General features: G+C 34.7%; 3 protein-coding genes across 3 annotated transcripts; 1 reads left to right on the forward strand and 2 right to left on the reverse strand.

The window, feature by feature from the left end:
- Window positions 1-351: 351 nt before the first annotated feature.
- VTA1 (vesicle trafficking 1) lies at window positions 352-61,800 on the reverse strand. Its single transcript, XM_010965649.3, has 8 exons — window positions 61,632-61,800; window positions 46,216-46,310; window positions 43,558-43,685; window positions 42,804-42,879; window positions 25,824-25,932; window positions 15,273-15,446; window positions 9,000-9,080; window positions 352-1,456 (listed from the first exon to the last, which is right to left on the reverse strand). Exons 1-8 carry the CDS (start codon window positions 61,741-61,743, stop codon window positions 1,311-1,313), a joined length of 921 nt encoding a protein of 306 aa, XP_010963951.2. The 5' UTR covers window positions 61,744-61,800; the 3' UTR covers window positions 352-1,310.
- A 5,855-nt stretch (window positions 61,801-67,655) lies between these two features.
- GJE1 (gap junction protein epsilon 1) lies at window positions 67,656-70,304 on the reverse strand. The gene is made up of 3 exons (XM_045524761.2): window positions 70,121-70,304; window positions 69,273-69,455; window positions 67,656-68,702 (listed from the first exon to the last, which is right to left on the reverse strand). The coding sequence occupies exons 1-3, from the start codon at window positions 70,157-70,159 to the stop codon at window positions 68,307-68,309; spliced, it is 618 nt and encodes a 205-aa protein (XP_045380717.1). The 5' UTR covers window positions 70,160-70,304; the 3' UTR covers window positions 67,656-68,306.
- A 20,303-nt stretch (window positions 70,305-90,607) lies between these two features.
- NMBR (neuromedin B receptor) lies at window positions 90,608-103,108 on the forward strand. Its single transcript, XM_010965648.2, has 3 exons — window positions 90,608-91,072; window positions 99,580-99,928; window positions 102,420-103,108. Exons 1-3 carry the CDS (start codon window positions 90,615-90,617, stop codon window positions 102,819-102,821), a joined length of 1,209 nt encoding a protein of 402 aa, XP_010963950.2. The 5' UTR covers window positions 90,608-90,614; the 3' UTR covers window positions 102,822-103,108.
- The last annotated feature ends 41,071 nt before the right edge of the window (window positions 103,109-144,179 follow it).

Genomic DNA, 144,179 nt, shown 5'->3' on the forward strand with positions numbered 1-144,179 from the left:
GACTTTTTCTAAAAGGGCCAAATAATACATATTTTAGACTTGCAGTCCATATAATTCTGCAGTATGGAAAGCATACATAAATGGATATGATTTTGTTTCAATAAAGCTTTATTTACACAAGTTGCCAGCCCATGGACCAAAGTTTGCTGACCCCTTTGTTAAAGGATTCCAATTAGTGGAATGAATACTATGGATCAGATAAATTTCAGGTAAATCTGCCAAACTTCTCTCTTTTTAAAAATTGTTTCTTACTATAGAAATGTCCACATTCTTGAAACTAAAAATAATGACTTAAAAAAAGTGACAATTTTAGCATGCAAAACAGACATCTGGCTCTGTAACAAACTGAACTAGTTAAAAGAAACCTTGTATTTATTGTTTACACAGCACAAATGCAGGTGACACAGTAAGTCCCTAAATCCCCACAAAACTTATCAACTTAACAACTGAGATTCTACATTCTCATAATCTTCTGCATCATCTGTAGCTATATACTCTATGGAATCCATCCCATAGCAGCAGAGGAGAACCTTAACTCAAAGCACCAAGTTTCCAGGCATTACTATAAATGTCTTGTCTTCATTCTCTAATACATGCAGTCAAACTGCCTATGAAGCAAATATCAATTTACCCTAAGCTTCAATGGATAAGGGAAAACAGCTGGGAAACCAATATTATTCTTAAGTCTAAAACTGATTCTACCTCTTTTACCTTATTTCCTTCCATGAACATTTTAACTTTTAATGTAGCTATATTTAGTATGAATATAAACTGAAATTTGAACATAATCTCTCTGAGATTCATCTAAGAGTTTAGGATGTTCATATCTGTTTTATAAGTCCCGAGGAAAACAAAAACATGATTTCTAATCTAGAATATTCTGGCAATCTTAACTAAAAGTTAAATTTAGAATTTTATAGCAAAGTAATATGGTCTGTTTATCCAAATTACAGATTTAAAGAAATTTCTTAATTTATGTAAATTAATATACAAAGCTCATTCCCAATACATTTTATAGAAGTGTGTTTTCATTTTTTGAACAAGCAGGGTTTAATGGCCATTTTTCAGGATCCTGCCCACGCCAGCCCTATGTACCCAGAGATTACTGGATCCACTAAAAGGACAATGAAAACTGGCTGAGGCTGCTGCTGAATGCTTCAACAGGAATCTGATACACAGACACAGATTTCATTGTTATAGTCAATGGAACTGAAATCTTCCTTAAAACTGTGCTCCTGATAGGCTGAAGATAGAGTAATGGACTGTTAGTTCTTTAAGCCAAAAATGCATGGATCTGTCGCACAAAGGTTTCATTCTCTGCCTGTAGTCAGTAACTTGAGGGCCTTCTGCAGATTCTGCACTGCAGTGCTGACATCTTCATACTGCAAAGCACTGCCAGCATATTTGCAGTATTTCTGAGCTCTAGCAAAGTCCTCTGGTGTTAGTCGGATATCTCCTAGAAGGAAAACAGAGTGATTAAGATATTTATAAAGAAAATAAAGGGTGTTCTTTTTTTTTTTTAACATTTTTTATTGATTTATAGTAATTTTATAACGTTGTGTCAAATTCCAGTGTAGAGTTAATTTTTCAGTTATACATGAACATATATATCTATTCACTGTCACATTTTTTTCTCTGTGAGCTACCATAAGATCTTGTGTATATTTCCCTGTGCTATACAGTATAATCTTGTTTATCTATTCTACATTTTGAAGTTCCAGTCTAACCCTTCCCACCCCCAGCCTCATTGGCAACCACAAGTTTGTATTCTATGTCTATGAGTCTGTTTCTGTTTTGTATTTTGTTTTGTTTGTTTTTTTAAGGTGTTGTTTTAAGTTAGGTAAATACTCACATTCATGATTACAGAAAATATTTAAGGTTATATAAAAACACGAAGATTTTTTCCCTAATCCCCAGTTGTATTTAATTTTCTTCATGCTTTTAAAATTTTAAATTACTAATATAAACCATATATATGCCAATACATAGTAACTTTTCCTCCAGAAGTAATAAACTAGAAGCCTTTACATTTTGGCAAATTGCAAAAAATTGCAAATATGTTCTGTATAAAACAAGGAGAGTAGCTTTGGTATTTATGTCAGAATCAGAGCCTCTCTTTCCATGGGACAATACATGCAGACTAAACCATTCAACCCTCACTTGAACTGGAATATAAATATAATCTTCAAAAAAAATTAAGTAACAAACTTTACGCAAAAAAAAATTACATGTCATCTTTTTTCCCTAAGCAACTGAAAATAGTTTACATTTCTATGCCATCCATATATAAAACTCTAAGGTTTAACTAAGATATATCATTAAACTAAATAATTAAACATGTAAACATCCCTTACCAATTATTTGTCCAAAATTTATTCTAAGCAAGTTTTCTAGTGACACATATGATTAATATGGGGTAGAGCCCAACTAAATAATTCGGGTAAAAAACCACACTGAAAACATTTCATTTAATCTAAGATTTGAATATACTTGAACATCTATTTCTAAAGATGAAATTAGAAACTTACATTATGTTTTATCTTTTGAAATAAATCCTTTAGAAACTTTTATGAGGAATCTAAGGAGAACTGATCAGAAGGCTGGGCGCACAGACTACAACAAACAGATAATATTTTTGATTCTGTTTACAAGCCTATAGGTATAAACAGAATGACTCTAGTTGCTTTTAAATTTGCCATATATTACAGCATAAAATGAAAACTCTGCCATTCCCTCGGTAAGGACTTCAAAGCACATAGCAATTCCAGGTACTCTGATGATAACTTCTTATCCAAATTATTATTTTTAAAATTTTCAAAACCTAGCACTGAAACAATGTATCTTAAAGTTTCTAGCCCAGTGTCAGGCACCTATAAATGCTGAATAACAAATGAACATAAAAAAGCTATCAGTACTTTAAATTATTTCCCACATTTAAAAATGAATTAAGTTCATACAGACTTAAACATTAATTAAATTTCAGATTTTAAGATAATGTACTTATATATTTACATAAGTAATTAGCCCAGTATATTACAAAGTCTCAAATATTTGTTGAATTAGTATTATTAAAGATTACATTAACAGCTAATCCTTACTGTTGTGAATCAGAGATTAAAGTAAGTTCTTCTAAAATTGGAATGTGTAATTTCCTTGAATTCTGGTCTTGCTTAAAAAGCAAGAAATACAAATGAATAAACTAGTAAAATTTAATTATATATTTAAAAATCAAAAACAGTTTCTCTGCAATTCTGTTTTCAGTATTTTAGTGATTTGGCATTTGTTACCTGTTAAACCTAAAAAACAACTGTCCTGAAATTCTATTGACAATTTAGGCAGGCACGCTTCCACTTGTACTTTTTTTTCTTGAAAGATTCTTCAGTGGTTTGTCAAAGTATAGTAAGAGGCTCTAGTCACCCAGATCTACACACACTATCTAGGTGAATGTGGCATCTTTGAAAATTGAGTTTACTTTAACACTACTCATTTTGTGCTTTAACACTTGACCCTCCTATCTCCAGGCAGTCTTTAAATACATAAGGCATCCATCCAGAATCTACTGGACTTACTAGAAAAAAGTCTTAATGCTAAGGACTAATCTTATTTTTACAGCATCAGCTTTAGCACTGTTTTGCTGACATATCACTTATTTACTAATAAGATAAAATGTGTATAGTGGCAAGAACTCTTACTATTTTAGTTTTTTTAAACTAAACTTTTCAGGGGGGTGGGTATAGCTCAGTGGTAGAGCACATGCTTAGCATGCATGAGGTCCTGGGGTTCAATACCCAGCATCTCCATTAAAAATAAAAATAAATAAAAATTAAAAAAACTAAATTTATCTACTAATGATAAAACAACTTTAAAACACAAATATTGCAATACAAAAACATAAATATTGCATCTTTATGAAATAATTTCAGTATTTATAAATATGAATGAAAATATTTTAACAAAAAACTATAATTACAGATATGTAATATATAGTTTACAGACACATGACAAATTATATAACTGTCATGTAAAATATAATAAAAAGATGATAATAAACAACTTAAAGATTTAGATGCAAATTACAATTTACAGATTTATATATGTTAGTTTTTTTAACAATTCAAAATATAAAGAACTTAAAAAACCATGTCAAATAATTTACTTTTGCTGTTTTGTAACACTTCAAGTTTTCTTTCATTTAAAAATTATCTGTCATTAATAATAAAACATATAAATTAATATTTAATAAAAATAAAATCTGCTTCCTAATTAGGATTCTTTTAAATTAGCATTTAAAAACTAGAGAAAGTGACAAACAAAGATATAAGAATGGAAAACAGATTTCAGAAAGAAAATAACTGTTCAGTTCATCTGATTTTATATTCAAGACCAGTAAATATTCCTTGATGCACCCAAATGAAGGCTGTTTTTTCTATCACTAAAATTTACTGGAAGCCATAATCAGAACCAGAGAGAGCACACTGTGGATTTAAAAAATGATAGAGGCTGTCTAATCTAATCTAATACTATCTTTTTTCTGAAATCTGCGCTTTATGTAAGTTCCAGATGGCTTCAGAGAAGACTGTCTTTATCACAGAGCAGGACAGGAACAGGGCAGCTAGAGCTGTCAGCCAAGTCCTCTATTCCAGCGTGAAGGGCCTCGGTCAGCACTGGATCAAAGACAACATGACTTGGTGTAAAGAGAAATCCCTGCATGCTCGGCTGACAGAAGCATCCATTTTCAAGGTTGATTTATCCACCTCATGACAAAGGACCGAACAAGTAATTGTAAATATTTCCAAAAGGGGTCTTTAGAGACTCTTTCCTACTTAACAAGGAAGTTCTATAAATTCACGTGAAAGACCTTAGATAATCTGATCCTAGTGTCCTCTGTTATCCTCTGATTTGAATGGAAGGCATAGGCAGAATCCTACGGGAAGCATCTGACCTGCAGCAAATCTTGGAGGTATATATAAAGCCCAGGACTGAACCCTTATATCCAGACATTGGCAGGACACATGGCAACAACAGTCAGCTCAAACTCATTACAAAAATATTTAATATATACTAATACTAATACAGAGACATATGCAACCTGTGTATTAAAAGGTGGTAAGTGCTAAGCACTAAGGAGAAAAATGTAGCAAGAATGGGTACAGGAAGTACTAGAGATGGTGGTAATGGTGGTGGCAGTGGTTATGAAACCACTATTTTTAGTTTTGTGTGGACTTTAGACTTCCCTATGCACTCATACATATGTACACATTGGAAGATAAAGTTTTGCTTTAATTTTTTCTCCCCAAAAAGGGTCATATGACATATATATATACACAACACAGGTGCACGCGCGTACACACACACAGACACATATATATACACACAAAGTGTTCCGCAACTTGATTTCTGACTTACTATGTATGTCTTGGGGATCTTTTCACGTGAGAGTTACCATATTCTTTTTTAATATGTGTACAGTATTCCGTAAGACAGATGGACCATAATTTCTCATTAACAGGCACTTAAAATTATTTTCTACTAATAGAGGTGATGCTGAAATAAAATATCCTTGTAAATACATTGTGTGCCCATGTTTAGTATTTCTTTAAAATAGAGTCCCAAAAGTGGAATAGCTGAGTCAAAAAAATATTTGCAATTCTGATAATGACATAATGCTACTGAAAGTTGCTTTACCAATTTACATTCCCACCAGCAGCATGAGTCATTCTAACAGTATTTACATTCCCTGCCTGTTCTTTTTCTATTGAATTAAGTTTTACATATTCATTTGTAGGAACTCTTTATATATGCTCTGAACATTAATTTTTTATTTTTTAAGTATCAATTTCTTCCAGATCTATTACTTGTATTTTAACAGTATAATGAGGGAGAGAGAATCTTTCACTGTATGCAGCTTATTACTTTTCATTGTCAAACCTGTTAAGACACAACCAAATGAGATGCAAGAACTGGGGGATAGTACCTAATATTTTTTTTTCTAACATCACTTTTGAATATATATTCTTGCCACATTGATCCAAATGCCACCTTTGTCATTATTTTAATTCCCATGCTGTGTGGCCTGATTTCTGGATTCCTTTTTCTGTTTCACTGTTCTCTCTGTCTATTCTCTTTCAGATATTTTCATATCAGATTTTAGGCAGAGCTTTTTCAGATGCATGGGACTACAGAGAGGAATCTGGAAAACAAGTTTAACAGAGGAACAGAGTATTTGCTGGACAGGTTATCTGTCTACTAATAGATATTTTCCACTATGTTCCTGGGTAATTTGCCAGTTTATTACAGGTTCCTTACCTGCTCTTCCTACCTTAGCACCATGTTCCCCCATGAAACATACAAATACTCTTAAACTAGGCCTTTCAGGATTCAAAGGCCATTGTAGCTCTCAATTTTAGGTTTTATAACTCATCTGCTTTTAATAAAAACAGGAAAAGAGCACAAACTTGATATAATTCATATACTTAAATAAATAAAGTCATCTATCTTGCCCCTCCCCACCCCACTTTAAAATTATTTCAATTTTTTTATTTCTCTAGTGCCAATTGATAAGCTTCTACTACTGTTGCTTGCTTTATCTGTTTTTAGACTTTAACCACCAACACTCTGCTATGAAAGGATTTAGCTCACTTAAACTACCCTTTCCTCCCCCCTTGCCCTATCTCCTCCTCAACTTATTAGTTCTTTTAAATTCCTTTGTTGTTTATTTTTATCTTCTATTTCTCATTCTGTCAACTTTAGAGAAAAAATCGCAGCAACTCACTTTTGGACACTCCTCCTAACAGCTTTCTTTCTTTTATTCCACCTTTCAACTTTCAGAAAACTCTCTCTACCTTCACTTGTCAGTGTTGATTTATATTCTGTCCTGAATAAATTACTCTGTTTGTGATAAGCCTATGCCAAGGAGAATGTGCTTTGTGTCCAAGTCAAACAAAATCCCTTTTCTTGTATTTCATAATTCTATTATTGTTCAAAAATCATGGCATATTTTAGTTTGTTTCTTACTTGAAATTTCTTGTATAATTTAAAACGTTTTCTTGGATCTTTTCGATCTTCCTGGGAGAGGAATTCTATGGCTTCTTAACCATGTCTTTCATAGTCTACAGTTTCTTATTCTATATACTGCATGAAATTCATTTGATTTTTCTTAAAGGAGGGGAGCTCTTTGATTTTTTTTCTTTTTTTTTAAATTCAAGTATAGTCAGTTTACAATGCTGTGTTTATTTCTGGTGTACAGTATAGTGATTCAGTTATATATATATACACGTTTATATATATATATTCCTTCTCATTTTCTTTTTCATTATAGGCTATTACAAAGTACTGAATATAATCCCCTGTGCTATACAGTAGGATCTTGCTGTTTATCTATTTTATATATAGTAGTTAGTATCTGCAAATCCCTGAACTCCCAATTTATGCCTCTACCCACCCACCCACCCCCATCCTGATTTTCCAATCAGAGCAACTGCTTTTCAAGCCTATGGAAAAGCTGTCAATGGAATTTTTCTTCTTTAAGTGACCTAAGGTTAATTTCACCATTTCTTGTATCTCATATTTCTTTTCTTGGTTATCATTCTTTTCTTGATGGAGTATATCTCCTGCTAACTTCCTTAGAAACGGTATACAGTACACAAAACTTCAGAATCCTTTCCTATTTAACAATATTTAACTTGCCCTCACAACTGACAGTTTAGTTGGGTAAAGAATTCCAGGGTTCTGGTTCTAGATGGTAGACTAAGCACACATAATTGATTATTCTTCCTTCTGAAACCATATTAAAATAATAAAGTAAAACAAAAGGAAATAAATTCTAAAACTGAAAAGGAAAAGCAGAGAAGATGAAATAGAGTGTAAAAGCTGAAAAAGGAGAATTGACAAGAGATTTAAATAAATTTCTACGAAAGAAGAAACTGAAGGCAGGTATGCTGTTAGATAAAACAGGGTGGAAGAAAATTCCCACCCAGAGAAATTTCTGAGAGGGTTGAGCCATATGAGATGTGGGAGTAGGGGGTCTTTACTGAGCTGGTCTAAAAAAATATGTGTATTAATTTCATATCCTTCCCAACTCCATCAACCTCTGCATACCTGTTCACCCTCAGCCCTAATGGCTTCCCATCTTTCACATGAGAACCCACGCAAGAAAGACAGAGAATGTCTCTCTAAAACTGTGGAATTCACTTTCTGGACGGGGTCAGACTGACAAGCTATGTGTGGTACATCCCTTGCCATCCCCCTCTGGGAAGAGCTCTCCTCATCCATGGCTGAGATGCAGGAGGAAGATGAATGGCCTGTTCCCACTCTTAGGAGAGAACAGAAAAATTAAGTGGGAAAAACAGACTTGCAGACATAGTATCAGGAGAAATCCAATAAAAGCTACTGAAAATAATCAATCAAGGTCTCCATTCTAAACATTAAAGCACTAATCTCATCAGACACAGGAAGAAAACTCTGAATAAAAGAGACCAAATTTAACAAACACAACAATCTACTGGGGGGAGGGGGAAGTCAGAAAAGTTGGAAAGATTAAAATCAACAAACCAATCACCTAGTCTATGAACCAATCAAAAATAATTATCCTCAGAGATTTTTGTCTTCAATTATAGTCAGTTCCTCTGTTCTTAGATAATCTAAGAACTCAGTGCAGATTAGGAAGATCATAATCACAACATAAGGTAATCCTGGACTAAACATATCTAGTAGAAGCTTCCATGATAGCATTTGATAACATATTTGCGCCAATATATCCAGCAATATATTAAAAAAAAAAAGAAGTTACATAAAAAAAGGAATGCCTTTGGAATTAGGTATTTTTGATAAAAAAAAAAAATCTCGTTTGCTGGTGTACGTAGTGAATGTACGCATTCAAAGAAGTGGGTTTCAGATTACCTAGATGTTCAAATACAAGGCACTCCTATGATAAAAAATTACAGAAGAATGCCCCAAAATAGGAGATACAGTATATCTCATAAAACAGTCAGCTGACTTACCCTGGGAAACTATATTGAAAAGAGCGGGATCAATGGCCGAAATAGTCTGTGGAGTGGGCTGGATAGTGTTACTTGTTACACCTGCAAATCAGAAAACCACAAATGAGTATGAAAGTGTTACACCTCTTCATTATATACTAGGAAAGCACTTAAGAGATCATGGAGGAATTTCATTAGTTCACTTAATTACTTTCCTGAAACTTTAATAAACTATAATTTGATATACTTATTTTATGTTGGAGGCTGGTATAGAAAATATGCAGAAAAATACATTTTGAGTGTTTACATACATGTATTTCTAATTATGTATTTTGTATTCCCTATCATATCTAATGCTTCAGGTTGCTTCTCAATTAAAGCTTACCAAATAACTGTAGAAGTAAGAGACTCCCTTCCTACTTTTTAATTTCTTAAATAAATAATTAATTTAGGGGACAAAGTAGGATATAATTATGATTTAGTTTAACTTTTGGGATAAGTCTCACTCCATTACTCTGAATGAAATTACAAATTATACAATCCAAATATTCTGCTTATACATTTTTAAGATATTTTTATATATACAGTAAGCAATCAGTTTTGACTTCCTATTAGAAATTGTCATGACTGTCATATTCAGTGGATAACTAGCATTCTTGATTAATGCTAAGTAATATACTAGAGTTAAAGATTATTAATCATCTAAAACAAAACAAAAGACTTTGATGATTCAATCAGCAAGAAAGCAAATGAAGAGGAAAAGTTGATGAGTCTAAACCGTTGAACTCAAATAAAAAGCAGGATTCATTTTACCCCAAGCTAAATCTGAATAGGCAAACTGTAGTAAGGGTAAAGTGGGAAAGACATGGAGATAAGGAAACAGAAGAAAGGGAGAAAACAAATTGCAACATTTTTAGGGGCACAGATACATAGCCAATGAGGGTTCTACAGCCATGGCTTCACAGACGTTGACTAAAGTGCTAAAATATGTTCCACAGCTATAACATCTTGACTTTGAAGGAACTTCTCATTCCCTATCCAAAGGAGAAAAATGGTTTAAACATACACCATTTTATCTCAGTTAGCTTTGCTTTAGGGCAGACTAGTTTCATTTTACAGCTTTGGCTACTAAGTCATGAAAATCTTACTTTTTAACCAAAAACTGAACAAAATTTTTAAAAGTATAAAGGGATACGGATGAAAAGTCAAGTACAAATTTTAAATAGTACCAAGGAAAAAAAAAGGGTAAAAAGCCTGCCTCTCATTCTTATACCAGGTCATTTTAGGGCTACCACTAGTTTCTAGGGCACGTTCTATGTACATACAAACGTGTGTGCTTAAGTTCTCTGTGTGTGTGTTTGTATATAAATAAATAAATACTCTTTGCTAAGAAATCTATGTTCTTGCCTAAATCGAGATCCTCCAGACGAACTCCTTTCTGTATGGAGAAGGCATACTTTGGTATATGTGTATGTTTTGTCAATGATAATATGTCTGCAAACTACAGTAGTCTGTGCATTTTCCACTTAATATGCTCTAGTAATAATCCCAGATTAATATATAGAAATCTGCCTTGTTCTTTTTAGTGGCTACATAGTGTTCCATTTCACACATGAATCACAATTTCTAATGTTATCTATTACTGATAGACATTTAGGTTGTTTTCAAACTTTTGCTGCTACAGAGACTACTACAACTACAGTGAATATTCTTACACATTGTGTACATATATGTATGTATGAATATATTTATAGGAAAAGTTCACAGATGTATAACTGCAAACTCAGGAGACATACAAATTTTAAATTGACTAATTCAGTAACTATCTTTTGCTTGACTCTGATAAATGCTAACAAAATATATTAAACTAAAAAAAAGGACATAATTCTCCCCGTAAAACCTGCTGAACTTTCAAAGGCATCTAATCACATAATTTTTTTTTTTAAAGTTAGAATGCAAGATTTGAGAGGGGTCTTCATAGACTACCTAGTCAAGCCCAGTGATTTGAAGTGGCTAAGCATAAAAACATAGGTTTATAATTATATATATTCTTTACATAGATCTTTAAAAAAAAAGGATAAGTTTATAACCCTCTGACAGGTAATGTAGATATCAAAGCCATTCCTCACTAAGTGATTTCTGTTTCTCCCTAAATTAAAATTCTCCAAACAAAAATGCATTTCTCTACAGAGAAGGAATACTTTTTTGGGTCAGCATCCTGCATTAATTTTTAAATGCTTATTTGTATTTCCCCAGATGATTAATTAAGTTGGCAATATTACTTAACAAGAACAAAACAGAATTTACAGAGAGATACAGAGAGATAATCATCTAGTTATGTAGCAAAATTTTGAGTGATAGTAAAAACAACCAGGTAGCCTGAATTTTACTAAGAACCTCTAATCAAAGTCATTCAACTAAGACTGGAACTGACAACATGGGCTGCTCAATGTGTCTCACGCAGCAGTCAGACGCCGCTTCTCCTGTCTCCACGCACAGGAGCTGAGGCCTGTGCTCCCGGCAGCCGTCATGCCATGTTCCCATGGGGGCCTAGCATACAGGGTCAACCCCAGCTCATAAATACCTGTTAAGTCAGTAACAATGGTTTGTAGTTTATGTTAGTTATTTTTGGGGATGCCCAAATCTAGGTATTTCTCCTTCTTTCTCAATTTGGAAAGATTTCATTGGTCAATTTGAGGGTTGCAGCCCCCTAGCCTACAGTATTTTGGAGTGATGTAACCATCAAAACGCACCTGGGGAAAAGCAGAACTGCGTGGGAAATTTCTTTCTTTCCATGATTTAACAAAAAAGAGATGTTAAGGAAGTAACTTCTAGTTAATTTTTCAGTAGATGGTTACATAACCTTCTAATTAAGAACTAAACTGTTCTACTGACTACATGTGGTGTGAGGATTCTGAAAAGGATGAAATGGGTGTTGACACAATGATGCAAAATGCGTAAGTAAACAGAACGCTGAAGGGTAGTAGCATTTGAAGAGGCAGAGAAAGAAGGGAGAAAGACATGCTAACGAGCAGGAACACTATCAGCAAATGTAGGACTGCGTTGAGTAAACCGCAGTGTAATCATGGAAAGAGACACATGGTTAGTCCATCATGTAAACAACTGAAAGCTGTAAAGAACTCAACTGCAGTTACTTCTGCCACTTAAAAGAACAATAAAACAGCTAAGTTTTTGATCTACGTATGACGTAAGCTGCATTTATACTTAAAAGGCCAGCATTAATTCAAAAATAATTCTATTACTTCATCTATTTAGATGTATTGCTGAGATCTTCTTCTTCAATATTTACAGGCTATAAAAAGCATGTTTTAAGAGAAGGCACAAAACTGGACGCTGTATCACCTACATCCGATGCTATACAGCGGTTCAAGCCCAAGAGGCGAACACTTGGCTGTTCAATTGCCACCCCCGCCCTCCTTGCACTCCCTTTGCTTTTCTGTGGAAGAACTAAAAACTGTATATTAGTACATACTATTCTTTCCAGCTATCTTAAGGATTTCCCTTTGATAAAAGTGCATCCTGGACCTTTATATGAGAGAAAGTAAATCATTCTTAAAGTGAGTAAGAGGGGAAACATCTGCTATATTTATAAACTAAAACTGTTATTTCATTTTCTATTAGGCAACTATGAACTGATTTTTTTTTTTTTTTTTTTACTGTTTTAAAGATAATAGAAAAAAAATCTGCCAGCAAAGGGGAGATTCCCATATCTCAAGCCAATCTTATGGGGAAAAATATTATGAGAAATGTAGGTTTTTGATTTGATAGGACTTTAGTTACTTGGAAGAAGGGAAATAGAAGGGAGGGGCCAAAAACAAGAAATCTGGAAGACTTGGGTTCAAATTCTAGCACTGTCACTTACTAGGTATGTTTGTATGTTTATTTTATTGGGATAATCACTTAATTTCTTTAGTTTGGGGACAGCAATATCTAATACAGTTCTGTAAGAGTAAGCTTATAAAATAGCTCTGATAATTATTTAAATGTTAAGTCTATAAGAACGTATCCCTGATATTCTGAAATAGTTCCAAGGTTTTTAGTTTTCTGCCCCACTCAAGAGAGTGAAACAAACAAAAAAAAGGTCATCCAGACTTGATCAAAATGAACTGTTTGTTCATGCCAGAAAACTTCCTAATAGAAAATACAAGACTAACTCTTGATATCTATCTTCTTATCTGGATATTCTAAGCAGGAGTCTGTTTGAACATATGAAACTACTACTATTTTATCACTTTTGTCATACAAAAACAGATGCTTCATATGGTTTAACCTATTTCAACCCTTTTACTAGAAGTATGCTTTCCTTCTCATATGTAAAGTGTTATGTATATCTGTCTATAGTATGCCTATATATTAAACACATGTATATATGCCTATACCACAACTCTGCCCTAAGATACCTTGTCTGAGCAATATCCCACAGGCAATCTTTTTGTAAGGTCAATCAACGCCCTACCCCCAACCATGACACTTCTCCTGATTCACAAAATGATTTTAAGTGTTAACTTGCTATTAATTACACTGCCTTTCTTTGGCACAGAAATAGGAAGGAAGATTTAAAAAAAAAAAAAGGAAAAGGAAGCTAATTTGCTGAACACGGATTTTGTGTTAGGCGTAGTAGTCAATTTTCATACTATTTCTCCTTTAATAATTATAAAAACCATGAGAAGTATGATTAATTTCATTTTGAAAGAAGAAAAACCTAGGTCAAGAAAAGTTGAGTAACAGTGGAGTTTTGGGTTTAGCAAGGGCAGAAACCAGTAACTACCTGACTCCCAAGTGCATTTTATTCTCACTTTGCCCTTCAGTAAGGATGCCTGTGTTGGAGGTTCTTGATTAGTGTTCAAACTTACTAGTATAATGTGAGCAGTAGTTACCTAAGGCAAACACATCTCAGTATGTAGCTGGTTTTGCTTATATCATTCTATACTGGAAGTACTGAATATTCCCAAGAGATAATAAAAATTTTAAAACAGTGTTCTGTCGAAATTTTACTTATAAAACTAATGCAAATTGGCCTATTAACGTCATCACATAGATCATAAGCCAATGTAAAGTCAGGCAGGGTAAAACATACAGAATCATGTTTAAAAGAGATCAATGTTAAAACTATCATGTTCATCAATATGCTTAAAATATCTGCAGTATTTGTAGATACAATGAAGTTAAAAGTTTTAAAATAGGAGGAAAGAAACTAATCATAATTGCTACAAGGATCAAAACAGAAAACTTAAATATTGTTCAAGTCATGCAAAATAACCTAAATGGTATGGGTAAACTGAGGCTGAAAATCTGAAAGTCAATGAACTAATGGCAAATAATAGAAAGTAGAAATCAAGGCTCAAAAGCAACTTTCATTCTGTCAATTAAATATTTTGAAATACACACTTGAGTACCATGATTACCCTTATGCTAAGATAAAAGTAAAATTTTAAAAACAATTTTTGGAAAAAACTTAAAATAAACTTAAGATTTAAATTATGGTTTTAAATACCCTTCCACTTGGAAGTAAGGGTAATGCTTTGTCAACAATACAAGTAAATGGAAAAGTACCTGTTTGCAATTTTAACAAATTTATCTACTGACACTGACTTAACTAGAGACTAGTTTTGTCAGATCTTTTTTCTATGAAAACATAGATGTATGGTACCGATTTATTCAAAGATAGTAGATACCACTTCTCTGGTTTATATTTAGACACGTTTGTAATATTGAGGGGAAAAAACAAACAAACAAAAAACAGAACCCTCTCTTTTCACTTGTCTGTGAATCCGCTGCTACTGAGATTCTGTGTCTCAAAGCCTGCTCCTTCATCAGTAACACCCATGTTGAGGGCAGAGGCAAGGTCCTCAGGGAATGAATCAAGAAAAAATGCATCTTGCCATTACAGTGGGAGCCTGACTGGCACACCCTATAATAAACCCCACTTCCTCAGGGCTCTTCCCAAACAACAGTGAAGGGAAAAAAAAAAAAGGGAGAGAAAGAACAAAACAACAACAAACACAGAAAGTACAGAAACTACTCTTATTAGTAAAATATAAGGTTAATAGTAATAGATTACACATAAATGTTTTGTCATTTCTCAAAAAATTAAACTACAACTATTATTAAAACCTCAATGAAAAGGATTTAATGTTGTTTTGAGGGGTTCAAGTGGAATTTAAAGATCTTATCATGCTTTAGGACCGTCATTGTGAGGCACAAATACGGTAAGAAGTGGAGTTGTTATTTGTGAAAGGAGAGTTTACAACTTGTTAAGCTTCAATTTCCTACCTGTGCTATGAGGCACTTCTGCCGGGGTATTAGCCGGAGCGTGGGCACCGGGAGGAATCTGTATTCCGGTAAAGCCACTTGAGGGCATGTTGCTTGGGTCATAACCTGAAGATGATGGCTGAGGAGGCTGAGTGGGCAGAGAGGTTGCTCCAGCGTCTTCATTTCCTTCAACATCTGTTATATAACATATATGCAATGTTAAAGGAGGTACAGACAGACCCTGATTTATGATGTTTATTTTGCAATGGTACAAAAGTGATACAAACTCAGTAGAAGCCATACTTTGAATTTTGAATTGTGATCTTTTCCCAGGCTAGTGACACAATATGATAATCCATTCCTCACAAAAGAAATCACAAAGAAAATAAGAAATGTTTTTAATTGAAATGATATCAAAATCTGTGGGATGCTGTTAAATCAGTCCCGAGGGAAACTGATAGCTTTAAATGCTTATATTAGAAAAGAAGAAAGGCTTAGAATAAAATACATTCTCTCCTTAAGAAGCTAAAAAAAAAAAAAAAAAAAGCCCAAACAAAACAAAAAGCCCAAACAAATCAAATTTCAAGAACAGAGAAGGAAAAATAGTAAGGATAAGAGCATATGCAAAGGAAATAGAAAGCAAAAAGGAAAAAAATTTAGGAAAGCATTTGTTGAAATAATTAAAAATGTTGAATATAAACAAGACAGATTAGAAAAAAAGAGAAAACATATACTACAAATATTAGGAATTAAAGAGGTTATAGTAATACACACCCTACAGATATTAAAGGGATAATGAGGACAGTAAGGAAGTATTAAGCCAATAAATTGGAAAACCTAAGGGAAATGTCATTATCTTCTTAATGTCAGCAGAATCATTATCAACATGAAACAGACAGAAACTACTGAAACTCGCCCAAGAAAAAGACCATCTGAATAGTCCTATACCTACTGAAAAAATTGAATTCAGAGCTAAAAACCTTCCTACAAAGAAAACGCCTAGCCTCAATAAAGTGGTGAATACTATCAAACATTTATGTAAGAAATAATTCCAATCTTATGCAAACACTTTCAGAAAACAAAGTAAAAAGATCACTGTCAACTTGTTTTCTGAGGCCAGTGTAACCCTGAGTAGCAAAAGCTCACAAAGATTTGAACATAAACACAAAAATCCTTAATATCAAAATCAAATCTAGCCATATATTATAAGGATACTATACATCATGACCAAGTAGAGTTTACCAAGGAGTAGGGTCGATTTAGCATTTGAAAATCAATCAATATAACTCATATTAATACAACACAGGAGGAAAAACAGGATAATTTCAATAAATGCATAAAAAGTATTTGACAAAATTTAACATCCATTTATGACAAAAGTTCTCAGCACCCTAGGAAAACAAAGAAAATTCTTCAGTATCAGACAGGGCAAAAAACCAAAACAAAATAATGTACATATTTATCACTGCTGGTGAAACAGACAAGAAGAAAGAAAGGTATAAAGATTGGAAAAGAAGATGCAAAACTGTCTCCTTTTTGAAGTAGGGTTCCTTCTGGATATATGCCCAGGAGTGGGATTACTGGGACACCTGCACCCCAGTGTTCATAGCAGCACTATTTACAATAGCCAAGACATGGAAACAGCCTAAATGTCCATCAATAGATGACTGGATAAAGAAGATGTGGTAAATTTATACGATGGAATACTAGTCAACAATAAAAATGACAACACAATGCAACATGGATGTCCCTGGAGAATGTCGTTTTAAGTGAAGTAAGCCAGAAACAAAGAAAAATACCATATGAGATTGCTCATATGTGGAATCTAAAAAAAATAATGAACATAAATACAAAACAGAAACAGACTCACAGATATAGAATACAAACTTGTGGTTGCCAAAGGGAAGGGAGGTGGGAAGGGACAGACTAGGAGTTCAAAATTTGTAGATACTGACAAGCATATGCAGAAAAGATAAGCAAGACTATACTGTACAGCACAGGGAAATATAGACAAGATCTTGTGGTAGCTCACAGTGAAAAAAAAGTGTGACAATGAATATATGTATGTTCATGCATAAATAAAAAGTTGTGCTCTACACTGGAACTTGAGACAACATTGTAAAATGATTATAACTCAGTAAAAAAATGTTAAAGAAAGAAACTGTCTCTCCTTGCAGATGAGATGATTATCTATAGAGAAACTCCCAAGGAATCTATAAAACAGTCATCAGGACTAGTATGTAAATTTAGCCAGGTTGCAAGATACATGATGATACAAAAATTTTTCATATACTAAAATCAAACAATTTGAAAACTAAACTAAAATAATTCATTTACAAGAGAATGAAAAGACATAAAATGCCTCAAAATAAATTTAACAAGAAGTACAAAATCTCTACTCTGAAAAATACAAAATACCACTCATAGAAATGAACAAAGGCTTAATAAATGGAAAGATATACTATGTCCATGTATTGAAAGTCTCAATTTTGTTGAGCTAAGAATTCTCCCTAAATTGATCTATAAATTCAATGCAATATCAATTCTAATTACAGTAGATTTTTTTTAAAATAGAAATTGGAAAACCTATTCTAAAATTTATGTGGAAACTCAAAGGACATAGAGTAACTAAGAAAATCCTGAAATAGAAGAGCTGGAGGACTTAAGCCATCTGATCCCAAGATTTACTATAACAAGGTGGAAGGCAGTGCGGTATTGTATAGGCCAGAAAAGTACATTAATGTCACTGAAAAGAGTTTAGACATAAAATCACACTTACATGGTTAATAAATTTTTGACAAGGAACCAAAGAAATTCAAGAAGGAAAGGAAAGTGCATAACAAATGGTGCTGGAATAACAGGATATCCTTATGGGGTAAAGAATTCTGATTTCCTACCTCACATCACACGCACAAAAAACTCAAGATCTAATCAAGGCCTAAAAATAAAAGCTCAAACTAAAATCTTCTAGATTAAAAATATAAGCAAATTTTTGATGTAGAGGTAGGTAAAGATTTCTTAGGAACAAGAAATAGCCGTAAAATTTTAAAAATTACAAATTACACTTCATCTGGATTAAAAACTTTTAGTAATCAAAAGACAGTTAGGAAAATAAGTAGGCAAGCAATAGACTGGGAGTAAATATCTATAAAACATGTATTTGACAAAGGACTTATGTTCATAATTTATAAACAACTCAATAATAAAAAGACAACCCATTAAAAATGGGCAAGTACATCAATGTTCAAAGCAACATGATTGTGTTATTCACAACAGCAAAATGATCCATCAATGGATGAATAATAAACAAAATGTGGTATATACATACAATGAAATATTATTCCGTCTTTGAAATAAAATTCGAACATGTCTTAACATGGATGAACCTGGAAGACATTATGCTAAATGAAATAAGCCAGTCACAAAAGAACAGATACTATATGATTCCACTTAGATGAGATACTTGGAGCAGTCAAATTCAGAGAGACAGAAAAGAGAATGGTGATTACTAGGGGCAAGGGGTGGGTGGGGTGGGGTGGTAGTGAGTAAAGGGAAGTTACTGTTTAATAGGCACAGAGTTTCAGTTTGAGAACATGAAGATCACTCTTGAGATGGATGGTGGTGATAGGCTAAACAATCTAAATGTACTTAATGTCACTCAATTGTACATTTAAATGGTTAAAATGGTAAATTTTATGTTACATATATTTTATCATAATAAAAAGTGGATAAAAGATTTAAACAGATATTTCACAAATAAAGATAATGAAAAGCCAATAAACATACATAGCAGAGCTCAGTATCATTTAGTCATTGGGAAAATGCAACTTAAATTACAACGAGGAACCACTACACATGGGTCAGATGACTATACTTAAACATACTATTGACAATACCAAGTGTTAGCAAGGATACAGAGCAACAGAAACGAATACACTGCTGATGAAAGTATAAATGGTACACTGCCTTTAGAAAATGGTTTGGGAGTTTCTTAAAAATTAGACAGCAATTCTGCTGCAGTTACTTATCCAGGGCAATGGAACATATGCCATGTGTTCACATACAGCATGTGAAGTATGTCTAAAAAAATATGTATTTCAATGTCAAGAAGCTTAAGTCACCATAACCTCAAACAGCCATGAAGTCAACCAGCAGATAAACTGATAAATTATGATGTCCATACAATGAAATACTACTCAGCAGTAAGAAGAAAGAACATAAATACTACCCATATATAAGACCTGGGTGAATCTCACAGATGTAACACTGAGAGAAAATTGCTGGGAACAAACGAATATTGTATGACTCCACTTATACAAAGCTCTAGAACAGGCAAAACTAATTTCTGGTTAAACAAAAAAAATATCATTTGCTTCTCAAGGTGGGAATGGACTGGGAAGGAGTGTGAGGTGTATCCTGGGGTAACGGAAATGTTCTATATTTAGAGGGCTGTGTGTCAAGTCATTGCATTACACATTTAAGATGTATGAGGTTTTATATTAAAAAATAACTAGGCAAACAGGAAACTAATTTATACATTTGCTTTTCACAGTGGCATGGATTAACAATTCTTACTCTATCATTTGTTTTCTAGACATGAATAAATGAGTAAATAAATTAAAGATAATGGAAGCCAGGATTTGCAGTGCTGAAGAATGAATATATATACTTTAATGAATGAATACTTTCTTGTTCTGTCTTTTGAGAGGGACCAGAAGCAAAGATATACCAGTAGCAGTAAGTACACCTAGTGCCTAGGTCTTGGCTTCTAAATACCATTCTTCACTAAAAAAGACTTAAGAGTTCATTAAAAAAAAAAAAAAAAGAAAGAAAAGAAAAGAAAAGAAAAATAAAGGCTGATTCCAGGGCTGGATCAAAGAAAGAACTAGATGTACTTGGAACATTTTGACGTGTTAGAAAGCACAGAAGTGCCAATCTCTAAGAATGACACGAATATATAAAAAGGACACAGGAGCTAGTTTGAAAAACTCCCACTGTATGAATCTGGGACAATTTGACCATTATAATAAAGACTGATAGTCATGGGGTATAATCACTGCATATAAATTCACGACTGCACCCTAACATAATTAAAGGAATAAATATGTAAATGGAGGAGACAGGAAAAGCTCTTCCTTATAGTATAATGCCAATTAATTAATATAGAAGGAATGATGCTATTTGAAAAATCATCAGTAGATGCTAAACATAGTGGATAAAGTATCATAAAAATAGAATATTTACATGGTCTCAAAGTATCTTCCACAAACTACTTAATAACAAAAGAAAAATAATTTTAAAGTGGAGTGATCTAGAAGATACCACATTATCTAAGTGATCAGTTAATATCACCAATATTCCAACAGCATCATACTTCCAATGCGGGGTAGAGAGAAAACCATCTCATTCTGGTGCATTTCTGCTAAAAATGCCTAACCTTAATCTAGTTATGAAAAAACATCAGTCAAACCCAAACTGAGAAATGGACAGTCTACAACGAACTAGCCTGTACTCTTTAAAAATGTCAAGGCCAAGAAACACCTTCTAGAAGGGCTAAGGAAACACTCCAGATTAATAAGGAACTAAAGAGACATGAGAGCTAAATGCAATGTGTGATCCTGGACTGGATATTGGAGGAGGAAAAAACAAAGCTACAGAGGACATTATTGAATCAACTGATCAAATCTGAATGTGGGAAGTATTTAGGAGTAAAAGAGCATATCTCCAATCTATTTTCAAATACTTCAAAAATGTATATATGTAAAATGACAAGTTTTGTAGAACAATAAGCCACTTTTGAGGAGATATTGTTAAAAGCCATGACATTAACACTAGATTATGACACTTTAAGATTAAGTTTTAGATTATGTATTGACTTATTTTATGTATCTCCCACATTATCTGACAATCTTAATAACAAATATTGAGCCTAAAAAATGTTGAAGTTAACTGTACCTGAGGATTCTCCCAAAGAAGGAAACTTTAAATTACAGAAATTTGAAATAAATAATTACCTTCATTAGTTTTTATCGCTGGAGTATAGGTTAATATTGAAGATGTGACAACAATACCATTTTGCAGATACTGAAACCAAGTGGATGTAGAAACCTAAAGTCTGAATGCTAACAGATTTCCCTTCAGTTGAGCCTAAATTTTTTTCTAGAACAGTTTTTTGTACTAATCATATGGCTTCCTTATGTGCTTTTTGACAATATGCTGATATAGTACTATTTTCAAAAGTTAAATATATTTGTTTTTTCTTACTCTAAATTAACTAAGGTATAGTATCTATTGTTTTTTACTGGCTTCACTAGAGTTCAATTTCAGAATAATAGTAAAAATAGAATTCTATTAAACATAATACCCACTTACACCTAGAAGGTCTTACAAGAGTTAATTTAAAAACATAAGAAAATATGTTACACTGAGAAAATGAAAAACCAGCTTTAAAGAAGCATTTTCTCATACGTATACAGATTTAATGACATCTCTTTTAGAACCATAACCCATTTCTGAGCAGATACTGTTAGATGTTAAAACATTAACACTTAATTATGACACCAGGCTGTGTTTTAAGTTAACAATTTAAAAAGTATACAGTGAAAAGATTATCCTTTATATTTTAAAAGATTATTAGTATTCCACAGCTGATTATTTTCTACTATCCAGAAGCTCTATAAAAACTGAATAAAAATAATAAACAGAAATTGTAAGCTTAATTTAAGCCAATTTTTTGAAAACAAAACAAAAATTACATAGATTTAATAATCAATTAACTTAGTATTATAGAGGGTCTATAACAACCATTTCAGAACAAAAGAGATCATGATAATAATAAAAATGTAACACTTCCTACTTTTGAGGGAAAAAAGGTTAAAAATTTTAAGATTAGAAGTCACTGATACTGAAAGAGTACCTGAAAAACAAAACTGACCATTTGTTAGGGATTTCAGTGCACTTATAATGACGTCTCTCAAACACTACTGAAAAGTAAAATAATATATTTAAAACAACAAAGATATTTTTGTGGTATATTTAAGAATACAGACATAACCATATACAAGTGGTTAAGTATCTTCCAAATCAAAATTTTGAAAGTAATTATAAACACATATATTTTTACATTTACTATAAATATGCGTATGTCTCTTATACATAGTCAGATAACAGAAGTGTCTCTGCTTCACTTTCTAATTTAATGTAATTACTAAATGTGAAGAAAGGTTCCACCTTTCTTTGGCTTTATTTCTTAAGGTACCCATTCTCTTTGGGTGATTCAACATTCTACTTTGGCTTCACCTCTTGCTTTCAAACTGACAGCTCAAAAATTCTACTTTTAGCTTAGACCTTTCTTCTGAAATCTTGGGTAGAATATCTAATTGCCATTCGACTTCATCAAGTAGTTGTCACATGAGCATCTCAATGTCTTCCCTTGACTTCTTCCTCCAAACCTGTTCATCTTGTATTGGCCATTTCTTTGAACAGAATCAGCATGTCTCTGATCACAAAAGCTGGGAACAGGGATCATTTTCTGTTCCTCCCCTCTTCTCTCATATTAAACTGTCTGTAAGTCCTACTTATCACACTTCCTTAACTGTATTTCTTTTTCTTTATCCAACTGGCCAGCATCCTATCTAGGTTTTCATTAGCTATAATTCAGGTTACTAAAAGCTCCTGGATTCACCTTACAACCTGCAGAATTTATCTTTCTCCAAGTCACTCTCAAAAAAGTTTCTTTTCTTCTTTTTTTCTTTCTTTCAGTTCTTACAGTGTGGCCATTTCTCAATCTGCCTTTCTGCTTTTGAAGATGCTTTTCTTTTTGTAGCATTCTCCCCCTTTTCTTTATCTGTCTTAGTTCAATTTACCATAAAGACTCAGCTCAGGAAAACTCTCTTGCCAACATGTACTGTAACTGTTTATTAATCTATAGCTTCCCATGAGAATGTAAGCTCTTATAGTATAGGACTATGTTTTATCCATCCTCGGTAATCAGCTAATGTCAACAAAATGACATTAAAAGAAAAAAAAAAGTTTCTTAAAAAAATGAATGAAAAAATGTGTAAGATTTTAAAAAATGCAAGCACAAGCTATGTCCTGGCAGAGGGGGTCATTATAAATTTAAGGCTCTCCATCATGTCTGAAGCACAGAAGTGTCTCTCATAATGCTGGTACCACCTTCTCAAGGGAAGATTGAATTAGCAGTTATGTTGATTGGTTGAGACATTTTCTTGTAAGGCTCAACAGGGAAGACATATATGTATTAAGTCTTGTTATTTGGTCAAGGAAAGAATGCATCTACTTAAATGTAGAACAAGAACACAGACTTTAGAAAGATTTGGGTTCATCCTAGGTTCCATTAACTAGTTATTAGAGCTTAGACAGGGATGCCCAGCTACCGTCAAAAGGACTAAATTAGATTATACATGTAAAATGTTTAGCACAGTGCCTAACACCTAGCAAGTGCTCTGTAAATTATAAATATTACCATAAGTTATAAAGATACTCAGTTTATTAAATAATATATGTTTTATAAGACTTTATACATACATACATATGTAAAATAGCTCTGCAGAAACTCAGATGAAGGAAGATTATTACAAACAGGCAGGATTCAGATAGGTAAAGAAAGATGAACATTTTAAGAGGAAGAAATGGTTTTAACTAAAGAAGGAGACATAGGTACTTTGCAGCTGTCAATTACTATGGCTGTAATAAAGTGTTTATAAAGGTTCTATGAACTGAATTGTCCCCTCAAAGTTCATATGATGAAGCCCTAACCACCAGTGTAACTGTATCTGGGGATAGGGTCTTGAGAGGTACCTAAAGGTTCAATGAGGTCATCAGGTGGAGCTCTAATCCAATAGGACTGTGGCCTTACAAGAAGAGGAGGAAATCTCTCCCTCCAACAAGAGGAAAGAGAGAAGGTGGTTTTCTGAGAGCCAGAAACTTGGTCCTAACCAGAAACTGAACCCTGCTGGACCTTGGTCTTGGACTTTTCATCCAGAACTGTGAGAAAATAAATGCCTTTTGTTTGAGCCGTCCAGTCTACGGTATTCTGTTACAGCACCCCAGCACACTGACACAGCAGGAGACACGAGTAGGAAATAAAACTGGTAAAGTAGGTCCTGCCAGCTCATGGTGAGTTGGGCTTGGTAGGCTAAAGATCTTGGATCTTTTCCTGTAGACAACTGGAAGTGACTAATGGTTTTATAAACAGTAGGACTGACATAAAACATTCCTGACTGTGGTCAGGATTAAGGCAGGATTGTGGTCAGTATATAATTATGTAAAATATTCCAAAATATTAAATGGAAAAGTGAGAAATAAAGTTGTGGCAATATACTTAAAAAAAAAAACAAAAACCCAATTTCACTGTCATGATGTAAATGACCCAAAAATTTAACCATGTTTTAGAATAGCCAACTTTAAACACTTAATAATATTACATCATTCATACTGCAGCATTAGTAAAAAGAACATAAGACTTAGAGTAAGAACTCAAGTTCTGGTTCTCCTTCTCTGTGGTTCTATGTCATTAGGCAAGCCAAAACTCAGAATCTCTTCTGTAAAACAGAAATAATAACCACTGTCTCTCAGAGACTTTTGAGGGTATGAGATACATAGAAATTATTTGCAAGCTTTAAGGCACTATATGAATGCAAGGTATTTAGCATATAAAATGACCGTAAAAAGCATTCTATGTGAAAAAGACTAAAGATCAAACAAGTAGGGTGGAGGGTATAGCTCAAGTGGAAGAGTGCACGCTTAGCATGCATAGAGTTCTGGGTTCAGTCCTCAGAACATCCGCTGAGAATAAATAAATCTAATTATCTCTCCCTACCAAGAAAAAAAAAAAGATTAAAGAAGGACATAGCATGAAGTGTCCTTCAGGAATGGATAGCAAAAAATTAACTTGAAATGCTACATGAAAGCTTGCATCTCTAGGGGATGAGATACATAATTCACACATCATATTTTTATGTTAAACTGCAGTGTTGCTTTTTTTCACTGAGTAGTATTATAAAATTCTAAACAGTCTTCCAAGTGAATGAATACATAAATCAACCAACCAGATGCAGAACAGTGTGTATATTACCAATTATGTGAAAAAGTGAGGGTATAGATTCCTATTTACTTGTAACTCATAATCCCTGGGAAAAAAATAATCCCTGGAAAATACACACAAAATCTTTACATCTACTCTATAAATTCTGAATCATGTGATGGTACCACGTCTGCACCCATCCCACCAAAAAACCCACCTCAGGTATATAAAAAATAAATTCAGTGTTCCTTGTGGTTCCGAAACATTTTACAGATTACAAAAGGATTGCCTGTGCCGTGGAGGGATGAAATCTGATTAGAGGTAGGAAACAGCCAAGCCGTTTTGTTAACATGTATACTAGGACAGTTTGGCCTTAATCTCTCATTTGTCCCAAGTTTATAATTTTACACCTGATTTTGGACTTAATGAGGGAAGCAGAATTGCATCATTCCTTCCCAAAGTTCTGAATCATAATATACTGAACAATTATGATTCTGCTAAATCATTTTACGGAGATAAATACATACCATTATCTTCTTCAATCCCAACAGGCCCTGCTTGAGGAGTCTCTCCATTCTTTAAACAATTATGAATATATGTTGCCTTCCACCTTGCATACTTTCTGTGTTTCACATTCTAAAAGAAATATTTTTATATCAATATTAGACTGCAGCAAAGAAGTCAAATAAAAATATACATTATGATAATCTATATCATATTTCTGAGGTAAAATCTACTTCTGCATGGTACAGGTCTGGAATATTCTAACAATCTTCTCTTATCACTGGATTCTACCAACTGCCTAGGGCTTGAAAGACTTCACAAAAAGCCAACCTTCCTCAAGACACACAATTAGTTCTTTCATGGTTCTGTGTTTCAGCAAAGGTCTGCAATAGAATTATGGGGGTGTCCTTCAAACAAAACTTGCTACTTTAATGCATAGGAGAGAAACAGGCTACATGGAATTCTAAAATTAAACATAAAAGAAAATAACAATATATAGAACCATCTTCACTGAAGAAAAAAAATGATCTGTACAAATCTATAAAAGCAAACAAAAAACTAAGATGTTATAATGGTTAAAGTAAACACATGAACACTAGACTGACAGCTAGGCAAACTTGACTTCTAACTTATAGGATGTTATTTACCAGCTCTAAATCTCAGTTTCCTGAGGTCTAAAAAGGAAAAAGTAGTATGTCATTGAGTTGCTGTAAAGAGAACTGGAAAATCAGTGAAGAACCTGCTAGTTGCCTCTTCTTTTCTGACTTAAAATGTATGCCATATGCTATAAAATTAAAGACAAAAATTTGCCTTAAAAAATTCAAGAGTAAAATCTGTTAGAATCTTTGGATGGGTTAGTGATTTTTAGTTCATATTTTCATTTGACCTTTACACTACTCGTGGACCCATGGCACTGGTATCACCTGGGAGCTTGTTAGAAATGCAGAATCTTCAAGCCCGTATCAGACCTACCGAACCAGAATCTGCACTGTAGCACGATTCCCAGGTGATCTGTATGCATATTAGAGTTGCAGAGAACATATGATTTTATTATGCTGAAAACAACTGTAATTTACCTTTTGTAAAGATCCACTAAGTCATCAATAACTACAAATACAGCATACTGTCCAGATACTTGAGTATTTTGTGATGTGAGATTCTCCACAAACTACTATAGATAAGCAGTATACAGAAACATTTAAAAAATACATAAAAAATACATACAAATAACTGAAGTTTGTATATTTAATTTTCCTTTCTTATCAATTCTTGCATATATTCCATTTTTTAAAAGATTTCCATACATTGATTCTCATTTTCTTTCAGGTACAATTATATTTTATTCCACTTCATAGAGAAGCTTTTCAAATGAAATACCTACATTTAGTGCCTTAGTTCTTTATCATTCAATTCACCCTAGGGGAGAAAACGTTTCTCTTTACTTCTTTCCTGTTTAGTTCTCATTCTTGTCACTCTTTTGGTCAAAGTACTTGAATGTGCCAAAGTCTTTTAATGTCAGGAAGCCTACATATGGCAGCCTCTACCTTGCCTAAGCAGTGAGATCAATTGAGGAACTGCTCTTGCTAAAGTCACCAACAGCCTATTCCACACACTGGCGAATCCAATGGACATTTTCAGGTATCATCTTACCAAACCTCTCAGTAGCATAATTAAACACTGGAACCCTCCGAGCTTTGTGAAACATTCTCTACTCTTGGTTTTTATGACACTATATTCTGGTTTCCCTCCCATCTCCTCTGGCTACTAATCCTCTATCTGACCGCCAAATAACCCTAAATACCCTGTCCTAGCAGAGACTGATCAATCAATGCTGATTAATATAGAATTTTAAATATGAATTATGTTTTCCACATAATGAAATAATAGGAAGGTCACAGAAAATTCAAATTCTTAACTTCTTGTTTAAAAACTGGAAGATCTGAAAACACTGGGTCCAAATAAACTGGTTTATTTGGTAATAATTATCTGAGCTAAGTAGAAGCAGCCCCTTCCAGATGGTGTACACATGCTCACACCCATCCATCTTCTCTGCCCCTTCTCCCACCCTCGCTCTCTAGTTCACACACTATATCAGTTGTCATTTATTATCTCACAGTGGGCTGTCTTCATACAGTGCACTTCCTACAGAACTCCACAAGCATTAGGACTCCTGTCTTATGGTTTATTTTCTTTTCTCTCTATATTCATTCTCATGGCTTTAAATATTATCTGTATCTTTATTCTTAAATTTACCTATCCAGCCAGGATTTGCTTCTGACAAATAGACAAATATCCAAATGACTATGTGACACCTCCACTTGGATGTCTCACGTACAACTCAAATTAAATTGTCCCTAACTGTTCTCTTGATGTCCGCCACCACTCCTTCCTCCAGGGAATTTCATTCTTCCAAGGCAGAAATGTATGGGAATCATTTTTTGCACCATTCTCTTATTTCCTGCCTCTCCCCTGACTCCTGCATCTAGTTCACCAGGAATCTAGTTGACTATGCTTTTGATACATTTCTTGAATTCATCTCATCTCCCCAGTTTCCCTGCAATAGCCCCCTAATCTGCCTCCTTTCTTACCTTACGCCCACCACAGCTCTCTCATCCAGTACTCAGAGTAGAATGATCTTTCTAAAACATAAATTCATTCATCACTCTTTTCAAAGGCTTCCAATAGACCTGAAATATAAAACAAATTCTAACTCTGGCCACAGATTCTACTCTAGCTGGTTCTTGACTGGCCAGTCGCCTCTCTTGCCCTTATCTGTTCACTCACCAACTAAGTATGCTGGCATCTTTTCTGTTCCTAATCACTACAAGGCCCACGAAATGTGTCCCATCTGCCTTTTTGCCTTTTTCTCAACATAACTCCTACTTAATTCCTCATAGATCAGACTGAACATCACTTCCTCAGAAATGTTTTCCTGACTTTCCCAATATAAAGTAGGACTTCCCAGAAATCCTCTCACATCTTTTCTTTAATAATATTTACTATAATTTACAATCATATATTTATATGTATGTTTATAAAGTCTCCCACACTTTCATTCAAGGCCCTCCACACCGCAGACACAGCTTCGGTTTCATTTCCCACTATTTCCCTCAGTCCAGCTGGGACTGTCTCAACCTGTAGTCTTTTCTCATGCTGCTCTTCCTATTTCAGATGGCTTCCTCTTCTGCCAGTCTTCTCTTAGGCTCGGTTCAAACATTTATTCTTGTATGAGCTGCTCTGATTTCCAACAGCTATTTATCACATTCTCAAGTTAGGCACTATGCTAAGTGCTAGGGTAGTGGATGGACAAAGTTAGGCATGAGCTTTAGAGTCTGATGAAAGCCAGACAATAACTTCCATCACTTAATGTGACATCTGTATTATCTGAAGTCGATAATAATTTCTTTATCTTTTCCCCTTAGGATTCTATCATCCCATCATTATAGAGGTGAGGAAGTGGAATTGCAAAAGTAAAATGACTTACCCAGCCACTCAATTTCAGGTTGCCTTGGGAAGCTAAAATTAGCATACTGCAGTTTGCAATTTAGATGGGAATATATAAAATAAGGGAAAATGGGCTTTTAAAAGGTCAGCTACTTAATGCATATTAGTACAGAGTATACTCTGGTAAATATAAAGAGAATTATTTTGAAAGTAAATGAATAAACTGCTTAGGAAAGTTTAGGTTACCTTCTTTTGGAATCTTTTAAAAATGAGACAGATTTTCTTTGGACTGAAATATTCTAATACTGTCTAAAGACTTAGTTGGATAAGTCACACTGTAATGACTTTAATAAGTTCCTTCATTCCTAATTTCATAATATGAATAGTGTAGAGGTGTTTAAACCACCATGGGTTCTTTCACTAGTATGTGAAGTTTCAAAAACATTGCTCTAACCTGAAATAGGTTCATTTTAGTAAATACATTTTTAAGAATATCCCAAAGCAGATAAATCAACACAATAGTTTGGTTTTTATTTCACACTATTTCCTAGAAACTGGCACTTATATTTTGAGCACTATTTCCTAGAAACTGGCACTTATATTTTGAGCAGAAGATTTTGGCAGTTGTAACTCAAAACTAATTCACTTTTTGATTATTTTCTTTAAAATAAAGGATTCTAAATATTAAACAACATTTGAAGAGGAAAATTTCAAAACGTCGATATTTTAAAAATCTTTTAGCTTCTTCTGGCTGATTAGACATCCTCTCTGGGAAACAGGAATTGCAAAAAGAACTTTTTACTTTTGTCCCTGGCCTCTAAGTTCCTGTTTTGTAACTGGATTGATGAGAATCACTGACAACTGCAAATTTTGGCCACTAGAGTCACCAAAGGTTAAGTAAGAATTTTCACTTAATTTTTAAACCATTTGCACCTGCTACACTGAAGAATAGCCAGCAAACACCAACCGTAAGTTAAAATGGGGGTTCTCAAACCTGGTGCAAATAAGAATTGTATTAGGGTATAATAAAAAAAATTAATTCCTGGCCCCAAATATAGAAAATCTGATATAAATCATTCTCCATTAGCATACCAAAAAGCTACCTGAAAGAGAATGCTTTATTTTAGCTGTCTCCAATTCTTCCTCTTGGATTTTCTCTTGAACCCATCCTAGTCAAGTTTTTATCTTTAGCATGCACTACAACTATCTTTGTCAAGGTTCAGGATTACTTCTCTCTTACTAACATGGTTGGTGTCTTCACCAAGAGGTGGCACCTTAGCTTAGAACTGGTGGCTAAATCCAAAGCTTAGAGGTCATCTTACTCAACCCCATCAGCGTGAAAAGTTGAGTACTTCCTCTTCCTTGAAATCCCCTTTTCACTTGGTTTCCTGCTTATCAAGGTCTTCTGGTTTTCCTTGTCTCACTGGGTGTTCCTTTTCAGTCCTTCATACTGACTCCTTATCTTCAGGGTGTAGAGAGACAGACTTCTGTTCTTGGACTTCTTGTCTTCTCTTTCAACACTTTATCTTGACAATCTCATCCAATCTAATGGCTTTAAATACCACCTCATGGGGCCAACTCCCAAATTCATAACCTCTGCTCAGACCTCTCCTCTGAACTTCATCACGTATACATTCAACTCAGCATTTCACGTGTATGTCTGAGAGCTCAAAACATTCAAAGCTCAAAACCGATTTCTGATCTTCTCCCACTAAATCTATTCCTCCACATGTCAGTAAATGTCTTACAGCTATTCAAGCCCAAACCTTTGAAGTCATCTTTGAACCCTCCATTTCTCTCAGAGTCTATCAATGAATCATTTAAATTCTTTCAGCTCTACATTCAGAATATATCCTGAGTTCAACCACTTCTTGTCATGTCTTCTACTGCAAATTCTGGTCTGACTGCCATTGCCCTCACTTTGATTATTTAACATATTACTGGGTCTCCCTATTTCCACCCTTGTCCATTATAATGCAAGTATTAATACTTTAAATATAGCAGTCTAATCCTAACAAGTTTGTCTGTGCCTCCCCATCCTCACCTCCTATCACTCTCCTTATTCTAGATTTAGCTACCTTGTATTCCTTGCTATGTCTTGAACTTGAACAAGTATCCTCTGCTATGCACAAATATCTGCACTTTCTCTCGCCTCTCCCTAGAACATTTGTATGACTCATTCCCTTATCTTCCTCAAGGCTTTGCTAAAATGTTCCCTTCTTAGTGAGGCCTTCCCCAAACACCTTATGTAAATTGACCTTGCTACCCCCTTCCTTAACTTGGGATCCCTAGCATGACACATCTGACATACTATACATTTTATTTATTAATTTGTTTATTGTCTGTTTTCACCAGAGGAATGTGAGTCCCATGAGAGCAGGAATTTCGTCCACTGCTATAATACTAGTGCCTACAATTGTGCTTGGTATATTGTAGAGATTAACAAATATTTGGTGAATAAATGTATGGATAGTAGCTTCCGGAATCCATCTTTTTTTTTTTTTTTTTTTTTTCAAATCAAGTACCTCAAAGGATTCTGAAGCTGGCTGTCCCAGAACCACACTATGAAAGACACTGAACTGGAGTGAAACACTTTTTGCTAATGAACAAATGTGAATATTCAGCTTGAGTACACAGTTTACTTAGGCTTGCAGGGAAGGGTCAGCAGATAGGGTGAAGGGTGCCCTTGAAACTCCCTGAACTACATGCAAAAAATCCAATATACATATGCGTGGGAAAGGATCCACAGCTTTCATAACCTTTCAAAGTAGTTAGTAATACAAAAGAGATTAATCATCTCTAACTTGGTGGTAACACCACAGATAACACATTTATACTCTTAGGCCATCAGTTCTCCTAAGTACATCACACAACCAAAGCTCTATATAACTCCTGGGAACACTGGATATAATACAATGACAAATGCTTGAAAAGCACATATTCAACAAATTTACTATCACAATGACTCAAATACTGAAGTATTATAATCACAAGTTACATGTTTTCCTGGAGCTTCAACATTTTTATACTTTTATATTTTTCAAAGCAACTAGACGTTTATAAAACAAGTTTTAAAAATTAGAGTAAACCTGTACCAAAAAAATCTTAACTATTATACACTTAAACACTTAAATTTAACTAATCTATTTTTATAATACTTGGAATGTACACTCCATATATTATTCTAGATAGCCATAAGATATCCAAAGAAGGTATGAGCATCTGTTTAATACTTAATCCACTGGGTAAGAAACGAAAACAATGAATGTTATCTTTTGGTAAAAAATACGTATAGTTTTGTGAAATCACTTTTTATTTTATATAATTTTACCAAGCTTAAGAATACTGTAAGATATTTTCACTCAGATTTCCTAATTGTTTACATTTTTGTTTATCAATCTATTTATATATGCATATATATTATGCATATATTAACGTACAAAACGTTTACTGCATTTTTTTCCTGAACCATTGAAAAGTAAGTTGGAAGTCACTGTGTCTCCTTACTCTTTCATTATGCAAGTCCTAAGATCAAGGACTATCTCACACACCAGTTATTAAAATCAAGAAATTTAATACTTATACAAGAAAACTGTTTGATCCACGGTCCCAATAAAGTCTGTCAACTGTCCCAATCACGTCCTTGGTAGTTCCTCCCCTGGGTCTATTTAACTTAAAAAACATGCATTATTTAGCTGTCATGTCTTTTTAGTCTTTAATCTGGAATAGCCTTTGTTAGCATTTCTTGACCTTGACATTTAAAAAAATACCAGCTTAGTTGTAAAATGTTTATCAATTTGGATTTGTCCAATGTTTGCTCATGATTAGGTTCAGGTTATATGTATTCCACAGGATTTGCACTGAAGTGATGCTGGCCTTTCTCAGCTCATCTTATTCAGAGGCACATGGTATCGTCTGGTCCAATTGGTTGTGTTAGGTTTGATGACTTGGTTAAAATGGTGTCATAGACAGATTCCTCCATTATAAGCTATTTTCCCGTTTAAAATTAATAAGCAACTTGAGGGAGGATATTTAGAGACTAATGTAAATATCCTGCTCTTCATCATACTTTTCACCCACTAGTTCTAAACCTAATGATTTCTAACTTCATCGCTATTTCTGTATTTATTAGTAAGAACTCTACTGTAAAGAGCCTTCTCTGCCCTTCCATTATTTATTCATTCATTTATTTCATTGCATGTTTCAGTAGGGACCTATGGTTTCTTATTTTATTCACTGGGTTATCTATTATTACCATTCTTATTTTGACAGTCAAACTGTCCCTGTTGTAAATAGTGGGAACCCTTTTAAGTTGGCTTCTGGATTGTCCTGACATGTCCCTGTGATTGTGAACCACTTCTTCCTTCCGGCACAATAAGAAAAGCCCAGCTTCATTTAATACTTTCCCGGACCCAGCCCTAGATTCAGTCCTTTTTATGAGTCCTGGCTCATTTTATAGATGAATGGTATTTAGAAACCAAACTCAGGCACTGGAGGTGCTCATTGCTATCGGTGCTTCATTGCTTCTAGGTCCTTTCTGTACACAGATACAGGGAAATATGTTTTATGTACAATATACACATCTATGTATATATCCTGTATGTATACAAATACATGCATGTTTTGTAATATACACACATTTATAGTATAAATACTATCTTATATACATATATCCATGCTGCCCTATTTATATACTTAAAAACATGAGTTAATATAGACATCTCCAGTTCTAATTCAACACTATAATACTGTCTAGTCTTCTCCCATCCCATATTGTAACTTCTTTCCTCAGAAGTGAGAAACTTGGCTTTCTCAATATATTTGTGCAATCCTTGAATACAGAGTAAGCAGTTTTAGAATTGCCAACCCAATACCATCAAGAAAAGCCAAACTCACAAACACTAGTTTAATATTTAACTTTTTTTTGTGGTAAAACTGATACACCTCAAGATGTATAAACTGTAAGTGTGTAATTTGATGAGTTTTGTCAAATAGATTTATCTGTGTAAATCATACTCCTATTAAAATACAACATTTCTAGTTCCCCAGAAAGTCCCTTTATATCCTTTTCCAGATCAATTTTCCCTTGCCACATACAAAAAAAAAAAAAAAAAAAAAAATCTAATTTTTTTTCACTAGAATAAATCTCTCCATGGTAGTACTTTATATGAAGGGAATCACAGCTTGTATTATTTTGGGTCTTCTTTTGCTTAGCATAATGTCTACAAGATTCATCCATGTTATAGGATGTATCAGTAGCCCCGTTTTATACCTTAGTAACAGCACATTTTATTTATCAGTTCCTCTGTTGGTGGACATCTGGGTTGTTTCCAGATTTGGACTATTATGAATAAAGTTGCTATGAACACTCCTAAACAAGTCTCTTTCTGGACATTTGTTTTCATTTCTCTTGGATAAATACTCAGGAATTGCTGAGTAAAGGGTAGGTTTATGTTTAACTTTATAAAAATCTGCCAAATCTTTTCCCAAAGTGGTTATGACAGCTAATGTTTTCACCAAGCAATGTATGAAAGCTCTTGTTTTCACACATTCCAGCCAATATTTAACCCAATCTTTATTACTTTTAGTTAATTTTACTGTTTTTAAACTACTTATCCTACCAATGACTGAGAGGGATGTATCAAAATCTCCAACTATTACTATGATTTTTTTCTATATTTTCTTTTACTTCTATCATTTTTTGTTTCATAAAGTTTAAAGCTGCTACTAGGTACACAGACATTTATAACTGTGATATCTTCTTAATGAACTGCAATATAATCTTGATGAACAAAAATGTCCCATTTTACCTCTAGTAAAACATCTTTGTAAACTTTATCTAATATTAATATGGCCACTTGGGATTTTGTTTACTTAGTATTTACACTGAATTTTTTTCATCCTTTCATTTTCAAAATATTTGTCTTTGTATTTAAAGGATGTCTCTTATAAACAGCATAAAGTTAGGGCTTTTTTTTTTATCTAGTCTGAAAATCTCCACTTTTTCTTTTACTGAAGTATGGCAGTTTACATGTTGTGTCAATCTCTGGTGTACAGCATAATGTTTCAGTCATACATATACTTACAACTATTCCTTTTCATGTTCTTTTTCATTATAAGTTACTACAAGATATTGAATATAGTTGCCTGTGCTATACAGAAGAAACTTGTTTATATAGTAATTAGCATCTGCAAATCTCAAAACTCCCAATTTATCCCTTCCCACTCCCTTTCCCCACTGGTAACCATGAGTTTGTTTTCTGTCTGTGAGTCTGTTACTGTTTTGTAAATAAGTTCATTTGTTTCTTTTTTAGATTCCACATATAAGTGATATCATATGGTATTTTTCTTTCTCTTTCTGGCTTACTTCACTTAGAATGATGATCTCCAGGTCCATCCATGTTGCTGAAAATGGCATTTTATTCTTTTTTTTATCACTGAGTAGTATTCCATTGTGTGTGTGTGTGTGTGCGCGCACGTGCACATGTATGCACACACACACACATACACAGCTTCTTTATCTAGTCATCTGTTGATGGACATTTAGGTTGTTTCCATGTCTTGGCTGTTGTGCTGCTATGAATATTGGGGTGCATGTATCTTTTCAAATTAGAGTTTCCTCTGGATATATGCCCAGGAGTGGGACTGCTGGATTATACGGTAAGTCTATTTTTAATTTTTTGAGGAATCTCCATACTGTTTTCCATAATGGCCGCACCAAACTATATTCCCACCAACAGTGTAAGAAGGGTTTCATTTTCTCCACATTGTCTCCAGCATTTGTTTGTCAACTTCTTAATGATGGCCATTCTGACAGGTGTGAAGTGATACCTCATTGTAGTTTTGATTTGCATTTCTCTGATAATTAGCAATATTGAACATTTTTTCATGTGGTTATTGGCCATTTGTATGTCTTCATTGGAAAACTGCTTTTTTAGGTCTTCTGCCCATTTTTGGATTGTGTTGTTTGTTCTTTTGTTATTAAGTTGTAGAGCAGTTTATATATTCTGGAAGTTAAGCCCTTGTCAGTTGCATCATTTGCAAATATTTTCTCCCACTCTGTATGTTGTGGTTCTGATTTGCTTATGGTTTCCTTTGCTGTGTAAAAGCTTGTAAGTTTAATTAGGTCACATTTGTTTATTTCTGCTTTTATTTCTATTTCCTGGGTAGACTGCCCTAGGTGAACATTGCTAAGATTTACATCAGAAAATGTTTTGCCTGTTTTCTTCTAAGAGGTTTATAGTGTACTATTTTATGTTTAAGTCTTTAAGCTATTTTGAGTTTATTTTTGTGTATGATGTGAAGAAGTATTCTAAATTCATTGATTTACATATGGCTTTCCCAACACCATCTGCTGAAGAGACTGTCTTTTCTCCATTGTATATTCTTACCTCCTTTGTCAAAGATTAACTGACCATATAAGTCTGTGGGTTTATTTCTGGGCTCTCTATTCTGTTCCACTGATTCACATGTCTGTTTTTGTGCCAATATCATGCTGTTTTGATTAGTGTAGCTCTGCAGTATTGTGTGAAATCTTCCACCAGCTTAGTTCTTTTTCTTCAGTATTGCTTTGGCAATTCTGTATTTTGTGATTCCATATAAATTTAAGAATGATTTGTTCTAGCTCTGTGAAAAATGTCCTGGGTAATCTGATAGGGATAGCATTAAATCTGTAGATTGCTTTGGGTACTATGGTCATTTTAACAATATTAATTCTTCCATTCCAAGAGCACGGGATATCTTTCCATTTCTTTAAGTCATCTTTAATTTCCTTAATTAATGTTTTATAGTTCTCCATGTATAATTCTTTCACTTCTTTGGTCAGATTTATCCTAAAGTATTTAATTTTTTTGGATGCAATTTTAAAAGAGATTATTTCTTTACTTTCCTATTCTGTTGTGTTATTTTTAGTGTAAAGAAATGCAACTGATTTCTGTATGTTAATCTTGTATCCTGCTACCTTGCCAAATTCCTTTATCAGCTCTAGTGTAGAGCCTTTACGGTTGAAAATCTCCACTTTTAAATTGGATTGTTACTCCACCTACATTTATAGTATGTATTGATACAGCTCTATTTAGGCCTAAAATTTGCTATTTGTTTTATATGTATAGTTATAATTTTACTTAAATAGACATACATTTTTTAAAGAAGTGAAGAAAAGAGAAAATATATATTTATCTACATACCATATGCAGAGTACTTCATTCTTTCCTGTAAATCCAAGTTGCCCTCTGGTATTCATTTTCATTCAGCCTGAAAAACTTCCTTTCTGCTGTTCTTTAGTTCTTTAGATCTTTAGTGCAGACCTGCTAGTAATGAATTAATTTACCTGAAAATGTCTTTTATCTTATCTTCATTATTTGAAGGGTAACTTTGCTCTATATAGAATTCTGAGTTGTGAGGTTTTGTTTTTGTTTTTGCTTGTTTGCTTCTGCCCCCCACCCAGTACTTTAAATACGTGTGAATTTCACTACCTTTTTCCCACAACTCTTTAAAAAATGGGAAGTTGACTAACCTTCAAAGTATTGTTACCTTGTGCCTAACATGTCATTTCCCAGGACTGCTCCTTTAAGACATTCTCTTCCATCACCGAACTTCACTGGATTGACTATGATGTTCTCAGGTTTGGTTTCTTTGTATTTTTTTAGTTGGGGTACACTGAGCTTCTTGTCTATTTTTTTAGACAGTTTTAGAAAATCTATGGTCATTATCTAACTCTTTTTTGGGACTCCAGTTGCACATATTGCACCTCTAAACACATATTAGTAATAATGCATAATATGCTTGTTTCTGAATAAATTTATCTTAATATATAAGATTGAGTAGATTAGAACAGTTTCCATTTAAATTTTCTGTATTTGTGGATGTCTTCTTTAAATGTAGGATGCTAGAACATTACCCATCAACTAATAAAAGCAAAAACTATTTTTTTTAAGCATTTACTATATGCTAGGTACTTTGTTAAAGGCTTTACGTGCATTTTCTCATTTAAAATCCAGGACATCTTGATGAAGTAGGTATTACAACTTTCGTCATCTTACACATGTGGGAGTAGGCTTACGTAAGTCAAATAACCTACCCAAAGTCACACAGTTATGAAGTGGCATGTAGAATTTTGAAGCCAATGCCTGCAGTATTCGTAACCACATTATACTAACACTGCATACAAAAATATTCCATTCATTTACAATTAACTGCGTATTAGGTACAAGACATTGTTCTCGGCAATTATTACAAGAAGTGAATACAAGATACATGAAATTCTTATTCTAGTAAGAGAGGCATTACTACCCTTATATTTTCCTAATTATTATAAATTACTACAAAGAATGAGACAGTCAATGTATAGTGAGAGCATGAAAGTCTATAAGGTATGGTATATGTACAGTACACATGATTTTGTAATTAGATGAATTTCTCCTGATCTACCATGCATGGTTTTTCAGGCTAACAATAAGATGCTGCTTAACTCTGAATGTTCTAAGGCAAATGGATACCTTAAACAGACTACCTCCTTTGCAGCCAGCTATTCATGTACACAATTGTTCCAGTACTGTTACAGCTCTGTTTTTCAAGCAGAGAGAGTCAGCCCCAGATTGGGATATAAACAGGATTCTCTGGGAGCTCCCACAGAGAGATGCTAATCAAAATGTGGTCCCAGAACTGGTGCTGGACTGCAAACTGTTCATCAGTTTTGTGACAAGATAGTACAGAAATTGAGAGCATTTAGGAAGCTTAAAGCAAATTAGGCTTGTATTCGATATGTCTTTTAAAAATTTCATTTTTCTAGTTAATTATTCTTGTATTTTACAAAACAGTCTGCAACAGAATGGAAATTAAGAAGGGCAAAAACGCGGGACCTTTATCACAGTTTGTGAATATTGTTCTGGGCCATAGCATCTGGGGACAAGGAACTCATTGTATTTTTCTGCCTCTGTTTTCCCATGGTAATTCAGGGCTGTGAAAGTGAAATAAGATGTATTCAAAGTGTGTAAGCACAGTGCCAGGCAAATGGCAGGAGTAGATTCCTTCACTGTATCCCATCATTACTATATCATATATCATTATACTCAGTTATTTTGCCTCTCCTTCCGAGTTAGAACACAAACACTGTGAGGGCAAGAAAACATACTGAACTCATTTGATTCCCTCAAATTAGCAGAAACATAACAGATAAGAACAGTATTATTATCTTTTACCTGCAATTTTCATATTTTTCCTAAGTTAGAAATATTAAACCTAAACTAGATTATCAAGGAAAAATGGCAAAGCTCATCAAACATTGCTACAAGTGAAATAAATCTAAAATACAATAGAAGGAAGCCTGCCAATGATATTGGCCATAAGCAGTTTACACAAAATATGGCAGGAAAATAACTTGTTTGTTTTGAACATTGCTTGTTGTAAAATACAAATTAAAAATTTCAATATATATTGTGGTGACTCTATGCTTAAAACTGGTACACGGAGTCTAAGACAGCTAGAGGAATGCTGGAAGTTTACATGATAACAAATTTAATCAAATTCTGAGATGGAATTCTATAAAGCACAGTTAAAAGAGCTAAATATGTACAACTAAAACAGGTAAGAGCTCAGGAACAGAATAGCAACAGGTGAACTTTTTTTTTATGTTGAAGACTAAAGAAAATATAGACTAAAAATTTTGGTGCAACTATGAAAAATGACATGAAATTAAAAGGGAAAAAAGGTCAGGAAATAGACCAAGAAAAATGAGACATACTACATTTTAGAAGGGTTATGAAAGAACTGCCACGTAAACAACTCTGAATATTATCTCCATGTACAGATAGAAAAATGAAAAGCTAAACTATATCAATTTTTGAAATGCCACCTAAATACGTACTGTTTTTTACTTTGAGATTTTCCTCAGTGTGCAAATTTACACTCAATGCCAAAGAAGATGTAAGAGTAGAATGAGATGAAGTCCCCACTTTGAGAACTTGCAGTATAACTTTTTCCAAAATATAATATGTAATACTTAAGTTGAGAGGGCGGTAAGGAGACTGGTCTGACAAACGTAAGATGGGACTGGTAAGAAGCAGCACAAGAAGGAGCCGGGACTTGCAATGCCAGGAAATGAAAAGTCTTTGGTAAGTTCTTCAATAAAACAATGAAAGAGGAGAATAGGTTGCAGGAAAAAAAAAGAGCCTAAAATAGGAAAATTAATTAATTAGGTAAATTGCAGTAATGTAGCTCAGGAACTAGTGGCTTCGAATGTTAAATAAAAGGAACCTAACTAGAAGACTCAAAATCTTTATGTACAAATGCCATCCAGGAGACCCCAGATGTCCGACTTGCTCCCTCCTACACTGACAACCTCCATGTTGCCATGCTACCTTTCTTCTCCCTTCTTTCTACTACTAATCTGTTGTTTGCTGTCATGATTTCCAGTGGGTCTACTTTTCCCTATCATCTATAAAACTTTTATGGGTAATTTTTCATCCCTCTTTCTGGAGCTTCTAATCTAAAACTATTTTTGCTTCTCTCCTCCTTTTTTTTTCTTTGGTGTGCATTTTCATCTTTGTTTTTTACCATCCTCTTTCCATCACTTTGCAGTCTTGGAGCATATAATCATAGACTGGTAGAGCTGCAAGGGACCTCAGAGATCTGCTCAACCAGGCTTCTCATTTTACAGAAGATAAATCAAGTCCAGAGAGGTAAAACTACCTCTTGGTTTGGAGTTCGGTACGGCTGGGCTCTGGCAAACTCTCTCTTTTCTTTTAAATAAATTTTCAGAGCTGACAGGAAAAAAATTACATTTTTTAAACTTTAAAAAAATATAATTAAAAACATCATCTTGATTACAAAGATAAAATTAAAAAATAATTTAAAATGTAGCTAAAAATCATAAGATAATTATAATGCCTCTTTCCTCCCCATTTTTTGTTACTGGAGATTTTAGTGTTTCTCAAACAGCATTCTTTGAGAAGCAAGGGAAACAACTATTTTTGAAGAAAGTTTTAGCTTTGTTAAAAAGCTATGGGATATTATACAGTTAATAAAGACCACAACATTTCCTTTCTAAATGAACAAGTAAGATATAGCAAGTCCTGAAATATACCTACACAATTATATATTTAAAAAAAATCTACCTACCTTACCAACCTGAAATCATTAAACTCATTCTTTTCCCACCTGTTTCCTGTCTGTCTTTGCTAGTTAGTGTTTTCAAAGTTCAGAATAAAACTAAAACTGCTAAATGCTTTGAGTAACCACTTATACACAGTTTTAAAAACATCTCATATTTTTAAGTTATTTTGAAATAAGAAATGTTTCAATAGTTTGTATCCTGTTTTAGGCAAATAGTGCTTAAATCATAAATAAATAAATACAAGCCTTAGTTTCCTTCAGACAACGTCTGACTTTTCTAATCTGAAGACTCATTATTTCCCTTCACCCACCTCTTACTCTCCAAAATCCTACTGAACTATCCACAGCTCTCCATAAGGTCATGTTTAAATCACCTCTGGGCCCTCTGCCTAGCACAGAGCCCCATACTAGTAAAACAGAGAAGAAAAAGTCCAGATCAGTAATAACATGAAATGGGAGTAAAAAAAGGAGCTAAACAGAATGGATCCACAGGGCCTCCTGAATACAAAAAACGGAGAAGCGTTTCTGGTTTTCATACTCCAGGTCTCAGTTTTCTCATATACCATGCAGTCTCAAGAAAACCTTGACAGGAGAGGTTCTCAACAGACACTGCCCACACCCTAGAGGGTGTTTTGGAAATATGTGTTGGTGGTGCCTGGTCATTTGACTGACTGAAGACTGCTGTTTGGGCAAGGGCCAGGGATGCTCGATATTTTGATGTAAAAGGCACAGTCACACAATAAAAAAGTGTCCCTCATTTGGCACAATTTTTTGAAATGTTCTGCACATCTCTCCCAACTCAAAACCCCAGCTTATGATCATCAAGCCTGGAGCTTAACTTTATTTTACACAAAAACATAAAGATTTTTTTTTGCACAGTTCTGATATATTATTTCATGAAAGCACAAAGTTTATCTCATAGATTGTGCTTTGTTTTGTTTGGCACTTTACAATGAACTGCTCACCATTTTGAGAAAAGTCGTTTCAGAGAAAGCAATGTTCTTCATAGATTTCAAGTCACTAACATGACATAGTTCTGAACAGAAACAAAATAGGAAAAAAGCAGTCCTAAAAAGGTCTCTGCCTCCAGTATGTTTACCAAGTAACAGTGTAGAAATTTAACAGCATCCAGGATTAGTAATATTTAAGCACTTAATAAAATCAAACTCTGATCCTAGGCTGACCAACACAGTAGCCATGCACTTGCTGAGTGTAAAATACACACTGGACTGAAAGAACTCACTATAAAAACATTTATGGTTAAAAATGACTTCATCTTTTGTTTTTACTTTTTAAATGTGGCTAGTAGAAATTTTAAACTCACATGTTTTGCTTATACTGTATTTCTGATGGACTTGCTGCTCTAAATAAACAATGCAGTAACAAAATTAATAAAAAGCAACAATACTGATTGTCAGCTAATAAGACAGTAAAGAATGTACACTCACTTCATCAGTAAGTTCTCCAAACACTGTTATGACATCTATTAAAAGACTTGCAGTATAGAAGGACTTGATCATGTTTCTGGAAGAGAAAAGAGAGTTCGTCTAGTTTAAATAAAAATTAAAGATGGAGAATTAGTCTTGCAGCTACAAGACAAAAACTTCCAATGTTTATAAAAACACTCTGAAATTAATGTTTTATATAAAATCAGATTTCAAGAACACAGTGGTTCCCCTTTTGTAATCTCCCTCCTACACTGTTATTAGGAGGAAGTAACAACACATATTACAAATAAATACACTACATCAATGTTTCATAGTATATTTTTGGTTTTAGAAAATGTAGTGACAGTACTATATGAATCCATATCAAGCCATGTGTTATTTCTTTGTATTTAAATATTATTATAACAGTGAACAATCATTTGAATTGATGGGGGTGGGAATTTTTAAGATCAGTATCATTGAACTAGGCTGTTTTTGGCTAAAATCGACTCAGATTTTGCTAAATGTTAAAGAATGGCTTGTTAGGGCATATTTACTGAGAAAACAAACCTGCCCTTAGTATTCCTCTTTCAGCTATTTTCTCTTAAAAGACAGGATCACTCTTGTAACCCAAAATCATTCTGAGATTACAAAAGTAATTTTTAAAAAATAGAATTCATTAATCAGAAGTCTGAAAATGATCAACAGAAAAGTGTATAATTCTAGTTATATAGTAAACAAACTTACAATTTTTATTTTATCTTTCTTTACTTACTTGTGAAATCTCCCAGCACGATCTTCATTATCTGCATACAAAAACATTTTCAAAGCATAATTCTCCAAATGGGCAGAACCAACTATTTCTTGAGTAATAGCTTCATTATCACCCAACTGTTTCTTAAGCTAAAATAAAATGAAACATAGAACTTGCAATTCTGGACTCACAGAAGTGTATGCTTAAGTACAAATAATCCTAATAATGAAATCCAGTGTATAAAATTTTGAATAAAGACACTCAGGATAATCTTAAAGTATAATTTAGCTCTAAATATCAAAATAATCAAGAATAGAGGGGAAGTTATAGGTCAGTGGTAGAGCGCATGCTAAATTTAGCATCCTGGGTTCAAAACCCAGTACCTCCATACATACATACATACATACATTTAATTACCCTCCTCCCAAAAAATTGAAAAAAAAATCAAGAATAAAAAAGATAACACATCCAACTATCTATGTAAAGCATCAAATATTTCAAATTAGTGTATTATCCAGCTATCCTAAAAATGGAATTAAGAAATTCTTCCCTAACGATATAATTTAAAATTTTAATTTATTTCTATTCCAATTTCTTCTATCAAATACAGAAAAATACAATGAGAAGGATCATTATATCCTAAAAAAAGGACCTCTCTGAGCACACTATGAAAAAAGTGATCTAAGTAAGGTGACAAACTTAGAATGGGATTATGAAAGTTTAAAAAATTTAGACAAATATATACCTCAAATCAACACAACTGACAACCATGTAAATTTCCAGTAAGTAATCCCTTTCCTATACATAGACTGCTTTAAAGTGTTTTACAAACAACAAACTAAATTCCTATATTTTACTCGGACGGTCACACTGGGATAAAATTATCTTCTGGAATATCAGATCTGAGTACCACACTACTGTTTAAAAATTGATTTTTTTTCAAAAAATGTTATACAGTAAAAAATTAAGTTTTGAAAAAGCCATAAGATTTTTCATAAAATCAGCAAAGTAAACATTTTCATAATTAAGGCCCAGAAGAGACTGAATATTGGAATTTAAGGAAATTTGGACATGCCTGTCCTAAACAAAAACAAAAAGGCCCCACATATAATACTAGTGTACTATATCCAAACTGTGAAATGATTTACTTGTACAGGCAATTTAATTCCAGAAAATTTAGTGGGAGTATATCATTTCATCTCAACTTCAACATAAAATATCTGGCAGCAAAAACATACTATTACTCAAAGTTTTCCAACTATAAACAGAAATATTACAGCACAGGCAGAAATGTCACCATGGAATAAACTCAGTCTCCTTGTTATTTAATGTGGATAATAATAAATTCCTGGTAAGTCCCTTTACAAATGTAATTTTACATTTTGTTTACTATAAAGAACTGTTTGAGTTTTGTCTTATAAGCTATTGTTATTTTAACTATTACTGTTAAGCTGTAAAATTAATAAAGATATATTTTATATAAAATGTCTGTTACAGATGGTATTTTACAAATGTACTGCTATGTGTCAGACACGTTCTTCCTCCCACTTCCAAATCCCACCCTCCAAAAGAGGAGTACTCATTTTTCCTGCATCCATATTAGCAGTATTAAACATCAGACAAGCTCAAAGGCAACTGAGTTGTCAACAGTGGTGCCACCAGGGGTGCCCTGGGTGGTTAACAGCAGATGACAGAGTTCTGGGTTAGAAGGCAAGACAACCATACAAAGTTAGAGAGAACACTACTGCCATGGCTGCTTAATACAACTAGGCTTTGATCTGAATAACTTCCAACATGTATTAAAAAAAGAGCTCTGGGCTAAATGGTAATAAATGTTTTGATTTTTTAGTATGTCTAAATTTTGTTTCTCTAAAGAAAATAATGCAACTGATCAAATATTTATGTTTCTAATTCTCTTGAGCAGGTCACATAACTAAATAAGCAAATAAAAAGTAAGCCACAGCCATTAATACAACTGCCTTGGAGGAGATGAATTAACAGGGAGTAGACCTTGACACTGTTAAAATCGAAACTGGGATGGCTGGGCATGGGAAGTACAGGGTGGAGCCCTGATTACTAAGTGAGATTACTATGGTTTAGCACTGCCTTCCTGATGCACTGACACCTAATCAAATCCATTCAATTTTCCCTGGATTGGTGCTTCTACATAACCTGTGAAGTTGTATCACAGTTCAAGATGACTCACTAGTCACCTACCACACTCCTGCTGCAGAGAATGCCTGGGCCATGAGAGGATCTTATCCTGGGACCAAGAGAGGGAGGAAGACAATAGGCAACTTTCTTCATCATCCCTGTCACTAACTAGTGGCCCATTTCATTAGTGTAACAGCTATTCAAGAATTCCCAAATCAATAATTCACGTGACTGCCGGAGGGAAGGTTAGAAAGGGTTTGTCGCTTAAGAAAGGAGGACTCAAAAGCCATCACAGTAACCTGGGACAAGAGACAATGGTATATGCAAAGATACTGAAACTGACTAATTTATAATTACAACTCCCTAAGCAGTATAACGTAAGTTTTTAAAAAATTGTCTAAATTTTCCTCAGCTATAATGACACTGATTGCTACCAAGAGGAAGAACTAAAATGACAACACACAAATCAAATCAAAGGGCATTTTAAACATTAATCAGAAAATAAATTTTCAATGTTTAACTTACAGCTTCTAACTGATCCATTAGCTTTGATAAAAATTTACGACATTCAGGAGTTTTACTATCAATCTTCATTCCAGTTTGCATCGCGTACAAACGACCTATGAAGAAAAATACGATGATTTGAAAATTTTCCAGGGCTGAATGTTCAAAATGTTTTGTCTAATAAATAATTTAAAATTTAAGTGAATTTATAAGTAAAATAAAACTCTGACTTACTATAGATACTATTCACAAATATAAAGAACACAACAATATTATCCAAAGAATGCAAGATTCATGATGATGGTAACACATATTTATGAAGATCTCCTTTTTTGGTATCACATTTAAAAAATAAAAGGACGAGGTCCTAAGCTGGTAAAGGGACCTGCGGTTTAACTGGTAAGCGAGGGCATTCAGTAAAACAACAGCATGTACAGGAGCACTTGCCAAGGGCCAGGTAAGTGATACTGATAAATAATACACAATAGGCGCTGGGATAGTGGGAAATGCGACTTGAGCTGAGGCTAACACGGAGAATTGATAAAATAAAATAAAAGAATTGAAATAAAAATAAAGGCTAATGCTAAAAATCTCTCTGATACCACAATCCTAAACAGTTTACCTAGTGATAAGAGCTGTGAATGGTTTGGTGGACTGGTGTGTACAGTTTACCCCTTACGTTCAACATGCTCTGGAGATCTGAGTGGCAGGCCAGTGCTCCACAGCACGGACACATCGTTCTAACTAAAACACATGTAGGTAGTTCTCAGATTTTTATCACTGTAAGTCATGTGGAGCTACCATACCTTCTTGTGTATATATTCAAGAATTCCCTCAGGTAGATACCAGGAAATAGAACTGCTGGGTTGCTTTGAGAGCTACTCTTAAACTGTCCTCCAAAACAGATGACCAACATGCAGTTAAATACACAACACATGCAAGCACCCATTTCTCCCAAACTCACAAAAAAAAAAAAGGTTTTAAATTAAAAATTGATATCAAACTTTCTATCAATCTCAGGATGTGTTACCTCATTGAGTTTACATGTTCACTATACAAAAAGGTATTAGATATTTACTGGATAGCTCTACATCCTCCTTTATGGATCAGGACTAGCTATCAAAATAAAAGAAAAAAATCTGCCTAATCTTCTGTTGGGCTGTCTGTTTTTTTTTTTTTTTAACAAATTGCCTTGTGGCAGTTCTTTATACAGTATGAAGGAGGGATATCATGTTTATTCCCCCAAAATGGAATCTTGTGAACATTATCCCTGCTTTATTTTCTCCTCAGCAGGTAATCAGCTTCTACTTCTGTTCCTACTACAACTCCAACTGAAACTCCATGGCAATTTTAGACTATCTGGTTTGCCGATGTATCCCTGGCATCTGGGAGAGTGCCTGGCCTTCGATAAACATTTTCTGAATAGATAAATACATGAATGAAAGAATAGCTCATTCTGCCCCACTGATTTAAATGTCACTTTTTTCATTCATTACCATATATTAAGTTTTTATGGGATAAAAGGGCCCAATTCTGTATATTGTCTAGCTTTGTTACTTGTTAGCCCTTTGCTTTATTTACTACAGCTTTAGAACATGGCTTGGTATGTTAGCTACTTTCAGGATTTCCAATTCAATTATGTCTACCCGACATACCTTCTTTAAAAACGTATTAATATACGAATGATACAGTTATGTATTTTATGTGTATTTTTAATTTCAATCGCTTTGTCTGAAGGAACTACTTTTGAAGGCTTAGACTTTCACGGCTATCTCATGTGACAGAGCTTTAAGTTTAATTTATTAACGCATTTAAATTTCCATATACCAAATTTAAGGGTTTTAATCCATCTGGGTATTAATGAGAGAAAAACTGGAGTTAAAAGTACTGTACAGATTTATACTGCCTCAAAGTGTAAAAAGCATGATGCTTTTGATTTTTACTGCATGGTAATGAGCCCTGGTATCAATCTGAGTCAAAGACAGATTCTAATTTAAGAAGCCAAAAACTCACTTGTTTAAATATCCATTTCTTGGATCACAAATGTGACTAAATTTTCTACCTTTTTCCTCTTTCTCTTAACCAGTCACATTTAGCAACCTGTCAGGTCATTTACCCATTTGCGTATCACGTTCTAACCCCCTCTCCTCACTCAATGCCTTTTAAAGCAAGGCTGAACACCCTCTTCTTTTTAAAACAGTCATATCCCTTGAGTTGCTCAAGGTCTGTGCCTGTTTTAGCCAGCTCTTTTGTTGTTGTTGTTGTCGTAATTGTGATTGAACTCCCCAACACCTCTTTGTGAGTTGTTCAAGTTTTTCTTCCAGAATTTTTGTTGCATTTCTTTTATTAAAAGTACATCACATGAGCTTTTTGGAAAATAAACATACAGGCTCCAAATATTATGCCGTCTTTCAATTTCTGAATGTTGTTTTAAAACACAGCTCAAAATATTTATGTACTCAAAGCTATTATATGCAATTACTTTTCCCTATCAATTCTAAGCTTGAAAAGTTCTTTTATCTCCAAGAAACTTAATATTCAGTTACAAGATTTTTCTAGGTTTTCCTATGGTCTAATTTTTCAAATTTAGCTCTTTAATAACTTGCATTCCTCCCCGCCCCCTGCCCCCACCCAGTTACTGGCACCTGTCTCAACTACAATTAATAAATATTCTTTTCTTTTGCTAATGATTTGTGGTTCTTTAATTTTTTTTTTTTTTTTTACTTTTTGTATTTCCTGGCTATTTGATTACACTGAGATCACAGATCAAATGTCATCTCCTCATATAATAACACCTATAACTGATAATATGCTTTTTCTTCCTCCAAATTTAATCTTACTATGTCTTACTGTATTACCAATTTTTTCTGAAGAATTTTAAATATTCCTGTTCTTATTTTTTAAGCAGAAGGCTTCTGGTAGAGTGCAGAATCTAGGCCATGCCAGACTGCTCCTATTTCCCCAACAGTCCCCACCCTAAGCTACACTGAGGCTGCAGCCTTTGAGACCCGTATGATCCCAGATTGGCTGGACTGTGGGGAAGAAAGTATTACTATTTCTATTAATATGTTTATTTCATTCTTTATAAGCTTCTATTTTTATACATCTTTTATAATACACACATAGTATTAGCACATCAATAAGGAAATATTACTTATAAATAATTTACATAATATTGAAGATTTGTGTTTAATTTTTTTTAAACTCACAGACAGGTGAGCAAAAGATTAGGAATCACTGCTCACTGCATCCTCAATCCTCTATAAACTGTATTTTTCTGCTCCAACGTAGCCCACATCTCTCCTCATGGCCCTATTCCTTCTACCATATTCCCTGGAACTACTGTTTCAGAAACAGAAAACTCCCCTCCCTCTCCTCAGATACCTTCTCCCTCTGTCTTATTAAAGCCTGGATGTCACTTGAAGAAATCACTTTATTTGCAGTCTTTTCAAGAGAACTAAAAGAGTACTGTCAAGTATGACAATCTTTGCACCCCACTGCTTTTCTCTTTGCATCCCACTGCTACTTATAGTATTGTCTCAATGTTTTCTAAATACTCTGGTCCAGGGCTCATGCCACTCTCCATTTGATCTTGTTATGCTTGTAGGTGCCCATGGATCTCAGGATCTTTTCATCATCTTGAAAATTTCACTGTTCACATGAATAATTCTAATACTTGTGGCACAGACTGCTCAGTGCCTACCTGCATCCTTTCTTTCCATCTTCTTTACTAACAAGACCCCTACATGACTAGGGAGTTGTAATGTAACTAGCCAGAGGAGTGCACTTCCCAGTATTCCTCAAAGAGAAATATGGCCATGTAACTAAGAATAATATCATTTAACCAAACAGTATTGAGGGAGATTTCTGGAAGTCACCTTAAAAGGGGGAATGACAGCAGGGGAAGATCTTACCCTTCCCCTCTTCTCCTCCCTGCTGCCTAGAAGAGAAGTGGGATGACAAATTCTAGTAGATATTCTGGACTACAAAACTTAGTAATCTTGTGCTGGTTTGTAGATTTGAAATAGGAGAGAGCTTGGGACCCTGATGATTTCACAGAATTGGCACACTGGCACTGGGTACTGCCGACAACAGACTGTCTTTTAAATGAAGGAGTAAATCTTTATTTTACTCAGCCACTGTTATTTTGAATTTTCTGCAATAAGAAAGCAAATCTATTTCTAATGCATACACAGTGCCATGTTCTCAATTCTTACCAACACTGATCTCCAATAATTGTATGTGCTCTCCTTTACATGCCAGTCATTCCATAATTAAATTACCATCTCAAACTGCTGTACCACCAGTATCAGTATATTAAGCACTCACTCTAGACATAATTTCCCTTTCTTCCAACTTTAAACTCTGCTTGTTATAACAGGCTTCCAGTTCCTTGGCGTCTCCCTACTTCTTCATTACAATCTTTTCTTCTTTAACTTCCCTCTGCAATCAGCTTTAATTTTATGATATATTGTTCTAGAATTTTATTGTCCTATCTCTTATTGCTGAATCTTTTCATTATGTTCCTCTGGCAAAAGCACCCTTGTATATAAACCCAGCTATTCTCTTTCCCTATGCCCACATACAAGCAACAGAGACCACTGACAGATTATTATAAATATCATAATTATCAACATCAAAGAGCTTAATATTTTTAATATTGAATAGCCCAGTATTATTTATTCAATCAAAGTGAAACACACTTCAGAGATTATTGATATTTCCTTTGAAGCAAAATCAAATTATTCCTAATTCTCTAACACCATCAGCCTCCTTCACAACACAAATATAAACAAATATCAGCTTTTTCCCTTTAAAAGTTAACCTTAATAACATGGCTGTTACTTGAAATATAGTGTAATGACAATATAGTTTAATGGTTTCACCGACATGTCTTTTTTCTTGGTTAATATGCATATTTAATCTTCGCAATCACAAAGACGTTATTATAAAGTACACTTTTAATTGAAGAAATGGAAAGAATCATCTCAGAATGGGAAAGATTTATGATAAAAACTGGCCTGGCTTTTACATTTCTGAATATCTTATGTGATTTACAATTCTTAAGTTGTACCACAGATACTTTTCCTAGTATTAATAAAATCTACTTATGAAAATTGATAAATACACTAAAAGATCTTTTAGTCACAAAGGGTGGAAAAAAGGATCACTTTCATATAGAACTCTGTTCAGGACAAGTAATTCATTGTAGCAGCATCAGTACATGGAACATTACCTACTAAAACAGAATAAATATGTAGCTAAAATCTCTATAAGAAAATATACTTGATTTATTTCATTAAGAAAACGTGTTTATTTTTATGAATAAATATTATTTGAAGATGAGTAATGAGGCATATTTGCAAAAGGATTAAATACTTTCCAACCTAACTTTAATTTAATGCGAAGCATTTAGGAGACAAATATTTACTAATCCTGAAGGTATGTGTAATTCAAAGTTCCATTAAATCTAAACATTAACATTCTAATACAGCCTTGTTTATACAAGAGAAATCTAAAAATGTGCAATGTGTGATATAAATACACAAAAGGTATATTAAAGCAACTGTGAAGAGTGGTGCTTTAATAGGTTAATAAATGTAGCACTCAAATAGGAATCATTATGATATACACTGATGTACAAAAGCAAATTTTATTCTAACAAACAGAACTGAATACATTACTCTTCTCAAACTGTATTATAAATATCTGCTATATGGTTAGTATTATCTTTTGTGAAGGGACTTCCAGGTCGAAGAGTAAAAAAAAAGTATGAGTAAACATGTATTAATAAAGGGTATTTACTTCATTCATTCCCTCCTCAAACAAATATTTTTAGAGTTTCTGTCATAATTCTGCAGCTTTAAGAAAAAGCTCTTTGTGAATTCTTACTAAAAGATAGTGCTGGGACTTAGCAAACACTAAGTGATGATCTCATTACTAAAATGAGACCACAGATCCTGATTCTGACCACATGAAGTAATGAGATCTGCCATCCACTGTAAACATCAAAAAAACTAGACAAAATACACAAAACAAGTTTTCAGACAATGTAAACAGACAAGGTAAGATAGAGACATCTGAAGAAACAAAACATGAGGTGACATCAACATCAGCCTAGCATTCTGCCTGGATGCACATCCCAAACTAAGGAGCAGGAAGGAGTCATAAGCAGAGCACAGTCCTCTAGCTGAGTTGCAAAAGCAGACTAGAGTTCAGGGAGACTGCAGCAGCTATAAGTTGAGGGGCAGAGTTCTGAAGAGCATGAGAAGCATGTGAAGGAGAAAACTCCACATGGCCAAAGAAGGCGCAGAAGCTGGGAGCTGGACTGTCCCCAAAGCACATACGGGGCTGGGATGCATTCAAGTTCCAATCAACCACAGTGGTGAGTTCTAGAGGCTTACCAGGATATTCAGTAGAGACCCCCCAAAGGGATATGCTCTAAGTAATAGGGTTAACCTGTCCCTAAAGCAAAGGCTACTGTAGACCTGCCCCCAAAAGCTAAAAATAAAATAAGGCACAAAAGAATCGAATTGAACAACAAATAACTTAATTGTTGGCCACATCAAATCTCTTCAAAGTAAGAACAGACATTCAAGAATTTAAACTCCAGACATTCAAGAACTTAAAATTCACTGTCCTGCAACCTATCAAAAATTACTAAAGATGGCAATAGGCAGGAGAATGTAAACATAAGATAAAACAATAAAACAATGACAAATTAATGATAATGGCAGATAATTACATTAAAATCCTGGGAAACCATTCTGAAGTATTTAATGGAAACCATGAGTAAAATGGGGAGAAAGAACAGAATCTACACAAAGGAACCCAAGAGGATTCTTAGAGATGAAAAACAGATCTGAACTGGAAAATATACTGGATAGGATTAATAGTAGTTTAGACATCATAAAAGAAAAAATTAGTGAACTTCACAACACAGCAGTAGAAACTATTCAAAACAAAGCAAGGAGAAAAAGGATTGAAAAGAAAAAAAAGACCAGAATCTCAAGGAGGTGTGGGAAAATATCAAGTGTTCGAACATATGCATGGATACCCTCCTCTTCCCCCCAAAAAGGTGGGCGAGGTGTGGCAAAAAGGACTGACAAATTAAAACTCTTTACCCAGCAAAAATATATTTCAAAAATAAGAATGAAATAAAAATTTGTTTTACACAATAAATGCTGAAAAAACTGATGGCAATCCTACATAAGAAATGACAAACTCTTCAACAGGAAAGAAAATGATACCAGATTTAAAACAATCTACACAGAGGAATGAAGAGTGCTAAAGAAGGCAATTATGTGGGAATATAGTAAAATTTTTTATTTCCTCACTTTATAAATTTCTTTTTAAAAAGGACAGTTTAAAAAAATGTATTCTAGAGTTTATGACATATGTGTAAGTAAAATGTATGACAACTATAGTCAAAGGACAGAAGGGGAAAAAAAGTGAAGTTCTTACCTCATATATGAGGTGCTATATCATATGACTGGAGAATGTGATAAGTTTTTGTAAATGCTAGAGCAACCACTAAAAAAAATTAAAACAAAGAATATCTAATAAGCCCATAGTGGAGGTACAATGGACTTCAAAGTGCTTTCAAAAAGAAGTATTAACCAAGTGTAAAAAAATGTGAAAACAAAAAAACCTTAACAAGCCACAGAAATACAAATGACGAATTGAATGACAGTGAGAACTTATCAAGCACTGAAACCTATTACATATAATCCTGTGCTGCTCACGAATATGGAAGCTTTCACTTTGAATAATCAAATGTAATTGTCATAAAAAATGAATCTTATCAAAGATAATTTAAACTTGCATGGGTGTCAAACATAAGACGATGACAGTTAAGAATGAGCTATTTGACTCCACTGACCCTGTCCCCTCAACCTTAGGGACAGTTTGAAAGAGCCTAAAAATGAAATGATTTACTTTACTCAAAAAGGAGTAAATATTCAAATGACTTCTTTTGTAAAACAAAATTCATGTCTGCATATAGGTTTGCAAAAACAAACATAAAAGAATGGAATGCTAATGAGTAAGTCAATAGCCCAACTTTCTGCGTGTTTTTATTATTAACCTGTCTGCTACAGTAAAGTATCCTGAGTTAGCTCACAATAAAAAATGACAAGTACTTAGACAAGAGGACTTTGGGCTCAAATTAACTGAACAGATTCAGAAATCAGCTAAAAAAGAAAAAAACTTCCTATCTTTACTGGCTTAGTTAAGCTTATCTGTCCTTAAAAAATCCAATTTCTGTGTGACTTAACAACAACAAATAAAAGGCAACTGATTACTTATTTTAATATCCATGTAGCTTGCCACCATAAATTTAAAAACCCAATTATCATTTAGCCTTTAAACTAAATTAAAATTTTACACTTGTAAATTTACACTTGTGCCTGATAACATCTTTGTTTTTTTTTAAATTTAAGTATAGTCGACTTACAATGTTGTGCTAGTTTCTAGTGTACAGCACAGTGATTCAGTTATACATAAATATATTCCTCTTCATATTCTTTTTCATTATAAGTTATTACGATATAACACCTTATAGATGAGATACACCAAATATATTTACAACTTCCCGAACAACTGCCTTTAATTTTCCTATGATCATATAAATGACTCCCAAAGAACATCCATGCACTTTCACTGAATGTCTATTAATTGTACAATACCACCCCCTAGAGGAAACTTTAAAAAAATAAAACTTGAAACAATGTTTACTGTTACTTGAGCAAATTTAAAAGGAAGGAAATCTTTCTAGTTTTAGCTTTATCCATAACACCAAATCGCACAGAATCAAAATATTTATCATATAGTATCCATGTTTAGTAGGGACTCAAATATTTTCTGCCTTCATTGAGGAAAAAGAGAGAGAAAGAGAGCTCAGAGATATGTTAACAGCATCCAGCCTGCCCTTCGTTTCCATCCTCCACTTACTAGGAATCTCTCAGATTACTGCACTGGCTCCCCCTTTCTTTTTTCACCAAGTTAACTTGTCCCTTTTCCCTCACTCACTCTGTAACTATTCTCTAATTACTACTTACTATCAACATTTTTTCCACCTAACTATTTCTCATCTAGCATTTGTCATTCTGGTTCTGGCTCCTAACAGAAGAATCAGGATGATTGTGAGGTTCCAATCAGATATTCTAAAGGCAAGCAGTGTTACAATGCCAAGAGCTACATGAATGTTAGTCACTGGCCTCTTTACTCAGTGATAGCCATAAGGCCATAGTTCCCTCTAGGGACCCCTGTTATCTTAAAATTCAAGTCAATTTAACAAACAGTTTTTTGAGCATCTATTAGTGGCCTAGCACTACCTGGTACAGTAAACGCACCAGCCTTCCTAAGTTTACAGTCTAGAAGAAACAAGCAAATGAAAAGCAACTAAGATAAAAGCCTTACAAGGTCCATTGAGGACACAGAGTAGAAGCACCTTAAAACTAGAGAGTTTAAAGAAAGCCTCCCAGAAAAAGTGACATTCAAGCTAGGACTTTAAGGATTAAAAATAGAGTAGGGGGTGGTAGGGACGGGAAGAGATGCCAAGACAGAGAGAATAGACTGTTGGAAGGTTTGAAGACAACAGAAAGTGAGTAGGGTTCTAGAAACAGTGAAATTCAGTTTGATTAAAACTATAAAAGATGATTCCATGTTCAAACCATGAGTGGTCACTAAAGGCACTTACATTTTTTCTGATAGTCAGATGAGCTACTACAGGTATTTTTTTTTTAATTTGCTTTTAATAATGTTCTTGTTTTTTAATTTTTTACAGTATGAAACATGCCAACTTATAGAAAACATTAAAAAAAAGATAATTTAAAAAAACCCATAAACCTAAAGGACACAACTTTTTCTCCAAGTGTATGCACGTATGTGTATACATGTAAATAAATTCATATTGCAGTATATATATATAACTTTATATCCTGCATTTTCATATAAAATTTTCCCCATGTTACAAAAGATGCTTTCTAATTTTTAAATAATCACACCCCTTTCTATCTAATAACAAGATTTACTTAACTATTTCCATAAGGATATATATTTAGGTTGTTTTGAGCTTGCCATAAATGTATAATCATTCAGAGAATTCTGCATAAAGCTTTTAATACATCTGTGATTATTTCCTAAGTACAAGCTTTTCAAAACTGAGGGAATTACTGAATTATCGATACTTTTACATTCCACACATTCTGACAAAATGCTTTCTAAAACTTTGAACCAATGCACAGAGCCACGTCAATGAAGATTTCACCATATATTCATGTGTACTCAAATGAGTTTAGTCAAAAAATGGTATGTCATTTTAATTTACACTTATTACTAATTAAGCTGATTGTTAATTAGTATTCTTCTCTTTTAGTGGTTGCACATATATATTCTTTGTCCATTTATCTATGGAGATCTCAGTTTTGTTGTTGTTTTTAATGGATTTGTGTAAGTGTTTTATACATCAGGGAATTAACCCTTTGTCTGTCATCTATTGGAAATATTTCTTCCTATGCAATGTTTTTTTTAAAACTAATTGTACTGTTTGTGTCACATAGAATTTCTAAGTATTTAGTTAACTTTATCATTCTTTTATTCTGTGCTCTTTCCACTAAGCATTTAAAGTAAAACTTTCTAGTAGCAACAAAAACTACCTGCTTATAGCAGAAAGTAGGAAGGTATGTCAATAACTTAGGTGTAAGGTGAGGGTGTGATATCAGAGGAACTAAGGAGATAAGCAAAATCTTAAAAATCTGATGACTAGCTGATTGTGACAGATATGAGGAAAAAGGGAAGGTCAAGCTTATAATTTCTAGCTAATAAATGTGAAAATCTGACATATGAAAGATATTCTAGAAAACATACCAATATTAGCTCAAGTCAAATTTTTTAAATGGAAGAAATAGACATATACATAAAAGGACTTCCTCCCTAAAGCGTAAAGTTCTACTTTACCAGTGGTCTCTTTTTTTAATCTAAAGGAAGAGATGAATCTCCTGCCTTTCAACCCAAGTCAGATATGAGAAAAAAAGCAATCTTCTCAACATTTAGGAAACCAGCGCAACATTTGTTACCAAAAATCTGACAATGATAACACTTTAAAAAAAGGCTGAACCAATTTCACTTAGGAACACTCTTGGGGGGAAAATATAGAGAAAATAAAGTAGACTAGGACATGAAGCAAAATACACAATAAAATATATAGACTTTACATCAAAAGCATGATAGAAATAAGGAAAAACTAACAAATTGGGCACCTCCAAATTTTTTCATCTGTGAAACCCTGTTATGAAGACAAAGAGAGAAGCTACAGACTGGAAGAAAATATTCACAAAACACATTATCTGACCAAGGACTAGTAACTAGAGTATCAAGAACTTTCAAAATTCAATTAAAAGGGGCTGGGGTGGCAAAAACAAGAGCAGACACCTCACTGAAGGTGATATACAGCTCGTTAATGAGCACAAGAAATGATGTTAATTTCCATAGCCCTCAAGGAAACAAAGATTAAAACCATGATGAGGTATCACCACACCTATCAGCATGACTAAAATTAAAAAGTGGTGCCACACCAAATGCTGGTGAGGATGCAGAGAAACTGTACTCACACTTGTATGTTGCTGATGGGAATGTAAAATGGAATAGCTAGTCTGGAAAACAGTTTGCCAGTTTCTTATAAAACCAAATGTGTAATTACCATATGTCCCAGCAATTGAACTTTTGGGCATTTATCCCGGAGAAATGCAAACTTATGTTGACACAAAAATACTATACATCATGACTGTTCATATGAGCTTTATTCCTAATAGTCACAAGCTGGAAACAACCTGTCTTAGTCCATGCCATCTGGTAAAACAAAGTACCACAAACTGGGTAGCTCATAAGTAACAGAAATGTATTGCACACTGTTTTAGAGGCTGGAAGTCAGTACCAACAAGGCCACGGACCTCTGTGTGATCTCTTTCCTAAAAGCACTAATCTCACTCATAAAGGTTGTACCTTCATAACTTCATCACACACATCCCCACCGCCATCTACTAATACCATCACTTTTGAGGGGTCAAGATTGCAATATGAATTTTGCTGGGAGAAACAAACATTCAGACCATAGCAGAACCCTTATGTCCATCAATCGCTCAAATTTCAAACTGTGAGACAGATATATAGATGACTAAAATTTAAAGATATCTATACATCTATCTCATGATATATACATATATCATGGAACTGCACTGAGCATTAAGAAAGAAGCAAACTATTGATAACTTGACAACTTATCAATAAATTGATAAGAGGCAATCATGCTGAGTAAAAAAAGTAAATGAAGCGTACAGAAGTTGAGAATTGTGAAAATGATTCCTGTAGAATATCTGCATACTGAAGTTTGGAGAGCACTGGTTTAGTATGTCTAGAGCATAAATTATAAGGGAAAAAGTCATCATGAGTTATCTTCTGTTAGACAGCAGAATCAGACCTACAAATACAGCAGGCACAGGAATTATCAGACAGCAAATAGAAATGTAAATATTTTTAAAGCATTTAAAGAAATGAGTGTTTAAAAATATATAGTTCACAAAAGACTATCAGAAATGGCTGGGCTGATTTAAAAACAAAAAAAGAGAACATCTAGAAGTAAAAAACGAAAACAAAAACTCAATAGATGGATTAGACAATAGAATAGATGGACATGAACACTGACCTAAAGAAATTAAACAAAATGAAGCATAGAAAGAAAACAAACTATGAAAGCATTAACAGACAAGAAGTTAAAGGAGAAAAATGCAACACATGTCTTATTAAAATTGCAGTAGAGAATAGAGATAATAAAGAAGCAATACATGAACAGATGATAGTAGAAAATTTTCTAGATTTGATGAAAGACACCCATCTACAAATTCAGGAAGCCAAAGTCCCAAGTAAGGTACACAAACAGAAATCAAGGCCTAGAAAATCAGAACATAAACCGTAAGGAAGAGACTGATAACTTGGCCCTATTTTAAAATTAAGAAACTTTGAACATCAAAGGCCTTCATAATAGAGTGAAAAATCAAACTATAAACTTGGAGAAGATATTTGCAATGCATATACCAAAGGATCAGTAGCTAGATTACTAAGAAAAAATAATGAAATAGAAAAATGGTCAAAAGCAGTAAATAGATATTTCAAAAGGAGATCACAAATGGTTAATTAACATATGAAAAGATGCTCAACCTTATTAAGATTCAGTGAATTGCAAATTTCGCTCCAATGAGACACCATTTCACACTCACCAGATTGGCAAAAATTAGCTATTCTAACAAGCATCAAATATGGTCAGTACAGTTGCATTCATTTTACTATTCTTTAAACTGTATACTCTTTAACATGCATATGTTTTGTAACAAAAATATTTTTTAAGTGCCACCTGGAGTTAGCAATAAAAATCTTTGCTCATGATCCTGTTGAGAGCAGTTTTGGTAAAATAATGGGCATGAAACCTAGACTACAGCGGGCGAGAAAGGTTCCATGAGATAAGGATGTAAAGACAACTACAGACTACTATTTCAGGCCCACCTTTGAGGTTGGGCGGACAGGACTGCAACCTTAAGGGAATGTCATAATGAGAGCTCCTCTTATTTTTTAAATAAAGGAAACTGGGGCAAGTTTAGAAAGAAATAGCAAAAGACAGATAATGACACAAGAAATAAAAGGTCCCTGGCTAGTCACAAAGGTACATAATACCGAGCCCATAAACAGGGATTAGTTTTAGACAGGAACAAGGGATCCTATTTCATTGTTATAAGACATAACCTTTTTGACTTTATCACATTCTTTTTCTCCTTGTTCTATCCACTCCAGTTACAATGGCCACTTTGACCCTCCTTCAAGCAAGCCCCTACCTCAGGACTTTTGCACTTGTTACCCCCTCTATGGAGAATACTCTTTCCCCGGTGATGCAAAGCCTGCCTTTCACTCCTTTCAAGTCCTGCTCAGAGATGAACCCAGAGAAGCATTCCCTGACCACTTTTAAAATGAAATCCCCTCCTCACTTCCTACCACCCTATTTCTCATACTGCCTATTTTTTCCCTGCTTTGTTTTTCTTCATAACCTTCTAATATTCTAATAATATATTCATATTATCATTTCATCTCCCCACCCCATAGTAAGTAAGTTCCATGAATGCAGGAACTGTAGCCACAGTGCCTGGTAATGCTCATACAGGTAGAATCTCAATAAATACAAGCTGAATGAATGATTAATGGCCCCTGTTTGAGGAACCTGAAAAACAAGTATAATGGAAAAACGCTGTTACTATTTGAACAAAATGGGGTAAAACCTTGAGAGTAATCAACTTACTGCCCACAGAAGAGGTGACATTTGAGCCAGAATCTGAAACATGAGGAGTTTGCCAAGTGGAGAAAAAAAGGCAGACATTGCAAGAAAGTGAAGAACGTGGAGGTCTGAAAGGGCCTTGCACGTTTGAGAAACAAAAATGGGGGACACCTGGAATACAGGATAAGGATGACAGCAGACCGTAACATCCACAACAGAGGACACATTATATTGAGCTTCTCAAGGCTAAAAATCCTTTTCAGAAGATTTATAGTTGCTTGGTCACTTGTTATACCTGCAGTAAAGTTAAAGTATAGAATATAAAATAAAGTTTACTGGACCTACTCTCTTCTGCAAAGGAAAAAGTGTAAACACATTTAATCTGTGTTTTTCATCAACTGTAGGTTACATGTACCACAGTCAACCAAAGTCAGAGTTCACCCCAGAGTTCATCCTATGAAATGTCTCAACACCAGGTATTATCCAAAGAAGGCTAAAAATTCTCACTGGTGGGAGAGAGCTGTGTGGATGCAGAAGGGGGAATGGGTAAATCCAAGTGCTTGTTTTGTAGCAGATATTCTTCATTGATGAGTTTCTGAATGGGCTTGCCTGTTGTCATAATTAACCTGCACTAACTACTATGTTTTCAACTAGTCAGTCTTCCTTTTGTGCACATCACTACTGCCTTTGGGACACTAACGTTCGTTTTAGCCCCAACTCAAATTACTTAACGACCCAGGTTATTTTCAGGATTCCCTAGTAGAGACAGAGGGCTCTTTTGTCTAAACACAGAAAGAAAACCTCAGACCTTAGAACAGTGTGTTCCAGAGTTCATCAGCCCTTGAAGTCTGTTTAAAAATATTTAAGCACAAGACTGGAGAGGTAGTGGACCCTATGGTCCTTTTGAAGTTTTGCCTTTTCGGGGCCTGCAAAGGGGCGAAGAGAATGTGGGGTGGGGGGGAAATCCACGAGGAAGGCGGGACCCCAGGGGATTCCCACGGCAGGTCAGAGGTCAAAGCTCAAGTCTAAAGCCAGGGGGGCGGGGCCTGCCTTAAGAACCAGCGGGCGGTGTGTGGGCCCCGGAGGGTAAGGAGGGCCGCGGCGACCCGGAAAGACTCACAGTAATAGGCCACCACAGGGTCCCGCTTGTCATGCTCCTGAGCTGTCCTCAGATGATGCTGTATGCTCTTAAACTGTGGGGGCAGCGGGGGCAGCGAGGCAAGCGCGGCCATCTCCACTCCAGGAATCACCACTTCCTACTCGCGCGCCACCGACACTTCCGCTTCCGTCTGGGAGGGAGCGCGCACGAACGCGCACGGCAAATCCCGCCCATTTTCCCGTTGCTCAGAGACAGCGACAACTACGGGTTCCCAGCAGGGACAACCTCAGTGAGTCCGGCTCGTAGGCTTTAGAGCCCAGAGGAGGCTGAACGGCTCCGAAATTACGCTGCATGTGGCAATAGCGCTCTCTGCTGGCTACTGGCAGGCAGGAGGAGAGACTTTCTTTCTCTTTGTTTCCAACCTCGACTCCCCTTTTGCGGCTGAAGAACGGGTAGAAAGGGAAAAGCGAGAAGAAAATAATGTTTGCTGATTGGGAGAAAGGGTAAAGGCGTGAATTGCCTTTGACATCCTTCAGGAATTGTCACTTACAGTTCCTCAGATTATACTAATATATATATATATATAATAGAAACCTTTCCTTTACTTTAGAAACTTTTTTTCTTTTAAGAAACTTTAAATCACGCCCTTCTGTGCTGACACATTGGATAAAATAACCAGACTCCTTTTCAACTTAAATGCTAGGAACGTTAAGCTTAAAGAAAATTGAACTTTTGTTCTGAGCTGGGTAATGTATACACTAGTGAATGAATGATTTGGAGATACTTTGTTTCTGGAGAGTGATGAACGATCTGCAAAGTGTTTGACAGTTCTTATCTTGTCAATGCACAAAGGAGGCGTTCAGGTAATGCTTCTTGCTCAGTGCTACCAACTCCTACTGTTGTAGGTAGGCATCATCAACTTTTTCTTCTAACATCGGTGACATCTATTCTTTTTCTCTCCTCTCCATCCCATACCATCATCTTTCAGGACTTTACACTTTACCTCCAATAACCTTCATCTTTATTCCTTTATTTCATCTCAGTCCCCAGGTTTGAGAGTTCTTCTTAAAACTAGTTTTCACTGAAATCACATCATCTCCAAGAAATAAGATCTCAAGCTCTGAAATGTCCCTGTGCCTCCTATTCCCTAATCAACCATCCACCTTACCCTTACCCCCAATCTCAGCAGAACCCCTTCTGTGTTCTTGTATTATCTCCACTCCACATCCTTTGTCTATCCCTGTTTGCAGAGTACACCACCTTACTCAAGGGGCTGCCTTTCTTACCCCACAGGAAACTCAGCTCTATATTCTCCCCAATTTCAGCAAAACATTCATTACCACTTGAGAACATATGTGCTATAGACTGAATATTTGTGTCTCCCCCAAATTCATAGGTTGAAACCTGATGCCCCAGGTGATGATATTAGCCTGTGGGGCCCTTGGCGGATGATTAGGTCATGAAGGCAGAGCCCCATGAATGAGGTTAATACCCTTATAAAAAAAGACCCCAGAGAACCAGCTTGCTCTTCCACCATGAGAGAATACAGTGAGAAATCAGCAGTCTGCAGACTGGAAGAGGGCTCTCACCAGAACCTGACCACACTGGCACCTGAACTTCCAGCTTTCAGAACTGTGAGAAATAGATTTCTGTCATTTATAAGCTGCCCAGTCTGTGGTGTTTTGTTATAGCAACCTCAACAAGCAAAGCCGGCATGGTTTCTCTCTCCTTCTCTATTCCCACCATCCAATCAGATTGGTAGAGAAATAGAGTGGAATAACTGTAAATGTCATCTCTCTGTCCTTATGACATCTCATTTATTCTTTTCCTATTACTTCTCGATTCTCAGTGGTGGTGGTTCTTAAAGTTCACCCCAGAAGCTCAAAAAAAAAAAAAAAATCTAGGTCTCACCCCTGGGCATTCAGATTTAATTGTTCTACATTGGATCTTAAGTATGGGTGTTTTTAAAAGGTCTTCGGGATATGTTGATGACACAGCCACTGTTGTGAAACACCAGGACACAGCTGAGGTTTCAAGCCTTCCCCACAATCTTCAAGTCAGACCCTCTGCCCAGATGACTTGGTCAGAAACTGCACTTTCTGCTACTGAAATCAAGTTCACCAGATATGAACTATTGCACTTCCCCTAGGCTGCAACGAAGTAATACCTAACTACACATGCACTTGAAAAAAGTGTGTATGCGGCTGTAGTCTGGTAGAGTGTTCTCTAAATATCAGTTAGTTCAAGTTGCTTACGGGTAATGTTTAAGTCTTCTGTTTCCTTCCTGATGTTCTGCCTTGTCAATTGATTACTGAGAGAGGAATGTCAAAACCTTTCATTATGACTGGATTTGTTTCTCCTTTCATTTCTAGCAGGCTTTGCTTCATGTATTTCGATGCTCTGTAACTGGTGGCATACGCATTTATAACTGTGAAGCTTCCTGATGAAATGACACTTTAATCATTATGAAATGTGTCTTTTATCCCTGTCATTACTCTTTGCCCTGAAATCTGCTTGAGTTTTCTTATATTAATACACCTAATTCAGCTTTCTGATGCTTACTGTTTGAATGATGTATCTTTTCCCACTTTTTTTTTATTATCTATTTGTAAAAATATTTAAATGTTTTAAATACTAAATCTTTAAATATTTAAAGTGGGGTTCTTGTTAGTAATTTGATCTGGGTTTTTGAAAAAAAAAATGCGTTCCACAATCCCTGTTTCAGTTTGGAATGCTAAAATCTTTATATTTATTGTAACTGTTGATGTTTTGAGGTTTAGGTCTACTACCTCATTATTGTTTTTGATTTTGTCCCATCTGTTTTTGTTCACTTTTTGTCTTTTTGGCCATCTTTTGGATTAACTGAATGTTTTATGATCCCATTTAATTTCCTTTGTTGGCTTATTAGCCAAAATTTTGTTCTTCTATTTTTCTGGATGTCTTACATTTTGTAGTATACATCTTTAAATTATCATAGTGTACTTCAAGTGATAATATATAACTTCATATATATTATAAAATCTTATAAGAGTATACATGATATGATTTGCCAGATTGGTCTCTTTGTTACTTTCAAGAACAATTTTGGATTTATCTATTGTATGTTGTTTATTTTCTAATTTATTGCTTTCTGCCTTTATCCTTATTAAATTATTTTTGTTTTCATTAGTTTTATTTTTAAGTTCTTGTGTTTGCTATTTGAAGTACATCTATTATTTATTTTTAAATAAGAAATGTATTTTCAGCTGTCAATTCAATTTGTCATGTACTACAAATTTGGTAATATAATATGGGTTTTAATAGGTAGTATTCTGACTGTTGTTCATTTATAAATAGTTTGCAAAACTTCAGCTTAAATTGCCTTATTTGACCCAAGAACTTTTTATGAAATGACTTTAAATATATTTTCAACTGGTTAGTTATTTGTTTAGCTTTGACATTCTTATTAATTTTTGCTGTATTTGCACCTTGGTTAGAAAAATCAGTTTTTATATTTTTAAGTATGTCATATATATTTAAATACCTTATATTTATAGTTTATAAATGCTATATTTTTATATAGCTGCATGCTAACAATCCTGATAGAGTTACTAACAAAATGAAATTGTAGAATGGTATAGATCAGTAAGGAATTAAAAAGACTGTCCAAACCAACTCTCACAAGATCTATATCTTTACACATAGCAATATGCAATGTTTACTTAAAAGAAGCATATGTAACCAAGGCTCTTTGGTGGCTTAGAAATGTCATCCTTCCTCCTTGTCGGTTGAGGAATGAGAGTCCAGGTTGACCAAGGAGGCTAGATTTCACAGGTCAGACACCTTGGAAGGGAGAGCTGCAAAGCAAGAGCACTCGGAGATCTATGAAGGGTCTTTGACTGAGTCATGGTTAGCGTAACATCTTTACACATCTTTACAGGAAAGGAACTACTTGAAAGGTTCACACAGAAGATTCATACAGAACTGAGAATAGTTGCTTTTCCCAACAGACGGGGTAGAAAGTCTCTTAAAAAGGGCATACTTTGACAATGTTCTAGAGGATGAATCAGAACAAGAATAGACAAAAGTGTTCATCTGCTACGGTTACGGGGGGGAAAGGGGGTAGGAAAAGATAAATTTGGGAGTTTGGGATTTGCAAATGTTAACCACTGTATATAAAAATAGATAAAAAAATTCTTCTATATGACACAGGAAACTATATTCAATATCTTGTAATAACCTTTAATGAAAAAGAATATGAAAACAAATACGTGTGTGTGTGTATACACACATACACATGACTGGGACATTATGTGGTACACCAGAAATCGACACATTGTATCCAACTATACTTCAATTTTAAAAAATCTTTAAAAGGGGGGGGGGTGTCTGTTGGTTTGTTTTTCTTTTTTTTCTTTTCTTCTTTTTTTTTTTTTAGTGATCTTCTCTTAGAAAAATCCTGAGAGGCAAACCAGAAGAATGTCTCCCTTCTTTCCTTGGGCACAGCAAAGACCTGCTTCCTGTAGCTACAGCAATTTCTGTTGCAACCATGAGTGCAATGGACTGAATGTTTGTGCCCCCAACAATTCATGTTTTGGAAATCCCAACCTCCAACGTGATAGTAGTAGGAGATGGGACCTCTGGGAAGTGATGATTAGGTCATGGGGATGGAGCGTCATGAATGGGATTAGTGCCCTTATTAAAGGAACCCTAGAAAGCTCTTTGGCTTTCCTTCCACTATGTGAGGATACAAAGACAAGTCTGTAACTCAGAAGAGGTCTCTCATCAGAACGTGAACATATCAGTACCCTGATCTCAGACTTCCAGCCTCCAGAACTATGAGAAATACATTTCTTTTGCATGTAAACTACCCAGTCTAGGTATTTTGTTACAGCAGCTGAAACAGACTAAGACAATGAGTCAACCAGCTTGAGGAAAGGGTTCAAGACTTTGAGAATGGTGGAAAGACAATGTTTCCAAAGCACCAAAGGGGCATCTCATAGAGCACTCAGAAAAGTTTTGTCTTAGTAATGGGGCCAAAAATACCCCTTCAGTGAGGGCTAAAATGGTTCCATCTAAGAAAGCTGAATAGAAAGCACAAAGAAGCAACTATTTCCAAATAATTTAACTGCTCCCCAGAATAAAATTTAAGAATATTTATGGGAATATAAAAATATTCAGCATCCAACAAGATAAAACACACATGTCTGGTATCCAACAACAACAAAAAATCACAAACCTTCCAAAGATGCAGGAAAATACGACCCATATTGAAGGTGTATGTGTTTGTGGGAGGACGGGTCAGAGCAGTCCACCCTGGTACAGGCAATAAAGCGTGTTTTATCTCTAAATAATTTAAAAATAAGAATAAAACATACTAAACATTGTTGCTGTTTATTAACACTAAGGACCAGTGATTCTAAACAAAGACAGTGAAAAAATATTCCCCCCTTCAGAGTGAGCTATTTCCCAGGGTCTGCACCCTTTTGTCACATCACTGTATCACTCACTAGAATAGACTCTCTTAAGGGTGCTAAATCTTGGTTATCTTTGTATATGAATTCTTAATGCAGTACATGTAGAGTAATAGATACCAACCATCTATTTGTTGAATGAAGGTAAATTGGGTTTTCTCCTGTGCATTTCATGACTTGAAAATCCTAAGTGTGGAAATTCATGATACCAACCATAAGCTGAATAATGCTTAAGAAAATACTGAAAACCTCAGTTTTCAACTGACTATATTTATTTCCCTAATAAAGCACCAGTATAAGGCAGTCACGCATAAAGTTTTTAAATGATATCAAATGGATGATTATTGGTAAGACAGGCAGATATAAAGAAATGCACTGAATTAATATAAATTAATTGTCTTTCAAATAATTTCATGGCTATTTAGGAAGTCTAACTTAATATAAATATAATTCTCTATTTCAATAATCTTAAGTGTAGAAACTATGATTATAGGATACTATGAGCACAGAGGATTTTTTTTTCTCCAACAAGAAACAAGGAAACCATGTAAAATACTTTCCATAGCATTTTTTATTTATTTGGTGGCCATATTACCATATTATCATATCATTTAATATTAAAATTTTCAATAAAACAGTATTAAAAATGCAAGTGCTCCATTTCTTCAAGTTGGTTATCAAACTATGGAATGACTCTTTTAATAATTCATTTACAACTTTTGTACTTAATTTATATTTGACATGAATGCAAAAAATAATTACATCCTCAAAATTTATGCTGCATAGTTCAGTGAAAAAGGAAATGGCTTTATAGTTAGGAAAGCTGAATTCTAGTCTGATTGTGTGATTTTGGGCACATGTATTAACCTCCCTAAGCCTCATTTTTCCATTTTGTGTAAAAGAGTTAATAAAAGTTTCTCTGGCCATAAAACACTGTGATTGATTAAGATGTTGTATATGAAAGAACTCTGTAAAACTGCTATTTAAAAATGAGTTAACATTAGTTCCATGTATATTTCCTAATGTGTGACAAAATTAAAATGAAATGAAATGTGTATTCAAGAATCCCTGCCTTAGAACTTAGTATTATAATTTCTGTTAGACATAAATTTCACCCATACTGAAGTCAGTTGAAAGAACAGATATTTGTGTTTGAAATTGAGATACTCACTGAATAAGATAAAACTAAATAAAAATGGTTGATAAATAACTGTGGCATGACAGTAGATAATCAACTTTTCAGTCATTGCATCATTAGAAGGCATAATCTTCTAAATATGATCTCAAAAATCTCAGCAACACATAATACTATTGTAATTACAGTAAATGTATACATTGCGATGAGAAAAATGGTCTTTTCAAAGTGTTCTGGCACCATGCATTTTATAATAGTAAATTTTTTCCCGAGAGACACAGCATCACACAGGTAGAGAGGTTTTACTTGGAAACCGAATAGGTGAATCTGAAGCCAAAATGCTACCACCTCTAGACTAATTCTTAATAAAACAGAGAGGATATAAATTACAGTGTAGATGGGCTTTTGAAGAATGCATTCTTGATTGATGCTTTTACATGCAGCATAAAGATGGAAAATAGCTCCAGGAACCAGGACAATCACTAGTTGTAATGCCCAGAACACCTAAAGTATGTCAGAAACATCTCAGTCAAATCAATCACCACGTAATGAAGAAATACACTAAAAAGTTCCTTGACCTTCAAGAGAGGCTAATTTTAAAATTCTAAGTTTTGTAAGTTGTATAAACGATAAAAATAATATAATGAAGGTAGTAATGCTGAACATATCTCATTTAATTACTAAAAAGTTTAAGACTTTAAACTTTTTTTAAACTTTAAACACTTTAGCAATTGTGAAAAAGTAGTCATATTTTAGTGTCATTGCCTACTAATTACTAACAATGATGGAGTATTTTATTTTAGTGGCTATCCAGTTTCTATTTTCTAATTAAAGGCCTGGAGTGTAACTCTAACATCAATAGATAATAGAATGCTAAACTTGGAAGAAACTCTCAACCAGCTCAAATTAATTTACTTGACATATACAGCTAATTTAAAAAAACCCTAATTATTCTAGAAACAGTACCTGTTAAAATAGTCTTCATCTTATTATGACATTATTCTCTATTTAAAAAGAAAACAATTTTATCCTCTGTTGAGTAAGGTTTATATTTGTGCACACAGAAAAACTTACTTGTGGAGTGATTGGCCTGAACTGACTGTAACAGAAGAGGTTTATTTCTCTCCTGTCTGGATCACAACTGAAGTGCAAAGCCTCATTCCCATAGACTGCAAAGCCTAACACGCCAAGGAAGAACATTCGGACTGAACCAAAGAAAAGAGTGTGGAATTGACCGATCACGGTGGGAGGCTTCATCTGTTAGGTTTTAGGAGAAAAAAGAAAACAAACATTAAAGGAGGACATTTTAAAGGATGCTTTCATTACCACATTTAAAAAATTTTAAGATCATGAAATTTTGAAGCAAGATAGAAACTTAGAGATCATCAAACCCAATTCAAATCCCGCATGATGAGATTTCTTACCCTTTTTACTATGAAAATATGAAGTAAAACAGTCAAACAAGAACTTGTTGCTAATCAAATGTGTAATTTTTGGAAATTTGTAAAAAGGCTTGAATTCAATTAATGTCCCCTACCCCTCTCATCCTTTTGCAATAAAATCAAGAGAATCTTAGAATATCTAAGTGCCTTTTTGGCAAAATCAGATAACAAATCTAATATTAAACTCTGCACATTACCTTAACAACCAAATACTGTTTATTTAGTTGTCATTACATCTTATATTCTACTTCTCAATTATCTAATTGAGAGAGCGAGCTACTTTACAGCACCAACAGCTACAAGTACTTCCTAAATTATTCTAGTTATAGTTTTAAATTTAGGATATTTTGAAGCATACGGTTCATATTTATATTGTTTTCCTTACATAAGACCTTATTCATCAGCACTCATGCAAATCAGGTTAAAATACACAGATAAGACTCATACAATCGCTGTTGTTGTTGTTTGTATAATACTTACACATCCTTCATAGAAGTTTTTGATGTAATTTAGAGACATGTCTCAGGAGAAGTTACCTGGCATTCCTGTGGGTTAATTCTTGACCCACATTTCCAGTTTGCTTCCGCCAGAATCAAACTCATATTCTGTCATGATTTCTACAGCAGAAAGCACTTATCATTGCACAATTCTCTCCCCTCCTCCTTTTCGGTCTTTTTTTTTTTTTTTTTCATAGATCTCTGGGGCCCCAGTTAACTTTCCTATCTCCCTCCCAAAACAAAACAAAAACAAAGAAACAAAAGCCTGGGCATGTGGTCAATGGAATAATCCCTTGACTTACACTGTCAGCATAGCCAGCCAGCCAGACGGGAGTGCCAGCAAAGCAGGAGGCCAGCCCGGCAAGGGCTCTGACTCTCAGTGCCTCTCAATTACCTCAGAATCGCCTGTATGTGAACCAGTGGATCCTTCAGCTTAGAGTTTTCTCTGAAATTTCAAGTTATATATATACATTTGGATTCCATTTAGGGATGTCTGAAAAGCTAAGTACCTGGGAAGTATTCCTGATTCTTTCTTGTTTATTTCCGTGGAGTAAAACTGATTTCTGGGAAGTTCAAGAACTTGTTATGCTGACTATGATAGCCAGTACATCCTTGAATATTACTGACGTGTTGCTGTATCTGTCTTTTTTGCTGAATGCTTACCACACACATGGAAAAATCTGCAGTTAGATCTAACCAAGATAAGACCAGGATCTAGCGCAAATCACGTGGACAAATCCATCTTCCCTTCCTTTTGTTCTTCAGTGGATACATCATCCATTAGAGGTCGTTTCGCGTGCTGGAGATGAGCTGGGGCCAAGACAAACAAGCAGCTGCCTTCTGACTCATAACTCTGCTTGCTGTCTTCAGCCACCTATGATGCCATACAGCCACTGGGGGATCAAACCTGCTTTCAGTTCACCTGCCTTTCTCATCTTTATTTTGTTTGGATCTGCGAAAGTTGTACTCTAGACAATTTCATTGCTCTCCTCAACAAGCTGAGATGTGACTGCGTAACGTACGTAATTATAAACAATGAGCAAGTGGCAGTGGCCTTGTTGAATGAGACTGCTGTACTAGATAGGAAAAAATAAAAATAGGCAATGTAATGACCTCCCAGAACTGCCACGTAAGAGAAATTGGTGTATATTCTGATTTTCTCTAATTTTGAAACAGGAAAAATTCTTGACTATTAGATTTATTCAATTAATGCCCCCTGGTCCTGTGGTAGATTGTAAAATCACTGCAAATTCTTCACCCCTCCACATCCATGCCATTGGAATGTGAGTTCAGATCTTCCCATTTAGAGTTGGAACCCAAGTTTGCTGTGAGACTCGCTTTGGCCAATGGGACATTAGCAACCACGAATCAAGTGGAGACTTGAAAAGCTCTTGCATGTTTGAGCTTTTCCATTCTTGCTACTTTGGGAACTCTGCAATCCCCACCATAATAAGCAGCCTGGGCTGTTCTCCAAAATGACAAGAAACATGTGCCTTCGTCACCCTAATCATTCCAGGCAGAGCCTGCCAACTACCAGACATGTGAGTGAAGTCATCCTAGATAATCCCCCTGGCAGCTGATCTGCCGACTGACCACACATGCATGTGAGAACCGTAATGGGCTCTGAGTGCATCTAATCTTTAAAACTACCTCTGCTCTCGCAGTCCCAAAGATTTTAAAAATGACCAGGACATCTCTATCAGTTTCCAGAGTAAATGGCCTAAAATTTGAGGCAAGCATACCAGTTTGCTTTCTCAAACTTGCTTAAAGCTTCTAACTTCAGATAGTGGGGTGGAGGCAAGCTCAGAATTACTACTACTACCCCTGCTGCTACTACCATAGACACACACACAAATTGCTGACTCTTACCGGTCACTACTGCCTTCCAGTACTAATCTAAACCCTGGAAGTCACATATGAGCTTTTGACAGATATTCTTGGTGTCCTAAAATTTCTGAAATTCAAAACATTTAAGACCTTTAAAAAAAAAAAAAAGACCTTTGTGGTCTATGCAAGAAAGGGGATAAACCTCTAGTTTTGTACAGAAACCAAGACAGGATTGAATAAAATAAAAGGGTAGAAAAGCCCTACTCATGACAGCTTACATATGAAAATCAATCCATACATGCTATTTATTGTTACTGTTCAGTAATCTGCTCTAAATTAATATTTTAACATCGAATTGTATATATTGCTCTAGAGCTATGCTTTTCTATGTGTTTGTGCTTATTCACCCATTTTTTTTTTTCATTCACTCAGTAAATACTGAGCATCTCCAGTATCAACTGCTGTGTAGGTTGTCATAAATGTGTGACTATGATGTGGCCCTGCCTTCATGGGGCTTACATAAGAGCATGTGTGCATGTGTGTGTGTATGTATGTATGTATGTATATCTGTATATAGTTCATGTGTATATCGCTGAGAATTTGCTTTAAAAGAGGCATGATTTATGTTTTATCCTTCAGAGTAGGGTCACAAACTATCTTGGCTTATTTTATATCTGGCCAACAAGAAGAAATGATCTGTAAGTTTTGCACTGTTACAGTAATTTACCCTCCTCTACATGAGATAGCCACTGTTGATGGGATGGAATAGAGGTCAGTTTAGGTATTCACAGCAGTATGCTTCACAGAAGGACAGCTGAGATAAGGCAATCTGGATAGCTGCCTCAATTCATAAATCACAACCCTTAACCAATTCGCATCTCATTGAAATTTCTGACCTGCCAAAATTGGGTTTGTGTTTCTGTATGAATAATTTATATTTTCTGGAATGGAATTGGGTATGGCTTAGAAGAAAAGGTCAATAACCAATGATGTTACTTTAGGCAAGTTATTTAACTTTTGGATTGCGTTTCCGTTTCTCCAAAAGGAATAAACTGGATTCTATGATTTCTAAATAATTTCACAACTTATACATTTTTCTGATTCTAAGTCTTATAACCATACTTAGAGCTATTGTGTTAGCTCTGAGATTTATTATCAGCAATTTGTATGATACCAATAATTACTTAACCTAATGATTAAATTGAAGGCCTCATTTTCCTTCTTTAGCAATGAGTTTGTTTCAAATATTCCTAAACAACACTACATGGCTTCTAGTTATATAATACATATGACGTTTTTTTTTCAGCTACTCCATCTGTGTAGCCAAGCTCTATTGGAGAACACAGTCTGTAAATCCAGAAGGCCTGACTGAGCATGTCTTTTGCTATCATTACTGGTTGTTATTTAAACATTCCACATGAACTTCGAGTTTTAGTTTTTCCATTTGTAAAGTGGGGAAAATTATTCTTACCTAATAGAAATATTGTCATTAAATGAGACCATATGAGATAACATGGAGCACAGTGCTTGATACATAGTTGGTTTCTCAACAACTGTGATTTTTTTACTCTTGTTGTATCTCCATAACAAACGATGATATGATAGAAGGGTGCAGTCATTCTGTTAAGTTTGAGAGGAAGCTGAACAGGTGAAAACTTGGGTTCTTGAATCAGCAAACATGGATTTGAATCATAGCTTGTCATGAAAATGCCTTGGGAAAATTACCTAACAACTCTAAACCTTAGTTTCCTCAGCCACTTGGAATCTGTTGAGCTCTCTGATCTGGAGATTTGTTTTCAGTATACTTGGGGAAAAAAATCAGCCATTATTGATTTCTTCAAATTTTTTTTTCCTTCATCTCTTGTTTTGGAACTCTTGTTTGGGACATACACACACTCACATATGTATGCATATAAGAATATATATGTATTTATATTAGACTGCTTGATACGTTCCCAAACATACTCGGTTCTCTCTATAAATCATTTTTCTCACTGTGTTTCATTGTAAATAGCCACTATGTTAATTTCACAGATCTTTTCTTTTACAGAATCTCATTTGAAGTTAATCTTGAGGGCATGTTTCATTTCTGATATTTTTATCCCTAGGACAGCGGTCAGTGAACTATTTATTGCCCGTGGATCAGCCACTCGTTTTGTAAGATGAGGTTTTACTGTGGCAATAGTTGTGCTCATTCACTTCTCTATTGTGTGTGGTTGCTTTTGTGCTGCAAGGTAAGAGTTGAATAGTTGCAACAGAGACCATGTGGCCCATAAGCCTAAAATATAGCTCCAGGTAGCTGAGGTGTTCATCTTCACACATGCCAGAAGATGAACTATATCTTAACTCTAAGATTCAAATCAACTTCCCCAAAGTGTCTATGCTTCTTGACCCTTTTTGAATAGTCTACATATTCCAAAAGTTCTTCAAACATGGACAGTTCTCTTAAGAGTAATTTCTAGATAAACCTAAAGGTGCATTAGGATAATTCTTCAATTAACAGATTCTCCCAATGTAATGTCATACTTTGACATTACCACAAATTGCCATTACAAAATGAGAAACTTAGGTATCGGCATTTGCTATGTGTACACGATTCATACTCTTAGTGATAACTTAGTGATGACTACAAACTGAGTGTATTAGCATCATACGTTTAACATTCCCAAGTTTTCATATTATTTCAAATTACTTCAGAACCAAAGGAGTTAGTGAGCATATGGTACTGTAACTGGACCCTTAGCTTTATTGGTTGGAGGATTATACTCATCTTCCTGAAAAATACTAAACTTTAAACTTTGTGCATGCTCAGTTTTATTTAATTACTTTCTGTGCACCAACTATCTGCAGGGAACTAAGCATCTGACAGTCAATGGTTTCTGTGAAATTATTTGCTATAGAGTCAAACTCAGAAGCTTAATCTTCATATCGTCCTTTGTCAGTGCTTATTCCTGATTTCATCCTAATTTTCATCAATGTAGGCTCTATAAGTCATCAATTTGTTGTAATTTTTCAATGTTGGACATTATGAGAAATTGTAAGGGCTTTAGCGGCATGCTTAAGTGTTCAGAAAATTAATGATTGTTTTATGTTTGGCAAAGCAGTACACTCCAGCAGCTTCATATTTTGTATTATTGAAATACACAGCATTCCTTTAATTTATAAAATGCTTGTAGAATCAAACTTTTGTGCATATAATCAGTCTTATGTGCATAAACTCCAGATTACTGAATTAAAACCCTGTACTAAATTGCTGGGCTATCATTAGAACTTCTGTTCTTTATTCCCTTTGTGACATGTTACCAGGGAAAATTCATTGCTTTGAATAATAATGAGCTTGAGACAAATTTAGCTTTTGAAAACTGATTAATGCCTTCCCCTGTTATGAACACTGAATATATAAACCACCTTTGCTCCCTCTTATAAGTAAAATTTAATGTCCATTTTTCTGTGAATTTTTACTTATTAAGTATTAGGATATGCTAATTTATCTTTAAAACTTTAATATAGATCTCAGGATGGAATGTACTGGAGCTTGTAAAATATAAAACCATATGTGAGGTGATTATATTAATGTGCTACTGACTATATTTGAGTTTTATGAGTCACGGGAATTAAAATCATCACATATTCTCTGATAATTTTAGAAGAAGTGATTTTTCCAGCTTTATATGTTCTGGGTATATACTTTTCAAGATATAGTGAAAGGTTTTGTGAATGTCTAGTGACCTTCAGTGACCTTGTCATCACAAGTGTTCTTGTACACTGCAATGAATGGAAACCAATCCCAGCATTTATGTTATTGAGATACAAACAGTTCAAGAAGAGTTCATGTGCTGCAAGTTTCTAATACCACTTCTTATCTATAAAATCTGTATAGGGCTTAACTTATTTGGGGTGAGGTGGCAGATTTCTAATACTTTTGATCAGGAAGATGTAAGAAGTTAATAGTTTGCTAAAAGCAATTATGCTAACAGCAAAAATAATAATTATGGGGTTATTTGGCTAACAGTGGGTAAAATTTACAGTAATATAATCTGAAAGAATTTTTTTGTCAATAGGTCTGTTAAAATATGTAACACTTAATATGAATAGAAACTTGAATGGATAAGAAAGTATAAGAATATCTAAGCAACATTTAGCTGAAAATTGCTTATCAATTGTCAAGTGACACAAGGAGATCTTGTGAAAAAGCAAGACCCTGAAGTTGGTAGACAGAACAATTTGGAATCCAATGGTATCACAGATAGAATACAGAGCCCTTCCCCTGATTCCTGACATGTCAGAACTCAAAAACATCAACTGTTAGTGGAAGTATGGCTTGAATATGAGTCCTTCATGAAACTCTTTAAAAATAGAACTCTTTGGAGACCTTTATTTGTGTCCAAATAAAATTTTAATAACTCTATACACTCCCCTAGTGCCAAATATTCCATGTACAGCTTCTTATTGTAGGCTGAAGATATATTTCTGTAAAGGTGTGGGTGTATGCGTTTGGCTAGTTATATCTTTTCATGAGATTAAGAGAATGCAGAGAGAACAAGTATTGAAGTTTTTTCTTCGATTTAGTATTTCCATTAAATCACAGTTCAAGGTCTTTGAATAATATTTCATGATCGTTATCCTTATGCCAAATTCCAAAAGATCTTAGTGTTTTAACTTGCCCACATGGACAAATATTAGATCTAAGAATTAAAAAAAAAAAAAAACCCAACATTCATAGGAAGAAAGAACAATATTGCATTTCTAGTGATGGATTATTCCTCCTCTCCACTTCTACCCTGTTGTAGTTCAGTTCTGGTATTAATAGTTTCTCCATTTTCTTTTTGTTGCCATATTATTTACCCTCAAACTTCTACACCCAAAGCTAGAATAATCATTCTAAGCATGGCTTTGCTGTTTCCCTCCAAAATCCTCTATTGCTCCCCAAATCTTCATGGCCATAGACCTCACCCTTTAATTTAGCATTTTAAGTATTCCACAAGTTAATCTTTTTCAGTCTAATTTCCCATCTTTTTGGAAAAACAATGTTACTACTATGCTTCAGCCACTCCAGACTGTTTCCCATACCACTAACGTGCCTTATTCTTTTCCACAAGCAGATCCTTTGCATTTTCCAAAAACGCCCTACTTCCCCTCCCACTATACTCTTCATCTTCCCGCTTAAATCCTGTCCTTTTTTTACAGGCTGAATTTAAATTTGTCACGTGTATGATCCCATCCCTGATCAACTGAGCTAACAGCAAACTTATCGCTCTGATTTTTTAGAACACTTGGCAACACACAGGGCTAATACTAGATCACTTGACATCTCTGTATAAATGAGAAAAACTCACTCTATTTGGGCAGATAGTCCCACAGGCACACAGTTTGGTGAGCTGACTCTGACTCTAAGTGAATTAGAAAAAAGTACCTCTTAATCCTAGCACATGAAGCTACATGCCAGGATACGTACTTCCTAGTGAATGGAGATTCACTAGACTTCAGTTCTCTTCTGCCATTGCCTAGCTGGATGACCTTGGATATATCTGTTTACCTCTCTGGATTCAGTTTTCTCCCCTGTTAAAACAGGCATAATAATATGGAGTTGATTGTGTCAGTATGAATATGACATGAGAGAATGAATATAAATTGTCTAGCTGGATATTTGGCATAGAAACCCTAATCAGTAAGTTGTGCTGGCCCTTTACAATTATTATTGGGTTTTATGCCACCATCCTTATTCTCAAGGGCTAGTCTGTGTTACTCCTTGGATTAAACTTTCTGCTATGGAAATTAAATGTATTCGTAGACACAAGTGCATTTTTTTTTCTTGACTGAAATGTTTACTGATGATCATTATCAGGTCAGTAACTCTTAAATAAATATTAACAAGACTGCATTTCTGGAACTGTGAAGTTATTTTCTTCTGCCCTTGACACATACAGCTAGACACATACCGACATACAAACCTAGAGGGAGAAAATTAACATGAGGAAGGTAGAAGTCCTATTAATACCCTGACCTTGATTTAAAGTTATGATAGATTTTGAGAAAGACATTTGTTAGCATCCAATATTCCCGTTCAACTAATGAGAACACTTCCATTTTCTGAAAGACTATTTGTGAAAAAATAGCAGATTACTGACCCCAAAACCACCCAGGTATCTGGGAAAAAAAGTGACAGAGATGATTCTCCACACAACACTAAAGAAAAAGGCCCTAGCTTTGACCCAAGGAGATTGCCTTCAAGGCGACAAGGTAATTTATTTTTCCAGCCTATGCTCATTCAAATTCTTGTCTTCTCTGGCAATATCGCTGCAGGTTATATTCGGTGGACCAAATTCATATCAGTCTTTTAACCTCTCCAGAGCACTTTGTAACTGCACACACTGGCTTTGAGTGGAGCTTTCCTTATTTCATAATTGGGCTCTTCATGCTGAGAACCCTCTGGGGCATCACCAGGGTTTACAGCCAGGAAAATGTGAATGTGGGAAGGAACTGAGCCAAAGGAAGATTTCTGTTAAACATTCACATATTTGCATTTGGAGAATTTGAGTGACTTCAATATTTTGGCTATGTTTATATTTCGAAAACATCAAAGCCTCTTTTTAAATAAGAAGTGTTCAGGCAAAACTTAAATTTCAGGGAAAAAATGGAAAATATTTAAATGTTTACAGATATTTAGATGCTTCCAAGTTTTGTAAGCTGTTTATTAAACAAGTGGATATTGTAGATGGGAAAACATGTAATGTGAGCATTGTCTGATTCCTCAGTCCTAGTGTTCTATCTGCAGATACATGGAATTATTTCATTTTAATTTTATCATTACTTATTATTTTGTTATTTAACTGTTATTTTATTACTTCAAACAAGATCTACAGGAAGATGGTGAAAGAGCTAAAGTTGGTGAAAACTTTTAATAATAGCATCATTCTGTTTTATAAAATGTACCAAAATTTGAAAATCAATGACCTTGATAGTTAACCACATCAAGGTCTTCACGTGCTTCCTGACTCTTTCAGTAGTTGCAGCAAAGTCAGAGGTTTGAATTACCACTCCGTTTTCATCAATTGAGTCTTTATATGCCATGCTCAGTGGGTATGATTCAATGCATTTTCAGAACTGAAAAATAAAACATGACTTTGGGCTATAAAAATATCCCCCCTCCTTTTTCTTTTAGAAATGAGAAGATGCTAAGGAAAGAGTTCTAAACCATCAAAGGTAGAAAATCTCTTTCCAGGGAAATGAAACATTTCAGCTTTTCCAAATGCTTAGATCTATCAAACCTCAAGTAGCAACCTAGCTTAGAGCAAAAATTCAATTGTAGCATTTTTGAACTTTTTTGAAAAAAAATTAAAACTGAAAACAGCATTCCATTATGGGTTAAATTATATAGGATGTTTTAAATTTTTTTAATGTTTTGTGGTTTGCAAAGATTTTTCATATGCATTATTTTATATAATTTTTATTATAGTTCTGTGAGATGAAAAAGGCAGGTATGGCTTAGTATTTGCTTTTGTCAAGGTAAAGCATCTTTTAATCAAAGTAAGTATCATACTTATATAAATGGAATTTAAAGCTAGTTCTCTTTTTGAACTGGCATTCACTGTCATGGTTACTGCACCTCTACTCAAATAGCATGGATGACAAAGAAACACTGGGAGTATAATCATTCTACTGTCATCCTTTTGTAACTTTTGTTCCTTCTGCATTTACAACAGTCAACTTGTAACTGAGATTTCTGAAATGTGACTAGCACTCAGTAGGTGGCACTAATGAGACATAAAATATTGAAATAAGGCCTATTACCAGTGAAGACATAGTTTAGTAATAAGGATAGTTTATAGTTATAGTTTAGTAGTAAGGATTTTGGGAGTAAAGACATGCTAGTTGTCCTCTTGTTTGAGGAGTGCTGATGCCACGTTAAATGATTTTAGAGATTTGTTCAATCCTTATTTATACTAAATTTGAAGATCATTTTTATTCTTTCTTGTCTACTTCATAATATTTGAAACAAATAAAATATCTTCTTCCACTGAAAACTAAGCCAAATTCTTTGCCTAGGTGAATCACTTTCCAGCCGTATGCTACAAGAGCGGAAAATGTTGAATCACATCATTGTGATTCCTTTAAGCACAAAATATGAAATTCAGATGAAACTCTTGGTAGCTACTAACTCCCAAGAAGTTATAATCCTGCTTATTTTTGAGAAACACCTAGCAGATTATGTACCAGTTTCACATTCAGGCCAAGTGTTCCAATTTGGAATTTTTTTGGTTTTGTTTTGTGGCTCTACTAAACATTTAGAATAAAAATCTAATGTATTATGGTAATTAAATGGACTTTTTAAAAATAAGAAAATATTACTTAATTAGGTAGAATTAAAGTATTTGCTTACTTTGTCAGTTTAACAATTAAGGTACACAAATACCATGACTTGTGTGTAAGGTGGTACCGTGGTGGTTCCTGAGCAAGTTAGTTGAGAGATATCCAACCAAGAGAGAAGGAGCTTTATCTTAAATGGGGATTCAGTAGAGTTTACTAAGAATATACTAATGCATATTCTTTGAGGTCATGTTTCTACACAGATTAAATGGTCATTGACCTTTCTGGTACCCTAAGTTTTTCAATCTTCAATTTTCTTTCATTAATATCCAATTTCATCCCAATTCTATACTCTAATTTGCATAGAATGTTCTGGGGTTTCTTTTTTTTTCTTTTATTTACATTTTTGAGAATCCTACTTGAAACCAGCAGGTAGGTAAAACTATTGCAAAGAAGTTCCTTCTAAATGACTGAGGTGAAGACACTGCTCTGTCAGTGGCAGTCTAATTATTTTACAAGTAACATTAACACCTGGAAAACTTATAGAAGTCACATTATTATATTACCAAAGCAACTTTTTCTCATTAAGAAAATTGTTTAATTGTTTTGGTTTTATCAACAAATCAGAAATTACAAAGGTTGTATTCATTGCCCCCTTCCCAACAGAAATGCCATCTTCTCAGGTACCAGATTTTGTTGTATACAGAAGTGTAAACCAAAGGACATGCATCAATGAGTTCAGTGTACGAGTATTTTATGGATGTAGCCACAGATCTTTTATCATTTTACAAGATTGAGTTGAAATGATGTCCCAATGGGAAGGGTCTTCTGAAACAGCCAATCAACTTCTCAGTGGGAATTATCTGAGAGAAATGTAAAATATTTCCAGTGCTCCCAAGGTCGGAGCACTGGAATTGCTTTATTGAGTATGATTTATTTTGATCTGTCTGTCAACCCAAAGCTGTCAAGGAGACAGGTATGAATTATACTCCCCATTTAGAAGCTTCCATAATTCAGGGGGTTCATAGATTTCCTATAAATGGATTAAGCAGTAAATAGGATAAGCTCATGAGCCTCCTACTCCTTCTTTTCCTCCTTTCTTTGTTTTCTTAAAATCTTTATGGATGTATCATTCACATAACACCATTCATCCATTTAAAGTGAACAATTACGGGGAAAGTTATAGCTCAGTGGTAGAGTGCGTGTTTAGCATGCATGAGGTCCTGGATTCGATTCCCAGTACCTCCGTTAAAAATCAATCAATCACTCACTCCTACTTACCCCTCCCCGCAAAGAAGACAAAACAAACAAACAGAAAAATACATAGATTAGAGAATTCAGTAAGGTGGCTGGGTGCAAAGTTAATATGTAACAAGCAACTTTATACAAGCAACTACCAGTTGAAAGAGATAATTCAAGAAAAGGCCTCATTAAAAAAGAAAGGAAGAGAAAGAGAGGGAGAAAGAAAGAGAGAAAGAAAGAAAGAAAGAAAGAAAGAAAGAAAGAAAGAAAGAAAGAAAGAAAGAAAGAAAGAAAGAAAACAAAAACAAACAAAAGCAAAAAACAAAACCTATAAAAAATTTAAAAAAATAAAGTGAACAATTAAATGTTTTCTTGTATATTCACAGTTGTGTAACCATTGCCACAATCAACTTGAAAGTATTCCATCACTCCCAAAACAAACCCCATATCCATTAGCAATCCTCCCCATTTCTTCCCATTTCCTCCCAACTCCCCAGTCCTAGACAACCACTGAAGTAGTCTCCATCTCTATAGATGTGCCCATTCTGAACATTTCATATAAATTTCATGCATTCCATTTTATATAAATGGAATCATGCAATCTGTGGTCTTTTGTGATTAGCTTCTTTACACAGCATGGTGTTTTCAGACTTCGTCCTCATTGTGGCAGGCATCAGGAATGGACTCCTTCATGCGATATAGGGGTATTATATGGATACAACACATTTTGTCTATTCATCTGCTGATAGACATTTGAGTTGTTCTTACTTTTTTGGCTATTATGAATAAAACTATGATTATTTGTGTATAGTTTTGTGTAACATAATATTTTCAATTCTCTTGGTTATACACCTAGGGGTGAAATTGCTGGGTAGTATGATATTTTATATAATCTTTTGAGGAACAGCCGGGCTGTTTTTCACAGTGAATGAACCATTTTTTCACTTCTAAAAGGGTTTGAATTTCTCCACATCCTTGCCAATACTTGTTTTTGTCTTTCTTTTTGATTATAGTCATCCTAGTGAGTTCGACATGGTATTTCATTGTGGTTTTTGATTTGCATTTCCCTGATGATTAGTGTTGTTGAGCAACTCTCATGTGTTGATTGGCCAATTATATGTCTTCTTTAGAGAAATACTATTCAGAGCCTTTGTACATTTCTAAATTGGGTTATTTATCTTTTTACTATTGAGTTGTAAGAGTCCTTTATATTTTCAAGATACAAGTCCCTTTTCAGATATATGATTTATAAATTCCATTTGGTGGATTATGTCTCCACTTTCTTGATAGTGTTCTGTAAAGCACCAAAGTCATGCCCCTATTTCATACCTGATTTTGGTATTTTGGTAATTTGAGTTTTTTTCTTGGTCTGTCTAGCTAAAGTTTTTTCAATTTTGTTGACCCCATCAAAGAACAAACTTTTTAAAAATTGAGGTAACATTGATTTGTAGCATTATATAAGTTTCATGTATATAACATTGTATTTTGATTTTTGTATACACTACAGCATGGTCACCACTAAAAGCTTAGTTTCCATCTATCACCATACAGTGACCCCTTTACCCATTTTGCCCTCCCCCTGAACCCCTTCTCCTCTGGTAACTAATATTCTGTTCTCTGTATCTGTGAGCTTGTTTTTGTTTGGTTTATTTTGTTCATTTATTTTATTATTTTAAAATATACCACATATGAGTGAAATCATACTGTATTTATCTTTCTCTGTCTGACTTATTTCACTTAGCATGATACTCTCAAAGTCCATCTGTGTTATCATAAATGGCAAGACTTTATCTTTTTAATGACTAAGTAGTATTCCATTGTGTATATATAACATTTTCTTTATCCATTTATTCATCCATGGACACTTAGGCTGTTTCCATAATTTGGCTATTATAAATAATGCTCTTGATGAACAGAAAGGTGCCTATATCTTTTTGAATTAGTATTTTCATGTCCTTCAGATAAATACTCAGAAGTGGAATAGCTAGATCATATGGCAGTTCTATTACTAATTTTTTGAGGAATCTTCATACTATTTTCCATAGGGGCTGTACAAATGTACATTCCCACCAACAATATATGAGTGTTCCCTTTTCTGCACATCTTCTCCTTTTGCCTTTTTGATAATAGCCATTCCAGTGGGCATGAGGAGATACGTCATTGTGGTATTGATTTGCATTTTTCCAGTAATTATTGATATTGGACATCTTTTTATGTACTTATTGTCTATCTGCATATTTTCTTTGAAAAAATATCTATTGAAGTCCTCTTCTCATTTTAAAATCAGGTTGGATTTTGTTGAGTTATATGAGTTGTTTATATATTTTGGTTAACTCCTTATCAGATATATGATTTGCAAATGTCTTCTCCTATTTGGTAGGTTGTCTTTTTGTTTTGTTAGTGGTTTATTTTGCTGCGCAGAAGCTTCTTTTTAGTTTGATTTAGTCCCATTTGTTTATTTTTGCTTTTGTTTCCTTTGCCTGAGGAGACATCTCCAGAGAGATAGTGCTAAGAGTGATATCAGAGAATGTACTGCCTATGTTTTCTTCTAGGAGTTTATGGTTTCACGTTTTACATTCAAATCTTTAATACATTTTGAATTGATTTTTGTGTATAGAGTGAGATAGTGGTCTATTTTCATTCTTTTTCATGTAGTATCCAATTTTCCCAACACTACTAAAGAGACAATCTTTTCTCCATTGTATGTTCTTTGCCCCTTTGTCACAATCAATTGTCCATGTATGTGTGGGTTTATTTCTGGGCTTTCAATTTTGTCCACTGATCAATGTGTCTGTTTTTCTGTCAATTCTATGCTATTTTGATTACTATAGCTTTGTAATGTAGTTTGAAATTAGAGAGTGTGATACTTTCAGCTTCAGTCGTTTTTCTCAGAATCTCTTGTTTCTGTTTTGTAAATAAGTGCATTTGTACCATATTTTAGATTCTATATATAAGTAATACCATACGATATTTGTCTTTCTCTTTCTGACTTACTTCACTTAGTATGATAATCTCTAGGGCCACAAAGTTTACTGCAAATGTCTCTAATACATTCTTCATCTCACTTATTGAAGTTTTTAACTATAGATTTTTTGTTTGATTTGTTTTGAGAGTTTCAGTCTTTGGTAAAGTATTCCTTCTGTTCATGAATTTTATTCCTGAGCTCATTGAACTACTTTCCTGAGGTTTTTTTTGTTTTGTTTTGTTTTGTTTTGTTTTGTAGCTCATTGAGTTTCTTCATGATAGCGTCTCAAATTCTTTATCAGTTAGATCACAGTGTTCCATGACTTTAAATTCGGTTTCTGGAGAATTGTTTTTTCTGTGTGTGTGATACCATGTTCTTGTGATTCTTCATGGTGCTTAATGATTTGTTCCTCTGCTGGCGGGAGAGGGAATCCTGTGTTCCTGGTTGAACACACAGGGAGAGGAACTTCGGTCAACCTGAACTGATCCCATCCTGGGCTAATTCTGCTTCTATTTGTAATAATACATCTAAAAGCACTGTTTGATTCAGAGTGCAGGCTCCTTCCTACCGTTTTGTTCATTCACATTTTCTTAACATTTCTCCCATTTGATAGAAATTTAGTTAAAGCTCCTTGACCAGACTAGGAAGCTTGCTATCATTTCCTTCTCCCTAGAATAGGATACCATGGAGTACCACATTCTTGCAAGAAGGTTTTATCCTCTGAATGCCTCTTCGCATTAAGGTAAATTATGTTTATGCTAATTTATCTATTCTTAGTCTCATTTCCTCTAGTGGTCTCTTTGACATGTTAGTCCCATTTTATTTTATCTGCTGTATATGTTGTATCCATTGTATACTAACTGCTTGAGTGAAATTAGAAAACACACGTAGAAGGTTTCTGTGTTTCCCAAGATAAACTCACATGATCCTTTCTATACACTTTTATTTGTGTGTGTCTGGGGGTCCCCTACAGGCCACTGTGATTACAGGTGATGTGGTCTTCAGTGAGCCCACTTGTGTTTCCTATCAATTCGTCTGTTTCAACAATCTCTATGTTATATTCTTGAAAAAAGAAAAAAAAAGAAACTTTTGACATATAACAGTTTGACATGTTGGATAAGTGGCAGACAACATTCTATTATGATAACCTGGTATTTTTTCTTAACAGTTCATCATCAAAATTTATAATTATACAATGTTTTTCAGCCCCATTATTGAATAGGATCCATAAGAATTGATCTTGGGTAGATATTACCAAGATGTCTCAAAAAGGTCCTCTGATAGCACATATAATCAGTAAAATGAGACCAAGAGATAACCACATTAGTGATCCTTCATTTACCCAGCATGAATATTTCTGTGCTTTATCAAATAAATATGAAATATGTCATTCTAGTAACAATGTTGCACAGATATAGTGCCTCACACTCCATAGCATTTTGTTTCACTAATGGCAAAGGCTTGGGCCAACAAAGTGATTTACCCTTGTGAGTATATGAATCAAAGATAAGAGACAAAATTTTTAACTTGCTCAGAGTATCTTGCAAATCACCAAATTTGTATTTACTTTTCTCTTTTGAATAATTTGTTAGCTCCTTTATTTCCAAATATTATTTCATCTTCTATAATTCATTTTTTATTCATTTATTTCCCCAAACATTCCCTCCCAATATAGGTCAAGTTTGGCGAGTAGGTTTACTTTGACAACTAAACTACCAGTCTCTCTAGCACCGAACTTTAATCCATTTCCAATCATATGAAGTAAAAAAATATGTCTTTTCATTGATTTTCTTGCCTTGATGCACTGTCTAGAACTTCTAGAACAACAATGAGTAGAGGTGATAAGAACAGACACCTTGCCTGGCTCCTGAGCTTAGGAAAAATAGCATTCAGTCTTTCATTGTTAAGTATAGTGCTCAGGTTTCTTGTGACTACTTTAAAAAATTATACTGACAAAGTTCCCTTCTATTTTTCATGTGCTAAAATCTTTTAGTATAAAATTGATGTTGGATTTGAGCCAATGCTTTTTCTGCATCTATTGAGATGTTAATATGGTTTTTCTTTTTTTAGTGCGTTAGTATAGTGAATCCCACTGATTTTTGAGTGATAAACCAAATGTTTCATTCCTGGGACAAACTCTACTTTGTCATGATACAGTATCTTTTTCTTAAAGAAATATTTCTGGAGTTTATTTGCTAAAATTCTGTCAAGAATTTTCATATCTATGTTCTTGAAATATACTGGTTTGTAGGTTTGTTTCCCCTCATAATGTCCATGTCTGATTTTGGTATTGGAGTAATTCTGGCCTCACAGAATGAATTGGGACATGTTTTTTTCTCCTCTTCCATTTTACAAAGGAATTTATTTAAAATCAAATCCTTTCATCATTTTTCCTTATCCTGAGTTATTCTTCTATAGCATTTCAAATTCCACTTGTTTATCGCTGGTATGTAAGAAAGCAACTTTCCATGTTAGCTTTGTATCCTGTAACCTTGCTATAATCACTTATTACTAATATAGGAAGTAATTTTTTATTGTTGAGTTTTAAAAAATTTCTACATGGACAATCATGTCATTCTCTAACAATAACCATTTTATTTATTCCTTCCTAATCAGTATATGTTTCACTTTCTTTCTTCATCTTATTGCAGCTGTAGGAATTAGAGTACAATGTTGAATAAAAATGGTGAAGGAGGACATCCTTTCCTTATTTCTGACCTTAGTGGGAAAAGTAGTTTTTAATCTTGGTAGAATTTTCTTCATTCAAATTTGCCTGGGATTTGCTTTCATCAGATTTGGAAAATTGGGGGCTATTACTTCTTCATATATTTAAAATTTTTTTTCTTTTTTTCCTGTCCTTCAGGGACCTAATTACAGCTATATTAGGCCACTGAAAGTTTCCCACAGTGCACTGATACTCTGTTAATTTTTTTTCACTATTTTTCCCTTTGTATTTCATTTTAGGCAGTTTCTATTACAGTATTATCAATTTCTCTAATCTTTTCTTCTGCAGTATTTGATCTGCTGTTAATCTTATGAAGTTTATTTTCCAACACATTGTTTTTTCCTCTGTAGAAATTCAATATACATAATTTTATATTCTTCATGTCTCTCTTTAATGCTAATGTTTTCCTCTTCCTCCTCAAACTCATGGAATAAGTTTTTACTAACATTTCTAATGTCCCTATCTACTTATTACATCATCTGTACCATTATTGGCTTAGTTTCAATTGACTGATTTTGTCCTTATTTTTGATTGTGGTTTCCAGCTTATTTGCATAAATTTGAAACAACAAGAAATGTTTATATATATGTTCTGGAGAGATTTTGTTCAGCTTTGGGCAGTGAAATGCATAATGTATATTTTATAAACATTGAATATCTCAGTATTAAAAACATATCCTTCCATAATTTACATTTTTAAGGCAGTTTTATTCTCTGAGAACAATGAGATACAATAGACTTCGAAGTCAAATATAATAAGCTTCAAAATGCAATTTTACTGATGTCTTTATGAAATCAAGTAAGTTATCTTGCCTCTATGAGTTTTGATATTCTCGTATGTAAAACTGACTCAAATACCAACTTCATAGAATATTTATAAACATTAAATTAGACATGACTCTAAGAAACCTAATGTAGCAAATGGTACATTGACTACAATAAAAAAGTTTGTCCCTTTAGTAGATGTTTATCTCTGATGTATATTGATTCTACACAAATGCAACAATACCCATGTACCTATATATAACTTGGTGATGTATTTAAATAATATATATGTAATTATAATAATTTTATAACATATTTTAATAAAGCATCAGTAGGGCCATTATTACTAGAACATTCATTATAGTCTCCATTCTCATGAACCCAAGCTTTTGAGTAAATACATATGGATTCACTTGAAATGAAAAAAAAAATCAATAATTCAGATGCCTTATTTCTACAATGTTAGGCAACTGTATATTTATTAATCCAGTTTTAGACTAAATATTTTTATCATCTAAATCCTTAGTATCATCTAGACATAGTCAGAAGAAAATACAGCTATTCATACAGCAGTTTAGACTACAATATGTTTTCATACAAAATAGATTAAATTGGATAGTTGTAGTTTGAAAGGTTGAGAGATTTCATAATTTAAGAGATTGCTTTGTTGTTAATTTATTTTGCATAATGAGGTTGGATGTTAAAAGTGAAAACTTAAATAACTTTGAAGATAAAATTCCTAAAGGCATTCTCAACTTATATTTAATATTAATTGCCTTGATATATGATATATAAATATGAATAAAATGTTCATTAACATATATTCAATCATATTATATGAACATTCTATTTAACCAACCTCAGTAACAGATTATTTTAAGTAATGAAATCCAAGAAGAGTGTGATTAAGACTTGAAATTGAGTTAGAAAAACATAAAATTGATTACAATGCAAATGTTTACCTTGTCTAATTAAACTATGATAATTAAGTGCTGTTCTTGGTCAGCAATATCTGGAAAAAATTGCTTAAATTTTATAAATGGCTTGGCATATTTCATCAGCTTATGGCTAGATCATTTCAGGTAGTTCTTGACTGCTAGCCTTGTTATCATTCAATTTTATCCCTTTATAACCAAGAACTAGCCAAGTGTTTTTCCCTCATGAAAAAATTTTTATTCAGCTAACTTGAGAACTGTGCCAGTTCTAAGAAGTTTATATTAGACTCAAATGGGGTTAATTTGGAGAATTATTTTTTCTTAGGGACATTCTACTAAAAATAGTGTATCAGATAGATATTGGGTATATAATCATGGGTGGCAATGCTTAGTCATAGATATGCGTATGTTCAGCCTTAAGAGATATTTTCAAGTAAGTTTCCAAAAGAGAAAACTTGGAATTCATTTTGAAAAGTTGGTAAATTCTGCTGAAGTTGAACATACTCAATCATTGCGACCTAGCAAACCCACATCTGGGATTCAAATGTGCACCAGAAGACAGATGCAAGAATATTTACAGAAATACTATTCAAATTAGCTAAAGCTATAAAGAATCCAAATGTCAATCAACATTGGGAAGGATACTCAAACTGTGGTGTATTTACACTGGAATGCTATACAGTGATGAAAAATACTACCCACAAAAATATGGGTGGGTCTCACAGATAGACTGTTGAATGAAAGAAGCTGGACACATGATTAAATAATGTATAACTCCACTTATATGATGCACAAAAGCAGGCAAACTAACCTTACATGATAAAAGGTAGAATGAATAGTGGTTATATTACGGGATAGTGGTTAGACTGTCAGTTCTGAATAGTGATTAAATTGAGCTGTATATTTAAAAATTGTGTACTCTATGTGTGCTATATTTCAATAAAATATCAGTTAAAATAATATGCCAGCTATAGGAAAGAGTTTCTATATTTGGAGAGAGAAAAGTGGATCAAGGAAGAAAAGTAAGGAGGGAATTCTATTCCTCTTTTGTCACTCTTTTTCTTTCCTAAATTCAATGTTATGGCATCAGGGATTTGCCAGCTCAGTCCCCAGATCTTCAGAGGTTCACAAACTTCTTGTCTGGGGCTCCTCCCGCTTGGAGGCGGGTAAGGATGGATTTATAGAGAGAAGCAGTGTGAGAGAGAGGTCTCAGAGCCCCTCCAGTCCCACACAGTGCAACAGGAACTGCAGAAACAAGAGCAAAGCTGTGGGACCAGCAAAGTGCCAACCTCACCACGCTAGTTCTAGCGTTTCAGCTGTGTTTCGCTGGACAGCGACAGGAGGCCTTCCTCCCCTCCCCAAGAAGGGTCTGGCAGGTACTTCTTTGCACACAAAAGGGCTATTCTCCTAGCTATAAACGGGAACAAACCATTGATGACTGAAACAAAGACACAACTGCTCAACTGCTTTGCTTTTTTTTTTTTTTTTTTTTTTTTTTTTAAATTCGGAGCCAGCAGGAGCCAATGTGCCCCTTCTAAAAGTGAAACGCTGGAGCGTGTGGACAGTTCTCACTGGCGCCTTCCTCCTCGGGACAAGGTAGTGTGACGGGTTCCCCGCGGGCGGTAAACTTGTCCTGGCGAGAGGGAATGCCATTAAACCCAAGATACGTTGCTGGGCTGATCGTATGAAAATTCTCAGCGGACTCTGATCGTATGAAAATTCCAGCGGACTCTCCTGGAAAGGATACCATGCCCCCTGAGTCTCTTTCCAACCTCTCCCAGATCACTGGAGTGAATCAGAGCGATTTCGTTCCTGGGGTATCCGAGGGGGATTTCCTGCCGGCCCCGCACGGAACCACGGCAGAGCTGGTGATCCGCTGTGTGATCCCATCGCTCTACCTGCTCATCATCACAGTGGGCTTGCTGGGCAACATCATGCTGGTGAAGATCTTCATCACCAACAGGGCCATGAGGAGCGTCCCGAACATCTTCATCTCCAACCTGGCCGCTGGGGACGTGCTGCTGCTGCTCACCTGCGTCCCGGTAGATGCCTCGCGCTACTTCTTCGATGAATGGATGTTCGGGAAGGTGGGCTGCAAACTCATCCCGCTAATCCAGCTCACCTCCGTGGGGGTATCCGTGTTCACTCTCACTGCCCTTAGCGCCGACAGGTAAGGGCACAGGTGGCGGCGGGGGAGTAGAAAAGCAGCGGAGAGGGGTGGGGAGTGTTCCTGGGGAGGGGAGGGAGGAAGGAAGGGCTGGGAGGAAGAGGAAGAGAGACTGTTTCTGGGAGTTAGAGTAAAATGAGTGAAAATGGACTGAGATGTGAAGCTTAAAAAAGTATAAGAAAAATTTATTTAAAAAATAATTAAAATTGCACTAGTTTAAAAGTAGTTTTAAAAGTGCATAGCCTAGCGTCCCCACTGCCCTCCACCCTCCACACACTTTGGGAATCTTTATCATCCATTTCATAGAGAAGTCATAGAACAAATGTGCAGCCGTGCAACTATCTTGTAGAAGCTTTTTGTGTGTCCTTAAAAACTTAGAGGTGCACTTTCCTTACTCAATAGTTCAATAACCTGAAAGGTAAAGGCTATCTGTCTTAATATTAGGGACGTGTTTGATTTTGATTTTTTTTTTTTTTTTTGAAATAGGGAGGAACATCACTTATACTTACTAACTTAACTCTGCTGTTTTATTTGAAGCAAAAACAATGGGAATTGTAGGTGTTCTTCAGACATGGCTTTACGCATTCTTCTTGTTTTAATACCTCAAGTCAAGTGATAGCCCCCCCCCCCCGCAAAGAGATAGGTACCAAATTTTAGTATCTTAAAACAGTGCCGCACAAATACATCTTTAATGTCACATCTGCTTTCCACATATGTTAAGGGTGGAAAGTGTCCACTGTTCTACTTTGTAGATCAACTAGTTCGACTGTGTCAGTTTTCAGGGTGAGGATATAGAGGCCCAGGGAACATAAGTTCCCTTGGCAGAACTGGGAGGAGAATCCAGTCTTGCTGACTCTAGGTCAAGTGCCACCATCCCAGGCTTTTTATAATTATGACTTTGGGCAAATTTAAGCAAGAGGGATGTCTGGATGGGGTTGGGGCAAAATGTATAATTAAGCATCATTGCAAGGAGCCTTGGTCTAATTCCCTTAGGGGTGGGGTGTTGACTTAGGCTACTTAGGTAAACAATTTAAATTGGATGATTAAGGTGGTATTCACTGTCCTCCTGTTTTAATTTGCATATTAAGTTATTAATGAGCAATGAATCCTCAATTTCCTGGTATTTGCAATAATACCCTTACATCACTTTGGCTTTGAAGAGTTAATCTTCATTGAAGGAAAGACAATATTCTGTGGAGAGCTGAGAGCCATTGTCTTTTTAAGTCAAATACTATTGACTTTTTAGTTTGCATAATATTCTTTCTAAAACGACATTCCTGTAAAGATGAGTGACATTGGGTAAATTATGCACCTCATTTGGGTTATATGACAGCATTCCTATTATCTTTTAAAAAGGCTTTTCAAAATTCCATAATTAAAATGTGACTTTTTAATTTAGTTGCCCTTCTTTATGGGACTCATTTTAATTAGAGAGTTAAAAAACTTCTATTTAATGATTAGAATAAAACTTAATGAATAGCTATCACTGTAGTAGTTAAAATTACTATCATTATGCACTCATTTCTAAAGGTGATCTTAGTAGCAAGACCTAGGGTTAAAGTTTATTTCATAGCACTTTTCTCAGTCTATTGTCATGGGAGCACGTAGATAAATTGGCTCTAACCAAGGTCAGAGAAAATGCTGTTCTTTATATTTACTGACTTTTCCAGTTTATGTGTAGCACGTACTTTGTAAACACGGCATGGCTACCTTAAAAACAATGATAAAGAAAGCCGGACTGCTTTTTCTAGTTGGTGCAGAGTCTACTCATGTTTATCAGTGTGCGTTTGGGAAATTGAAATTAAGAGACTGAAATTACTAATGATAAAATTACACAATATATTCCAATATTCACTTAAATGGTTTGGGAATGTTTTGTTGTATATTGTCTAGACTTCTATTTTCCTTCCAGAACATAGTAATCAAGTGTTGCTTAGTATCTGATCTCCCCACATGTTCTCTCACTAAATATTTTGATTTCTTGTGGATTTGGAAACTAGTATAAGACTAATTGCACTTAGTCCTATGCTCACTTTTTTGGTGTGAGTTTGTTATCCTCATTACCCTATGAAATAAACATTATTATTATTACCATTTAAAAGTGAAGAAAACTAAGGGTTGAAATTAAGCAACATTTTCATGATCTCACAGTGATGGAGCCAATATCTGAACCCAGTTCAAAGCCTGGACTTTTCACCTTTAAGCCCCATTATCACTTTCCCAAGGATAAGAAGTTACTAATAGTTTTCATTACTTAATGGCAGTCTGAGAAGTTAAGTTTAAAACAAAGCACCCAAGAGTAAAACAAGAAAAATGGTTGCAAAAGCTGATTCATTAGATTCAATATGATGAGAGAAATTTGTAAAATTTAACTGCAAAATAAAAGAAACATCTTGAATTCAAAATTAAGAAGTAGTTGAAGCAATAGGGAAAGTAAAAAAAAAAAAAAACACAAAAATTCCTGCTATTAGAGCCTTTAAACAATAAATTCAGTTTGTTAAACCAAATATCCCATCTTCATGAGATGGCTTAAATGTCCTTACCTAAGAAAACAAAGGTAGGGAGTTTAGAAATAGAATCACAGTCATGTAGAACAAGAAACAGGAAGATAGATTTTGGAAAGCATATCCCAGTGTGAACTGGAGGCTTAAATGTTATATATTATTGATGACAGCATCACTGAAATAAATACAATATTTATGAATCTACCTTGAGGCCCTAATCACCTTGCTTGATATGGCCAAAGGGTGGTATGGGTGACATGTTTTGGTACTTGCGATTATTAAGTCTTGACATTCCAAACTCTTTTGAGGAGTTTCAGCTGATACATCTTTAGGAAAAGTCATGTGTGTCCCCTGTAGCTGTGCCTCAGTGGCACACGAGAACGAGAATGGGAGGAGGAGAGACAGGCGTGATCTGAAATGCTGATAGTCGTGCTCTCAGTTTATTTTTACTTTCATCTTGATGAATTTTTATTTTGTTTTTATTTTGAAAATGTACTTCTTTTTCTTGCTTACATCAAATAGCTGCTTAAAAGTATTTGCATATTCTCTGTTGTATCATGAATCGAACAACCCACACGCGCGCGCGTACACGTGCACACAGACACACCACATTCCCACCCCTACTGTTGTGACATGTGATATTGGGTGGGTGGAGCCCCAGAAACTGTACTTACTTATAGTTGCCATTTTAATATCCCCTTCATTATCTATTATAGTAGCTACATTTCCAAACTTAGAATATTATTTCTTTGATTCTTGAAGACATTTTTGGCATCTAAAAACCATTCAAATGCAAGGTACTTTTAAGAATGAGTTCTTCTTTTTCCTTTATAGGAAAAAATTTCACATCATTGGTCTTTTATATAACTGCTAACTAAAATGCATTTATAAATTAAATTTTAAAAATCTATAAAATAATGAAAATGAAATTAATATTAATTTAATGTACTAGGTTATGTTGTTTTACTAAACAGCCAATATTGGATTGAATGCAAAAAAAAAATTGTACCAGATCTGACTGATGGGCTGATATATTAATAATTTCAAGCTTTTGTTTGCTAGTTAGGAAAATCTGATTTAATTCCATAACTGAGCTAGTTCTCTTAGGCTGAACTTTGAATCATTAAATTATTTGGCTATTATACTTAGGCAAACATATTTTCATCGGTGTAATTATTTGTTAGAGTATTGAAACAGATCCAATGGGGGCCTTAGGTCTAACACTTCATAGACCTTCTGAAGCTTTTTCATCAGTCTTTGTCTGGTGGTGAGAAGAAGTGCCTTTATCTGTTTGTTGGTTTGCCACCAAAACTCCTGACTAAAGCTGAGGTCTTATTAACCAGCTGGCCCTGATTAGAGGTGCTTTCTTTAGTCCGCATCCCTGGGCAGTACACTGAGAAGCCCTTGTCTCTCAGGGAATGCTAAAACTGGTGCTCAGAGTGTGCTTTCTAAGCTATTTTGGAGAGTTCACGCTGGTCATTCATACCCCAGAGAATCGTCCCCACTCACCCTACCGATAATCCATAATACCAGAGTGATGACTTATCTATTTTTTAATTTGTTCCAAAGGAATTTAAGGCAGCTTAAAGATAAAGATACAAATAACATACAACAGGAATAAAAAAGGGGGGACAACCAAGTATATGGAAAATAAAAGATGAAAAATATAAGGTGACCCATACCTTGGTGAAATCTGAGTCATCCATTTTTATGAGCGCCTTCTCGCTGCCAATTCAAAAAGGGAAAATTTTTGTTTTGCATAACGAGTGCTCAGCTGGTATTTTTACATAACCATAGAAACAAGATGAATCGTAATCTTAATGTGCTAGTTTTTAATTTAAAAATTAACAGAGTAAATCTTCACTGAATCAGATATCTTTTCTTCATTAATCTCTAATACTTCTAGATTATTTCCCTTTCCCTTCTCCTTAGAAGGAATCTCACAAATTGAATTAGAGAGGTGCTGTATAATTCTCACAATATTACTACCGTTGCCATAATTTATAGAGTACTTTATAGTGTTTGAAGATATTCATCCACCTTGATCTGAAACCTTTAGGACACACTGTAAGTAAGGAAGGGATGCACCACACTGCGGGTTATGGCATCTGGGTGCTAGTCCTGCATCTGTTACATCCAGGTATTCTAGTTGAGAAAAAGTGGTAAGAAAGAACAAAACTCATACCCATAAGGCAATATTTTCCTCATTTGCAAAATAAGACTAGTATCTTTAACCAGAGGTGAGGGACCTAAGGTAGGGTCCTATTGCCTCCTTTTCAGAATATAGAGCAGAGAGAGACCCAAGGAGGAGAAAGGACACTAGTAATTGGTGGGGCAACCAGATGCTCAGTGCACTGCTCCACTGCTCTGCCTGTCTCACTAGTTCTTGTTACCACACCTCAGACAAGCCTCTCATTTTATCATTTATGCTGATTCTATTTGTCTATCACAGTGGATACAAGAACCCTCTAAGATAGACCTTTCAGTCTTCTGCCTGCAGTGATGCATTTAAAGAGGGGCCACCTGTTCTGGCTGAGACATGAGGTCAGACAGTGAAGTTCAACAGTTTCCTTATTGTTAGTTGTCACAAGCAGTGCAGGTCCTTATGTGTGTGTTTCAAAACCCAAAGTAACATTTTACCTTGGTCCTTCCAATTGCTGATGGCTCAGGAGGGTTTGACGGATTTCTAAGGTCTTTAATAACCTTCACTGCATTTTTATTTTCTCATTCTTAACCAATTCTTACTTAAAAGATCTTAGTTTTTATTTGTTTATTTATTACATTTCTGGAAAAACTGATGCTGGTATGAGGTGTAGAGGATTCTTTTCCGGAAAGAGTTGATCCAGTATTTAGTACAAGAGTTAGAGATTTTCATTAAGAATTTCTTTCAACCTCTAACGTAGACCTTCTTCTCTACTTTCTTTTATTATTTGTGGAAATTTGGGGGAATATTTTGAAAATTAAAAATTTAATGGTTATGGTTTAATGCAAATAAATTTTTGGAAAAGAACCACATTTTCAGAGAGAACTAAACATTAAACATCTCATTGGGAACCAGTTTTAGATTATGAAAATGATGTATAGAGATGATTATAGACATTTACACACTTCTGGGAAAATGCAGTTTTTAGAGATAATTTAAAAGAATATGAAATGTTATTTGCTAGCACTGCTGAGGCTTAGTTTCTCCACTGTAAAAATGTCTTTCCAGGTAAAAATGCTATTGATTTTAAATGGACAAGGAGTTTGAATGCCTAAAAATGAATAGAATAGATAAAGCATTTGATTCTTCAGTTGTACACCCTGCTAGAGTTGAAAAAAATACATAGAATCTGTAGTCACGAGATATATGTTATTATGTAGGTGTGAAGATGTAAGTATGAAGAATTCTTCTGCTTACTGGCTTTGTGATCATTTGAACATCATTTTATCCCGTAGCCCCAATGAATTTTTCTGCAAAATGGGTATACTAATCAGTCGTACTGTGCAGAATTATTTTATCAAATGAAACAATTCATGTGCATGCATTTCTAAACTGTGGGTTGCTGCATAACTACTTCTACTATATTACCTATGTGTCAAGATAACATATGACTCACTAATTCAAATCGATATTTTATTCACACGTGCAGTTAATTATCAGGAAATGGGCATTGAAGTGGGGAGCAAAACGAGCATATTATAAAATTCATCAAGATGATCTCTGCTTTCTGTAGCCTTTCCCTAATTCTTTTAACCATAGACTGGCTAGTTCCAACCTGGTGCCTTCATCTAGATGACTTTTCGTTGTTATTCTCCTTGTGAAACCTTCATATCATTTAAGACATACATTTTAATGAGTTAAAAACAAAGTGATTTTTTTTTTGAGGAGAGAATGAATAAAATTTCTAACCCTTCTGTAATTGGGTCCAGTGTTTCTCATTTTTTCTCAAGTGACATCTCACTTATGACATTAATTTTTCAAAGGTTAAGTATAGTCTTAGACACTCTTTTGGGTGAAAAACATAGATATTTTTAAATTAAAATCTTAGTAATTTTATTCAGAATAAAATTCAGAATTTTATTATAGATTAATATCCTTAAAACATTTGATCATTTATCCCTTAGTTTCATTGACTTTTTCAATATTAATCAGTTTTGCTGCTCAGAATTATTTTATCAAATGAAACAAGATGAAAGCATTTTTAAGCTGTGGATATCAATACTCTTAAAACATGATGTAGCATATTGTAAAGGGCAGGCATCTGATTCTCCAAATACCAAACTTCTGCTGGATTCCAGATACTCTCCACCCATAGCACCAGACAACCTCACAGGAAACCTGTGGAAAGATGCGTACTGCGGAAGTCAACTTCTTGAAAGGTGGTTTCTAAACCTGGCTTATATTCAGAATCCCTTGAAAAATCTTATAAAATGCAGACTCTCACATATTACATCCTAGAGACTCTGCACCAGCAAATCTGGGGAGAAACCTAATCCCTTTATCTTTTTTTCAGTTTTTTAGGTGATCCTGAAGGTTGATCCAGCGTGGATATCATTACACTAGACTGTGTCTTCATCTCCCTCCTCTGTTCTCTCAACCTAATAAGCAACTACCACCCCACTCTTATCAAAACTGCTCTCTATAAGTGACCTCCTTGTTGCTCAGACCACATTCCCTTAATACCGCAACAAACACGTATTCAGACCCTACTGTGGACCAGGCGTTGTGTTATACCGTAGAGATACAACAGCAAGCAAGACACAGGATTTGGTTTCAAGGAGCTTTCTTATTTACTTTTAGAGTATTCGACACAGAGGTCTACACTTCTTTATGAAGTTCGCTCTCTCTTTCTTCCTCCTGCTTCCACAGTACCTTTCTCATATTATGCTTGTCAGATTGCTCATATTTAGATTCTTTGTTGGCCTCTGATATATGATAGTTTGAAAAAGAATAAAAAGATTGGGTAGTGCAACTAGAAAGGTTTCCAGAGATATGCCGATGGAGATGTTGAGATGTTGTGATGACTATATGAGCTAAAAAATGATCTAATTTTCATAATATATTTTGTGATATGATTATATTTAATTACCCCTTCACATTAAATTTAGACTGTACACAGATATAATAAGCAAGATTCAAAATAATAATTAATGGAGAAGTATATTTATTGACTGATATTTAATATATGAATGGTAGCTATGCTCTCTTTCTATGCCTCTTGATTAAATGCTGTCTAGTTTTCCATTAGGGATATCTTGCTGAAACTACCTAGAAGAAAAAGATCAAGTTTTTACACATACCTATTACACCACTACATTCAGTGAGACAGTTTTTATACTGAGGGACTATTTCATTTCTAAATTTTTGTAAATATTTGAAAGAAGCATGATTAAACATGTTCATGCTAATTTGGATTGTATTGTTTTACTTTTTGCCTTTTATCCTTTTGAAGATTCATATGAAACATTGATTGGCATACAGCATATTTTCTGACAATTCTATGCTACGCTTTAGCACTAATAGTGACACTTCAGATACTGTTGTTTTAAACTATAATTTCTGGCTTTATAGAATTTGTAAAACATCCCTATCAGTCACATGTATATTATTTAGGATAAGATCCAAGAGGTCCAGGTTCCCTTGCAAGCTAACAATCATCCCTATTGAAAAGGTCTTCTCTATCCATGTTCTCTGCTCCCACTAGGTTTCTTACTTTTAAACCAAGAATTCTGGATGTATTCCTCAATCTGGATCCATTCTGGATCTACTCTGGCAAACTTATCAGGATGAGAGAGTTATAACTTCCATTTCTAACTGAATGAAGACTGAAGTTTTCCCAATGACTTGTAGACAGAGAGACACACTGGAATCTTAGTTATTCACACACTTAGTTAACAGTTTGGGAATAATGGGGTGTTGGTGCCTGTTTTTTAGCAAGTAAGATCTCTGTCTCTCTCTTTTCCTTTCTTTCTCTTTAATTTTTCTTTCTTAAGAGAGTAATTTGAGCTGTACTGTCTTCCCAGGTACAAAGCCATTGTAAACCCCATGGATATCCAGACGTCAGGCGCGGTGCTGTGGACCTGTGCCAAAGCCGTGGGGATCTGGGTCGTCTCTGTGCTGCTGGCTGTTCCCGAAGCGGTGTTTTCCCAAGTGGCGCGCATCGGTGGCTTGGATAACGGCAGCTTCACAGCCTGTATACCCTACTCTCAGACGGATGAATTACATCCAAAGATTCATTCAGTGCTCATCTTCTTGGTCTATTTCCTCATACCCCTTGCTATTATTAGTGTTTATTATTATCATATTGCAAAGACCTTAATTAAAAGTGCACATAACCTTCCAGGAGAATACAACGAACACACCAAAAAACAGGTACTCTTGGGAGGTGTGTGCGGTGTGTTGGGGGTGTGCTGGTAGATGCAGTAAGTGCTATTTTGAGTTCTATTTCATGGACTTTCAACACCAGGAACGATTAGAGCAGTCAGAGCGCACTGGGATGTGCACTGGCCTGAACTAGAAGGGATGTTGAGGAGCCAGGAATTGTCTCTAATGCGTCACCATGTCATAGCTCTGTAAAAGTCCCCTGAGGTTCAGATTATCTGTCATCTGGGCCCATTAGAAATTAACGTCTTTGAAAGTTTTGTTTATGTGCAAATGTTTATGCAAAGAAACATGGAACAAACCAGAAACATTTTCACATTACAAGTATATATATGTATTTATTATTGTTTCTTCGCCCATTAGCTCACTAAGGATGACAGGAAGTCCGAGGGGGGGATGCATCAGGAAAGGACTGTAGGACAGTGCCTGGGATCTGGGGATGAGGTTTGGCTAGGATGCCAAAATGGGAGACTGGGAACAGAGGGCAGCAGACAAGAGTGAGAGTGATTGGAAGGTGGGCTGGTACTTGTGCTTGGTCTAATTCAACTTTATAGCTTTTCTGATAAAGATTATACACTAATTAAAAAAAATACTACCTTATGTAATAAGCACCTTATGTATTCTTTCTTCTCTAAATAATGTATGGTACTAATTTAAGGTAAAACCAATTGTGTTAATTCACAAAATTGTGTTAATCCTGCAATTATGGGACAATTTCAAGTTGTACACTTGTGCACTTCTAAAAATTCTTCCAAAGGGTATTGAGCTTAAGGAAGGTTATGAGTGTCTGCTCCCCAGTTTGAATGAAAATGAGCTGAATCACAGATGAATCACAGATTAAAATATTCTGGGCTGTAGATGGAGGCAGAGGCTGGGGCTCTGGACACTAAGTCTGGGAAAGGTTTCTTGTGTGGAAGCTGGTCTCTGTTTATTGATGTCCATCAGCATCAGGGATCCACACCTGCTCTAAAGTCCTAAACTGTTAACCAATCATTAAAGTAATTGTTAGAAAAATCAATAGATTTATTATCTCAATACCTGGCATCATTGATGCAAAAGTGTCCCGATCAGTCTCCCTGTGCTTTTTCCTTTACACACAACCCTTTTATTCCAAGCCCTGGGACCCAATTTGCATCTCAGTTTGGGTATCCAAATTTTTGCTTTGGTTTCTAAAGTTGAGTTCCTCTTAACCTCCTCACCTCCACTTTTTTTGTTTGTTTTTTAAGGCCTTAGTTCTGCCTTGTTTTGTTTGTTTGTTTGTTTCTTGTGAATTTCCCTATTAGGACTTATAAAGTTTGGCTGAGTAACTGGGCTTGACATCTGCCAAGATGTAATTTCAACCCCAACAGCCTCTCTGTATATTTAAATCTCCAAGTATAGACTGCCAGGAAATTCTTGTTCCTGTGCTCCCATCTGCTAGGGAGGACCCTGCTTAGTAAAGTAAATTTCACATCCACCTCCTTCATATGGCCGAGGTGCCTAACTTTTGCCTCTAGGTTACATCTGCAGTACCACATTCTGCTTCCTGAACCAGACTCCTTTTCACTTGCAACTTTGTTTACTGTCACCACTCCCCAGTATCAGATCTCTTTCAATCCTAAACTTTTCCAGACTTCTCTGGCATATTCTAGTCATCTACCAATAGTTTTAGCTCAGAAAAAATATATTATCTACTATAAATATCTTGGTAAATTGTGTTTTCACTTTCATGTTGCCTTATTTAAATAGTCAAACCAATTAGACAAGTGTGAGCTAAGCTTTGGACCCTAGATGTTAGAAAAAGATTTTTAGATTAAAAAAGATTAAGATCCAATATTTGAATTTTGTGTATTTATCACATTCTTGAAGACCTTCTTATGAAACAGTAAACATAATAGGTGAATTTGTGAAAAGAAAGAAAACACTTTTGTTTTCATTCTAAGCATGGGTAGCCTAACATAGTAATGTTTATAGAATTGACAGTTATGTCAGATGCTTTTGATTTATGAGAGTTAGGAGTTTAAATTAAATCTCAAGGTTTTCTTTTTTTAAATAGATAAGGGTTAAAAAAAGTCATATCCTATTTCAGTAGATCAATGTATCCTATTTAAAATACCCTAAAATAAAAAAATCGAAGCTTGAATATATTCTGTGGTTTATAATTCAATGGATTACAAACAGAAATGATTTATATTTATAGTGATCACAATAAGACTTTAACTTAAAGGAAATGAGTTAAAAATAAGAGATTTTTTAAGATCACAATTTTAACATGAAGGCCATTTATAAGCTGTCAAATATTTTAAAGTGAAACTAGTGCAGTGACCAGGCCAAATAGGCTTCATCAAATTGTTAAAATCATTACCTAGATGAGAAAAATTGTTTTCGTGTTTTGGGATGCATTTGCATGCTAAGTTTTACGTCTTTTGTACCATAATGTGTTTAGGATGTGGCTGGCTCTGTTTTCATTTTAATCAGTGAGACTATTTCCTTATATTTGCAGATGGAAACAAGGAAACGCCTGGCTAAAATCGTGCTGGTCTTTGTCGGCTGCTTTGTCTTCTGTTGGTTCCCAAATCACATCCTTTACATGTATAGGTCTTTCAACTATAATGAGATTGACCCATCTCTAGGCCACATGATCGTCACCTTAGTTGCCCGTGTTCTGAGCTTTTGCAATTCTTGTGTCAATCCATTTGCTCTTTATCTACTCAGCGAAAGCTTCAGGAGGCATTTCAATAGCCAGCTCTGTTGTGGAAGGAAGTCCTATCAAGAGAGATCAACCAGCTACCTACTTAGCTCCACTGCAGTGCGCGTGACATCCATAAAAAGCAATGCGAAGAATATGGTGACCAATTCTGTGTTACAGAATGGGCACAGCGTGAAGCAGGAAATGGCACTGTGATTTTGGCCATTCAACTCACTAACTGGAAAGAACTTACTCTTGTACCTCTGTCAAGTAGCGCAGAACTAAACAATTTTCTCTTCCTATAGCTCAGCTAATTCCTTAGACTATTCCACGAATGACTCAGAAAAGGCAAAACAAACAAAGCTAGCATTTTTCTCTGAACAAGACTTTAAATGACCTTAAAAAATGTATGCATTACTCCTATTAAGAGTGATCCAAAAATGAAATTCTGTATGTGTACAAATTGATATTGCTTCAAAATTGAAGTTGTTTTAGAGCCAACTCTAGCGTATTTAACTTAAATTTGTTTTATCTTGAAGCATGACATAAATTTCTTTATTGACTCAATGATTCGAGTGTAATATTCAAACTTCAAGTATTTGAAATACAAATCATATTTTCCTGGTGAATTTTACTCATAACTAGTACATGTATATATTGCCTTTGAATAAAATAATAGAAAATTGAAAAGGTGGAGCTAATCTTTGTATGATTAATCACAATTTACAGAAATAGCTTATGCTTGTAACTTCTAAGTATATGATTAAAAAGTATGATGACATTTGTATTATGCATAGTGAAATAGATATCCTCTGAATGTGATGTACATTGTAAATGTAAAATAGGGACCATATGTCCTAAATTGTGAAACTACGACTCAGAAATTGGCATGACCATCTTTGTATATATTGCTAAATCCCTGGATAGTTAGGTGATTCTGTATAGTTCTGATATATGTAATTCTGGTGAATTCAACCGTTTACTCTGGTGAGTTCAACCATCATTTCTTGCAATAGCCACCTGACAAGTGTATATAACAGCCACTTGGGAAGTTTACTCTGCATAGTATCACAGTAATCTCTGAACAAATGTCTTGGATTTATTTTACCAAAATGCAAACATGATTTGACTAAAGTCTGAAAGTTACTCCTTCTTAAGCATGTATCAGTAAGTTGAATATTTGAATTAATATATTTCATACTATTTCTCTTTTCAAATTTGCTGAGTCCAATAAGATTCTGTTAATGTACTAACCTCTTTCTTAAACACTCCTAACCCATACTGTAAGATATAAAATATTCAATTATATGTAGCAATAGAAAAAATAAACACAAGCAAATTTCCTATGACTGTTGATAATAATAATGATAATGAACATTAATCAAGTGTTTCCTATGTTCTATGTATAATCCTAAAGCTTTACATGTACTATCTAATTTAATCTTTGATATAACCTCTCAGATGAAAAAAGAAGGATCCAATTTTGATAGAGTATGACATTTCACAATTTGGAGGATATACCTATTAAAAATATACAATATAGCAAGTTTTACAAAAATATCTGATCATGTGAACATATTGCCAGGGCCCTGAACTTAGGCTTTATTCACTACATAGTAAAGCTACTTCTGAAATTTGTCTTGTTATTATCTTTATTTTATAGATCAGGAAATGGAGGCTCAGATTATTAAGAAATTTTAAGCAGCCCCATTGTTTATAGCAGCATTATTTACAGTTACCAAGATATGGAAGCAACCCAAGTATCCAACAACAGATGAATGGATAAGGAAGATATGGTATGTATTTACAATGGAATACTACTCAACCATAAAAAAGAATGAAATTTTGCCACTTGCAGCAACATGAAGGGACTTGAAGGACATTATGCTAAGTGAATTAAATCTGACAGAGAAAGACAAATGCTGTATGATATCACTTATATGTGGAATCTAAAAAGTACAACAAACTAGTGAATATAACAAAAAGAAGCAGACTCACAGATATAGAGAACTATAAGGACCTAATATATATATAATTTAAACTTTAAGAGAATAACATTGTTATATAATCTGGTATCTGATTTGTTTTTCAAGAATGAAAAATAGTTATAAAATATGTTAGAACATTTTTATTTATGCATATTTTATTAAAAATATTCTTCTGAATGATATTAATGGAGTAATAATGACACCACAAGTTTCGATTTTTATTTTTCAAAAAAAGAATTTTAACAATAGCTACATATCTGATTTTTTAATGTTATTAATATTCTCAAACTTTTGATTGCATTTTAGAATTTTTTTTCTGGTTACTATATAACCAGAAAGGAATTTCTAATTTCTTAGAAATTACTGAATTTCTAATTCAATAGAAAATCAGATTGTCCCTTAATGCTCAGCCCTGCTTTTTGGAGACATGATTAATACTTGCAGCCCTCTTCATAAACTAAGCAGGTTAGGGATTATCTGTACAAACCTTTTTGTGAATCTGACTGTTGCAGTCTAATGCTGGGTTATAATTTTAACTCACTCACTAACTATTATAATTTCTCATTTTTGAGTTCTGTGAATTGTACCATTTTCTCAAATATTCCCTCTCTTTGGAATAGAAACCTGAGAGTTACTATATTAGTATATATTCTAGGATGTATGATCATACTATATATAGCATGATGAAGTAAATTTTTAATGTTTACTTTTATCATATATATTCCAAGTCAAACAAAACTTCATGACTTACACACATACACGTGAGATTTGGTTCATATTACATTTAGCATTTCAAAAAAATTAACATCTTAATTTTGTCCTTTATCAGATTTTATACATATTTAGCTTATGTATAGTTATTTTACATATTTTAAAAAATATTTATATTTATTTCTGGGCATTTAAACATTTTATTGTTCTTATTATCAAGGAATGAAGTTAAAGAAAATAAGCTTCAAACTTATCTATGTAATCGTACTACAGATGCAAATCAAACTAATTATGCATACTAGCCAGAAGTAGAACAAAAATGCCAAAAGCCTAATCTGTTAAAAAATGTAGTGTGAAATTGTTCTTTAAAAAGATAATCTATTTATTGATTTATACATTTATCTAGTAGTATTGTAATTCAGGGAAACATTAGGGAAAAGGCTATGTCTAATGTGGTAATATCTGCCATAATGGAAGAAAACTTCTCACCAAATTATTATTTTTTATGTAGATATAGGCTGTGTCCTTTCTTCTGACACTCCTCTTTAAGCCTAGGGTAGTTAAAAAAAATACAAAAATATAAGAATCTTCAAAAATGGGACCGGAGAATGTTCCCCTTTAATTGTTTTGTCTGTAAAATGGGTTAACAACAGTGTAATGTTGAAATTAGATAATGCATGTAAAGTACTCACATGGTGGCTGACAAAACAGTAAGTTTAAAAAATGTAGCTTCTATCATTGTATTTTAAAGGTATCTCTTCTCATGTAAGAGGTATCTTTCTTTGTGTATTTTAGGTAAAATAATAATAACACTTATTAAACATTTCTATGTGGCAGATCATGTATTATATACTTTACTGGAAGGCCTCACATCAGCTTGTAAGGCAAGCATGATTCTTATTTATATTCTATGGGTGAAGGAACTGAGGATTAATAAGCAGATAAGTTAAAGATGGATAAGCCTGTTATTGAACTCTTGTCTATCTGACTTTTAATTCACATATTTTTGTCTATATTCAATACTGCTGGGAAACTGGAATTCACATAATTCATTGGAAGCTAGAAATAAACATGTCAAATTTTCCTCTCTGGAATGTAGAGGCTACCTGACAATAAAGGATGAAAAAGAATGATTCTCTGAGTTTATCTTTATCATTTTGGGATAAGGGTAATAGCTTAAATTCCCATCACCCATGTGAATAATTTTATAAAAATAAATTTCATATATAAAAATGTGAGACCGTAATCTCTGCCTCCAACTTTCATCCTCCAGTTTGTGCATGTTATATTAAAAAGGGAGAAGAGAAATAATAAAAATTAATGGAACATCTTTTGATACCAAAACATATATTTTATTGGACTATTTGCTTGTTAGAACGTATCTTAAATATTTATGATTCTATATAGCTGTAAAATAGTGGATTTTGAACAAGTATAATTTTTCCACCTACTAATATTTTATTACTGTATTCATTGCACACTCAGGAACTATTTCCACTAAGTTTCTGAGAAATGAGATGTTTCAATTATCAGGCTTCTGTTAAAATAGACTAAACACGTGCATTTCAACTTCAAATAAATTAACATGTGTGCATGTTTTCCTTAGACTTTTTCAAACAAGGAGCAAGGTGTGAGTAAATAAGTGTGGGCAAGACATTCACAATTTTAGTGCAGAAAGCCATTTTTGTAATGTTATAAAAGAATAAAATAAGAGTGCGAAAGAAAGTCTGGTTGTAACTGCGTTTTTAATGGTTATTGGAGGAAACATTACTTATACACTGTGGTTATAGAATTTATACCATTTCATTTTTAAATTATTTTACCAAGTTATTTTAAGAGCTCCATTTTTTCCATATGTTGTGTCTCACCCAAATTTCAAGCAGGGAATTTTCTCATACACAGAGTCAAGTCTTAATGTATGGTGAATAATTTGTGTTTGAAGAAGTGTACAGAAAGATTATTTCTGGGGACTAACTCTCCTCTTGGGCTATAAACAGGTAATAATTACCTATTATTTATTCCTCATAGTAGAAGAATAATATAAATGTAACTCACTTAAGGGACCTAAAAAATATTTTACAAAATATTTAGGGGTATTTAACAGAACTAGTTGGGTTCTGGTTCTGGATTCTCATGAAAGACATGGGAACTCTGTGAAATGATTATTTGAGATATTTTGGCATTGTAGACAATCAAATCCGAATATCAAGCACTTAAATGTTCAAATTATTGTTTGTATATGCTGCAAAGATTTAATCAGGAAACTTGTGTCTATGTTTAAAATTTCTAATTTTCTAATGAATTTTAAAAATGTATCATTTGCTTTGAGTGTGTGGTGTTCTGTTGCATACTTCAAACCAAAAAGTGTGATCTTTTTTTTTTTTTTTACCATTTTGCACACATTTATTTATGTGCATGTATAAAAAAAAGAAAGGAGAGAATGTAAACTTAGTCCTATGACAGTGCAGAAGTAGGAGGAAAAAACCCCACAAATCATTTTAGTATGAACTAGTCTCCATTAGACTTACTCATCTACCTAAGTTCATGGTTTTCAATGGGTAAATCTGCTTCATGACAAAGCAGAAGGAGTTTGGTCAAACAATTATGTGGTATCTTGCAGATACTTATTAAAATTCAACGGGAAAATTAATTTAGTTTACACTTGTAACTTATTTCAAAAACATAACTTTATCCAAATAGCAGGTTACCAAGAGCAGTATTATTTCTGCTATATGTTTAACCAAATCACTCTCTTGGAATCAAGTGCATGCTGAATTTCAGGAGTCCTTGATCTGCGTGCATTAGTTTTGCATTTCAGCCTAAGCTATAATAAGCTGCCTAGAATATTTAAAAATTATAACTTGTTTCTCCTCTCCAGGCAGTTTGCCAAGAAGCATATTAACGAAATGTATCGCTGTTTAAATAAAATGACTTGGCATAGCTCACTGCACAGGACAGGAGGATACATTTTCTTTAGGAGAATTTATTATTAGTGAATGAAATCAAGAAAATAAAGATAACGTTTGAACACTTTTAATGCTTTTTAGTTCTTCATTTTACATTGACCTCAGATTTAGAACACCATATTGGTTTCTTTTTAATTAATCAAATATTTCTTAACAAACTTAGGGTAGGAAATTATGCATATGAAGACAAAAATCACAAAGTTCTGGAGTCGAGTTCTACAATCTTCTTAGAACACTACTTTGGTGTCAAGAAGGGAAATGTCTATTTAAATTATCTAATAATTATATATTTTCCTTTACTAATATTTCCTTAAATCATTCAAAATCTAAATATCACTATATATATATAATTTTCTGTTAAGGTAATTGTATAATTTTTCAGTTAAAACTAAAATCCTGCTAAATATTTTGAGGAATATTTTATTTCTTCTCTGTAATAATTAAAAATATAAAACTAGCAATAAAGTCATAGATGAACAATTTAACTACTGCCAAGTTTGCCTCTCTCTCAGCTTCAAATATAAAGAAAATTTTCCTTTTGTTAGAAAACAATGACATTTCTGAGGTTTACAAAATTGATACTATTCCAATTTAATGACTGGAATCATGCTGAGAATTATTTAGGGCATTAGTGTGATTGTTTCTGCTGTTCATATTTCCAAGGTACGTATTTGAAAAATTTGTGATGTTGAACCTCTGGCTTAAAGAAGGAAGCTCTTTTTTTCTTCCATGTTATGTTTTTCATATTAGATGGCAGCAGATGAGTGACAACCTGGAGTATTTATTAGGAAAAATTTTACTGGAAGTAATAAACCCATATTGTGATCATTAAAATTTTTAACACCTGGTTTTAAAATGTTTGCTATTATTATTAATCGACTTTCATTTTATTTGAAACCTTAAAGAATTCGATGTCACAATAAGGGATTTTATGGTAGTTTTCTTTAAATTTCTGAGTATGATTTGGCAACATACAGATTGTGAGAATGTGCAGAATTGAGGAATTAATAATTCCATTTGATACATTAGTATGACTGTTCACTGTTATTTTAAGGGGATAATAAATTTAATGCAAGTTAAATTAGACTCAGTTCCAATAAAGTGTTTTTTTTTCACAGAATCTATGACATTATTGAATAAATATTCTTTGATTATTTTTAATGTTGTGCCTTTCAGTGAGTGAATTTTTGCTGATAGACAACTCAAATGTCATTATTGCAATTACTGTATCTTTTTAAATATGTGTGATTACTTTTTATATTCCTTGATTTGGTAAATAAGTCAGTACATCATGAATAAATTTGTTTTTTCCTGGTAATAACATTAGTTTGTAAAACTCAAATTTGGGGAGGGTATTATCTAAGAAAAACAAAAAATGTATAAAAATTTATAGTTGCTAACAAAGACGAGGAGGTCATATGACAGAAACTTGAAATCCATAAGGGTTACAGAGAAATGAAACAAAGTGAAGTTGTTATTTTCAGACACAAATATTTGGACTGAAAACAACTTGGGTTTGATTTCAACTACGTATTCTCAGAAAAGAGAAATCTTGCTCTCTCAGTATACATGTTGAGACTTTTTACTTCAGAGTACACAGTATGTGAGAAGTCTCTTCTGCTTCAACAGCTTAATTGGTTGATGCACCGTAATGTTTGGTTAAGTATACGAATTACTTGCATGGCTTTCTCTTGTTGTAACTGTCTTCTATAATGATTATAACTACTGTTAGAGAAAGTGCTTCTTGGCACATATTCTTCAGAGCCATATTAAAAGATTTAATGCGTGTTAGTATCTTAACTTCTCCTAATAGAAAGACTGAAAAAGCGGTGACAAATGAGAATGCCTTAACTCAAATTTTCATTAGGTAATGCGTTGCCGAGTGAGAGATGGGTTGGGAATCTTGAAGCAAAACTTGCTGCACTTGATTAATCTTTAAGGGGTATTTTTCATTCCTTTATGCACACGTACTTTATGGTTGGATAGCATTCTTGTCCACTAAAAACACACAAACCAATGGTATTTCAACAGAGTGCCAAACATCTGGACGGAAAAGAAAACAACTGCACAGTCACTTTACTGTTTCTTCTTATTTGGTGTTTAGGTGAAATGTCTATGTGATTATGTCAGTCTTTCATCTTATTGCGATATTTTAGTGTTGTTACAGCTTAAACTCCCATGTTAGACCTTAGTAGCTAGGTTAGCGACATTAGTATACATTTCTTACGTTTTTCTTAGATTGAGTCAGTTACTTTAAAGTATATGAAATCAATATTTTCTATTTCTGCCTCTTTTTTAATCATGATGAAAGAAAAATGATGCATTCATAATTTCTCTATTTAAACAAATAAGATTTGGCCCTGAGCGCTTAGGAATAATGATAACCACTGTGAATATTCAGTGAAAGATTTTGTGGGTCTGCTTATTATATATGGGAGATAGGAGACAATAACAAAGTCAGGGATAGTAAAAGTTTGCCTTCTTATATATCATTTCTTATGAAAACAGACACGAGGTGTTTTTTCTTAGCTAAAATATTCATAGAGTAAGACAAAAATCAGAAATGTAATTAATGGGAGCATATTTTACTGAGTATTTATTAGGGACACAGAGCCAAAATGTTTTGCATGACAGATAACTTTTATGTATTTCAAAGAGCACTCTCGTGTGTGGATATGGACTATTTAGCCATCTCTAACGCATTCTTTTATGAAGGTTTCAGACAACTTTAAAAACTGCCCTTCAATGTTGTGGTCAATAAGTTATTTCATAGGATGCTCCACAACTTGTGAAACAAATCAAAGGGACACTGTTTACTGTTCTATTTTGTAGTGAAGACTGAAGGGGAACCTAAGACTTGAGTAGAATCAGCCAACTAAACTAGAGAGGCGGCGGGTAAGTGTTCGATTTGGAAGTGACTGTCAGCAGTTGGCGCATTAAAGGGATTCTGATTGAAGAGGACTCATCAGTCCTTAGTAAAAAAGCAGAGGTAGAAACAGATTCTTTTGATAGTGTGGTTATGTTTAAGATCAAATACAACATCACTTAAAGTCTCAAAGCCATGCTAAAATATGTTACAGTGTCCTGGGCTGAACAGTTTAACTCGTTGGGAGTAAGAAGACTTCTATAAAGGGTGAGAAAATAAAAGAGAACAAAAGAGGAGGGATTTCCAACTCAGTCTAAGACTCATTTTCAAGTTTTCACTCAGAGATTGATTTGCTCAAGAGTAAGGGACATAGGTACTGGATGGACGTTAAATTTTAAGAGGGCAGCAGCTATGGTCCAGACCTGCAAATCTGACTGTGTGGATATTTCAGAGTCATCTCAAAATTAATGTGTCTGCATTAATTCATCATTCCCAAACTTGACACCTCTTTCTGCCACATTTTGGTAAATGTCATGCCTTCCACCCTTTTCTGCATGATAATAAATGCAGGAGTGTTACATTTAATTCTTTCTCTGCCTCTCTCCATCCAATCCATCAGAAAGCCCTTTTGATTCCACTTCCAAAATATATCTTGAGTCTTTCGCTTTCTCTCCATTTCGCTGTTACCACATGCCCTAAGCTACCATTCTCTTTGCCTCAATTAATGCAATGAACTTTTAATTAATCTCCCTGTTTTTACTCTAGTTCAAATTAAATCCATTGTCCACACTGCAAACTGAAATCATGATAGACTTAAACTAGATCATGTCATTCCTTTGTTTCCCATACAGGAAATTAACTTATTTCGAATAACACTATGAGGAATAGATTCTCAATGTCCTGACTCTAAGTCCTAGAATTGCTGCAATCTCGCCATCTCCCCTTGGTTCTCTAGCTACATCCAAGAATGGTGCTAACTACTCAGGGAGGCTGAGCGTCTCCAAGTTATATTCATACAGAGCAGAAGCCATTTTCTCATTCACTGAACCACAACTTTTGGATTCCTCATGTCTACCCTCTCAACTCTTTATCCTTTAGTTTGTCGAATCATGATTCACTTTTTGTTTTTCATTGTCCATTGGCCAAGTTTCATCTTCTCTGAAGTTCTAATTCCAAAGAGACGGCTTTTGTTTTCCTTTCTTACACTTAGGTTAGAGTTGCAACTTCTCCATGCAAAAATTTACACCTTTAGAGAGCTACCTTTATTAAAAGTATGATTTTCTTCACCCAGTGAATAAAATAAAAATTACTTGCTGGGCTATGTAATCTGACCTCCGACTACTGTTTAAAATTCACTTCCTACTCAGCTCACTGAACTTCAGCCTCAGTGGCCCTCTTTTTTGCCCGTCTAGCACACAGTTTTTCATTTCAATGCCTCTGCACGTGTGCCTTGTGACCAGAAGTCTCTTTTCTCAGATATTCACATGGCTGACTCTTGCCAGAGAGGTTGTCTGTCATCAACCTATGGAGGCCACTCTTAGATCATTCCATTATGTTTCTTTGTCCTGATTGATTTTCTTATAGCATTTATCTTGTTTCTTTCTTTACTCACTTGTATGGTCTTTCTCCTTCATCTTAAATAAAAGCCCTATAAGAGCAGGCACTTGTCTGTGCTGATGTGTGCTATATCCTCAGGGCTGAAAACAGTTCCTGGAATGTAATTTAATGTAGTTAGTGCTCACCAAGGAACTGCAGACTGAATAAATGAAGGCTTGAATGGTGCTGGTCTGGGAGATAAAGGGGGGGGGTCCCTGCAAATAAAGAATAGAAGCATTTTGGGCAATGCCTCAGGGAATCATCCCGTACTCCTCTTTCTTATTGAAGTAAGTGGAAACCTCTCTTTTAAACAGGAATTGGAAGATAATTGATCCAAGTCACAATGCTATACTCTGCCTATGTCCTCTGCACTAGTAGGCAGCCATAAACATGTCTTTCCCTATGCCAGACACCTACAATATTTTATAGATCCGAATCTTTGGCCCCCCAAAGCTTGGAGTTTCTGATAAAATATCATTTGGATGATATCTTTTCGGGGAATGCCAAAGGCATAAAGCAAAACTGAGACCTTTTTCCTGCAAGCCACAGGAGATGCTTATGCCTTTAGATTTGCCTTATTCTTAAATGTCTGGTAGTTTGAAATGAGAAGGCTCACAGTTGGTCATCAGAAACAACTTTGGGGGCATCCTGAGAATTCTTGCAGGTTAAAGCAGCCACTTTGTGATGTGAGACCATGATTCTCCTGTAGTTGGGAGATAATTCACTGACTGCCATTATGTCCACATGAAAACTTTCTCTTTCAAGGGATGTATAACTGAAAAGGGACTGCATTCTGTTCTGTTTGAAGGTTCCACTAGGTGAGAAAAATGAAAGAGTCATTGTGAAATATAACCTTAGACAGTATTCTTAATACCATAAAAAATACAGCTAAATTAGTTTTCTAAGACAATGTGTAAAATTTATGAAATACTTGTCAATATTTTCCAATTTAAATGATTACGATTGGATATAATTGACTGATTACCATACGGAGGCCAGAGACTTTGGGTCAACTGTGGACATTTGCTATCGTGAGTGTCTGCTTTCCTGCTCTAGTTCTTATATTGAAAATTCTGAACTTCTGAATGCTATAAATTCCACACTTTGCATGATTTACTAGCCTCTCACTCCTCCAAATTTGGTTCTCTTATCCACTTGGACGTGTGTTACCTAAAAAGGGAGGTATAATAGAGTAACAGCACTGAGAAAGGCTAGAATTAGAATTCTTGTTTTTTTTCCTCCAGCTGGGTGCCAGATGTTTTCTTGAGTAAGAGAGACTGTCCCATTGACTTACAGAAAATATAGGTGTGGATGAACATGGCTGGTCTTATTTGTAGTTTATACTTTCTAACAATGAAAATAAAGTTGCCCAGAATGTATTATATGTTGGTAAAATACTAATAAGGGGGGAAATAATCAACCTTGGGATACATGTGAAGTCTAACACGTCAGGATAAACAGGTATTGTACTTTGCTGTACATAGGTTCTGATCCTACTCTTATCTCTAAGTTTTGCATGGTAAAATGGCATTTAAACTGTAGATTTAATGAGCATTTTCAACTATGGTGGTTTCTTACAGATTTATTGCATTGACTTCTAAACAACTGTAGATCACTAGAATCATAATCTGTGCCAAAGCTTTATCTGGTGTAAGATGACATCAAAACCACTCGTAAGAGAACTGTGGTATCTCATCTTTAGGGAGTCTCCATGAGAAACCACTGTACAGCTTTCTTGGTAATGTACAGCAGTGGACAGTTTCAATGTAAGAATATTTTTTTCAATAGTTAACCCTTCTTTTTCTTTTGTTATAGTTCAACTTAGAGATGAAACACTCTTTTTTTGGCAACCTCAAGGTTAAGTTTCCCAAGACAACATTTTTGTACCTTATTGTGATAACTACTCAGCAGACTCAAATAGTGAAGGAGGCATGTATAAACCATACAATTTAAATGAAGCTCTTATAAACCAATTATTCCTCTGCACAGAGGTCTACTTTGACTACTTCTATTTGATGATGTTGATTTTAACTTCAGAATCCCCAGATGATGGGCACCCTAACCAGATGGAGAATCGCTGATCTCCCAGATTTCAGAATCACTTTCTGCCTGCCTGAGATCAAGGTCTTATGAGGGCCCCTTTGGGAGAGTAAGCCTTCAACTATATTGATTTGATTGTTTTTCAATTTTCTTGTGTGTGGAGGATTATAGCAATTGTTCTTAGAATCATGTTTTCTCATGAAATAGCATACACATTTTATTTAAATAAATATTTTTGTTGCAACAGGTGGGTAATGGGTGCCTCATTAGGTCCTGGGTATACAGTGTAGATAAAACAGACATGGTGAAAGAAATCTTGATTGTCAGCATCAGACACTAGCTAATTCAAGCAGAAGGAAAATCTTGGTGAAGAGTATTATGAATTCCCCAAATTAATGGAAAGTTAGGCAAGAACAAGTATTTATTCTGGATAGTCAAACAGCTAACGTGGGCCTTATGGATCGCCTCATGGGTCTTAGAGACAAATGTGGGAAAGGTGCAAGAACCAAGAAAAAAAATCAATATATGATTATAATGTGATGCTGGTGCTGTTGGAGAAATAGAGGGCTGAGATAGAGAAAAATAAGGTATGGGTGGGGATGAGAAAGGACCTCTGATGTCCAAGCTGAGAGGAAGGATGGAAAGATGCCTCCTGGAATGCTTGTCTTCAGAATTATTTTACTATAAATATTGTTTTATTACATGTTCCTGAAGGAGATCTGACTGATACCTAGCAGGTTAGGGGTGGTTTGGGTGGGCAGTGGTGATTAGAGGGGTGTTCCAGGCAAAGGAAATAGTGTATATAATGTCCTGATGGCAGGAAAAAAACAAGATATATTTGATGGGCTTAAAGGAGGCCAGTGTGGCTGAAGCAGAGTGGATGAGGGGAGGTCAAATGAGATGAGGTTTGGGAGTTAGGCAGTGGTCCTAACTCCAGACTTTGGCATCTATTAGAAGGGAAATGAAAGTTCCAAAGAGTTTTAACCAAACCAATGCATACTTACTATTTCTATTTATTAAAGATTATTTTGGCTGCTTATATGACTGCCAAATCTATAATAATAGATTACCTGTAGGCAATAGGTTAGAGAGAAGTTGGGAGATGATTAAGGAGACCACGGCAATAGTATACATGACAGTGATGTGTTGTCACTGTATCAACATGATGACAATGTAGATTGGGGAGAAGCGGTCAAATTTAAGTTATAAATGGGGGAATTGTAATGGAGTCTATATCAATTTTAATAGAGGGATCTTCAGTTCTTGAATGGAGAACTTTTACTTATGTGTGTGATATTTACCTATTATTCTGAATGCTTTTGACTGCAAATAACGGAAATCAAATTAAAATTAGATTAAGAGAAAGAAAAGAATGTATTGGCTCATATGACTGGGAAATCCAAGAGTTGATTAAGACTAGGCAAAATTGTTTCCAGGGAGTATTTGTGAACTTCCTGTGGACCTCTTATGTCTTTCTGTCCACAAAAAACCAAAAAAGTGTTACTCTTCTTTCTTCAAGCCTCCGGGCACATTATCTCAGGCAGTCCCAAGTTAAAAAGGAACTGGGGAAATGTCTTCATCCACAAGCCACATATTGAGTCTCTGAGAAGCAGTCCAAGGAGCCCTTCATGGGTGTCTCACGCAGCAGTGATGAAGCATCTAAGGCCTGGTGCATATGCCTGCTTTCAAGGGGGCTGTTAACTTACAGAAGAGTGGAGGAAGGCTTACTGTGCATACCAAAACAAACGAACAAACAGCCATGACAAACTGCTATGGCTATATAGAATAACCTGTGAAAAAGACAAAAATAGTCCCTGACATCCAGGAGCTGGCCCTGGCTCAAACAAGACCTCAGTGTTCTGTTGAACATAAACAATTTGGCAGAGCATTAAAATCAGGTAAGACCATGCTGTAAGTATGATGGACCAAGAAAAATATGTGCATTGCCCAAGCCACAAAAATTGCCCGACAGCCCCCTATTCTGGCTAAATATGACGACTGATTGCTTCTTTACCAATGAAGGTGCTGGCCTCGGTTTAGTTTACTACAATACCCAATCATAGAATTAGCCTCAATTCCTGATAGCATCCAATCCAGAGCCAAGTCCAGCTTCCATAAATGCCCCACCACCATCATCTAACACAAGCTCAAATCCTCTAATAAGTTTTCTCTAACACCCTCTTACTGAGAAAGCTCTGTGGATTCCCAAGCACATGCCTTCAACCTTAGAGCAACAAGCAAAAAATCAAGTTTTTCAACTAGACTGTTGTTTTTCCTGGTGGTCTTTGGCTGGAGGAGGTTGACACTCAGTGTTTTTATCATTAATAAAAATAAAATAAACATCAAAAAATTCATTCAAGTTTAAGTTTTAAGTTGAAACCTGTACTTTTCATTGAAGCCCGCTTGGGAGTCTCCTGTTCTCCCTTGTGTTTTCATGCTGGCCATCCGTACAAAAGACAGCAAGAGTGAGGAGCTTAGAGACAAGTGATCACCATGACAGTGCTATCGTGGTGATGCACTTGAACTTTTATGAGATACTGTGTCACTCCTCATGTTCTACATGCATTAGCTGACTCCACTGTGACACAAAGCCTGTCCCAGTCCTTTGATAAATGAGGAAGTTGTGGTGCTTCACTTTAGCCATCAATCTGATAACTCAATACCATTAGCTTCCTTTACCTTTCTCTGATTTTAATCATTCACGGTTTTCTCCAGATTTTTCTCTAGAACTGTACCAATCAAAAATTGGCCATAATACTGAGAAAAAAAAAAAAAAAACCTTTGCTTATGACTACTTTCTGGCCATTAAAGGAAGTTGAAGCTTTAGTATAAGTAAAGTTTTGTGTTTTTTTTTTTTTTTGTCTCTTGGAAATGGGATGAAAAATTTCAATATGGTCTCTGTTGAAAGTGTTGTTTCTTCTGTATTCTTTCAGCAGCCAGCTCTGCCTGTACATAGGTTGTATGGTTTGTTTGAAAGTCCTCAAATCCTTCTTGAAGGAGGGAATATTTATTATTCAACTGTAGGTCCTCAATAACTGTCATTATTTTTGATGCAAAGTGGATACTTAATAAAAGTTTGTTGAAAGAATGAAAGGATATTATAAATAAACTTCACTCTCTTCACACTGCTCCTAACACAAAATCCAAACTCTATCCATGATCTTCACAGTTTGGCGTGATCTAACAAACTCTCCAAGCTGATCTCATACCCTGTTATACTCTCCACTTGGGCTTTTAAAAAATGTACCAAACCACTAACATCCAGAACTTTGCTCTTGTAGTTTCTTCAGCTGGAATGACCAGACCGAATGCTTCGTAAATCAGTTTCTTCTCATTCTTTGAGTCTCAGTTTATTTTTTTTTCTTCTCTACTACCCCAGGTAAAATTCTCTCTCACATTTATATCACTATATTTATTTCCTTTATAGAATTTATCCCAGTATCTAGACTGTTTATTTATTTGTCTATTACCTGTGTACAGCCTGTTTCCCCACTGGAATGTGCATTCCATGTGGCAGAAATCCTTCTGGCTTGTGCATAACTTTATCCTCAGTGCCTGTCATGGGGACTGGCATTTAGTAGGTCCTCAACAAATGTTTATTGATGTTATGAATTAAAGAGTGAATGAGAGTTGATTTTGTAGCTGACTTAAAGAATTCACCTTTAGGTTGGACCTAAAAATAAGAACAGAGAATTATAATATTTTGAGAAATATGTTAGATATTGTAAGAAATGTACAAATGATGGGAGTTCAGAGATTGAGAGTTCCTTGTTGCTGGTTATCAGAAAAGGCTTGAAGTGCTGGTAGCACTTGGAAAATAGTTAGGATTTAATAAGTGGATTTAATATTACATGGGATGAGGTAATGTCAGGTGGAAGGAATAGTGCATAATAGACAAGTCTTAAAAATGGTCACCGGTCTATTTTGGCTGGAGCATAAACTTCCCAGATGAAATTGTTGAAGTGAGAGTTAGGAAGATAAATTGATGTCAGACTGTGCATGGTTTGAAAGGCATGCCAAGACTGGATTCTGTGTTGCAAGCGAAGGGCAATCATTGACTTTGAGCAAAGGGACGTTTTAACAGAGTTGTTTCTTCAGGTGACTAACATGAATATAGCACAGAAGATGGTTTGTAGAGGGGAGAAATTGTTAGAAATAAGTTAGAATTTGCCTGGAATCATGCAGATGAAAAATTGTGAAGACCTGACCTAGAGTGTTGGAGGTGGCAATAGAAAGAAGACAGTGAATGCAAGAGATAATTTAAAGGTAAATTGAGCCCACAGGGTATTCAATAGGGTACGTGGAGTTGTACTAGGTCTTTATTCTGTACTATAATAATTGTGTGTACACGAGACTTTTACTGGTACCATTAGCTTTTTTATTGAGGGAATCTGTGAAGTGGAAAATTACTTGATCTGGAAAGAGAGCAAGGGCACTCTGACCAGGATTTAAATTTCAGAGGAAGAAACTGAAAGTCTACACAGCAAGAGAAATTCACTAGCATTACCAATTCCAGAGAAATGTCTGTGGTCGTGCAGGGTGAACTGACCAGGTAGAGTCAGAGATGGATCGAAGTTGGGCTTCCAACTGGGACAGAATGCCATACTGATCATAGAGCCAAAAATTAATGACAAATTATAATGTTTCAACTCTCCTCATAGGGACATGATCTTGGGGTGGGTGCTTTAAAGTTCTATTTTGGTCTATTGGAGCCAGTTTTACTTGAGGCAAGTGGTAGCAATATTGCTCAACTGGAAAAGACATGTTTTACTACCACCACTGCATATTACAATGTTCCACAGTTATCTCAGTTACTCTATGAGCAGACGCTAGCTCACATTTGGGACAGCCTCCACATAGTCTTTCAATTTATAAATGAAAAGCTTCATGAATCCATTTTTACTTTGTGTGTCTGAAACTCCACAACTGCACTGGACTTAATCATGGAGGAATATGTTCTTTTAGGAAGTATCTTATCACTGTTAGAATAAGTAAATCATTTATCAAAGTAATTATTTATTGTGCCTAATACTGTAAAGAACAGATATTGCAACAATAAATTATTCTGGTAGAATACATATCTGCCATATGCATTTAAAGTTTAATTTACTATTAGGTCTGTTAATAATAAAAAGGGAGCTTTGAAATATATGCAAATCTTAATTAGATTACTCGTTACTCTTTAATTTTTGATCTGGTTGGCATCTTAACACTTTGGACTGATTATTATTTGCTACTCACCAACAGTGTGTAGTGTAAATGACTTTATCAACTATGCATACATTTTAATCAGCCCCTGTTCCATGTTGCAGTATAGTTCAATTCTATTAAATAATTCACTTTGCCACTAAATTCACCTCTCAATGGTGTTGCCTGTTAAATATGGTGTTTTGGAGAAAATCCATATTACTGAACATTCACTGGTGACATGAATTATCTCCTGAAGATGGTGTTGTGATTCAACGCCATAAGTTATTTGGACAGCTTTTACGGTAACTCTGTTTTACTCTGTAGCACCTCATAAGTCACTGCTGTCAGCTGAAAAGGGTGGGAGGAAGTCCTCACATCCTAGATGCCCTCTTCCATTAGCCCTCCTTCCATTCTTTCCCAGGAGAGAAAAGCTCTGTCGTCGTAATCGCTGGTAGAATTTCCCTTTGAACCGCATGGCTTATTCTTTGAATTGTTTTCAATCTGCAACAATTAAATAGCCTCTTGAGAGAAAGGGGAAGATTCTGATCCTTTCAGTAACAGTGTATTTTTCATTCAACTTTCTGGAACAAGTATTTGCATTAAGATATCCCCACTTCTCCATGTGCCCTGTGGGACAAATGGCTTATTTGCAACTTGATGAGGTCATCCAAGAACTGTCTTGAGTGTGCACCGCATCATTGTCCTGGTTTGGCAACAGCAGGAGCAAATATGAGGGGGAAAATCTGATGGTTTGGATGCGGAATTGGTACAATTAACTGTCATTTCAGACAGATGCCAGAAGATGGCAGTCCGATTTGTTCAGGACTTTATGAATTTTGCAAGACCCATGAGTCCTCTTTGGTTTCAACATGATCGTAGCTCATGAAAAAACCCTAGAAATTAGTTTTTGTTACTGTAGAAACCAAATGGAATGATTTTTTTTTAAAGAAACAGTTGAAAAAAATCAGGTAAAAGTATAGGGTTCTTGGAAAAAAGTGCTAAGGAAAACAAAACATTTTTTCCCCTTGTGGCAGGATTATGAAACTGATTTTGAACTGATTTACTATGTGAACTAGCAGGTACAATGATCATTTTTGACTACTCCAATTAGCATATTTAACATTAGGACACTCAAGCTCTCTCCTTGTATTTAGGATTTGATGGAATCTGCTTTACTACATTTTGATTTTGCATGGAATCTACTAACTAGTGAGCATAACAATATATAGAGAAACTGCATTTTAAGGACGCACCTTTCTTCTCTCTATTGGAGTAAACAGCCACATCCCAGTGGTCAGTGACAATTCATCAGGAAGAGAAGGGCAATGGAGAGAGAGAACGCAGGATCTGCAGGAAAATGGTGAGAGGCTTAGTGCAAATAAATTGAATAATTATTATACCCTGTGTGATTCCCAGACTCTAAAACCCTCCTTTAGCTTCACCTAGGATGTATAACCCTCCCCTAAATGTTTTAGACCCTGTGGACTATCACGACCCCGGGGCTGCATTTCTTCCAGTGTTGTCCAGCTCAGCACTTCTGCTGCTTACTAGCGATGCACCTCTGACTTAGGATGCCAGCCTGGATAACTAGGCTTTTGATTTTCCTTGAAATCTACTCGATTCTTCTCACTTGGACTCCTTCTTCATACAATAGCCCTTGTTTAGGTGATCTGATATCTCTAATCCTTAATACTAAGTCACTGATTTGCTGTAGCTACTGCTTTTTTAAGGGGACAAGAACCATCAATTCTCAGCTCAATCCACAGCTGGGTTGCTGTAAAGATCCTGTTATCTGATGGTCGACCCCTGCTGTACCCTTGGTAACTCTGCCGGTCCTCCTATTCCTCTCCTCCACATCTCTCGAGAGCCATGCCATTAGTGCCTCAGTCACCCATGGGCAGTGTAGGCACTGGCAACGTAGTAAGATAATTCTTGGATTTGTATTAAGGTATTACGAGAAAATGAAACATTAACTAAAAAATGAGGTTCATACTTTTAAAAAGAATAATCACATACTGAAGAATTTGGTGTGGGGATGGGAGAAAGAGTGAAGGTGGTCTAATGGTATAAACTTCAAGTTATAAGATACATAAGTTCTGGGGATGTATCTTACAGCATGACTACTATAGTCAGCAATAGTGTACTGCAAAAAAAAAAAGAATTTGATATGAGGAAACAAGAGGTATTATAACAGAGAGAGAAGCACTGTCTCCTTATCATATTAGAACACTTGATATATATAAATCTTTCAAAATGTGTTGATTTTTAAAATCATTGTATATTCTGGTGAATGTCTCTGAATGTCTTATGTCTGTTCTGAAGTACTTGTTCTATTGTGTCTCAAAATGTACAAATATAATAAATACTGCTTGTTGCTGGAAGATGATTCAATAATTTTAAAAAAATTTATAATTTAAAGCAAAAGATTTTGAATCCCAGCAAACATTTATATAACTTCAAGTTTAGTAGGAAAGAAAAAGAACCATAAGAAACACTGCTATTTTAAAGGAGAAAATGTCACCAAATGCCCTGAATGCTGTCAACACGAGCCTGTCTTTAGTCTCTTTCTTTGACATCTTAAAATGAGATCTTTTTAATACTTCCAACCATCCGACAGAATCTGAGAAAAGACTATACCAGCCATCAATGTGGGGGAAAAAAAGAGTTCTTGATTTGGAGCACACAAAAAATCAAGAAAAAGTGAAAGGACAAAAATTTTTCTTTATATGTTATAATCCCCAGTGATTTATGGAAAAGTTGTTTTGATTAATGGTATTGTGATTGAATTAGGCTGACCTTTCCTCTTCTTTAGCTGCAAAAGCGTATAGTTCTAGCTGTTACGCACCTCCCTTAAACAGCCAGCCACCTGGACCGTTTCTATGGAATCCTGCATCCTGGATTTGGAGTGAGTCCCTGTATTATTAAAACAAACTGGAGCTTAGGGGAGGCAAAGAAGAACAGCTGCACAAAATCAGGCTTCGCATTATTTAGAAGTATTTCTAAGACACCAGGGATTCGATTCTCTTTGTTGCCTGTATTCTCCAGGCACACAAAGATGAATTAACTCTTTTGCTGTTGTTGTCACATTATTGCATGGGTTAAATAAATTAATACAAGTATTACCCTTAGAATAGTGCCTGGCACAACATGGTGTTTGCTATTACTTTTATTCAAGTTAGTAACATTTATTAAATTGCTTCGCATGCCCCTGAGTGGGGCATGGCTCTGCAGATGAAATGTGTGCATGGCTCTGCAGATCCCCGACGTGTGATAGGACAATTCCTGGAACTGTGTGCACACCCCATATATGCACTCCAAGCATGCCCTGGGGAAGACACGCCCTCCATTTTTGGGGTGGACATGAATTGTTAGGTTTGAGTGAGTGAAGAAGTTAAATAAGGGGTTCTGGAATCATCTCAACATTTGGAAGTAGGATCAGCTACAATTCTGAGTACTTTCTATATGTAAAGGGCTGGCAAGACCATTTCACAAACAGTGCCGCATTCAATCCTATGAGTTATGTGTAACTATCATTGCTCCCAAGTGAGGAAACCGAGGCTTAGAGTGGGGGTGCAATTTGCTCAAGATTTCACATCTAGAGAACAGAAGAATCTGCATTTGAACCTGGGCCTTCTGACCCCATATCTGGGGTTCTCCTCACTGTGCCTTAGTCAGTTGGAAGCTGACCTTGTCACGAAATGGTGTTCCTTGGTAACTGCTTTCTCTCTCAGGGATTATTGTATAGATAAGTGACAAGGCTGTGGCAAGCTTCAGAAGGAAGATTCCTCCTTATAAAAACAGTTTCCATGATATTAAATGTCATATTAAGCTCCCTAACTGGTACTCCAGTAATCTTAAAATGTTGTCAATTTTTGGTTCTTAATTATTTACTTGACATGGTGAAAATTATTCTCAGGTGTAGTTAATAACCTAAAAATGTCTTTACAATGACCTAAGAAAAAGGGTCTGTTTCATTCTCATTAGGAATCAATTATTCACACCTCAGATTTATAATGTTTATTGAATCTCAATTTTTTTGTTCTTAGATATTGGCTCATTGTCTTTTCCTGCGATTCTTTCTGCCCATTCTGTACTTCTTTGAAGTTTTGCTCCATAGACTTTATGTTACTGCTGAGGTTGTTCCCTAAGTGAAGCAAATTGGTCAGTGAAACATACAGCTCATTCACTAAAACCACCTGCCGTCAGTGAGCTAAGGATGACAGATGTTATTACCTAAGACTGTTTTATCACTGCCCAGGTAACTGACTATATTAAAAACTGCCATCCTTAAGTATCATTTAAAGTTGAATATTTCTAACAGAACCCAGTGGGAGATCTGTAAAATTCTAAGCAAATATTAAACCATTAAGAGAAACTCAATGAATGATGAACAATTTGGGGGGAAAAAAAACCTTGGCATAATTTTCTGTCTATAAAAGTTTATCATACACTTGAAGTATGTTAGACCATGGGGATATTAACTTGTTGCAAGTTAAACATGATTAGTATGTTCTGTCTGAGAACCCATTTCTCTCATTGTTCTTACTCAAATTTTTCACTTTTTCTGAACTTTCTGAAACATTAATCCCTAGAATGGTTCTCAAAATACCCTGGACCACGCTGACAAGTGGTATTCATTACAATAAAGCACTGACGGTGGGAGAAGTGACCAGAGAGGGGGAGTTACCACACGCGAGAGAAGACATCTCTGCTGGCCAACTGGAAAAGTGGGCAGTTTAATTCACATTGCATAACATATTGGTGATATTTACAGAGTTAAAATCTCAACTAATGTAGAATCATTGAATGATCCTAGGTATTAGAGGCATTTTGAAAGAGATATTCTTATGTCATATATTTACATTTAAATACAGGAAGATTTAATGACTTCCCCTTCTTCCTCTTAAACTGGTCGTACTTAAATGAGGATTCAACCATGAGAAGTGGACACACGAAAGCTACATCCTGAACTTTGAGGTCATTAAGGAAAGGCAATTATGGAAAGACATTCAAAAAGGAACGTATTGAGATTCTATATGAAATTTTCCTACTAGGCTACTATCTTGGATTTTTCTTTCTTTTTGTAAAGAAGTGGAAACCAGAGAAGAGGCATTGAGGAAGGAGGCCTGGTCCTGGCAGCAGGGATTCTACATTTTAGGGGGAGAAAAGTGATCTCCAGATCCTGCCTGACAAGTACAAAACCAGCAGCGTATCTAAGTGTGTGTATAGCTTCTTTCCATTCTTCACTCATTGTATTTCACACTGTAATCTGATAACACCTCTCTTAATCTGAGAAGATTATCTTATTTCTTTTTTCGTAAGGAACCAACCACAATTATGGGCAATGCTGTTCTGCCAGTTGCTTCCATCTGTGTCCCTCCTTTGGGCAATGTTTCTCAAATGCTCCTTGGAACCAGCTGTATTCTGTCTTGGGAAAGGGTTTTGGGGAGGGGCTTATTAAGTATGTAAACCTATCAGGTCAGAATCTCTAGAATCTTCAAGTTTGCTCTCTTGGTAAACCTGCTCTCTCTCTCTCTCTCTCTCCCCTGTAACATAGTATAAATGGGCCTGCATTGTAAAGGACCAACTAAAATCAAGTCATGTATATATCGGTGAGAGGTTGGGACAAACTATAAGCTACAAAGAGTCATTCCTAAAATTCTATCTTATAGATTGGATAAAATCATAACAAAAGACACATGGGAATGCAATGTTTTAATAAAAATGAATTAGGAATGATTTTAAACACACAGACTCATACTAGCTTTTATCCTTTTTCTTTTCATCCTGTTGATTAGAAAGTCAAGAGAATCAGTAAGCTTGAGGTGAGACAATGCCTTTGAAAATAATTTAAATAGAAATGGAAAAAGGCCTTAGATTTTCTTTTTCACCCCTAAACATGAATTATTTTATCTTGATTAGTTTTCACAAGATCGTTAGGTCAGAAGGAGTCCTGAGCGAGAGACTCAAGCAAAGAGTCAATGATAGAATGCATAGAAAGCTTAGCAAAGTGCTTGTACTAGGTAATGGTAGGATGACACTTCTATGTAACATCCTATATTATGTTGCCAGGTACTATTCTAAGTGCCTTATATATGTTTAGTCATTCAGTCTATCATCACAACCGCTTTGTGAGGTAGGTTCCATTATTATACCCATGTTACAGAAGTAAAACTGAGGCATAGTGAGTTCATATCATTCGTCCAAGGTTATGGAGCTGAATATGATGGAGTTTTGAACCTATGCAGACTTGATTTAGAGTCAGTGCTCTTAATCACTGAACAAAACTGCAACAAAAATGAGGGCTTAATTCCTATCTTAAAGAACAAGCAGATGTGAAATGTTTTGGAATTTTTATAAATGAAGAATAATACATAAGGACTAGTCCTACAAGATAATAAAACTTTCTATAAGACTAGAATACGTACATGTGTAATTTAAGTGATTAAACTATAGTAATCAGTGGGTGACAAATAGACTGGCAGATCAATAGAATGGAAGAGCTATCACAGAATCAGCGCCTGTAACGTAACGCGTGATGAAGGAGTCCTGATGATTCAGGTGAAAGAGATGGATCACTCAGAATGTGCTCCTGAGGGTGTTGATGAAGTAGGTTAAAAATCCATTCTGATTTTATGTCATCTTAGTTCATCAAGATCAATTATAAAAGAATGAAAGGGCTAACCATAGAAAATAAAACTAAAAAAACAGGGAATATGAGTGAATATTGATCTAATTTGTAAGTGAAGAAGAGCTTTATGAATCTGAATAAAATCAAACGCCTACAAATGACCGATGCATCTTATTGGATATAAACACCTTCAAGTCAATGAAGCAAAAAACAAACAAAAAAAACTGAATGAAATGAAAAAAAATGAAAATATGTTTGAAATAAAATGTGATTGATTGTCAATTTTATTAATTTATAAAGATATTAAACCACTTGACAGGGGGGAAATACCTTAAAGTAAGCCTCAAATAATTGAGTGAGACACACGAAATATTCACAAAAATAGAAAGGCAAATGATTAACACTCAAAAGAAATTACTCTTACTAATAGCTAGTAGGTAAATCAGAAGTATTATATATTATTTTCAGCAAATTACAAAAAATGTGGAACTCTAACACTTACCCTACTACTATTAGCACTAGTGGAGGTATAAATTGGAAAACAAGTATTTTGGGGGCACTGTCAGAGGCTATGTTCACATAGACTTTGACCTAGAAGCTTTATTTGTGAATATATACCCTAAGATCAGTAAAGATTTAAGGAATATGAATTTAAAACACCTATCTTATAGTGGCAAAAATCAGCAAATACCTGAATGTTTCAAACTCAACAATGATGCATCTATGCAAAGAAACAATATAAAGCCTACAAAACAGTTATATCATTTTATTACCATTAGAAAATGGTGGTTGCATCATTTTAAGTGCACATGTTATGTGTGATTGCCTGCTTGCTAAACAGTTTGCATAGTAATAGAATTAAACTTTGCTTACTATATATCCTACTTAAGACTGTTTGGATCCACAAAAAGGGGTAGGATGCACTTGGAAAGTAAAGAGAAAATACTCTAGAGTTGTCTAATGATGGGTGGGGGCATGCTTTACTGAGTCAGGAGAGAAGGACTGAGCTACAGAGTCAGAGACCAAGAACTAGAAGTAACTCACCAGGCCTGGGAAGTGGTTTCACAAAGGTGGCAGTAGAATGAAAAGCCAGTCTTAGCTGTGACGCTAGGACACAAGGTAGCAAATGTGGGTGTTTAGAGAAATGGTTCATGATGTCTTTTACCATCAGATTCTTCTTAGGTAGGTCAGCAATTTTTCTTTCTCTCCATTACATTCATTTTCATCTGCTTACAAACGTGCTGTAAATTTTTATATGAAAACTCCCTCTCTTGACCCATTTTTTTTCTCTACAGATGCCATCTCCATTTTTTGCTTTCCTTTTACGCTGAAGTCCGCCGAATTGCCTGTATTTGCTGATTCCATTCCTGGACTCTATGTGGTTGCCCTACCACACCATCAGAATGGTTCCTGTCACCAGTGACTTGCATATGGACAAATCCAATGGCCATTTCTCAGTCCTCAACTTACGTGTCCTATCAGCAGCATGTGACACCAGTGACTACTCTCTCTCCTTCCTGACACTCTCTCACTTGCTTTGTGGGCCATCACTTTTTCCTGATTTACCTACAACCTCTCTGGCTTGGCTTCTTTGTTTCTTAAACAGTTCTGTCTCAGTCTTCCTCAACCCTTTCTTCCCTATGTGTCCACGCCCATTTGGAAAGTGACTTCACCCACTTTTGAGGCTTTAAATATGACTTATGTTGTATGGACCCTCTGTGAGGATAAGGAATTTTCAGAGCTTTCAACAATGCCTGGCATATAGTCGAAATCTAGTAAACACTGGTAGAATGAATGAATGGGTATGGAGCCTAGCATACCTTTTCAGGATAAAAACCAAGCCTTAAAGGACTCAATTTAGCTTGAGTACAGAATACTCTCTAAAAACTCATCCTCATCATAATATAATCATTTCATAATTAGACTATTTATTTTTGTGATTTTGAATTTGAGCAAAAATTATTAAAACTTTCCTTCTCTCCGCAAAATTTAGATTGCCACTCTATTAAGGTTTTATTTCTGTTTTCTAAAAGACATGGAGCTGTGAAAAATACATATAATTTATACAGAAAATGTTTTTCATTATGTTAATCTCTTTGTTTTAAAGCATGAATGAGTCAAACACGGCTTTATAGTTTGTAATTGTCTTCTCAGGAAAAAAAAAATCACAGCCCTCATGGACGTTAGTTAATACCTTCAGTAAGAGTCTATCATATCATTACGTATGATCCCCTGGTATGAATGAGAAAAGACATTCTTACAATCTTTTTAATTGATTGTTTTACATTATAGCCAGGACAACCATAATTATATAACTCATCTCAGTTTTTTGTGGTTCACATAATTTTAGTCAACTGACTTTTCACATTGAAGACATGTTGTTGGCTACGTCGAGCAAGTTATCAAGAGCCAGCACTAAAAACATCTACTAATCAAGGTGATAAAGCAGAGCTCCATTCTTCTGAGGTTTTAAGAGTTTCTGTGTCAGTCTTTGCACAATGCATGGAGGATTTGGATTCTTTAGTATTCACACATGGTGGAAGGAATATATCAGAAAGGTATGATTCATTGATTCTAAGAAGAATGTTCGGTTTTGGAGGTTTCTGATACATTTTTAGGGCAAGCCCAAGACAGAGTTCAGAGCTCTTCTCCTTAAAACTCTTTTTACACTTCTAGCTATGGACATGTTATATATGTAAAAACCTACAATTATATGCTAGTAATGTTGTCTATTATTGGATATCAAACTACCACCAAAACTATATGATTTAAGACAACAAAGATTTATTATTGTTCATCATTCTGCAGATTGGATTGAGAAACTAGACTTTAAAATTGAATGCCTCTGTTCATCAAAAGACATCATTAATAAGAGAAATGAATAGGCAAGCCACATCCTCAGTGATAGTATTTGCAAAACATGTAACTGCAAAAGGTCTGGTACCCAGAATACACAATAAATGCCCATAACTCAGTAGTGAAAAGACAAAAATCCAATTCAAAAATGGGCAAAATATTTTAACAGACACTTCACAAAAGAAAATATCCAAATGTTCATTAAGCATATGTAAAACTGCTCAATATCATTAGTCATCAGGAAATAAAAAAGCTGTAATAAGATACCACTATACATCTAGTTGAGTGGCTAAAATTAAAAGACATAACATCAAATGTTGGCAAGGATGTGGATGGAGTAACTAAAACGCCCATACATTACTGATGGGAATGTAAAATACAGCAACCACTTTGGGAAAGAATTGGCAGTTTCTTATGTGAAACTAGACATGCACTTTTCTTGTGACCAAGCAGTTTCCATCTTTTGTATTTACTCACAAGTTATGAAAACTAAAAGACTTTTACAATTACTATACTCATAGCACTCTATTCTGAATTGCTCCAAACTAGAAAAATCCTTGGTGGACATCAATAGGAGAATAGATAAAGAATCTGTGGTATGTTAATGCAATGGAATATTAACTCTGCAATAAAAAGAGATAATGTACTGACACGTACAAGAATGAATCCCAAAATTATGCTAAGTGAAGAAGCCAAACATAAAAGCACATATTGTAGGTTTTACATTACATACACGACGTCCTGAAATAGGCAAATCTAATCTATAGTGGGGAGAAAGTAAGCAAACAGAGTAACAGGTGCCTTCCGGGTGGGCTCAGGATTGACTAGGAAGGGGCATGAGGGAACATTCTGGAGTTAAGAAGAATATTCTATGTCTTGATAGGAGTTTGGGTTACATTGGTATACTCCTTTTGTCAAAACTCAGTAAATATTACTTAAATTTTATGTATTTCATTGTATATAAATGTTACAATTCCACCGAATTAGATAAAGGAAAAGATATACAGTACCTCACAGAGCGAACTCACGAGAGGCTTTAATCAAGGCAACAAGGATGGCATAGCCTGTTCCACATATGAGTGTTGGCAGGCATAGGGGTCAGAGAGGCTCCTAGACTCAGCTCCTCTGGGGCCCTTTTCATTTTCATACAGTGTACTCAGTCTGTGAATTATGAGCCGCTGATAAGTGAGTGAGGAATCTTAGTTTCAGGAGACCATGAGGAAAAATCCCCTTTCATGCCCCTCTAGCCACAGAACTAAACCAGGGTGTATAACCAATTACCCCAGGTGTAAGTGGTCTTTAAACGAGCTGGTCCTGGGTGTAAAGTTTAAAGTTTGAGATCTGAACAACACATTATAAATCTTTAGTAAGCCCACTTGTCTTTATCTTGGTGCTAGACATCTAGGCATTGCTGGAGATAAGCACAGAGCTGCCCTGGTTTAGCTGTCAGATAATGGCATCTTACACAATACGTTTTACATTTAAAGAAAAGAAACTATTAAAAAACAATGAACTCTAAAATGCTCAGTCTGAAGTACTTCAGCAAGAGCATATAAATTCTGTTATTTACCTTAAAAATGAATCAAAAACTGAAAGCTCCTGATGAATGGGAGGATGAGCAGATTTGTGGTTAAAAAAAATAAGTAAAATGTTAATGGCACAATCTAGGAAGTGGATATACTACTGGTTTTTATATTAAAGTTCTTTCAACTTGGCTGCATATTTGAAGATTTTTATAGTAAGATGTTAGGGAAAAATTACTCAGTGCACAGGTTTTCCAAGTGTACTATAGCCTGCAGTTTTGTCTTTGGAGAAGGGGATTGCGTCAATAAAAATGTGAATTAAGCAAAGTACATTGTCTCCCCTCTTCTACCATTTTTTATTTGCTCCTCTGTTTCCCTGTCTGCCTCCTCCCTGCGTCCAGGTCTCATGAGCTTTCTGCGCACCACTAACGCTCTCCATTAAGGTTTCTTTCTTTCCAAATTACTCTTCCTCTAACTCTTGCTTTTCATTTCCTCCCCGCACTAAAACCAGTTAACTGAAAAGGCAATTTACCCTAAGGTGCTTAAAACCACAAACAAACTTCTAATGAGGTCTACTCTCTTCGAATAGTGCTGGCAACTAGGTGTCTATAGTAATTTAAGAAAATTCCATTTTTCCTGAGATAATTTCAATTGAAATGTGGAAAAAATATGTCCATATTTTTTCCTCGACACAGGGAGGAATTTTATAAATGCAAACATCTATGGTATGTCCTAGATGAATTTTGTTCTGGAAAATGAGATCATACTTGAGTGGAGGGCAAAAAATAAGTTTCAAACTGAAGGTGCAACTTACAGGAAGAGTAAACCCCCTGCTATGAAGATAGCATCCTGGACAAAGGAAATGAAATAAGTAAAGAGATGGTGGTCTGTCAACTTGCTGTATTCTTATTTGAGGGTAAGATAGGGTTTGTATTGAAGAATGGTGATTTGGCAGAAGATTTTAAATTTAATTTTGGCTATATTGGGAAGCAGGATGTTCAACAAGTTTCCAAGGTAAGTAGACATCTTAGACTGCAGATATGAGGCCAGGATTAGAAAGGTGAAGGGCCCCTGTGGCACTGAATGTGGTTTCATAAGTCACCCAAAAATCCACTTCATTCCCTGATTGACCTAATAATCTAATATAAATATATTTTAAAAGAATTCTTATCCAGCTTATTACTGAATGTGATGTTGTCTCTGAGGAAGAACTCTGTAGAGAGTAGGGCAGAGATGCTCAGAAAAGAAAGGTGGAAGGTAGTATCTCAAACCTAAAAGGAAGATTCTCCAAGGGCACTCACCTAAGGTACAGCAGTAAGATGTTTCTGTCAGGCCAAGGTTTATTGACATCAGCATGTCCACAAATAATCCACTCAGTAAAAGAAATAGATTTCATAGAAGAGCATAAAGAAAACCTAGCATCAGATTGGAACCAAAGTCAGTGAGTAAAACAATTCAGAAAATTTTGGGGAAAAATGCCTCAAATAAGACTAACCACAAAAAGCTGGAAATACAGGAGATAAAAAGAGAAAAAGATTCACTTACTAGAAGTAGATGAATTTAATTTACCTCTCAGTCTATGACAGATCAAACTGGACAAAATGTAAGAATATTGATGACCTAAAGAACATAATTTTAAAAGTGCATCTGATTGGTATGTACCAAACTTTGAACCTTGAAAACAGAGAATACCTGTTCTTTTATGGTTCCCTTGCTACATTCACGAAATTGATCACATAAAAGGTCACAAAGCAACCTCAATATACTCCCCCAAAATCTAGGTAGTATAGAATATTTCTCTGATAGAAAAGTGATAAAAATAGAAAATCATGACAAAGCAAGAAAACAAAAGATACTTCCATCTGGAAATTAAAACAAACACACAAACCAACAAAGCAATGACTTCACACGTCTCTGAAATCAACGTAGAGTGCAAACTGGAATTAAAGAATTTCTAGAAAATAATAACAGTAAGGAGAACTTTACATATAATAATTTATGAGATAAACTATAGGAACACTCAGAAGAAAACTCACAGGCTTAAGTAATCATACAAACAAAAGAGAAAATTGAAAACAAATAATCAAGCATCTGATTTAAAGGTTAAGAAAAGAACAACAAAATGTGTTAGAAAACAGAAAATGTATAGAATTAGTAAATATCAGAGCTGGTTCTTTGATTTAAAACATGAGATAAATTGCTATCTTAGCTACTGAAGAAAGAAACAGAAAATGCACCATAAAGAAAGGACTAGAGGTTAAAAACTCAGAGAAAAAAGTAAATTTAAAAAACAATGTGTAAATCTTTCACCTCCTCTGTCGATTTATTCCTAAGTATTTCTCTTTTTGAATGTGATTTTAAAAGGAGACATTATGCTGTACACTAGAAATTGACCCAACATTGTAAATTGTTTATGCTATAATTTAAAAAAAAACTGATTTGGGATAGGCAACATCCCCATTGATTTAAAATTTTAAAATATTTCCTATTTTCAATCAATAAAATATATCATAAAATGTTAAAAAATATGTAGAATTTAATTTATCTGCATCCATCTTTCTCTCGATACTCTATTCTTTAATGGAGTCGCATTATCTGCAGAAAAAAAGCAGTTAATTCCTTAAGAATCTGCCACTCATGAACTTTGCTTTCCCTGCCTCTAGTATCCTCCCTCATCACCCTTGGACTCCAGCCAGGTTGCACGGTTTGCTGTTTCATGGACACCTCAGGGGGTTTTATGTCTCTGTGAGTGTGTGTGTGCATGAATTAATCCACTTTCTGTGAAAGCCTTTTATCTCTTTAACTGCTTAATTATTCCTCAGGTCCCCAAGCATCAGCTTAACTCTATGAACCTTCCATGATGACCTTCCTTGGCCCTACGAAAGCTTCAGAAGAAGGGCATCAATGCCCTATTATCTGTTTTGGAATTAAAATTAGTTGTGCTCACGTGTGATTCTACCTTTAAAAGATAAGCTACTTGAGGGCAAAGAATGTGTTCTAATCATGTTTGTGAAGGCAGGGTTTAACTCTGTATTTAGCATATAGTAAGTGTCCAATAATTGATGACTGAAAGAGTTTGAGTGAAAAACTAGTCACTGAATTATTTTCCTTTTTAAACGTAAGACAAATCCTTTAAACGTCTCGACCATCTCGTATACCCTCATAGTTTCAATCATTAATGCTACATAGATGATTCTTAAATCTTTTTTGCTTGTTTGTTTTCGTATTTTTGTTTCTGTTTTTAGCCATGACTGTTTTCTTGAGTCCCAAGGCTATCTCCAAATGGCCGTTTAGATATTTACACCTGCATATCCTGCTGCTTTCTTAAATATGATATGTTATTATCTGAACTCCCCACCTTCCTCAAAGTTTGCCAGGAATCTGCTTTTCCACCCCCCTGATAACTTCTGCAGTCAATGCTGTTACCATCTTCTTGAAAAACCTAAGGGGTCTTTTTGCATATTGTCATTTGAGCTTCAAATGAGTTGAGTGATAGAGATTGACAAATATACTCATCATTACTATTCTACAATCAACAAAATCAAATCTCAGGGACATTAACAAGTTTCGCTGCAGTCATGTGGATCACAAGTGATAGAACTGAGATGCAAATGCAGGTTTCTCTAACTCAGATTATGTTCTTATTTTACCTCTGATTTCAGAATTGTGAGGATAGACTTGGCAAGGTTTGCAAATTCAGTGGTTCTGGATTAAGAAAGAAGAAAAGCATTTTCATTCCTCATTCTTCCTCATTCTCCACACACAATTGGCTTGCAAGTGCTCTTGATTTATCTCAACAACCTTTTCTCGCTAGTAGCGCCCTTTTCCCTTCAGTTCATCCTTCCTCAGTTCATCCCTTATGCTTCATTTGGTAATTATTGCAAAAGCTTTTCTAATTATTCTCCCTTGCCTCAATATCTCCTGAGTTTTAGGACAGGGCAATAACTTTTTATCCTAATATCGCCACATAGACTAACTAACCATGCATCTAGTAGGATGCTTGATAGAGTTTTTGAGTTAAATTTAGCTACTGGACTTCTTAAAATGGAAAGATTTTGCAGATATACTAGGTAACTTTTGGATACATAATGGGTAGCGAAATGGCAATGTTTATCCACCTAACCTAATCAAAGCATAAACAAACAGAATTTTACTTTTCAGAAATTAGTAGCAGGTGTTGCAATTAAAATACAGACAGCATATTATAAAATGTATTGGTAAAATGGACACAATCCCAGTCATTTAACTGTATTCTGTTTTCCTAAATCCACCTGCTGTTGAAGCCGGGTAAGTGTTTATTTGCATTGATATGCTAACATTTATAGACAGATATTGTTTACAAAATTTTGTGTATTATATCCTGAATACATGAGAATTTGTTCTCGGCCACTGTATACATATTTGTGTTTTTTAAGTCAGGAGAGAACATTAGAGAAGGAAAGAAATTTGAGATAGTGAATTAATATTAACTAATGCTTATGAGTGTTTACAATAGTCTAGGAAGTACACTAGAAGCTTAAAGGCATTATCTCATTTAATCCTCATAATAACCTTATGAAATAGTTATTCCAATCCTTATTTTACAGTTGAGGAAATAGAGGCTTAGATATGTGAAATACATTGTCCAAGATCATTCAGCAACCAAAAGATAGAATGAGATTCTATCTTCTCAGCAGAAGATTGGTTGCTGGTGACAGGAAGTAGCCGGTACATCTCCTAGAGTAGGGAAGTTGGATTTCAGTTATGGGAGCTGAGTCCCAGTGTCAGGACTCAGTCTCTGGAAGGCCTGCTAGAGATAGTCTTGCTTTCCTAAATCTTATTTAGATATAAATGTTAAAGATCTGCAAGCTAGAGGCTAAGACCCACCCAAAGCTCTTGATACAATCCTGACTAAATGCACTTAGGAAGGGATTGGGGTATAAAATTGACTACCTGTTGTATTCATCTTCTGTTGTCTCAGTGTACTACCACAAAGTTACCAGCTGAAAACAGTAGATATTTAGCAGCTAGCAGTTCTGTAGGTCTAAAGTATTGACATAAAGTAACTGGATTCTCTGTCTCACAAGGCCGAGATCAAGGTGTCTGCAAGATGTGTTTACACATCAGCTTCCTATTCCAAGCTCATTCAGTGTTAGAGAATTTGGTTCCTTATGGTTGTAGGACTGAGGCCTCTGTTCCCTTGCTTGTTGTCAGCCAGAGCCTGTCTTAGCTGGGAGAGGCTGGCTCTCCATCTCCTGCCTCTCCATGGTCAAAGCCAGGAATGGTGAATCTTTCACGTGTTGAATCCCTCTCACACTTCAAATTTCTTTCGCCAAGAAGAGGCAAGTCCCTTTTAAGGGCTCACATGATTAGGTCAGGCTCATCAAGTCACCTTTCTTAAAGTCAACTGACTTGGGATCCAATTGCGCCTGCAAAATCCTGTAACAGAAACACCTAGATTAATGTTTGATTGAGCAACTCAGTGAAGGTGTGTGTTTACAGAGATATTTATATGCTCTGGTCAGAGATAAAAGAAGGTAGTGACCTTGAACAAAATCTTGATGGACAAGTTGAAATGCCAGGTGAACTAATTAGAGCAGAGTGTTCCAAAGAGAAAAGGGGGGAAGCAAAACATGGCCCATTGATGAAACTACAAGCACTTTGATGTGGCAGATGCATAGAGTTAGAGGAGTACCAAAATGATAAATACAACTAGAAAAGTAGGTATATAGGACACCAATGAAGCTAAAATTTACAACTTACAATGAATATATAAAACCTATGAATACACTAAATATCACAGCAGAAACTAAAGGAAATGTAATGTACAGTCGGTTAAGATTTTCTATTTCATCATGATTCAGTCTTGGTTAAGTATTAGTCATGATATCTTCTCTTTCATTTCTGATTTTATTTTGTGAGTCCTCTATCTTTTTTTCTTGGTGAGTTTAGCTAAAGATTTATCAGTTTTGTTTATCTTTTCTAAGAACCGGCTCTAACAATCTCATTGATTTTCTCTAGTGCCGTTTTAGTCTCTATTTCATTTATTTTTCCTCTAATCTTCGCTATTTCCTTCATTGGACTAATTTTGGGCTTCATTGGTTCTTCCTTTACTGGTTCCTTGAGTTGTAAAATTAGGTTTTTTTAATTTGAGACTTTTCTTGTTTCTTGAGGTAGACATTTATTGTTTTGAACTTTCCTCTTAGAACTACTTTTGCTGCATCCCACAAATTTTGGTATGTTATGCAGTTGACCATTGAAGAACTCTGGATTTACTATGCAGGTTTACTTATTTGTAATTTTTTTCCACTAAATAAAATTACCACAGTACTACATGACCCACAGTTGTTTGAATCCTTGGATGTAGAACCATGGATACAAAGGGCCAACTGTTAATGTTATATGTGGATTTTGACTACACAGAAGGTTGCTGCCCTTAACCCTTGTGTTTTTTTAAATATCAACTGTATTTCCATGTTGGTTTGTCTCAAGGTATTTTTAAATTTCTCTTTTGGTTTCTTCTTTGATCCACTGGTTGTTCAGGAGCATGTTGTTTAATCTCCACACATTTGTGAATTTTCTAGTTTTCTTCATGCAATTAATATCTAGTTTCATACTATTGTGGTCAGAAAAGATGCTTGATGTGATTTCAGTCCTCTTAACTTCATTAAGACGTATCTACATATCTTTAAAGACATCTATTGCTATATACATCATTAGATTTATTTTAAGTATTTCTTTTAGGTTCCTCATTAGTTCATAAGCAGAATCTGAGTCCCTTTTGTCTTTTTTTATTAATAGAAATAAATAAACTAGATTTGAACAGTAATATATTAAGTTCTGACCAATCAGAAGTTTTGGCAGTAATCTAACATTCCAAAGATAATGGTATTATCTGAGAAGTTAGCAGTGTAGAGCTGTTATTCGAACGTGTACTTTATTCAGTAAATATTCACTTATTTTCAACATGTTCTTCTAAAAACTCTAATATGCAAAGATTCTCATATTTTTTAAAAAAGAATCTGCTTAGGTTTCCTTTGGTCTTTGATTACATATCTCATCCTTTTAACTTTTATTACTGTACCTTTTGATGACTCCTCATAAGCCTTACTTCTCTGGCCTCCAGCATGAAATGGGCACAGGTTGCCCTCAGAACCCAAATCCTCCTCTTTTTTGCTTTTCTACATAACAACCTTTGATTGGATTCTTCAGGCAAATTTTAGCAATTTTTGAGAACTTCAGCCTGCTACCTGAAATCCATGTTTACTTTTTGTATCCTCTCATGATTTGGCCCCAAATCTTCATATTTGATATGTATTACCATAGTTTATGGTATGAGGTGGTAGCTACTTCCCAGTTTTATTAAGGATGACATTCCCTTTTTAACAATTTCTTTTTTATTTACACATTGCTTTCAGTTGGTTTCTGAGAAGGGTTAGGATAATTTCACCCTATCATCTTCAGCTGGAAATATGTATAGCAATACAATGCACAAGCAGCTTTTGTTCTGTTTCACACGGGTGGAGCAGTGTGAGTAAAGCCTGTAGAGGATGCAGAGAATGACTACTCTAAGTCTGCAAAGACAGAATACACTGTATTGAAAGTAATCAGTTCCCTGTGAATGGAGTTACTGAAATACAGGGTAAAGAACTTGCTGGAATCCATGTAGAGTGGATTTAAGCACAGTATTTTTAAAAACTAAGTTATTTCTAAGGTCCCATATCAGTACTTTCATTCTATTATTTCACAAATTCTCTTTTCACAAAAAAATTAGTCACAGTGACCTTCAGATTTCTAAATGGGTAATTTAAAGCAGTCTGATAAGATACATTTTCTCTTTAGTAATTTTCAACAGTAAAACAGAAAAATGCACGTCTCTTTTCTGTAAACTGCTTAATAACAAAAAGTAAAATTATCACTAAAAATAAAGGAAAAAATTTAAAAATTTTAAAAATAAAAATGAAAAATAAAAAAAAAAGGAACAGGTAGATTTTTTTAACTTTAAAAGCTACTTTTAAGATTATATAATAATTTTATTTTGTATAAAGTGATGTGTAAATACCGTGCAGATGGCAATTTTATATATATATATAAATAAATATATATATATAAATAGAGAGACCATATCATTTCACGAGCCTTTTAACCAGCTTTCTTCTTGAAATTTTAATTAGTAAAATTAATTAATTAATTAACAGCGATATTCTATAAATACAGTGAAGAGACTTTCTTGGAGAATTGAAGGGCACCAACTAAACGAAGCCAAACAAAGGGAAATAGTAAATGTTTGGCACCCTGACCTCAGAGGGGAGGAAATGGAGCAGGACACCCTCATGCTCAAGCAATTCTAGGAACTTCAGAATATTCTATGAACATTATCCTGTGCTTCAGAAGGAGTTGCTAGCATAACAACATCACCATCATGAATTTGCACCTTTTGTGGAGAATCATAAAGCTTCATTTTTCTGAAAGTCGTATTTCACAGCAGCCTGCTGCACGGAGTGAGATAACATTATTTTCTGGTTCATGGAAAAAAAATTCTACAGGTAATTTACTGAGGGGCTAATTACCATTTCCAATGATAAGCTAAGAAACACTGTGGTTTCTCAAATTGTTCCTACCCTGAAAGATGTATTTATATTAGCAAAAACCCTGAGGCATAGAATAATATTAGTCTTGTGGCTTGTTGCCAAACACGATAGGCAATATGCTCACAAATTTTTTTTGTAAATGATCAGCAATGTTTGAGCAAGAAATGCCATAATAGCAGATTTGTTTGTGTGTGTGAGTAACCATTTCTTCAAAATATCAGTGATGAAAACATTTTAGCCACCGTGGAGGCTTAGCAGTTGGGAAGACCAATCAAATATTTCTTTTTATACAACAGAAGTATCGAATTGCTGAATAACTGCAAAGGAAACAGTACTTTTATTGATTCAAAATTTCAAAAGGTCTTAATTTTAATTGTCTGCCACCTCTTCTCCTCTCACCTGCATTTGCTTGTTGCCATGTGGGCATGGTTCAGTTTTTCGTTCTCGGTAATTTCTAAGGTTTTTCTCTTTACTTTCCTGTCTCCTGATCTACACATATATGAGCCCAACTTATCCTTCAGTCGATTTCATCCCAATATTAAAATTTATTTATTGAGAAAATAGTATCTAAATATGGCTTTACAGATTCCTAGCAATCATTCTTTTCTTAAATACAGTACATACATTCTCACCTTTCTGCATTAAAAGTTTATTTTTCTTTCACTAGCAGTTTTCTGCCTTGTCTTTTTAGTCAGATTGTACCAGTTCTTCAAGGCCCTGTTCAAGTCCTATGTGGTACATAAAGCTCGTTCCAATACATTTGTGTCCAGTGATGTCTGCCTCCTTGGAACTTCTGTAGAATGTTAAAATTGGAAGGAAATTTAGAGATCACCACTTATATGCTACACAAGGCACTCATTTGCCTATAATACACCTTTGTGGAAGTTAGAACACAGTGCTTCTTTTGGCAGATGCAAGTAGAGCATACTGTTTGGCAGGTGGAACACAAGCTGAATTTCAGCTTCTACCAACCTATGAACCATTTATCACTGTCCAGGCACAGCCGGCGGTATGTTCTGATCATATCCCGTCTATTAATGTTATTTGACTTTTCTGTGCCAAATGATATGATTACAAGACCTCAGTATAACATTACATGTTTATGTACAATATTATATGAAGTATAAGATTATTATGAAGTTATTTCTGAGGAGTATTAAAAATTTTTTAAATTAAAAAAAAACTTTAGGGTATGATTATGTATTTCTTCGTATAATTATAGAATCCACAGTAGGCCATCAACGAATAAGTAATAGTTATATGGAAACTCCTAAAGCCCATGAGATCATATTATAATAGAAGAGTCAAATAAAAGTTTGAGCACAAAATGTTTGAATTAAGTGGAAATGAAAGAGATGTGAACTCAGGAGGCGAGTGAAGCAGGTTATTTATTGACAAAGTCTTTATAGAAAGAAAAGAAGACGTTGGAAATGTCATGAGAAAATGAGAGATAATCAGGGTTAGGGTGAACAGTATAGTCCAAAGACAAAGGTAATCCAAGTAGTTCTTGTTTGAAGGAGAGGAGAGAGGCATGCTTACTGAAGTGAAGGGAAATAAACATCAGTGGAGACTCTAAAATGTCAAATGCACGTGCTGGTCAGACTTGACTTAAATGAGACAAAATATCGTTCGTGAAATTAGTACAAAAACTGAGCATGTGTCTACTAATACAAACCTTTTGGAGAGGCTTAGCTGGCATTAGTATCATGCAGAAGCAGTCTGAAGATACACCATTCTTTACTCATTTATTTGATTAGATAAGTAAATATCAGATTTATAAGAAAGGACTCTTTTGTGTTTATCCTCTATGATTTTCATAAATGTATGATTTATCATGTTAAAGCCATCATGTGTCATTTAGCTAATTCTTGAAACATTAACTGCAAAACAACCATGCTTGGCAAACTTATCTGTTTAAGATAACTCAGGTTATCAAAAGATGAATTTAGAAAACACCTCTTATAGTTGAAATTAGCATATGTGAAGCTTTTGAGAGCAATATTCCATAGGATAAATGTCAGTCCAAAAAAAAACAGTACCTCAGAAACAGAGTTTTAGATTTCCAAATAGATTATAAAGTGGTGTCATTATTTAAAAATACATAGTTAATCTAAAACAAACAAATAAAATGAAAACACACTCATAAATACAGAGAATAGATGAGTGGTTGCCAGCAGGGAGGGGGTGGGGTATTGGGAGAAACAGATGAGGGGGATTAAGAGGTACAATAATAAATGTCACAGAATGAAATATACAGTATAGAGAATATGGTCAATAATACTGTAACAACTTTGGGGACAAATGGTTATTAGACTTCTTATGGTGATCATTTCATAATGTATGTAAATATCAAATCATTATGTAGCATACCTGAAATGAACATAATGTCAACTATATTTCAGTTACAGAGAAGTACATAATTGCAAATATAAGAATGATCCGTATAGTACAACTGATAACTTGAATTGAGACACACATTTTACTACACACTGTACAGGGATTATAAGATGAAAATTGCCAATGTTGTTGAAAGAATCTGAAGACCTAAAGAAATGGAGTGACATGAGTTAGAACACTCATCTTGGTAAAGATGTCTGTTCTCTCAAATTTTTTTATAGGTTAAGTGCAATTCCTGTCAAAATTCCCACAGAGCTTCTTGTTCACTTAAACAAGCTTATTCTGAAATTTATATCAAGAGGCTCAGGTCATCGGAAGAGCTAAAACGATCTGACAGAGAAGAAAGCTCAGGGGATCACTCTACTTTATATTAAGTCTTACTATGTATCAATAGTAACCCAAGATGCTGTGATACTGGGGAAGAGATAAACACATAGATAAATGGCGCAACATGGAGAACACACAAGAAAGGCCCACACATATATACAACTGATTTTTGACAAAGGTGCAAAAGCAATTCAGTGGATGAACAGTGGTTGAAGAAATAGTACTGGAAAACTTGATATCCATGGGCAAAAACACAGACCTCGATTTAAATCTCACACCTTATTAAAAAAAAAAAATCTCAAAATGGATTCTAGCCTAAGTATAAAATGTAAAATTATAAAATTTTAAAGAAAACACATTGATCAAAATATTCAGGATCTAGGACTAGGCAATGTTCTTAGATTTGCCAAGAAAAGCATAATCTACAGAAGGAAAATTTCATAAATAAAATCTCATCAAAATGAAATACAACAGTTAAAATTGTCTCTTGGAATCCTGACTAATTCTCTTTTTTTATAAATAATACCACCTAGATCTACCTATGTATGAAGTTATCAAAAGTTATTTTTCTCAATTAAAATTTCATTTTATTTTTCTTTTAATATTTCAAAACAGCTCAACATGCAAAAGAAAGTGATTTGTAACAACTGTTAATTGGAGGAATTTTTCACAAATTTATTCTCTGTAGACAGACAATATTGCTAATTTTCACCATCAATAGATGCTCTGGCTAATGATTTCTACAGTGGTGTGCATGGTCCCAGTATGAAATGTGCTCAAATGTGTATTGGATTATTTTAGTTGATCTTAAGAATCTGATAGAATCTGTGTAACTCATTTTCTGAAAAGTCTGCACCCAACCATATGAAACACTATTTCAAATAAGGTTAATACATAAATACAAACTTATATGTAAATTTATATAAGTAAGGAGATGACAGACAACATATACTTTCTAATTAATATCACTCAGGCTTTCAAGATGTTTCAAGTCACTTAACATCTGATAGAAGGAATGAGCAAATCCATTAAGAAATATTCTCAAAAAAAGTTTTAGGAGGAAGAGGTAATTAGGTTTATTTAGTGATTTATTTTAATGGAGACACTGGGGATTGAATCCAGGACCTTGTGCACACTAAGCGTGCACTCTACCACTGAGCTATACTCTCCCCCAGAAACATTCTTATGAGTTTGTAATTCCATGTCTTGTTATGGGGATCTAGTTTTAAACAACCACAAAATGTAGTATGCTGGCACTCCAAAATGCTCTTGCTTAGTCCTGAAATGGTGCGGTATTCTAGTTCAGTTTTATAGTCCTATGAGATGATTGATTAATCTAGACTAGTGTGCAAAACATGACAGCACAATAGTCTTAAAATGATAGGAAAAATGTTGAGTCTGAAATTTTTTTCTAATATTTGTTTTCTTTTTAAAAGGGGATGTCCTTGAAAGCTTCCACACTGATAATAAAAGTCTTTATAAAACTGATGCTGTTTCTCACACTCCATTAAACTACCCCTTTTATCTTTGAAATTGATGTGAAAGCAAAATATTTATACTATGTTGACTCCACTTTTTAAATTGCTTTTTGAAAAGAAAAGCAAAAACAAAAACAAATATGGTTGAGACTCCAGAAGTGCCCAAGTATGTATAATTCATTTTACAAGGATCATTAAAGCCTTGCATGTCTGTTGTAACTGGCTAGCATTAGGGTGACAGTCTAGGATATTATAGAACATTTTTTAATAATTAGAAAATACCATTTTGCCAGATTAAGAAAGAAAATCTATGTTGCATCAAGGGGGAAATCCATATAAAATTGACTATAAAATTTCATTTCCTTTAGTCATACAATATAAAGGTTGATTTTAAATTTGGAAATCATGAACATCCACTCAATAATAATTAACCCC

Source organism: Camelus bactrianus, chromosome 8 (assembly GCF_048773025.1).
Source record: "Camelus bactrianus isolate YW-2024 breed Bactrian camel chromosome 8, ASM4877302v1, whole genome shotgun sequence".
NCBI classification, from domain to species: Eukaryota; Metazoa; Chordata; class Mammalia; order Artiodactyla; family Camelidae; genus Camelus; species Camelus bactrianus.

Coding starts and splice junctions, on each gene's coding strand:
- VTA1 (XM_010965649.3), bottom strand. CDS start 61,743: ATGGCCGCGCTTGCCTCGCTGCCCCCGCTGCCCCCACAGTTTAAGAGC. Junction 25,933..42,803: donor TTGGAGAACTTACTGATGAA/GTGAGTGTACAT, acceptor TATTTCTTTTAG/AATGTGAAACACAGAAAGTA. Junction 15,447..25,823: donor TGGGATTGAAGAAGATAATG/GTATGTATTTAT, acceptor GTTATATAACAG/ATGTTGAAGGAAATGAAGAC.
- GJE1 (XM_045524761.2), bottom strand. CDS start 70,159: ATGTCTCTAAATTACATCAAAAACTTCTATGAAGGATGT. Junction 69,456..70,120: donor AAAACTTCTATGAAGGATGT/GTAAGTATTATA, acceptor AAAACCTAACAG/ATGAAGCCTCCCACCGTGAT. Junction 68,703..69,272: donor TCAGGCCAATCACTCCACAA/GTAAGTTTTTCT, acceptor GACATACTTTAG/GTGTTCTGGGCATTACAACT.
- NMBR (XM_010965648.2), top strand. CDS start 90,615: ATGAAAATTCCAGCGGACTCTCCTGGAAAGGATACCATGCCCCCTGAG. Junction 91,073..99,579: donor ACTGCCCTTAGCGCCGACAG/GTAAGGGCACAG, acceptor CTGTCTTCCCAG/GTACAAAGCCATTGTAAACC. Junction 99,929..102,419: donor ACGAACACACCAAAAAACAG/GTACTCTTGGGA, acceptor TTATATTTGCAG/ATGGAAACAAGGAAACGCCT.